The sequence below is a fragment of the Meles meles genome, chromosome 19, assembly GCF_922984935.1.
Source record: "Meles meles chromosome 19, mMelMel3.1 paternal haplotype, whole genome shotgun sequence".
In the NCBI taxonomy this organism is placed as follows: Eukaryota; Metazoa; Chordata; class Mammalia; order Carnivora; family Mustelidae; genus Meles; species Meles meles.
This window is the reverse complement of record NC_060084.1, coordinates 26,052,867-26,197,045: the sequence shown is the minus strand read 5'-3', so window position 1 is coordinate 26,197,045 and position 144,179 is coordinate 26,052,867. Positions and strand designations below refer to the sequence as shown.

The 144,179-nt window shown below is 43.3% G+C and overlaps 3 protein-coding genes across 7 annotated transcripts in view; 1 reads left to right on the top strand and 2 right to left on the bottom strand.

Annotated features, from left to right (window-relative positions):
• Positions 1-38,953, bottom strand: part of CSNK2A2 (casein kinase 2 alpha 2) — a 42,243-nt gene extending 3,290 nt beyond the window's left edge. The window contains exons 1-12 of one of the 4 annotated variants that reach the window (XR_006816214.1): positions 38,784-38,951; positions 37,883-37,994; positions 28,543-28,644; positions 26,130-26,180; positions 16,608-16,667; positions 11,615-11,698; positions 10,745-10,855; positions 10,374-10,475; positions 9,751-9,851; positions 8,168-8,316; positions 6,621-6,715; positions 272-890 (exon numbers count right to left, since the gene is read on the bottom strand). Coding sequence is in view for 3 of the 4 variants with exons in the window: in XM_045987743.1 (XP_045843699.1) it covers positions 6,639-6,715; positions 8,168-8,316; positions 9,751-9,851; positions 10,374-10,475; positions 10,745-10,855; positions 11,615-11,698; positions 16,608-16,667; positions 26,130-26,180; positions 28,543-28,644; positions 37,883-37,994; positions 38,784-38,887 (1,053 nt within the window). In the remaining variant the exon portion in view is untranslated. Of the gene's footprint in view, positions 891-2,432; positions 6,716-8,167; positions 8,317-9,750; positions 9,852-10,373; positions 10,476-10,744; positions 10,856-11,614; positions 11,699-16,607; positions 16,668-26,129; positions 26,181-28,542; positions 28,645-37,882; positions 37,995-38,783 lie in introns of those variants that run through there. The other 3 variants (XM_045987743.1, XM_045987744.1, XM_045987745.1) reach the window with 3 other exon arrangements.
• A 35,946-nt stretch (positions 38,954-74,899) lies between these two features.
• On the top strand, positions 74,900-103,003 carry CCDC113 (coiled-coil domain containing 113). Of its 2 annotated transcripts, XM_045986695.1 has the most exons (9): positions 74,900-75,078; positions 76,213-76,339; positions 77,722-77,883; positions 80,979-81,134; positions 82,153-82,233; positions 84,827-84,982; positions 89,358-89,465; positions 101,446-101,601; positions 102,584-103,003. In XM_045986695.1, exons 1-9 carry the CDS (start codon positions 74,978-74,980, stop codon positions 102,668-102,670), a joined length of 1,134 nt encoding a protein of 377 aa, XP_045842651.1. In that variant the 5' UTR covers positions 74,900-74,977; the 3' UTR covers positions 102,671-103,003. The 2 variants fall into 2 exon arrangements, with proteins under 2 accessions (XP_045842651.1, XP_045842652.1); XM_045986696.1 differs by lacking the exon at positions 89,358-89,465 and having other exon boundaries at positions 102,584-103,002.
• A 7-nt stretch (positions 103,004-103,010) lies between these two features.
• On the bottom strand, positions 103,011-107,729 carry PRSS54 (serine protease 54). Its single transcript, XM_045986697.1, has 3 exons — positions 107,471-107,729; positions 106,757-106,888; positions 103,011-103,618 (listed from the first exon to the last, which is right to left on the bottom strand). Exons 1-3 carry the CDS (start codon positions 107,693-107,695, stop codon positions 103,046-103,048), a joined length of 930 nt encoding a protein of 309 aa, XP_045842653.1. The 5' UTR covers positions 107,696-107,729; the 3' UTR covers positions 103,011-103,045.
• Between the last annotated feature and the right edge of the window lie 36,450 nt (positions 107,730-144,179).

Below are 144,179 nucleotides of genomic sequence, written 5' to 3'. Positions count from 1 at the left end.
TACTCAGGCAAGCTCCATGTTAAGATGCTTTTCCAGAAGGAGCACAGGGAAGGTGGGGGATGGGGAGATGGAACAAACTATAGAGACACCGGCAATAGGAAAGCAAAGAAGGGACTAAGGCATCTCCTGGAGGTCACCAGAGGTGACATCTATCTACCGCCTCGTCACTGGGTTAGAAGGAAAGGTCAAGGCAAAACACGGCTCTCCTGGCTCACTCGGTCTACTTAAGTCACCTGCGGTTTGCCCCATTCTCAGGAGTAGTTCACGATACCTGTTCAACTGCTCATCTCTGGCCAAGAGTGTCCTTCAAACGGGCCCTTCTCACCGCTGGGACTCCCCCTGCTTTCCTCTGGCTAGAACCTGGCACGAATGTTCTTCTTCATTCAGTCCTCTGCGGCCACGGGTCTCGGTTAATGGCCCCTTCCACACTGAAAACTCTCCATACATTTCTTTTAAAACCTTTTATTCAATAATATATACTTTTAAAATTATAATATGTAACTGCCCGTCATGCCGTAGATTGCCCCCGTGCCCCCACTGTGGAGTCTGTGGTCGGCTAGTTAACGTGGTCTGCTGGTGGCCACAGGCCGAGTCAAGGGGGAGCAGGGGAGCAACAGTAACCCACGACCATTTTGCATACCCTTCACATTTCCCATGCTTTCTGGGTCAGGAGGAAGTCAACAGGAAGCCAAAGGCGTATGAACCTTTTACATTCAGAAGTGAGGTTTGATATACGGTGGTGGGCTGCCCTTCGGTTGGTCTGGTTCGTGCTGGCCAAACCTGCCACCATTTTGTGTCTGCTCACGGAACGTGATCTCTCTACACACGTTAAGACGTTTTGATTTGGTTCTTGTTCTGCTTATGGAAAAGTGGGAGGAACCGCAACAGACCTGGGGAAAGAGATGGGAGGAGGGGAAAGATGGCATTAATCAATCTGACCCAGAGTGAGGACAGGCCTTCACTTGCCTGCGGCTTCCTTCTCTGTAAGAGTGCTGGGAGCAGTGTGCAAGTTGGACTTTCCCATGCCACTCAGTGGAAAACCTAATAAGAGCTAACTTTATGGACTTTATGGTCTCAGGTTTCAGCAATACCCTCTTCCTTCCTCTTGTGATTGCCACTCACAGAGGCTGTCTTAGGCATGGCCTTCTGGGAGAGCAAGGGGAAAACTCTGGACATGGCATGTGTTCCCCAGGTCTCCTTCCCACCTCTTGGGTCCAGAACACAGATTTAGAAGCACCATGGGCTCTGGACCATTCTCTGCCAGCCAAGCGACAAGCTCAGCAGTCCAACTCCAGATCCCCATCAGCCCTGACCCAGTTCACTGAGGACATCTCGGGACTAATAATCAGATGACTGTATTTACGCTGGGGAAGCACCAACTCCACTAACAAACAAAGAGCAAAAAGGGAGCTCAAATATTTTTAACTCTCTCCTGGGAGCAGCGGTGTGGCATGGCCTGAAAACCCCGTTTCTCCTTCCATGTCCAGCACAGTGGCGTGGGCGGTCAGAGGCCAGCGGCAGAACTCTAGAAGCAGTGCTCAGAGATCAGCTCTACAGCAATGAGAAAGGACTGTGCCCCCGGGAAAGCAGTCACAGAAACATCATTTCATGAAAACTTTCCCTGGGTCAAGGAAGGGAGATCCTACATTCTTGAGAAAGGCCACATGGCGTGGAAGGCTAAGAAAGAGGCCTATTTGCCTTTTTAAGCACTTCGGCAACTGATTTCCAAGCATCCAGTGCCACAGAGGGATCCGTCAGGGAGAAGCACGCTAATTAGACACCACCATCTGCCAAATGCAGACACACAATAGCGTGTGCCTGCTTGTGATGCACGGAATGCAGGCAGGGAGAGATGTTCATCAACGCAGAGCACTCTGCCACAGAGGTGAGTCGGGCACTGAAATGGGCCAATCCCAGAAGCAGGTGCCCGAGGCGGAAGCGAGTACCAAGGAACCACACCCGCCCCACTGGGACACCACTCTGGCCCCACCTCATAGGACTGAAGGTGGGGATCCGCTGCATCGCCCATACACCCATCTTTGCAGTTCAAGGTATATCCCGCCTCTCCCCCAAGACACAGGAAACACAAGCCTAAGGTCCCCATAGCAGTGGCTGGTCTCCCACTTGGGAAGCTGGTGGTTGTCAACATTTTTATTTATGAAAACAGGACTGAACATGCATTTGTCTTTCCTCTAAGGGCAGCGGCACATCAGTCATTTATCAGTCATCCAGTGATACAAAGAGGTAGGTAGCCAAGTGTGTCAGAAGTGGTCACTTGGCAAAGATCACAACCCAGGCAGTGGTGCTTTTCTCCAAACAGAAGGAAATGGTTGGCTCCACAGGTCTTGAAGATTTATCCAAGCTTTCCAGGGGGTGGCAAGATTTCTGTCCCAACCTCTTAGTCACCATTTACAGCAAGAAAAGCCAGCAAGTGCAAAACTGTTAATTTATTGATTCAATGAAAGTTATTATTTTTTTTGAACAATCCCCAATACATGCAGTTCAGGATTAAGTATCACATTTGTAGCACATTGTTGAGTCTCTACACAGAAGTACTCAGCTCATCAGCTGTATAACCCATCACATCATTTTCCCCAGCCTCCACGGCACCTGCTCGTAGTCGTTCCCACGAACACATCCACAGAGCTCAGAAGTATACGTTATTACTGGTTTTCTGGGCCAGATGTTTTACCGCCACCTCCCCTCCCCCACTCCCACCCTGGGATTAGTTTTTTAAAAGCAGGACGTTAGGCCACCTTAGGTGGATTAAGCTCGCTGACAAACTCTGGCTTCTCATATGCTCCTGTGGACCCTGCTTTTGCTTTTGGAAGGGCTTAGAGTTCAATGACCTTGACTCTGCTCCATTATGATCCACCCCTACTTATTTGTAGGAGGGAAATTTGCTTTATCCTGTGTGCAGTAACACAGGTTTCTAAACAAATCGTGCAGTCTGAACTGGCATTTAAGGGAAACGGCCAAGTGGGCTCTCTCAGAACCATTTCAGTGCATATAAAAAAATTCTTCCAATTGCTGCTTGTGTTCCCCAAAGAGTTTTGTTTCCACCCTTAATACAGCACCTGGGAGAACCTAAGTCATTTCCCTGAGTAGGTGTGGACTGAGACCCATGGCCACCAGCTCTCTCTGGGACTCAGCATCTGCTGGAGGGCACCACTTCCAGTCCTGCTGGAACCACTCCAGGCGCCATGCCCATCTCAGGACACCATACCAGCTCGTGAAGGTGGTGTCCCCGAACTCTGTCAAGAAGTCATGCTCCCTCCTCACGATCTACTCTTTGACTGTTTTTCTTATTGGATCCCTTTCTTTTAACCACCTCCTGCCTGAGCCCCCAAGGATTACAAGCTCTTCTGTCTTCTCCAGCCAAGCAGTCTGAGTCCCTTCCTTCTCTGCAAGGGAGCAAAGCAGCTTTGAGCCCCGGGAGCAGCGACATACTAGAGGATGTCTGTTAGACCTGGCGCAGCAGCCGGTGTGCAGGCGCCTCAGAGAACCACCATCGGCACTGCTGTCATTGGTGAGAAGACCCAGGAATGCGCTGTCCACTTGACTTCTCCCACCCAGATCCCTCCCAGTGACGAGACAGGAGCAGGCAGCTGATACGATCCAGGGGAGAGTGAACTGCAAGCAAGCTTCAGATGAAAAGATCACTGGGCATCTCATCAGTTCTGCTCTTGCCATGGGACTTGTCAGCTGAAGCCAAGCCTCGCACTTACGCTCACTTGTGGCCCATCAGCCCTGACAGACTGATCTGTATTTGGCAAAGGAACATTTTGTTCTCACCATACCAGGCCTATGTCATCAAACACAGGCAGGACCTGAGATGATAGTGTAACACTACCCTGTTCCCCACATTTTTTGCTTTTCTTTAGGAAATAACTAAGTCCTTATCGTAGGCACTTTTAACCAGTTATAAAGTAACAAAGCAAACAAAATGGCTAATCAAAAATACTGAGATGAACTTAAGAAATAATCTGCTGACCAGACAGGATATTGGGTGGGTAAATATGCCACAGGTGAGTCTAAGTATAAGAGCAGACTCCCACTCAAACACCCACACACACACACACACACACGTGCGCACACACACTCTCTCTCTCACATCTTTCCCTGCCCACGTCCCCCACTTTGGGAACTTTTCATGACCACCTCCTAAGCCAGGTTAAGTACTCTGAAATCTCCGGGGAGCTAGGTTCATCTGGCCACAAAATGGCTCTAGAGATGGGTAAGAGAAAAGGTCAGGACTGGACTCACTTCAACTTGGAAAAGAACCTACAACCAGCCAGCCAGTTAGTTGTCAAGATCAGACTCAGAAAGGGACGGGCATTTTAAACTCAGTCATACTGTCTAAGGCAAGAAAAGAAGTGAAGAGCATAGGTGGTGGAAAAGTAAACCATGCATAAAAAGAATTATTCCTGTGTCAGAGCCGCAGTCACAGAGCCAGGATAGGCAGTTTAGCTGTGTCTGCACCAACTAAATCATTATCAATGGAGAGAGGCAGAAGTACGTCCATCACCTGACTATACTCCTCCAGATAATTTTGCTGTGTCTGGGGAACCCAAGGAAAAGAAATGGGGTTACTACTTCACCAAGACCCTCCAGTATACTCCTCCTGCCTGGTCCAGACAGGCAACTTTAAAAAGAAAAAAAAAAAAAAAAAAAAAAAAAAAAAAGGGTGGGCGAGAATGACAGAGGAGGAGATGAGAGGTAGGGGGCAAAAAAGACACACAGCGGCACATCTCCCTGATAATTACCAACAGTGCTGCCTAGAAGGGCACATCAGAAGGCCTCCATGCCTGACATACGAATACGGTGCAGCTGAGAGCTCATGCCTTGGCTTCCATTTTCAGGTAGAACAAATGCATACATCAATATACAGAATGTGCAATATAGGCAGGTAGTATTGGTATGAGAATCTTAACTGAATGCATTTCCTGACTTTGGGGTCTTATTTTTAATTTTCAATCTGTAATGTCAACTCTAGTAAGAGTTTTATTTGCATTTTAAATTCCCACCAACCAAACGACAAAAATACAATCTACATATAGAGATAGGACCTGCTACCAATACCAATACGATTTTATTGGAATACGGAATGTAAACAGATGTTTTCAAACAAACAATCTAACCTTATAAAAATGTATGGCATTATTAAATAGTTAATAAAGAAATCCTACGGTCTGATGTGGGTTGACACCTCGAGCTCTAGCCTAGCTCGAAGTCCCCACAGCTGTGGCATGGCTCTGCAGCTGGGGGAGGAGACGGCTTGCAAACCAGACTGGTGACAAGTCTCCAAAATGAAATCAGCCTGTTTACTTTTTGAAACAGAATCTAGCTTTCTTTGCTAACACGAAGGCTGGCGCAATGGATCCCGAGCTTTGACACTGGCTCCAGGAGCTCCATCTAACCCCCCAGGTCCCCCAGATGATGATTGCAAGTCACTGGGGTACGGGCTGGCCCTGCACACACGACCCCAGTCCCTGCCCGTGAGAAGGACAGCTCTGCCATCACATTCACATATGACCTCTTGGAGCTTCCAAATGCAGCTTACCCTGATTACAGAGGGAAATTGCTTCTCATGGGGATAAAAAGGCAAAAAGGGTGGGGGGTGGGGAAGAGTACATTTTCTTACTCAATAAGTCTTTTCCTAAATACATTCTAATAGGATGTTTCCCTCATTCCCCAACCTGCCTGAAGACCAACTTTCCAGCTTTCATTATGGTTATGACCAAAAAGTCTCTATTTCAGAGAGGTGCATGAAAACAGGCGCACACACAGGGATGTATGTGCTGGGAAATGGTGAGGTTTTCCTTACAAGGCTGCAAAAAGAAAAAAGGCTACACGGAAAAAATAGCAACAAGATTTTATGGTTAGGCAAATCAACAAAGGTTACAGTGAGCTCCAAGTTATGCACTTCGCATCAAACTTCTGATGAGACAGAGGGACCTGTTCACGGCGTCACAAGGTTTCAAGTGATGCCTGCTGACGGCAAAGGGGCCTCTTGTGAGCGTCTGCAGTGTGCTCCCAAATGAATACACTTAGAAGAAAACTGCAGGGGTGAGGTACATTTCCCAGAGAGCTCATGTCATAAAAAAATACATAAAACATGAATTTGTAAAAGAGCTTAAAAAAAAATACTGTCACTGTTTTAATATCTCCTTTTCATAAATGAGGCTGGTGTGTCAGTATAGACTGCTGACGTTTTGCTAAATCTTGAGCCTGAATCTCACACCAAAGGAAACCCAGACCACAATGGAATAGATAGGAAGTCAGATATTCAGAGCTTGTTGACTGAACGGGTTAATTCAACAGTGGCCTCCTGTTAAATAAAGGTAAATGGACAACAACTCCGAGTCTCTCCTCTCCCATGCATTCCAAAGGGAGCGTTCCCTCAGATCCTGAACTATGGGCATCGTCCTGCCGCCACTACGGCAGCTCCCTGTAGACTAGTACTGGGGGATTTCTTTCTTTTTGACAGACAGTTAGGTCTTTACTCTTCTTTGCATTTAGAAGGAATGACTAGAATTTCTTTTTATCACATTGTAGTTTTCCTTCAAGATTTGGGTTTGGTTGGTTGGTTTTATTGGCAAGCATCAATGCCGCATTACCCGTCGCCTTCCAAGTTTTCACCGGGCTGCCGTGAGGCCACTGGAAAGCACAGCATTGTCTGCAGAAGGCTGGGACTGCTCCTTCACCACAGGGTCTGCAAGAAAACAGGATGGAAGTCAGCCGAATCTGGGCTGGAAGCCTCAGGAGGCACCATCATGACAATCCCCCTTCTGCAGTGGGGTAGAGAGAGACGGACAGACTGACGGGAAAGCCAGGGTCAGAAGGAAAACAGAAATTACAGAACTAAGGTTAGAGAAAAATCAGACCCTAAAAACTAATCAGGGGAATTTGCTCTTCTAGTCAGTTCTTGCACTTCCCTCAAAGGGCAAGTTCAACTACGGAGACTCTTAGAAAACAGAGGTCCACAAACATTGACTTCCCACCGTTTAAAATCACACTAATCTTCTTATGTGTTATTTTCCTTGAATACTAATGTCAGGTCCAACCCCCAATTTCTTCAAATCATGTGCCGTAATGAGCACTTGGGAGCAAGGAATGAAAAGAGCCATTAGAAGACCTATGAATTTTAAGCAACAGTCTTATGAAACACTTTTTTTTTTTTTTTTTTTACAGAAGATGTATATTCAGAAAAGTAGACAGATCATGAATTACATATTACAAACATCAGAATTCTTAATTGATTGTAACTCAGAGGGTGAAAATAGCTTCCTGTGCCAGAAATTGGAAAGAAGGTCCCCTGCGTTGTGCTTATCTGAGGTCTAGAAGGCCAAAGGGTAAAACCTTTCCAATTTGTTGTCCACTAATGCTTACAGGCCAGCAGGTTCAAGAATTGCATAATACAGGTAAGATTTGCTTAATCTCTAGAAGGGAAGAAAAGAAAGGAAGATAGCATACTGGCCAACCCAACAGACAGGCTGAAGGTTTTTTTTTTTCTTGATTTAGAAAGTGAGCTAAGACAGGTCCTGTAACCTTTATCCCCAGTCTCCTCTGTGCCTGGACCATATCATCTCACGTTGCCAGCAATTAAAGGGAAAGCTTATTTGAGACCTACTGTATTGCGGGGGAGGGCGGTACACATGCAGACAATAAGCAACCCCAGGCACTGATCCATACCCACACTATGAAGGGAGACCCAAAAATTCTTTAACGGAGGTAGGATTTTAGTGAGGTCTTTCCACACCTGCTTTCCTTTTCTCAAATTCCTTTTATTTATTTAACTCATTTCCTTCTTTAAAAATATACCACAGTCACCTGATAACTTTAACTACTTGTTTTTTGAGGGGAAGTTATCTTGGGTTAGGGTCCCACACAGATGTATATATCTGAAAACAATGTTCAGGTACTCGTGATCTCCCAACTCAGGGCCTCAGGGAATGCTCCACAGAACAGTCAAGGAGCGCTAAGGCAACGGATAAGCAAACGCCCTGCAGACCAAGAAACGGAACTGCAAAACTGTCTCAATAGTCGAGAACCAATGAGGCCAAATTCCACGGGCGATTCAAGCCAAATACCTAGAATTCTCCTGACTGGCCTCAAAGATAAGCAAGTATTTCTCCTTTAATAAACTACACCACGGGAGACTCACAGAAGTACGGGTGCTCCATGGCCTCTTTGGCAGTCAGTCTCTGTTGATGGTCGTATCGCAGAAGTTTGTCCAGAAGATCTAGAGCCTCAGGGCTGACGAGGTGTCTGTTCTCACTATGGATAAAGTTTTCCCAGCGTTTCCGTGAATGTCTGAGAAGGAAAGGGAAGCATTAGTACCGAGATTCTATTCAACAAGACTCCTGATGTTAATTAGGGCTAAAGACAACAAAATCTTAGACTACTGTACTGATTTCAATCTCATTCAATCTTCTTCTCACTGTATCTGCCCCACCCCCAACAGGGACACTCGCAGCATCCTGAAACAAAAACCGTGCTCTCTGACAAATAAAAGGAGCAAAAACTTCAATGTCTCATTTAGAATCTGTGGCACCTTCCTAGATCACCTCTTATGTGTCAGGCTTTTAGTCCACTCGGTGAGGCAAAGAGGTGACAGAGTTATTTTTGTTCAGCAGAAATATTTAGAGAGCCAACCTCAGAAATCTAGAGGCTCCATAAAACACTGAAAATTGCCAATGCATTTATTTTTCTTTCTTTCCTTTTTTTTTTTAAGATTTAATTTATTTGACAGAGAGAGAGATCACAAGCAGCAGAGAGGCAGGCAGAGACAGAGAGGGAAGCAGGCTCCCTGCTGAGCAGAGAGCCCAATGTGGGGCTCGATCCCAGGACCCTGAAATCATGACATTCAGGTCATGTCTGAAGGCAGAGGCTTAATCCACTGAGCCCCCCAGGTGTCCCAATGCATTTACTTTTCAATACAATCACATTGTACCAGCAAATATGCTTTAAAATTTGCTATCTTTTTTTCTTTTAAAGATTTTATTTATTTTATTTGACAGGTGGAGATCACAAGTACGCAGAGAAGCAGGCAGAGAGAGAGGAGGAAGCAGGCTCCCCGCTGAGCAGAGAGCCTGATGCAGGGCTCGATCCCAAGACCCCGAGATCATGACTTGAGCCCAAGGCAGAGGCCTTAACCCAATGAGCCACCCAGGAGCCCCAAAATTTGCTATCTTGTACAAAATCCATTACACAGGGGGCGCCTGGGTGGCTCAGTGGGTTAAGCCGCTGCCTTCGGCTCAGGTCATGATCTCAGGGTCCTGGGATCGAGTCCCGCATCGGGCTCTCTGCTCAGCAGGGAGCCTGCTTCCCTCTCTCTCTCTCTGCCTGCCTCTCTATCTGCTTGTGATCTCTGTCAGATGAATAAATAAAATATTAAAAAAAAAAATCCATTACACAGAACAAGAAAAAACTATAAAGCTCTTACTCAAAGAAGAATCACAGCTTTTTAACATTTTCCGTTAAAATAAGCATATGCTGTATCAGAAAGCTTTTTTCCTGTAATAGGATTTTGTCTTCCATTTTCTGACAGGTTATCTCTTAGAGAAGTACAGTGACCAGAACACATATGTAAACAATGCCCAGATACCTCAAAGCAAGTTTAAAAAAAAAAACAGGCAAAAAAAGGAGGAGGTTTCAATTCTGCTATTAGCAAGTGATTTCAGCGACATTCCCAGTTTTGAAATAGGGTAAGTTAAAACCCTCATTCTCTCTCCCTCTCTTACTTACTGTCCCAGGATATCGTTGAAGTGTGGATCTAGGTCTATGTGATATTTCTTCAGATAGCCATACAGCTCATCTGTACCCAGAACCTTGGCAATGCGAACAAGCTGAAACACAAAACAAACTGACCAAATCACTGAGCACAGAGCTCACTGCAGGCCTCGGAGGACGCGATCCCAAGGCACTGGGGGCTTCCACACCACTGAGTCCCCGGACCAGATGCAGGCTGGAGCCTGGGACACACAGGTGGCAGACTCCAGGACACGATGTTCACAGAAGGCAAATTTCCAAACCGCCTTTAAAATGGTAACAACTTACGACAATCTTCCAGAAGCTGACCAATTCTGGGGGCATCACAAACTAATGACTACAGTCTGGTTTTATTAGACAAGGGCTGCCCGACTTCTTCACAGGACTCTCTCTGGAAGTTGCGCATAAGAGAGTTTTATCTGTCTCTACATTTGGGGACCTGGTAACCACAAAGAGTCATGCAACTCTTTACCCTGAAGGAAAACTTCTGTGCAGACACTGAGTGACATTTAAGGGCTTAAGGACAGCATCCCTGTCATAGGACTCCATTTTCTTGGCATCTGCCCCACATGAGGAAGAGCCAGTCACTGTTTGCTCACCTGGTCGTAGTTGTCCTGTCCGTGAAAGAAGGGCTCCTTTCGAAAGATCATGCTGGCTAACATACAGCCCAAACTCCACATGTCCAAGCTGTAATCATACATCTGGGGAAATAAGGTCAGCCAGTCAGTGAAGGGTGTTACAAATGCATTTCTCTCATCTGGATTTTTAGTCTTCAGTTGACCTTTGCATATATTCAAAGGAATGTAAGAGAATATAAGAATATAAGAGAATTCAAAGGAAAAAAAAAGTTACTGAGAAAAATCTGAAATTAACGCTTCAGGATCGGTTCTGAATGTATCCAAAGAGTCCAGGAGGAGAAGCCCTAAGGAAACACACAAAGGCGGGGGAGATGCTTGGCCAGGAGTTTTACCTGATAGTCCACAAGGAGCTCCGGGCCCTTGAAATATCTTGAGGCTACACGGACATTGTACTCCTGAGCAGGATGGTAGAACTCTGCCAGACCCCAGTCTATCAGTCGCAGCTACAAACATGACAGAGATCAAACACGTAAAGGAGTGATTCCAGATGCCCATGCCTTAGAACAAGGCCACATCACATCAGTTAACAATTACGTGGGCCACATGAAAAAAAGCTAGCAAAAATTATACTTTCAGCAATGGTGGAAGGGTTCCTTCTAGAGCAGAGCACTCAGAATCTTATTTGCTTTTTCTTTTTTAAAATTTAAATGATCCTGGCTTTTCATTCTCTTCAGATCAATCAAGCTTAAGCCTTTGACTCTGCATCTATATCGCTGGTGTGTGTAACACACTCCTCCATCACTAACAGCTGCTACGACTGACAGGGTTGGGGACACAGGCCCCAGTCCAGCCTTTCGTTCCTCTCCCAGTGGCGGATTCATCCACTCACCAATCAGGGACAACCAGAACCAGATACTGAAAATAGGAGAGACCCAAGTGTACTCGTAAGGTCAGGCACACTGATTGGTCTAAGGGTCATTAAAATGAGGAGAAACTATCAGCTGGAGTTTCTTTGCACGGCCCTCTGGAAAACCATGACCGAAGTAAACACGGGACGACAGTGAGGCTCAGCTGCCTACTTTCCTTGCGTAGACGCTAATGCAAAGTAGACAGCAACACCAGAGACTGAAGAGGGAACAGTAACACAAGTCTGCCGAAGGCAGCGGTAAACAGGTCTGCGGTACCACCCGGGTACTGGCCAGCGCTGCGTCTGCCCTAGGCCTTCCATGGAAAGCCTTGTCGCTGCCTGGCTGCAATGGTACCTTTTTCTGCTGGTGATCTATCATGACATTGTGAGGTTTCACATCCCTGTGCATGATTCCCTTGCTGTGGCAGTAATCCAGGGCCTATTAGACAAGAAAGCACAGAGAAAAGTAAGCAAACCATCTACCAACCGCGATGCAAGCATATTCTTATTATTTGTGACAGCTTGGCATGGATGCACTCTCCCAAAGAGCAGCTTACGGTCCGTGACAGAGGAGAAAAGGCATGCTTCAGAAGGCCCCCCTTGCTTTGGGGGCACCCTATGCCGGCAGCTGGTGGAGAAAGGGCTCTGTGAGGGAGGGGACAGGGAGATGCTTCCTACCTAGGTGTTAGTAGGTAACACTTCACCAGCCACCTAGATTTAGAAATCCTACACTCATCTGTTGTTCTACTTTGATGGGTTTAAAACCAGATCTGGGAAACTCACCAGAGTCCCCTCTCACAGTGGTTCAAATGGCACGCAAGAGTCACTGTGGGAATGAAGACGTGTCGTTCAACATGGACCCAGTGTTCTAGGATAAATATTTTCTTTTACAAACAACCCCTAAGCCAGGGGCCTTTAAGAGTTCTATTTTTACTCTAAGGGAAGATATTGCTCCCTACAAGACAGACGGCACGCAGATACGATTTTAAGCATAGAAGTTCATGATTTCCTTTAGCACACTCACAGAGTTGTGCGACCGACACCACAATCCAGTCTTGGAACTCTGCCACCATCCTAAGAATTACCTGTCAGCTTGCCTGTGATCAGTCCCCACTCCTCTTTGCCCCAACCTCAGCCGTAACCAAAAACCTGCTGTTACTGCCAAAATGCCTTTTCTGGGCATTTTTAAAGTGAGATAATACAATGTACAGTATTCTGCCTTCCTTCTCTCAGCATAACGTTGCCGAGACTCATCTGTGTCCCTTTCGTGTTGCTGAGCAGTAATCTGTTGCAGGGCTGTACTAGCTGACGGACATTTGGGTTGTCTCCAGTTTGGGGCTAAATGAAGAACACTGCTTATGCATGTTCATGTACAGGTCTCTGAGAGGACACAGACTTTCATTGCTCTTACACAGATTCTTGAGAGTGGAAGTGCTGAGCCGTCCGTTAGTTTACATTGAACTTTTTAAGTCTGCCTGATCGTTTTCCAAAGTGCCTGCTCCATTTTACATCCCCAGCAGTGACGTATGAAGGTTCCGGTTTCATCACATCCTTGCCAACAACTTGTCACTGGTTCATCCTCAGGATTATCGCCTTTCTGGAGGGTCTTACGTGGGCCCTCATGTGGATCTGAATTGTACTTCCTAACTGGGTGATCAAGAGGACATCTTTCTGGGTCTCAGTGGTCATTCTGCATCTTCTTTGGATAAATACTGATTCAAGACTTTTTTTTTTTTTGCCATTTTTATCTTTTACCATTTTTTCTTTGGGTGGTTTGTTTTAGATAATACAAAAATTTGCTTCTAATTCTCCCGTTCTGAACACAGTAACTATTCCTACACATTTTAAATTAGGCCTTCTGGCTTGTCTTCAAAAGCACTGCAGCCTACTTGACTGCCATGATTTCCTCCTTAGGTAATAATAATCATAGCAACCTATCATCTCGTGCTTCCTACTATGTGCCTGGCACTGAGTGTTTTTAGAGGAGTTTTCCACAAGACAATTTTAGGGTTTTTCCAACTCGGCACTGCTGACATCTTGGACACCTGGGACTTAGGGTAATTCTTGGCTGGGAGAGCTGTCCTGTGAACGGCATGTTTAATAGAATCCCTGGCCTCTTCCCACCAAATGCCAGTTACACTCTTCCCCATTGTGACAACCAAAAACGGTTCCAGATTTTGCCAAACTGACCTGATTGAGAATCACTGGACTAGGTCAGAGAATAAGCTCTAGGATCAGCATTCCAGGAATCAACAAATTCTGCTTTCCCCAGACACAAAAAAGTAGATAGTACACGATGCTTTATGTATGAGGGTTAAAAAACAGACAAAACTAAACTATGGTGGTAGAAGTGAGAATAGTATCTTCAGAAAAGGGATCCTGAAGAGAAGGGGCATATGAGAGCCTTCTGGGGTATTTATAATATTCTCTACCAGCCCTGTCCAATAGAACTTTCTGCAATGACAGGAATATTCTACAGCTGCACTAATATAGTAGCCACTAGCCACAGGAGGCCACTGAACACTTGAAATATGGCTACTGCGATTAAGGCATGGATTAAATAGCTCCCTGTGGGCAACAGCTACTATACTGGACAGCACAGTACCATACAGATCTGGGTGAAGGTTTCACTTATGTAAAAACCCAAAAATCTGGGGTGCCTGGGTGGCTCAGTGGGTTAAAGCCTCTGCCTTCAGCTCAGGTCATGATCCCAGGGTCCTGGGATCGAGCCCCGCATCGGGCTCTCTGCTCCGCGGGAGCCTGCTTCCCCCTCTCTCTCACTGCCTGCCTCTCTGCTTACTTGTGATCTCTGTCTGTCAAATAAATAAATAAAATCTTTAAAAAAAAAAAACAAACCAAAAATCTGTACACTTAAGATTTATTCATTTATGGAAGTTCTACTTCAATTTAATTTTTCTCTGTTTTGCTTCACAACCACAGGTGTAGCAAGATTCTACAATGGCTTTGTGGCAGTATCTTTTGAAACCAGGGCTCCTGAGGACACACGTCCCCGGATCTGAATCGGGAGAATGTACTGTGTACCCAGCAACCACTCAATAGCCCTAGCCTCAGTTTCTTTGACATTTTCCATGAAGCTTAAGATCTCCTCTTCCTCAATCCCCATTTTATTACCCCAAAGAAAAAATTCAGTAAGTGTCGATTCTGTTATTTTGCTAGTCTTTGCCCAAAGGAATGAACTAATTAGGACCATAATACCTGGGGTGTAAGAAAAACCTAAGGAGAGCAGAGGCTGAACAAGTACAGTAAAGGAATTAATTCTTTTGCCTAGTTCACTAGTCAGACTCCCTGTGGAGTCACTGACATGTTTTTAAATTCCTTGGGGGAGTTATTTCAGTTTCAAAATCTGGTATTATCTGACCATTAAGCATGAAAAACATTTTTCAAACTTCGTCTGGGGTTCTGTGTCTCATTAGCAGAAAGAACACCCTTACTGGCTAGCCGTTACCTCCAGAAAGCAGAAAGGGTATCAGACACACAGTACCATCTACATGACCCGCCTGTGAAGACCTGCGTATCGGGATGTCTTCCCTTGACTTAAGCACAGCTGTACTAGGTTTAAATCTTCATCTTTGGTGTGCTAAGTGAAAACCACAAAATCTTAATACCTTACTTAAAAAAAAAAATAACCAACTGTGGGATTTGGATTGCAGCTCTCACTGGGTGGATGCATGGGGTTCTCCGGCAAGCACCTCCAGAGAAGGAGCTAGCCAGATAGCTTGTAAGAGCACAACACCACAAACCTCTTCCCCACGGACACCTTCCATTCTGATCTGGAGAGGACTTGCAGAAAGGTGTGATAAAGCAAGCTCTACCCTCACATGCTTCTGCTCTTACTGGCAAAAGAAAGACCCATTGGTTTTAAGAGTGGACTCTTAAATTGGCCACCTTGGTACTAATGACAAGTGGTCTGTATAAGCGCTTCTAAAAAAACACATTTACCTCACAAGCTAGTTCTCCAAACCCCCATTCCCTAAAGCTCAGCCTTAATTAAACAGGGGTTTTGTTCAAGTAACTGTCCACAATCCCATTAAACTCCATCTTGGCAGTTTTCTTCAATAATGCTAATAACTCAGTCATCTCTATCTTTCAGAGGTTCTTAAATTGAGATCCACACCCCCCATAAAACTTCATGTAATACTGTATATTTATACATGTATTTCGGGGGTAGTTTATATGTTCTCTTTAGATTCTTAGTGATCCATGACTCAAAACTATTTAGGAGCCAGTGGTCTATTACATTTTACAAGCCATTTTAGAATTCTTTACCTAAGTGTTCACCTAGACAAACTAAAAAAGATCATTCCTCCATCAACGAGTAATGTTTCAAAATTTCCGTCTTGGGAGATTACTAAGACAGCTAGAAGGACCTCCGCCCCACCCTTGACCCGCCATCACCTCTCCCTGCATGTACACATCAGTCAGGGCTGGAGGGTAGGCTGGGAAGGGGATTACAAGTGATGGCGAGAGAAAGATGGCCACAGAGGCCTACCTCCCAGCACGCACGTCCCTCCAGACTGTGATTTCAATGCTCTGCCCATCAAAAGGTAAAGTCTACTTCCCCATTCTTTGAATCTAGCTTTGGCCAGGATTTCTTTGGCCAATAGGGCATTAGGAGACAATGATTAAAGCAGAGGTTTGAAAAGCGGTTATATATCAAACTTTGCCCTCTCGTGCTAGTAGGAACTGAGGCCACCACGGGAAGAGGCAGCTTAGACTAACACCCCTGTAGAATGAGGCTTCAGCTATGCCAACTGCCACCCCCGAGATGTGAATGAGGCCATCCTGGACCAGTGTGCCCCAGTCACGCTGACCCAGGCAGAAGACTCACCCAGGGAACTCACAGAATTAGGAGAAATAATAAATAACTTTTTAAAAAGTGTTAAGTTCTGGGGGACATGTTATACCATGAAAACTAATAGTATTAATTAAACAGCAAAAAGAAAATCCAAGGGCCAACAAGAGCTACAAAGAAGGAGGTTCTGATTCCTGGTATCTCTTGACTCGGCCATCTTTCTCAGTTCCACTGGAAAGTTCCTATGTAAAGATCCCACGACAGAGATCTCAATATAGGTTAAAAAAGAATAAAAAAAATCCTTTGTGGCGCATGACTGGTTCAGTCAGTAGAGCCTGCGACTCTAGATCTCAGGGTCATGATTTCAAGTCCTAGTTGGAGGTGGAGGCTACTTAAAAAAAAATTAAAAAACAAAAACTTCATGAAATTCTCTAAGTATCAAGAAAGAGTCTGCCTGAGTTCTCTTTGTCCTCTCTGAAACTTCTCCTTTAACGAATACACCTGAAAAAATTCACTGCATGTGAATGCCACTTACCTTAAGTAGCTCATACATATAAAACCGGATATCAAAGTCTGTCAGGATCTGGTAAAGTTGCTGAAACAGATTTCAGAAAAGAGAAAGTTAATTAAGTCTCATCGCATCTTGCTATCCCAATACTGCTCACCGTTCTCTGTAAACTTACTGCTTAAGTCACTAAAGAACCCCAGGACTTTTTTCTACTCCTGTCTGGAACAAATGGGGATAAAGGCCAAGGGCAAGGGTGTAATACTTCTGCCTTTGTTGGGGGTGGGAGGAGGAATTCCAAGGGAGAGAAGTATTTAATTCAACATGAATTTTTTTAAAAAAATTTGTTCAATGCTCCATGATTTCAACACCCCAAATTACATTATTGTGGAGATGAAGTCCAAGTTGTCCAAGTGTCCTCATATTCTTACTACACTTCAAACTAATCCCACTAGAGCAGCACAGTGTCCGTTAGAGAACTATGCTCTGAGTGGAGATCAGAACTTTGTTGGCCGGCCCATGTGGTAAAAAGTGGCAACAGAGTGTGTTTGCTCAAAAAGAAACAGGAAAGGATGCCTGGGGGTGGCTCAGTCATTTGGCCCAAACGTCTACCTTTGGCTCAAGTAATGATCCCAAGGTCTTGGGATCAAGTCCCACACTGGGCTCCCTGCTGGGCAGGAAACCTACTTTTCCCTCCCCCACTCCTCCTGCTTGTGTTCCCTCTCTTGCTATCTCTCTGTCAAATAAATAAATAAAATCTTAAAAAGAAAAGAGAAAAAGAAACAGGAGGAAAATGACTGCTCTAGCTCTTGGAGGTGGTAAAAGACTTAAGAAAGGAGTAGGGGAGTGAGAGAGAGAGAAAAAAAAAAAGAAGAAAGACAGGTACTGAAAATGATTTCAGGCCAAAAGAACAAACAAAGAGTTCTCATACTGGGACAAAGGCACACCGGCTGGGAGTCGTTCTTTTTTATTTTTTAAATTTCCATTTCTAAAAATTTCCATTTCTACAATTAAATTTATGTTCTAGAAATTTCCATTTCTACATCCAGGTTCATTAAAATCATCACAAACCTTCATCAGAAACTATACTAACACTTTTATTTTAGGTAATCAATTCCAAGTAGATCTGTTCCCCATCAGTCACAAGTAGCACTTTCTACAAAATTAGTCAGCACAACTTTATTAAACATATTTTTATTTCTTTATTGGAAGACTGGCAATAGAGGAGAGCTCTCAAAGGGGCACTGACCAGCCTATACACTGTGTCTGTGTGGAGCAAAACGAAACATCTCTATTTGTCTGTAGTTACAGGAATGATATAAAGACATAAATAAAACACGGCTTCATATATATGATTTTTCACTGCATGCCATTTTATATTTTAGATCCATGTAAATACACTACCTACTCAAAAAGATAAACAATTTGCCAAGAATTAAATTTAGTATCTTCTAAGACCACCAGGATTTAGCTTCTTTCTCAAATTTCCCTTGTTGAATAAAAGTAGTTCTCCCTCTACCTTAGTAAAAACATTTGCCTTCATCAGCCTCAGGTAGCAGAGGGCATAAGCCCATACAGACCAGTCCACTGGTGGTGTCTGGGCTGGGAAGGGGCTACACTCAGGAACAAGGGCACCACCTCTCCTGCTCAGGAGGGACTTGGCTGCAGAGCAGCCAAGCACTCAAGTGTTCTGCTCTCCTGCAGCTCTGCACTGCATGGAAGACTTCTGAGCCAGCACACCAACAGCCTGGATGCACAGATGCAGGCTGAAGATACTATCTCTTTGGGTGTCAAATCAGCTCCTCCTCTGAGAATTAAGGAGATCGCTCCCAGAGACGGTGCCAAGTTGAACCTCAAGTCAATAAACAGGCCATATAAAAGTGAAGTGAGCATTTTCTAACCCGCAGAGGGTTGGACTATTTTCTTTCCAGAGAACAAATACGGGCTGTTTTATCATTTGGACCTTTATCTGTGGAAGGCTTTCCTCTCCTATCGTGTGGCATCTATACCAAGCATCTGTGTAAATGGTGTTAAGGTCTAACAAAATATGTCCTTGGGCTGCCAATATAACATTTCTAGCTACTCCAACCAGTATCAATTTTATGTAATATAAAACAATAAATGAATATAGTGGTTAGGTCTAATACATTATGAAGTCCCAAATGACAGGCTGCATTCACTCTCATTGCTCAGGAGCTCTGGGTCGGAGGCGCCCAAACTACACCTGTAACATTTTACCACCTGGGCCTAAAATTCAGGAAATGCCAGTGTCCACAGTCTGGCTTCTTCCAACTTTTGCAGCTCTATCTCTATTGACGCCCCGGGGCAGGTGGGGGTCCCCAATTCCAACCAAACAAACCTGCTGGCCCCCTTCATTCTTCCTTCTCCAGCGTCCCCACCTCCCCACAAACCTAGAAGATCCCACCCGGCTCCATTAGCCTGCAAGTCAAGACAGCTGACAGGTGTCCCTTCCTTCTCTGAACCTTCTGGCTATTTTATTGTCCTCTGCAGTGTTCAGAGGACACAGACAGCAGCCGTGTCCCCAAAGTTAATGTTCCCCACTCAGGTACTGGCAGTGACCTGAGGTTCTCAAGATAACCTCACTCAGCTGTGAGCAACAAGAGGCCGCTCCACTCTGCTCACACCCCAAGTCCCACGCCAGTGCCCCCACATATCAGGACACACATGGTGGGGAAGAAAAGGGTACTGTGGCTGGTGGTTAGTCGCCAACTGGCTGACTCAGGATCTCTGCTTCCCCTCCTCCAAGGATGCAAGGGGCACCGAAAACCTGGTCCATATGCTAAGTGCTCAGATAATACGACAAAGGAGGAGCATATGTGGTCTACACTCCACTCCATCAATGGTGGTTCTCAGCTTGCATCCAGAAGGCAATCGATAAATATTTGTCTTTGATAACATTCACCAGTCAATGGAACAAAATTAAAACTATCTTCCAGGAAACATAAGTGTGAAGAGTCCATGATGAGTTATAAAGGGAAATTTCACAAGAACCACACGTTCCCTCCATTCTTCTTGGCCAGCTCTGTGGAGAACATTGTTAACCAAGCAACTGCAAAGTGTTGGCAGGAAGTTAGCTTTGCTTATATTTTCATGAAATAAATGACTTATCAAAAGCAAAACAAGCCTATGCTTCCCAGAAGATTACAAAGGTGCTGAGGAAGAACCTATTCACCAATCCTAGCTTGGTTCCAAAGCCTCAAACACACTGGCCTTTTCTCAGAAATCAGACCTACTCCAGGACAGCTCAAAAGGCCCAAAGTGGAAATTCCTGGAACTTTTTATTAACCTCAGAAAGTCTGAGGAGGACAATGGAAAAATGGCAATTTGGTCAACTGTCTCAGACCCTCCTTGGTCTAAAACTGCCACCCAGAACGGAATGGTCCCATGTGGCCTCACTCTCACTGTATACTTGTTGGTCCTCAGAGACTGTGGGTGTACTTTGGTTGCATCACGATCAACCTGACGACTATGCAGCTCAAGAAGGTTCCCAGCCACATGTGGGAATCACAGACACAGCAAACTCTCACCCTGCACACAGAGCTTGCAGACTCCCTCACATGCACAGCTCAGTCTGTGCCCAGAAGTCCCACTGGTCCCCAAAGAGGGAGAAGAAAAAGCAGAGGCAGTGGGATATATAGTGTGAAAGGTGCTTAATGCAGTCGTCACCAGTACTGGCATTAAAACGTAACCCCAAGATCCAGAATAAAATTAAGGTCAATATTTTTAGAAATTTACGGAAGCAGAACAAATCATTAATCAAGCAAATCAAAGTTATTACTAATCACTCGAACATGTCTTACAAAGAAGATCCTTTCCACATCAAACTACTACAAGCATTAACAAGGCCTCAAGACATCCGCTAGTCAAGGCCCACCTCTCTGGGAGTGACTTAGAAATTCTCCACAGAGCAATATGGGTCTACCATCTTCTCAAACGGACCCTATTCAGGATCTCTTACCAATCTTTATAATGTCCAGATGATATATTTTGTATCACTATAATGTTACAAAAATTAAAATGTATATTTTTACATTCTTCCAAAAGCATAGAAAACTGAGAAGCATGTCTCAGTAGAAACTTTTTCTGCCACAACTATACTTTAGCTTCCTTAGGAAAATGTCAAGTTTGAGAATTTTCTGTAACTGTTCATTTCAACTAAGACTGGCTTTTCCTATTCCTTTGTTCAGAAGTTTGTCTTTTTTCCTAAATGTCATGATGTACCTTTTATGACCACTCTGACACATAGGAAGCGTAACTGATGATTTCAAGGCAAAAACCAACCAAACCAGTACCTCCACCATAAAACGAAGTATCAAGGGGAAAAATGAGGAAGGCCATAGAAGATCTGAATTGAATTAACAAGCTTGGCATTAAAAATGGCCATGCACTAAAGTCACAAAGCCATTGTCAACTAAGTCCAAATAACGAACATTATGCAGGTCATGTTCCTCAGGACACAGCACAGCCAAATCAGGAATCAACAATGAAAGAATATTTTTGTTGAAAAACCATGTGGCTCCTCTATCACGTTATTCACAAACATATGGCTATGAAGGACATTTTTATGACAATAATTACCAGGAAACTCTTGAATATGGACTCTGTACCATGTATCAGATGGCATTATCATAGAAGTATTAAATGCCTTACGAGTACGAATAGTATTGGCAGGTAGGAAAAGGTCCTATCCAGTTCCAGTGCCAGTATATTTAGAAGTGAAGTATCATGATGCCTACAACTTACTTAGAGATGACTTCAACAAAGAGAGATAAGAGGGGAGGGAGAGGAGGGAAGAGAACAGCAAATGTGGTAATTATTAGCAACTGGTAAATCTAGGGGGAAAACACGACGGTATTACCTGTGCTACTCCTTACAATTTTCAATAGGTTTAAAGTATTTCAAAGTACAAAGTCGGGGGAGAAAAACCCAAATCCACGAGTTTGGAATTTGTACCTCTTCTTTTCTAAAATAAAGATTTTATTTATTTATTTGAGAGAGAGAACATGCACAGGTGAGGAGAGAGGAGGAGGGAGAGAGGGAGGGGAGAGATGAGTAGATACTGAACTGAGTGCCGAGCCTGATGCAGGGCTCCATCCCATGACCCTGAGATCATGACCTGAGGTAAAGCCAAGTGTCTAACACTCAGTGCACTAAGCGACCCAGGTGCCCCTGGAATTTGTACTTCTAATGTGAAAACTACACAGAAGTGAGTTCTATAACCGTGTAATGTGTAGCTGAGACGGTGCTTGGGGGGCACAGACTTCAAGCCCACATACCGTCAATCAAGAAAGACAGAAACATATGAAATGAGAAGACTTCCACTCGAGAAGGTAGGGGTAAAACAATGAAAATCCAAGCAAGAAAATGGTTTAGGAACAAAGAAGGGAGGAAGAAAGAAAATAGTTAAGACAGGAAGAGAAATGAGGAAATAGAAAAAACAAAAGCATTTGAACAATAAAACCAAAAGCCGTTCTTAAAGTATTAGCAAGAGAGATCTCTAGCAATACTGGTAATTTTTAAAAAGAGACAAAAGGCACAAATAATGTTGGAAATGTAAAGGAAAACATAATTACAAACATATTACAGTCTTTAAGCCCTCAGAGAATTCTATTAATAACTTTATGTAAATATGAAAGTGGACAATTTTAGAAATAGATACCATCCAAATAAACTCACGAAGAGACAAGAAGAAACAAGGATAAACCTTTCACTTACATGTACATACATTCTGAAAAGGAAAGGATAGTCCAAAGTCTTCCTTTCTTCCCAAAAGACAAGTAGATAATCCCTATTTCATATAAACTTTGAGGGAACAGAAAGGAAAAGCTGCCCAACTTATTTTATGAAGTTAGGATAATCAGGAGTCTACAGTAGAAGGAAACTACGGATATAAAAAATGCTGAAAAGAACAGGCTGCAGGTTCTATCACTGCTGACTCCTCAGATACTAAACCTGGGACAAACCTCCTCTGAGCAACACCTTAAATCCAGTTACTAATACACTTAACAGTAAAATGAAAAAATAAAAAATAAAAAGAAGCTTTTGTAAAAAGACAGACACAGGGGCGCCTGGGTGGCTCAGTGGGTTAAAGCCTCTGCCTTCGGCTCAGGTCATGATCTCAGGGTCCTGGGATAGAGCCCCGCATTGGGCTCTCTGCTCCTCAGGGAGCCTGCTTCCTCTCTCTCTGCCTGCCTCTCCACCTGCTTGTGATCTCTGTCTGTCAAATAAATAAATAAAAAATATTAAAAAAAAAAAAAAAAAAAAGAAGATAGACACAGGACAAAATTAAAAAAGCCTGAAGGGCGTAACAACATTAAACTAGCTAATTTCCCTATTTGTGGCCTGTCAGACTACCTGGAGCAGAAAATGACCATCCTGTCATGATCTGCTTTTCCAAAATACATTATCTACTACCTGGCTATTTAACAATCTTGTAAGCTGACTAAAATGGCAGGGCCCGACCACTCACGGGGGACCCCAGTGTGACACTGCAGCCCAAACCCATCCTACACTCTGCATCTTCCTGAAGTTCCTCTCCAGGAACAGTGAAAGGAGTGAGGCTTGGGGGATTCATTCATAGTAACTAAGAGAATGGAAGAGATGACAACACTTTGAAGCAAGACAAAAATGTCCACTGACAAAGCTGAAAATTCTGCCAAGAGCGGAGAGGGTCCAGAAACAGACAACCTCACATGGAAGAGCTACCGAAAGGCTCATGGTGACCCCAGGTATCAGTGAAAGAGAGTCAACAGATTTCAGCTGAAAACAGGAAAACAAGTTTAAAACACCATACTGAGGGGCGCCTGGGTGGCTCAGTGAGTTAAAACCTCTGCCTTCGGCTCAGGTCATGATCCCAGAGTCCTGGGATCGAGCCCCGAGTCGGGCTCTCTGCTCAGCAGGGAGCCTGCTTCCTCCTCTCTCTGACTGTCTCTCTGCCTATTTGTGATCTCTGTCAAATAAATCAATAAAATTTTTTAAAAAAAATTTAAAAAAAACCCACCACATTGAAAATGGGGAGTTACATGAAAGCGCACCTAACATTGCCCATGGGGCTCCTCCGCTGGAGGCCGAGAGGCCCGCAGCCAGGCTTGCATCCTCCAGACAGGGGCTGACAAGCAGTCATCAGTCATTTCATGACTCTAAAGAGTAGACAGTCAAAAACCATGAGATTTCAGACAATTGTAACACAGACAAAAAACAAAACACACAAAAAAGCATTTGAAAGAAAAACCGAGAAAAGAGCATGAAGAAGAAAACATTGCGGGGTGGGGGGGATCCACACATTCTCAGTGAGAGAATAGAAGATATTACATAAAAGAACAGGATACTACTTTTAAAACTTCTGAGCACAGAACAGAGCTAAGAGATGAAGTCTAACATTTGAATGAGCTCTAGAAAGTGAGAACAAAGAAGAAAAGGGAAGAAAATCAAAGAATGTTAAAAATATTGTTCTAAAGCGGAAGGACATGAGTTTCTAGATGGAAAAAGCCCAGCAAGTGTCCAGAACAAAAGATAAAAGTGACCCATTCGAAGGAACATCATTGTGAAATTTCACAGACTGCGACTCAAGAGAAAATCCTAAAAGCTTTCCAAAGTAAAAACCAAAACCAGAACCAGATCATATAAGGTAAAGCCAGAACGGCTTCAGTGGTAATACTGGAAAAAGCTCTTCAAAATTCTGAGAAAATTATGTTACAACCCAGAATTCTAGGCCACGGCTAGTACATTAATTGGAAAGATAAAATAAAAACGTTTTCAGATATGCAAGCCTCAAAAACCATGAATTTTCCATGACCTCTTTCAAGGAAGCTCCTGGAGAACATGTGCCATTAAAACATCCCTTTGTGGGGCGCCTGGGTGGCTCAGTGGGTTAAGCCACTGCCTTCGGCTCAGGTCATGATCTCAGGGTCCTGGGATCGAGTCCCGCATCGGGCTCTCTGCTCAGCGGGGAGCCTGCTTCCCTCTCTCTCTCTGCCTGCCTCTCTGCCTTGTTGTGATTTCTCTCTGTCAAATAAATAAATAAAATCTTAAAAAAACAAACAAACAAAAAAAAATCCCTTTGAGAGTTAAGATGCAAGAGAAGTTAAGATTTCTCCAGGGAGTTAAAAATTCCTGCAAACCGATCTTCTGCGTGCTGTTAAATTCACAGGGCAGTTGTCAATTTAAGAAACACAAAATGCTGACGTGAAAATTTTACACGCCTGGCCAGACAACTGATAAAAACTCATTAAGGAAGCAGAAGCATTTAAAACTTAGGTATTTCACTATGAAGTTTCATTTAGACCAGCTTTTAAACTTCTGGTATTTATGAAAATGCTTGGTTTCATTAAGAAATGCATACACATTCCCACTCATGTACTTATACCTTGATAAACCCGGGTGACTCATGGCAAAAGTGTGACTGGCCATGTGTATCAGCAGAGAACTCTACTAGCTAAACACTGGCAGGCTGACGAAGACACTGACATCTATCGCCAAGAGCTCACTGCTGACTTCACCTTTAAGGAGTCCCGCTAACAAGGAAACTTGTTACACATGGAAAAGCTACATTGTATATAAAACTTGCTTATTGTTTCACAAGTTATAATATCCACATTTATTTTCCACTAGTTAACCTTATTTCAGAGTTGTTTTAGAGTGACTACCTAAGACAAATTAAATGTGAGATAAAGCTTTTATTTTCACCCAAAAGCCTCACTCCTGATACCAGCATCTTTCAACTGCTGATGTGGTTTTGGCCCTAACTTCCGTCACAACAAAATCACAAGCTTATGATTCACTGACAGAGTGATTATAATCACCTAAAAGTTCTCCCAAGACCCCTCAAAATCAACATCACTATTTTGTTTTTATACATGGATTCATATTATGTTCTACCGTGTCTAGAATAACTAGCCCCCAAAACCTTACCAGAAGCTAAGGTTGTAGTGTCTGAACAATAATAAAAACAAACTCATGAAAAACCAGCTTAAAACCGTGTTTTTAGAAGAACACTTCAAGTCTAAATTAATATGCATTATAAATATAAGAAATGTAATTAATCCTGGATAGGGCTTTTCTAAAGCACAGAGACACTTAACTAGCTTTTCTGGGTCATTTGCTTTGTATAGTGTTGGTGAACACACACACCACTCTGACAGCTGGAGTCCCATGAACGGATTCTTTTCACATGAGCCCTGTGACCATTTATCACTTCCTATCAGCAAGGGTAGATTCCTATGCAAATCAAGTATCTCCCTAAAACCATGCTGTCTAAAACAGGAGTGTTACAGATGAGGTATTAACTTAGACCCAGCCGAGCAGCTATTCCCGGAGTAAGCAAGGCAAAGGGTGATGAGTAATTTCACCAAATGCAAAAACCCTACCCACTTTCTGCATCCTATACTCATGTGGTAAGGAATCCGGATTTATTACTTCCCACTCTCACCAATGATTTCCTGGTCCCCTCCTGTTCTGGAGTATCAACAGTACTTATTGCCAACTGCCCATCCCCCGCTAACCCCATGCCAGAAAGAAAAAGCATATACGCACCTTAAAATCTGTATTATTGATATATTCAAATACCAAAGCTGGGGTCTTTGACTGCAAGAGAGAATAGTAATGCCTTATAAGTACTCAAACAGTAAACATGCTTTGCTTGTCATACCGAATATCCCGAAATCCCACTTAAATGAAAAAGGGATTCACTCATCAGGGAGAGCCTATTAAGAAAGTGTCCTCTTCAGACTATGTGTCTGGAATTTGCTTCAAAATAAGTGGGGATGGTGGGTGGTGGGAAAGTGGGTGGCAGGGAGATGAAAAACAAACTTGGCCACGAGCTGCGGCACTGCTCAAGCTGACTGACGTGTGCAGGGAGGTTCATCATCTTACTCATTTTACTTTTGTAAATGGCTGACATTTTTCCGAAGTCATTTTTTTTGTTTTGTTTTTTTTTAAAGATGTATTCTCTGACCAACCTGTCAGTGGGCCTGGCACATTATTTGAAGAATTATACTCTGCAGTATTCCAGTCTGCCAGCCACAAAAGGAGTGACATGTTTTCATCTTGGTTTGGCAAGCCAGATGCATTTTACAGAATTGTCATATGTCTTGGGAATCTATCATAGGCCTTTTCAGGATCCAAAAGGAAAATATCTATGATTATCAATCAGTAGGCTATAATGTGAAATTACTGCCTTGGCTACATCACGAGACAATGTCTCAATTTACAAAGTAGATGTGATTCCCCTCACCCCCAAATCATATATAACACCAAGTATTTCTAAAGTGCTATAATCTTTAATGCAATGAGTACAAAATGTCTAATATTTTCCTTGTATAAATTTTTCAAATGCCAGATTTATTTAAGGTAAAATAATGCCCATTAACAGTAATAACTTTCAAAATTAGGAGAAAAGCAGGGCCTTGAAGAGTTATGGAAAATCACCTTAGAAATCTTTATGGCTAGAAAGTTTTGCTCAAGGAAGCAGGTAAAAGTCCCCTAGAAACAGGGCACAGTATGTGCACCTGGGGCTTTGTCAGAAAGAGCAGCAGTCCCAGCAGCACTGGTCAGAGGGTTCCTCACTAGCCTGAAGGGGACAGGGCTTCATCAAGACCACCAGATCTCTCTACTGCCTGGGAGTGACCCATTTCCCTAAAACTTAGGGGAGAAGGAGGGCTCCCTCCATGGTTTTCATCCAATTTTAATTTCCTTGTGTTCCATATTATATAAAACACACACATGCCTTAAGCAACACATTACAATATCAGTAAGACAAGTATCACTAAGTTCTACTAACTTAAAGGCAAAATGCAGAGGCCGCTGGTACAACAGTAATATGTACTGGGTCACGCTGTAGGCCATTTTCAGTGATGATGGAGTCCAGAGTTAGTCATTCTAAAATCGATCCAAGCTCCTCAGGCTGGGATATATTTTTAATGGCAATAAGCTAGAATCTAGCATACAAGCACTCTTTTCAGTCTTCTTAGAGTCCCGAAGGCAAAATTTTCCTGATTCTTCAGTTTAACGATACTGTGTGATCTTGAGCACATCACCGAACCTCAGAGCCTTCAGCTGTCCTATCTGTACAATGTAACAATGTGGCCAATCACAGCACCGACTCCATTGGACTGCTGAGGACTGTCCTGAAGTCCAGAACAGTGCCCACACAGAGTAAGCAGTCAGTGCATGTTCCCTAGCGCACCGTTTCTTTATGATGTCTTCAGCAAACAGAAGCAAAGACCTACCTCTTCAACGAACAGCCAGCATGGGAGGATAGGAAAACAGGTGAAGTAGAAGAGATGAAGAACGGAAACGGGATGGGAGGTGGAACATAAACACTCTGGCTAATCACTTCCCAAGAAAACAAAATTAAATAGCACATCTAAAAGGGCTACAAAGTAAGCATTTTTAACAAAAATATTTAGTTGTATCAGAATATACAACACCAGCCCCAGGGGTAGACACTGATTTAAATCCTAGTAGGAGAAACAGCAAGATGCCTTCCTCAAAGGGTCTGTGGGGTTGGGATCTCTATGCCAGGTGTCCACGTGGAGATATTTGGTATTTCCCTCTGTAAGCCCAGACTTTCAGATGTCAGGCTTAATGAAGTGAAGCAAAATAAGGCCAACTGGAGGTAATAAGGTTTCAAAACTGGGAGAAAAGCAGGGGCTTAAAGAAGACATTCAGCAAACATTTGTGGGCTGAACCGGAACAAGGTAATAAACCAGGATAGGGACTTTTCTATACATACACTTTTAGGTTTCATAAAAGTGGTGGTGGCTACTTCATCTTTGGGCCACCACGGTTTTTTCTGGCTTTCAAAACTATTCAGGAGTAGAAGATGAACACAGTCATTCCCAAAACGCAATGATGTTTCTCATTATTCTGACATTCTGTGTCACACCACACACACACACATTCACGCACTCACTTGCTCCTTCTCCCCCAACCATCAGGCACCTACCACGGGGTCCTTCACAGTGTCAATCAGCTTAATGATATTTGTTCCACCACGAAGGTTCTCCAGAATCTTAACCTCTCGTTTTATCTTCTTTTTCTTCACTGGCTTAAATACACAAGAGTAATCGGAAGTGAGATTCCTTTTGAAGTTAATAAATAAAACCTTAAAACAATGTCAGCTAATCAAGTGGCTACTGGGCTATCTTGCACACCATGTCACGTTAGAGAGCGTGTCTAAATTAGAAAAGAGAAATCAAGATAAAAATGGGGACTGCCCTTGAGAATGTTTGAGATTAAGTTAAATACAGACTCATACAGCATATGTGTCAGATCTTTAGGTAGTTACGTTCAGGTCACTTACAAATTTTGAAAACCCATGTCATACTTTAAAAATAAAATGCCTAGATAACTGCTAAATGGAAGGTGTGCATTACAGCTCTGAACAGCTGTATACCATGCACTTGCAAATGGAAAAACTGAAACAAAATGGTGAGACACCTGCTCTTTCAATAAGTTACATGTAGTTTTGTCTTCCAGGAGAGAAGACCAGTTCACTGACACCAAGTTACAAACTTGTTTCCCAGCTGCTGGCTCCCATTTCCTGTTGCCACTCCCATTTCCTCAACATCTAGAATCTGAAATCAGCACAGAGCTACTAAAACTCCCCAACACATCCCACTCCTAAAGAAAAAGATGACGGAGCAGCAGAGGAGAAAACGGGTATCTGATCCAGTACCGATTGGAAACCTCTGCTACTTGGTAACCTTTCCATCTGCTGGGTAGCAAAATTAAAGATCGCAATCAGAAATACTAGCATTAAAAAAAAAAATACTAGCATTACATGTGCTATTTCTTGTCTTAAAGAATTTGAAGAATGTAAGCAGTTCTGGAACAATAGTCACATCACAATTACATTTTATAAAGTACTCAGAACATTTAACTGGCATGTAGTAAGCACTCAATAAATGGAAGCTTGATTATTTTCATGTATTTAGTTAGTAACAAACCACAAAATTCCTATGTAGTGGACTCAGCTTAGCTGAACCATTTGCCCAAGGTCCCACAGCTGATGGTGAAGGGTGGGGGCAGGATTCGGATCTAGACAGTGCCTCTGTAGACCTCCCTCTTGGCCACGCTGCTCTCATTTCCCAAGTGTGGCTAGGAGAGAAAGGGAACTGGGGAAAAGGACTATTCGATCACCGAGACACTAGACACTGTTCTGGCAGCACGGGTAAATAGAATCCAATGGGTTTGAAGTAAGATTTTAAAAGCCTGCGTGTGTGGTGGTGGTGGGAGGGGAGAGATATATACATATGCCAGAGACACCGTCATCTTTTGTTGGTCACTAAGCTACAGCTCTGCACACATAACAAAACAGAGGGAGATTATGAAACACAGAGCACCTGCATCACCTCTAACGGGGTGTTTGACTGACAGGCTGGAATCTGGCTGCGTTCTTCCAAGCCAGCTGCCACACTCATGTCCACTCTACTTTGTTGGGGTTTGCGGGAGAGTAGATCTAGCTACTGTGTCCCTCACCCACTTCCACTTAGGAATCGTACTCATTCCCTTTTTCATAATTAGGGAGCTCAATACTTTGGGGGAAATAAAGCACTCAAACATGAAGTACAACTTGATAAAAAAAAAAACAGACAGAAAAGGACATACTACAAAATAAGTAAGCTTCAAAAATGTCAATGTCAGGAAACAGACTGAACAACTGTTCCAGATTAAAGAGATATGACAACTGAAAGTAACACATGACTTGGGATTTTCTTTTGCTATAAAAACATTATATGGACAATTGGCAAATGAGCACAGGGGCTGCAGATCAGCTAACAGCACTATATCAATGTTAGTTTCTGATTTTTGATCAATGGCACTGTGGGGTTACATAAGAATTGTCCTTGTTTTTTAGGAAATGCACACTACAGTAGTGATCACTGCAATTTACTCTCAAGCACATAACTACATGCGTTTATACACACAGATATGTGTGTTTATATATAAGAGAGAGAAAAGCATAAAGCAAATGTTAACATTTGAGAAATCTGGGTGAAAGAGAAATGGGAATGCTTCTAACTTTTCTTTAAAGCTAAAGTTATATGAAAAAGTTAAAAGAAAAATAAAAGCTGGCTACTGTATCTATAAATTCAACCCATGCTAACAGCATATTCAATGTAAGAAAATTCTAGAGTTGGAAAGCAGTTACAGATCTGTGAGAGTGGTCGCAAAGGAAAAAACACCCCACAGCCAGAGATCTGTATACACCAAAAACCTTCCTCTCCCCCTAACAGTGAATTAGTCCAGGGGTAACCCACTAAGTTGCCTTTATGACAATGCCCCATATAAAGCCTTGCTTTGCCTTCTTGTTAGTCAGCAACAGGTCAGGCAGGGACATGGTTCCTGGACAATGCCACTAAGATTTCGGTATCTCTCATGATGTCCTGAGGTAACTTATGGAGCAAGAGAGCGTATTTTGCTACCCAACTGTCACCTGTCCTGTAACTTCCTCACCTAGAAGACTGGGGACAGCAGGGCAATTCTGAAGTGGCACAACAGACTCACACAGCACCTGGAATCCTCACATCCTGACAAATGACCAAGAGATCATTAAAAAGGAAAAGGGACCTACAACCCGGGACATTGCTCCAAAGCATGGACATCCATTCTCTACAGGAACCAGGCCACAGGGAACTTCCTTTTGCCTCAAGCTTATTCCTCTGAAGCTGGGACATGCTTTAGAAGCTAAAAAACCAATGAGCTCCCTGGGAATGAAAGCGATCATTTTAAAGCTGTAAACAGATGAGAGAGAAAAGGTTAGAATTTATAAAGGAAGACCCTTCATATCTTGTGGAAAACAGATCATGGATTTTATAGAAAAAAAAAATGCTTCGAGCCTGTAGCCCTGTGTTTGCATTCATCCACCTGCAGCTACGCAGAGAAAACACGCACTTCCCTCACAGTCTCATCATTTCATCCTGCTAGACAAAGTCTCTCCTAGTTAAGGCTTATTTATTCCAATTCAAAGAATATGTTTAAAAAGATTCAAAATGAATCAGTTTAGTTGTTTCCCAATATTCTTTTTAACTCAAAGTCTAGAAGAGAAAAATGGCAAAATGCTAAAAAAAAAAAAAGAAATTAAAGTATTAAATCAAGTTTCAATAATAAACGAATTATGGCGCACACCTAGAGAGAATGTTTAAAACGGAAAAAACTCAATTTGAAATTTTCTGTGCATGAGCTCAGAAAAGGAAGGAAAAGGGAGGGAGGGAAGGAAAAAACAAGAAAGAGAGAAAGGAAGAGAAAGAGGGGGTGAAAGGAAGGAACTTTCCCAACGGTTTCTGCCCACATGGTGGAGAGTCCCAGTGATTCAGGACAACCTTGTTCAACATAATCCAAAAATTTTTTTTTTCATTTTATTTATTTTTTCAGCGTAACAGTATTCAACATAATCCAAAAATTAAGATACTACTTCTTTCTCCCTATTGACCAATATTGAAAAACTTAAAACAAAAGACAAATTTAGTGATAGGTTGCTTAATTAATGAAGTCAATGATCTGTCCTATTTACTTAGGGCTGATTTTTTAAAAAGCCAGATCTGAGAATGATTTCAACTACTAGCATTTGATCATGATTGAATTTCTGAACTAACGTATACACAAGGCTTAAGAATTAGGACCTCAAGAAATCCCAGCAAATGTTAACAGGCAAAGTCCCATTTTCATTTCTTTCTAAGCACAACTGAATTAATAAATTCAAGACAGGCGGAAAGGTGGTTCAGAACTTGCAAATCTGGAACTACTTTGATTCCAGTGCCACAGTGACAACTGAGAGACTAGTTTCATCGCCTGCAGTAAACAATCACAATGAACACTGGCTGCCAGGGTGTGGGACAGAGTAAGAAAGGAAAGTTCAGCCTGGATGATAGCATTTATTTTACCACCTTGGGAGCATCCCTCAAATCCACTGCAACTGACCCAAATATAAACATTATCTGAGCGGTGTTATTTCTTCACAGCAACTTTTCTCTTGGTCTTTCAAGTCCCTTTCCAATTATGTTATCTACTCCTTGAGACTGTTTTTGTCAGATGTGTGTGTGTGTGTGTGTTTTAATTTAAAAAAGGAAGGCCTACAGCAGGCCTTTTGAATTTCATTGAGAGAATGGTATCATCTTTTCTACTCCTGGTTTTGCCCTCTGAAATCATTCACATAGCCCAGCTGAAATACTGTTATTAGAACCATATTTTATTGCTTTCTAAGCGCAGGCACTGTTTTAAGCACATTTAATCCACCTCTAACAGTATTCTGAGAGGAGTTCCTATGGGCACAATTTTACATGAGGACGCTGAGGCGGAGTTTAAATACCTGCTCAAGGTCACAGAGTTGCCAAGTGTTGGAAAAGCCCATCTGAATGCAGGCAGTCTACTTCCAGGGCCACTTTTGGGAAAGGAATATTGTGTAGATGACTAAAACACTGTCATGTATCTACCTATCTCTCCAGATCTAATCATTTAATTCTCCCAACAACCTGTGAGTTCCACAGGAAACGTATATCCATTTTATAGATAGGAAAACAGAGTCAAGTGGGTATAAATGAGGAAGCTGTTTCCGGAACCCAAGTCTCCTGCCCTCCATTTATAGCAATTCTTAACACTATACTGCCCTCATGATGAGGTGGCAGATCCTAAAATCAGGCTCTAGAAACTATCTACAGCCATGCTATACACATAAAAATGGGTCCTCTATGCCAAGATATTCTTTTATTTTATTTATTTGACAGAGAGAAATCACAACCAGGCAGAGAGGCAGGCAGAGAGAGAGGAGGAAGTACGTCCCCTGCGGAGCAGAGAGCCCGATGCAGGGCTGGATCCCAGGACCCCGGGATCATGACCTGAGCCGAAGGCAGAGGCTTTAACCCACTGAGCCACCCAGGCGCCCCCAAGATATTTTTTACACATGGCTCACTCTCCAACAAACTCTAATATATTAGAGGGATAAAGCTGTTAGCCCCGAAATCTGGCAAGTTATCACGATGAGGGAACTGTATGGGTTAATAAAAGTGTAAAAGCACTGGTTATTGTGGCTTCCAACCAACAGAGCAAAGTAACATTTCACTATGCATTCAACACGCTGCTGCAGACTCAAACCAGAGAGCCCCTCGTGGGTCCCTGTAGCTCTCTGGGTATTCATCTATTCCGTACTCCATCTAGTACCCATCCAGGTCAAGCATTTCATTCCAGAAGAATAAGTCCCCAAAACCATTAGAAACAAATTCATTTGACTTCTAGTGAATGTTTATCCATCTTTCCAGCATAGTTCAATACCTCAAAAAGTCAAATATCCAGCAAATGTCATTAACTGCTCCTCACAGCTACAAGATTCCTTGAGAAGGACAGAGGACCCTAGTGTTTTCACCCCCTAACCACGTGACCCTGAGCAAACTGCGTGCTCTGGGTCTCAGTTTATCTGTAAAAAGGGTTTGGGTCCTAACGTTTCTCTGCTCCCTTATTTCGTGATTCTGTTTCACCACACTCTCAAGCTCAGACCCTACAACCACAATATTGGAAATAGTACTAGGGGCCCCTGGGTGGCTCAGTCGGTTGGGCATCCAACTCTTGGTTTCAGCTCAGGTCATGATCCTGGGGTTGTAAGATGGAGCTCCACATTGGGTTCTGCACTCAGTGGGGAGTCTGCTAAAGATTCTCTCCCTCTGCCCCTCCCCAGCCTTGCTCCCTCTTGCACGCATGCGTGCTCTCTCAAATAAAATAAAATCTTAAAAGAAAAGAAACAGCACTGACTAGTTCACACAAATTTAAAAATTTATATTATTTGATGTTAGTAACACTTTAATAATACCATTTTAACTACTTTTATACCATAAAACATTTGCGGGAATGAAGAAGAATCACAAAAATTTTAGAAAAATCAATACTAATAGCTTGCTTCAGGAAAATGACATCTTGGTGCACTTGCCTAACAAAGTACCTTGAGGGAAAACACCTACCACCGGAGAAAGCAGAAATACAAGAGGAAGTCCAGCACCAGCATGCGTGAACATCACTCTGATATGACCTAGACAGTCGCCTGCTGGCTCTGAAGTAACCCCACAAGACGGGTCACTGGCAGGCCTCCCATCCTTCTTTTCCCACCACTTCCTCACCGCACAACATTTAAGAAACATCCACAAATATGCTAAGCACACTTAAAACGTAAACTTATATTACCACCATTCTTTGTTTTAATTTGTGGATTAACCGCTGGGGGGCAAAACGGACTTACCCAACTCTTCATAAGACTACCTTATACTCTCTTACACGACAATTTCCAAGTCAGGGCAGCATGGGTTCAAAACACTGTACACGTTGATTTAAAAACGGTATTGCTCTTAACTTCTATTTAGAAAATAGGAGTTTTCACTTGAAGGATCCCAAGAACGGCTGAAATCCATACATAGGTGGTGCCCACAAAATGCTACAAGTTGTCCAAAATGGCCATATGCTTTTATTTCTGTGTATACTCTCCTGAGTGGTACTACAAAGGGACTGAGCAATGGACTTTTCAGAATCAAAAGATGAAATTTTCAGCACTGAAGTGGCTTTCTCCCCTCCTATGTTAACCCTTCCCACCCACCCTCCCCCCTTCTTTTTCTCCTCGAAACAATTTTGGTCAAAAAAGATATAACCTTCCTACTGATTGGAACATTTTAAGATTTCAACCTCACAATTTCACTTCAAAATAGACAGTAAAATTTTGCTCACCGACTTCTAAATTGCTAAAACCTCTAAAGAGTTCCAATGTGTTTTGACCAAAAAAATCTACAGCTGCAAATTAAATGAGAGAATTCTGTGGTCATTAATTCATGTGACCATTCTCTTTTACCGCAAAGAACTGAAGGAAAATGTTATTGACCAAAAAGGAAGACAGCCCTGTCTTTAAGGAATATACCTTCTCTTTCAGCCACCGTGTGTATGTGAACACCCTTCCTGCAGTTCAAGTACAGTAGTAGGCCTTTTATGAAGAGAGCTTTTTTCTAGATTCCTCTAAATTATAAGCAGCTGGAACTCTGTTAAGGGCCTAATTTCCTATGACCAAACACTGTAACAAAAGATACTAGTCATAACTTATCTTAACAGGGGTGACAACTTGGGATCAAGACACTGTCCTCTAAAAAAAAAAACAAACCAAAAAAACCCCAATACTTTTAATCCACTTTAATTTAGCCTGTGAAAACGAGAAAACCACAATATCATTAGTAGTTTCTTACCTATCCTTCAGCTAAAACAAAATCTAGACAGAAATGCCACAGAGCTTTTAAAAAAAAAAAAAGAAGTGAGGGTGGTTTTCACCAGTGGCAATGAAGTTGGTTCAGGCTGTACCCTGAAAAGAACTTGTATGGAAAAGATACAAGAACACTTCATTAACTAGAGCATCAAAGGAGCCTTCCAAATCTTATTCTAGAACACAGGACCTTATTCTGAGGGTCTTACAAACCCACATTAAAATGAGGGGAGGGAGAGAGAGGAAGAAATAGGAAACAGGAGTTCTGGCTAAGGGTCATTTCAACATAGTGGTATCAGGTAAGTAAGTTTTCCTGTCCTTAAGTTTCTTGCCTGTAAAAGCAGGCTTCCATTTTGAGTTCCCTAAACATATCCTGTGAATCTCCAGGGGGAAAACTACCCAGGAACGGATGCTATGAAGATCTCTAGAAGGAAGAGTAAACAGCAATGTGATGTTCTCTTGAATAAACGTACTTTCACTTACATATATACCTAAAGCCATTCCTCCAAAAAAGACATGACAGGAAGTTACACACTTATTCTAAAAATGTTGCTACTGCATAAAAGTTTAGAATTTTTCTGAAATTGTTCTGGAGTCAGCACTTCATTCATCCAAATGCACAGCAGTGGAATACGGATATTCCTAAGTTCAATTTATGCCTTGCTCACTCCTAGAAAGATTTAAGCAGCTTATATTAAAAACATTTATGCTTATGTAAAAGGAAAAAATCATATGGCTTACCCTGGTGACTTCCCTGAAGGGAACATTTCTTTAATATTTATACTTGTAAAGAAAAAAAAAAAAAAAGACCATGTGACTTTTTAGGTCCAATTCACATTTGGGGAAGAGGGGAGTCAAACTCCCCATCTTCAGTATCAATTCCTCACTTCTCACTCCAGTGCCTCTGATGGCACAGATAACTTCGCCTACTTCTCTCTACTTCAACTCTGCTTCTTCAACGCTGGGCTCGAATGCCACTGAGTAACAAAGCTGATCACTTTTCTGAAAACTGATTTTCAGACAGTGTAAGCCCGATCCCTCATACTAAACAGGGACACAGCTGCCCTAACTCAGTCCTTAACACACAAAAACAGCTCTCCAATCCCATATCCTTATTCACTGAGCCTCTGCAAAATGGCCACATTGGATATCTTGTATATGCAGAAGTGTTTACATTAATCACTCTTTAGTCTTTTTGATATTTCACTAAATGACATGTGCACACATTGAGTGATCTGGTAACGATGAAGACCCTTCACAGATTCTAAGAATTACCTTTTTTTTTTGTACACCCCATAAAACATTATTAAAGCTATCCAACCAGTTACCTAAAGGAGAATTTAGCCAACTCTTCATGCTCATTAAGATCATGTCTTCACCAAAGAGACCATAAAAGATGTATCTTTGTTAAACTCAAGCAGACTAAACCAGACACTAAGACTGTTTGTTCCAAGTATTAATTTTAGTGATTTTAAGTGTACTCCTTACTGCTCCCAATTTCACTGTGACTACTTGATAGGTAACAATGAACCTTCTGGGCACTACTGGTTTGCCTTATCCAACCCTACCTGATACACTCTTACTGCCAAAAGAGAAGAAACAACTGATCAGCCACTGAGGTGTTTCCACCCAAGCTTCAAACTCATCTTTGGAGCTCCTCTCATTCCTTCCAGCTTTCTTTCTGGAATAAATTCGAGCACCAAGGGTAACAAATCCCATGCTCAAGGAGCCCCTCAATTGACAGGATCTTCACTGGAAAAGGTTTTCTTTCATCTGAATCCCTATCTCCTGTTTTAACAAATGGACCCTTTGGAATTTTCACTTTAGGAGCCCACAATGACATTTCAGAACAAGTATGTTCCCGAACGACCATGCTTAGATTTGAAACAGGTCTATGTACGTACTTCAAAGTTCACAGAAAAACGGGTGGGAGGAGTAGTGAAGGGACATCAGACAGAATCATATGTGAAATGAGAGCTTGCACTGCTCATTCTACAATGTGGCTGAAATTTATGTCTGGACCAGTGAACCAAATTTTTAATGCCACTCATAAGACACTCACCTTGAGAATTTTTACAACCACTCTCTCATTGTTGGTGATGTTAATGGCCTCAAATACTTCACTATACTTTCCCCGACCAAGTTTTCGAACCAGTTGGTAATCATCTTGATTACTGTGAAAGGCAAGAGTGACACATAAATGCCAGGACTTGGGATTAACCAAGCCTATGCCCACTATACACCCCCATCCAGCCACTTCCATAAATCAAGTGTTGGAAGCATCTATACATCAGGGCACGACTCATTCCCTAAATGAAAGTCACAACATAAACTTGGCTCCTTTCACTCTGCGCACAGCTCCTAACCTAACTGGTCCATCACAACTTGGGGAGCAGAGGTAGGAAGGCACGGCTCTGAGCCAATCTAAAAGGGTGAGCAAAGAATTCCTCGGGGAGGCTCAGAGGGTGCCCCGCTGCCTGGGGCTCCACAGCAACTGCCTTGTATTTCACACCCCAAAGGTACCAGTGCCTGCTTTGGAAATGTGGATGTCTTTAAAAGATTTCCTCCCACCCAGCCTCATTTCAAAAAACTAAAAAAGCAAGAGAATTTTAATAGCTCCAGAGGACAGCTGCTGACTGCCCACCCCAAATAGAAACCCATAAGTGTAAGGAGGAAGGGCTGCTCCCTCATTTCCACCAGGCTTCAGTCCCTGGACCTTACACTTCTCAGTAAGAAAGCATTCCTTGGAGTAAGGGGGAGAGAGGGGTGCGCAAGGCGGGGAGAAGGGGAGACAGAGAGAAGAAGGCATGTGCGGCGGGGGGGGGGGGGGCTCTGCCTCCTACCCCAAACCCGAGAAAGCGCCGGCCAGCGGCGGGGCGGAGGGGAAGGCAGACCGCGGGGTGGGGGGCCAGTGCGGTTTGCGCCGGGGAGCGGTCGGGCGGGGGTGGGGGCGGCGGCTTTACCCCCAGCTCGGGACGTGAGCTTCATAGTCCCAGTACTCGCGGCTCCTCAGGCTGTTCACCTCGGCGTAGACCCGGGCCCTGCTGCCCGCGGCCGGGCCGGGCATGGCGGGCGGGACCGGGGGGCGCCGCGGGGCGCAGAGGGCGGCGGCGGCGGCGCGGCGGGGGGCGCGGGGCGGCGGGCAGAGGAGGCGGCGGGCCGCGGGGCGCCGGAGAAGGAGGAGGAGCGCGGCGGCAGGCGGCCACGCCAGGCCGGGCCCGCGGGGGCGGGCGGGCTGGGGGCGCGGGGGGCGCCGGCCGAGCCGGCCGGGCCCTGGAGCGGCCGGCGGGGCGGCGGGGCGGGCGGCGCTCGCGCTCCGCGGCGGCCTCCGCTCGGCTCGCGGCTCCGAGGCGGCGGCTGCGGCGGCAGCGGCGGCGGCGACACCAGCAGCGGCGGCCGCCGGCCGGGAAAGGGGCAGCGGCGGCGGCGGCGGCGAAGAAGGAGGAGGAGGAGGAGGAGAAGGAGGAGGAGGAGGAGGAGGAGGAAACCCGGAAAAGGGGCCGCGCTCACTAGGAGCGGCCGCCGCCCGGCCCGGGGCCGCCCATCTTCACAGCGCCCCCTGCAGCGCGGGGGGACCGGCCGGGCGGTGCCGGCCCCGCCCCCTGCCCCGCCCCCTGCCCCGCCCCCTGCCGCCCGCTGCCCCGAGTCCGCCTCCCAGAGCTGCCCTGCCGAGGTGCCGCGAGGGGCGCTCGCCACAGGGCCTCCCTCAGCCGCCGACCGCTGCTTTGAGCCTTACCCCTCGCGGGCGCTTTCACAACTCTCCTGGCGACCCCTTCCTCAAGCCCTCCACCCTCTCGTCATGCAGAGTTTACCCGCCCCATACTGACCCCGTTCTGACCCTCCCGTCAACCAACTCGTCCCCATCAGGTCTCTCCCGATGACTCACTCTTACCACTGAGAACATCCCTCACCTCAAGATTTCTTACTCCCTCCCGGAGACACCTCCTCTTTCTCCGATGGATCCTGCCCTATCACCCAGGATTCCTCAACCTCAAGACTCCCCCTTCTCCCTTCAACCAGAGCCTTCCTTCCTCACAAAACCCCTCTCTTACACGAGCCCCTAATTCCCTTCCAGAGCCTTCCCCGAGAACCCACCGAATGCTTACTTCTGTCACTTGGTTAAGCTGGAGTGGGCCAGGTAGCTCGTTGTAAAGTTCCCATTTTCCCCTCTGTAATTAGTAAGCGGTCTGTGCGGAGACACTTTGAGACTATGAAAATGTCCTGTTTTGGGAGGGAGGACAGAGCAGAAGAATAGTGAGTCCTACCCGAAGGGACCTGCGAGCGGCTGGGCATGGACTGAGGGCGAGGTTGGCCAAGCAAACTTCGTCCTATTTTACCATGTTGCTTTTTAGCTCCTGACCTTCTTCTCTCTTTGATCTTCTGGACCTTTCCTTTGTCTTGCTTTCCGCTTCCACATCCTTTATCAACAGCACTTCCCACTGGAGCTCTGACTCCAGTCCTTTTTTACATTCTGTTTTCTAGGTGGAACCCGGCTTCTCCTTCTTATGGTTAAGAGCATAGACTGTAGAGTCAGATCCACCCAGGTTGAATCCTAGCTATGCTGCTTATAAACTGTGTGACCTTGGGCAGATAACCTCTCTGTGCTGCAGATTTTACAGCATAAAAGCAGTAACGGTCTTCTTCTCAGGGCTATGCGGAGACTTCAACAAGTTAAACCATGTAAAACACTTAAAACAGTGTCCAGCAGTTACGAGGTGCTCAGTACCATTGTTAGCAGATCCAGAGCCTTTTTCCCATCACTTTTCCCTCCCTAAGACCACCATGTGCCCAGCTTTTGGTTCCTTCCACCCTCCAAGTTTGTCTGTGGTTGCCTTCACTCCCTCCATCCCCACCTTCCCATGCCTGCCTTCTTTCTCCTGCTCAAGTCTCAAATTTAAGGCTCATTTTACTTACTTGGATATAGATTATATCTAGTTGTAAACATGGAAGGACATGAGTTCAAGGTCCTCCTACTCCGACATCTTCCCAAGCACTCTTTAAGTTCATTTTATAATTTTTAAATTTTTATTATTATTTTGGGGCACCTGGCTGACTCTGTCGTTAGGCATCTGCCTTTGGCTCAGGTCATGGTCCCAGGGTCCTGGCATCAAGCCCCGCATCAGGCTCCCTGCTCAACAGGAAACCTGCTTCTCCCTCTCCCACTCCCCCTGCTTGTGTTCCCTCTCTGGCTGTGTCTCTCTATGTCAAATAAATAAATACAATCTTTAAAAAAAATTTTTTATTATTTCTTAATGGATTTTTTTTTAGGGATACCTGCTGGCTTAGTTGGAAGAGCATGTCACTCAGTCTCAGGATTGTGAGTTTGAGCTCCACGATCAATGTAGAGATTACTAAAAAAAATAATAATAAATTTAAAAAACCCTTTTAAAAAAAGGATTGATTTATTTATTTGAGGAGGGGAAGGAGCAGAGGGGAGCGGGAGTGGGAGAATCTTAAGCTGACTCCTGACTGAGTGCAGAGCCCAAAATGGGGCTTGATCTCACAGCCCTGAGGCTACGACCGGAGATAAAATCAGATGTGGGATGCTCAAGCGCTAGGCCACCCAGGTACCCCATATTAAAAACAAAAAATTAATAGATTTTCTATTTAAATCTGTAATTTTTTTTAAAAGGGAAGCTCTACACCCAATGTGGAACTTCAACTCACAACTCCAAAATCAAGAGTCGCATCTCTATGGACTGAGCCAACCAGCCAGGCACCCCTTTAAGTTCACTTTAAATGGCAGAGTTGATACTTCTCTCTCTCAGCATTCTATCCTTCAGAAAACTGCATATTTTGTAATTGTAATTCTCTTTCCTCCAGTGTAAAAACAGCATCAGAGCAAGGACTGAATCTGAATGCTCACCACTGGCTCACCAGCATTTGCCACATTTAGAGGCTTTCAGCAAATACAGTGTTACCCCACAGATCACTAACTAATTAGAAAGTAGAGGTCACTGCTGTAACCACGAGTCAAATTTAACATCATCAATAAAGGACCAACGGACCCTGTAATGTGATGCGCCAAGAAGGAATGAGGCGTCTGCCCCAAACGCTTAACTTGAATCTCATTATGAGGACACAATCAGACAAATCCAAACAGGGAAACATTCTGCAAAACAGCAAAGTCTGGGATTCTTCGAAACTGTCAGTGTCACAAGAGAAAACAACACAGAAGAAAACAAAACTTCAGAACAGTGTTCTTGATTAAAGGAGCCTGAGAGAGAGAGAACTCTGTAATTCTGCGTCCCATCCTGAATGAGAAAGGTAGGAAGGAAAGGAGGGAGGGAGTGAGGGAGGGAAGGAGAAATACAGCCAAAAGGACCCTAATGAATGGGACTCCTGGGGCAACTTGAAGATAGGATGTATATTACATAATAGTATTGCATCAATGTTAAATTTTGTTAGTCTGAGGGTTATCTTGTGGTTATGAAGGAAAGTCTCTTGATCTTAGGAGTTACATGCCAAGTGTTTAAGGATGAAGTATCATAATATCTGCGACTCCTTCTCAAATGGTTCTCCAGAGAAACGTGGGTTCCCTAGGGCCCAAGCACACATGGGGAGAGGGGAGCAATTAGGCAGAAACGTTGATAGTTGTAGAATATAGTTGAAGACTACATGAGATCACAACTTTTTGGTAGATTTGAAATTTTCAAAACAAAAGCTGGGAGAAGATAAATAAAGCATTTATAGAGTAAGTGAACTTTGGAATTTAAGTCCAAAACCTCTAAACCTCTCTAAATGTCTTCCATGCAAGAAGGCACAAACATTCTCCAGCTCTTAATGCCACATTTGGATTTTTTTTTGACAAGTCCCTGTGAACTAGTCTAGGCCAGAGGTTTTAATCCGGAGCCCTTGAATGAGCTTCCTGGGCCCAGGAATCCATCACACAGTAGGCTAAACGTGTGCGTCGCTGCATATGCGCGTGTGTGTATGTGTGTGCATTCTTTCCTTAGCGTCCATCAGATACTCAAAGGACACTGTGACCCAAATATGGTTCCAAACCCCTGGTCTGACTACTAGGTCCAACCCCAGTGGGGGTCCCATTCCTCACCTCCACCCCTTTCCGTGTCTGACCCCACAGATCCTCTCTGCACCTTCCTCTCATCCCTCAACACCTAACCCACAACCATCTCACGTAACCTGCTCTCACACTCACTGGGATGCCTCCGAGGATTCACCCACACATCACTCTGGTGCAATACACTCCTGGATTTGGCTGGCACTTCACTAACTCAGCCCCGAAACCTGCACTCAGTCCTCCCACAGCCACACTGAGTATGTTTTTATGATGTGTTGATGGGTAGGTTGGGCTCCCTATGGCCTTGGTGGAGAACCACCACCTCTCCTTGCTGCCAGCCCACCATACAGTGTATGAATTAAGATTGGCAGTTGGGTATGGTACCAATGCAGTCTTCACTGGAGTAAGTCACATCAGGATATGGAGAGGGACAGGCCGGTAGCTCTACAGGGTTGGGTGACAGTGAACCATAATTGATTTCCCCTAATTACTATGTGTATGTGGGTTTAGGGGTGAGTACAAGCCAGGATTACACAAGGGAGAATGAAAGAGAGCATCTTGGGTCAAACAGGTCAACAATTTCATACCAACTCTTATGCTCCCAAATTCTATCTAAACACACACACACACACACACACACACACACACACACACGCCACAAAAATGTAAAGCCTTCAGAAGAACACCTTCTAGCTTCACAAGGTCTATTTCTAAAACATTTGAGAGAATTCAGGCTTTTATCTTATATGGCTGTTTCTAAGAACTTAGCCTAAGAAAATAATATAAATTACGATCAAAGAATTATTAAGAGTGCTGACAATTCACATGTTCAGTATCACTGAAACTTGCAAAAACCCTGAGGCTAAAACCCACTGAATTTGTACTTTAAATGGGTGAATTATATGGTATGTGAATTATAGCTCAAGAGAGCTATTAAAAATGCTGAGGTTGGAGTTGTAAGGATCCTGTTTTTGCAGTTGAGGAAACCAAGTCTCTAATGACATTGGAGAATTGAGGCAGAGAATGGATTCGAACCAAGGCCTTTCTGACCACAAACTCCATTTCTGTAATCCTTTTCTAATTCTACACATCCTCCTCCCAAAAGACCCAAAGACATTCATCATGAAAATCATGAAAGATAAAACAACTCAAATATCCCAAATTGCAGGACTGCTTAAATAAATTGTGGTATATCCCTACAGTACAATATTAGGCCCCATGAAAAATGATGATTATCCTGAAATTTTAGTGATGCAATTAATTTTATCATATTTTTTAAAATAAGTGTTATCTATTTATTTTTAAACGATTTTATTTATTTATTTGAGAGAGAGAGAGCATGTAAGCACAAGTTGGGGGAGGAGTAGATGGAGAAGGAAAAGCAGACTCCACACTGAGCTTGGAGCCTGACGTGGGGCTCAGTCGCACAACCCTGAGAGCATGACCTGAGCCAAAATCCAGGGTTGGACAGTTAACCGGCTGAGCCACCCAGGAGCCCCATAAAGTGTTTTATAAGTAAGCAGAATAACACCACCCTCCCTGCCTTGTTCTCCAAAGATAATCTACTTCCTAATCTCTGTAGCTTGTGAATTTGTGACTATGTTACCAAACTCGGAAAAAGAGACTTTGCTGATGTATTAAATGCAGGATTTTGAGATGGAGAAATTATCCTGCATTATATCCAGGTGGCTTTAATGTTGTAGGGGTCCTTAAGGGGAGGCAGGAGCGTCAGAGGTAGATGTGGTGATGGAAACGGTAGTCAGGAGGGTATGATTACTGACTTTAAAGAAGGAAGGGGGCCATGGGCCAAGGACTGTGGGCAGCCTCTAGAGGCTGGGAGAAGGCAAAGACACAAAGATCTCACTGAGAGCCTCCAGAAGGAATCCAGCCTCGCCAATACCTTGATTTTAGTCGAAAGAGACCCATTTTGGACTTCTGAGCTCTTGAACTATAAAATTACAAATTTGTGTTGGTTTATGCCACTAAGTCTGTGGCAGCAGTAGGAAATAGGAATAGGAATAGGAAATTCACTCAGTGGTATATGGTTACTCAACATTTACTGGGAAATGCACAAGTCCATGAAAGTTGCCCTTCTTTGCCTTTCACGTTCCCACAAGTTGGCGTGTATCCTTCAAGGCCCTTTGCTATGTATGCAGTAAGGACATAGACTACAACCCACGTTCTTCTGTATTGCTTCGCTTAGTTTTAAAGCAGGAGTATATATCCAGTATATACATATACTGGAGTATATGTATAGATTTAGCAGGTAAGTTCTCGGGCATGTAACCAATGCATAGGGAAAGAACTGGAAGGAAATACATTAAAGTGCATTCGAGTCTTTTATAATCAGAAAAATGACCGATGTTTACAGGTTGTTGACTACCCTAGCCCTTTCCCCAACAACTTGTGAGTTAATGGAGGCTTTTCCCTGGTTGGGAAGGGAATAGATGGTAGGACAGTAGAGTCTTTAGTTCTCTCTGTAAGGAAGGGGTCTTCAGGGAATGCGGGTCCTCACCTCAGGGTGTCTTTGAGGCCCCAGACAGGTGAATAAAATCTGTTAATTAGGCCCCACTGGCTGCAATTCACCTCGGTACATTTTTCTGCAACTTGCATAGGGCTATCACTTTTTTATTCTTTTTTTCCCCCTAATTATCCTTACAGTGTGACCCACTCTGCCCTCTACCCAGAAAGTGCCTGTGAGGGGACTGATGTGGCAGTTGTGGTTGGGGGAGATGGGGCACAGCCTGCCCAGGCTTGAAGTGATAGAAATAGAAATTTGCATCTGGTTCTTCTGTGAGGTCCCCTTTATTCAAGGTTGCCCGACTGGAAAGGGAGCACACTTTTAGCCCCCATTCCTCAAAACCACCTATTTTTTTTTAAAGATTTTATTTATTTATTTGACAGAATAGGAGCACATAAGCAGGGGGAGCATCAGAGGGAGTGGGAGAAGCAGGCTCCCCACTGAGCACGATGCCTGATGCGGGGCTCAATCCCAGGACTCTGGGATCATGACCTAAGCTGAAGGCAGCTGCTTAACCAACCGAGCCACCCAGGCGCCCCAATACCCACCTATTCTCAGAAGCTTGGTGAACTCAGATTCTCCTAATACTCTCAGGGAAGGATGGATAAGCTCACTTGGGCTAAAATATGAATAACAGCTCTCTAAAAGGGTTAAGGAGGGTCAGGACTAAGAGATTTTGCAGAATGGGTCCTTAATCCTGGATGGGAGAGAGATATTTTGGAATGAGGGTAGATGGTACTTCTCTGGGGGCCACACCCACTCGGGGAGGTTGTGGGAGGCATTTGGAAGGAAGTGGGCTAACCTCCAAAGTAGCAGGCACCGCGCCCATGGTAAGGCCATTGTACTCCGCGGGGCTTCATCTGCTTCCTGCCCAGTTGCTCTTCCAAACTGTCCAAATCTCCATCACCTTTCATGCCCCATCTGTCACCGAGCCAGCTGACTTTCTGTCCAGATGACCGCTCACTTCTAGCCTCCCATCTGGGCGCCCATAATCTTTGCCCTGATTTAAGCCCGCATCATCTCCTTGGGCATCACGAAGGTCCTTTTCTGAAGTGATTTCTGGGCTGTCAGACTCCCCACATGATAACTCAGGGTCCTTAACCGGGGTCGGTGCCTAGGACTCAGTATGCTCATGAACTTGGATGAAAATAATTACATACTTATTCACAAACCTTTAAATGAAATTTAGCATTTCCTTCCATGATGGATGTAGTAAACGCTCAAAAACAAAAATAAGAACAAAGCACATGAGCTGTACCTGGGAGTCTGTCACCACTAGAAATCACAGATATTCGCTTACCACTTTGCAGTTGGTGTTAAAGCAGAAAAGTTTGCTGCCCAGAAGGACCAGCTGCTCTAACTGTTGGAGGCAAAAGAACATGCAGGAACCTCCGGACTTTGGGCTCCCCCCCTCCAGGCTTTAGCCCCCACTCTTCCTCATCTTAGGGCATCTGTTTAGAAGATTCTGAGCCCGAGATTTCATAGCTTTTTATTCCTGCAATAGATACTAGTGACTATACCAAGGAATTAAAAAAAAAAAACAAAAAACCACAGAACAGCAATAACAACAGCAACAAAACTAAAAGATGTTGCAGCTACAGGCTCTACTTTTTGTTCTAGGAAACACACATTTCTGGATCCTTGTGGAAGTCTTCCTGTTTAGCTGGAAGATGGCCTGGGAAGCCCAGATGCTAGTGATGGACCCCGGGAATGTGCAAGGCTCGGCTGCCCACAGTGGGCCCAGAGGACAACAGAAGTCTCACGGATGAACTGCCAGCCCTAGAAAGCACACTCCAAGCCCAAGAAGAGAATCCAAATTCCACACCCCTAAGGTGGGATCAATCCCTTCACTGAGAAAGTGGAGGCGGGGATGCAGGCGACAGTGGCAGAAGTGGTTGGGATAAGGTGGTCCTGGCCGTAAGCACACTAGACATCGGTGGCATTGGTGGAACCATTGTGGAGTCAGGCAGGGACTCGCCTTAATTGGAGCAAGAATCGTGTTATTCTGCCAACTCCATAATCCTTAGACCCCATTCTAATTTATCCATTTTCTCCAGTAATGTCCTTTAGAGCCAAAACATCCCTGCTAAACCATGTTTTCTAAACAATGTTTAGTTGGCATGCTTTTTTTTTTTTTAAAGATTTTACTTATTTATTTGACAGAGAGAGATCACAAGTAGGCAGAGAGGCAGGCAGAGAGAGAGAGGAGGAAGCAGGCTTCCTGCTGAGCAGAGGGCCCAATATGGGGCTCGATCCAGGACCCTGGGATCATGACCTGAGCAGAAGGCAGAGGCTTTAACCCACTGAGCCACCCAGCTGCCCCGGCATGCATTTTTTTAAATTGAGATATATTGACATATAGTGTATTAGTTTCAGGTATATGACATAATGATTCAATACATGTACGTACCATGAAACAATGATCGTATTAAGTCTGATTAACATCCAATGCCACACATAGCTACACAGTCATATTTCATTCATCGTTCTCGGTTTAGAGCCCTTCCTCCATTTCTTTTCAAAGATTATTTTCAGTTATTTTGTAATTCGTTCCTCGATTTGTGGTCATTTGATGTTTTTTCATGATTTGATTTAGGTTATATATGTTTGACAGAAATCACAGAAATAACACATATCATAGAAAAATGTATATATAATCACCAAAATAACATATATATGACAGAAAAAATACATATAAAATGTATATATATGTGTATATATTATTACAGAAATAATGCTGTGGGGATGCCTGGGTGGCTCAGTCGGTTGGGCATCTGCCTTCGGCTCGGGACATGATCTCCGGGTCCTGGGATCCAGCCCATTTTGGGCTTCCTGCTCAGCAAGGAGTCTGCTTCTCTCTCTCTCTCTCTCTCTCCTTCCTTCTACCCCTCCTAATCGCCTGTTCTCTCTCTCTCAAATAAATAAATAAAATCTTTTAAAAAATAATGTAGTTTTAAAAAAATAACGCTGTGTACTTCTCATTGCCTCCTATTAGATGCTGGACAATTTCTATTTGTCCCATTACTTGAGGTATTAACTTCAGTCACTTGACTAGCATCTGCCAGATTTCTCCTCTGTAAAGTTACTCTTTTTACCTTTTTAAGAACTATTTTATGGGGAAATATTTTGAAAACTGTGTAATTATCCTGGTCCTTATCAAACTATTTATTTATGTTGGCGGGAACTCAAAGGATTCCTAGTTTATTCAGTGAATTGTAATTGATTCGTGTCATTAGGTATTTTGGTGTTCAAGCTGTCCTTTATTTGGCTAATGGGGGACCCTTCAAACTAGTTCCTGTATCCTTTTGATGTGTCATACCATCCTTTGAGCACTTTCTTAGGTTGTTTGTTTTTGAGAGAGACAGAGAGAGCATGCACGGAGAGAGGGAGAAGCAGCCTCCCTGCTGAGCAGGGAGCCTGATGTGGGGCTCAATCCCAGGACCCCAGAATCATGACCTGAGTCAAAGACAGATACCCAGCTGTCTGAGTCACCCAGGCATTCCAGCAATTTCTTGGCTTTTGGCACAAAGAATGTTCCAGCCTCCTCTTGAACTTTCCCTGCCCCAGACCTGGAATCAACCATCTCTCCAAGGGGTCCTGATTGCTTTTAGTGGAGAATAATATTTGGAAGTCAAGATCTGGGCATGAGGTGTATTCACTGTTATTAGACCATTGCTCCCAGGCCTTCTCCCATGGCCTGAGCTACAGATTACATGTATGTATGCACGCGAGCATACACACACACACACACATCCATTTCCATCTGTATTTTTTTCTATATATATCTGTGTCTATTGAAAACCATGAGTTCACTCCCTATGTCTGATTCCAATCTATCACCACAGAATTCATTCTAGTCTTCTCCCTTGCTATATTTGTAACCCTCTTTTCTGACAGTGAGCAATCTGGCGTGTGCAGGGCTCTTCTAGGTGGAGGAGGGAGTGCTAAGAAATGTCTCTCTGAGGAGGTGACATTGAAGCTGAGACTCAAAGGGAATGAGGGCAGAAGCCATGTAGATTCTGGGAGAACAGTGTTCTAGGCAGAGCACTGCAGTCCTGGTGGCCCTGAGCAGAAACCAGCTCCTGTGTCTGAGGAGCGGCCGGATTCCTGTGGCTGAGCCCGTGGGCAGGTGATGTCAGCCAGGTAAGAGAAGCTAGTTCAGGTAGCGCTTTGTAGACCATTCTAAGGACATTGGTCTTAATAGTGACGAAGATAGGAAGCCGATGGGAGCATTTCAAATACAGGAAGGCTGTTCTTTGGTAAAGGATTGCTCTGACTGCAAAGTGGGGAGGCAGGGAGACCGGCGGAAGATCTGCAGGAAGACTGAGAGGAGGCGTTGGCTGGGAAGGTGGTGAGAAATGGTCAGATCGGGGAATCATTTTGTAGGGGAAGCCAACAGGATCTGCATGAGATTATAGATGTGGCACGTGGAGTGTGAGAGATGGGCTTGTTACATAAATAAAAGGGGGAAATCGTCTGCAGAGCACTTAGTACCCTGCGTGGACTGCACTAAACACAATCCCTGTATATCACTGATGATTGAAGGTGCAGGTGAAGGGCCCGCAGATCCAGCGCTGACCCGCTCCTGGCATCCTGGAACGCTACCTCTTGAGCAGAGCTACCCCTTTGCCACCAGAGCTCCTTCCCATCCCTCCCCACCCTGTCCAGTGAGTCAAAACACCCACTTGCTCTGAGCCCTGTCTTGGCAGGGCGTGGGTGGGCATCTGATAAGCTCATTCGCAACCAGCTGTTGACTTCTTGCAAGATGCCTACCCCTCCCAGAGGTATTCACATTTTCAAAAGGTGGTAACTTGTTTACTGAGTTTGGGGCTCTGGTGGGATCTCTGACAGTGACTCTGAGTGATGAAGGAGGTGGTGAAGGAGGTGATTTGTTCGTGGGCAGCCCACAGATGACTCCTGGCGGCAATTGCAGATGTTCTTGAAGGGACCCAGCCCAGGGCCAGACTGCATGTCTCCTCTCTCTTGCCTCACACAAGAATCCTGGGTATTTACTGCCTCCTTTTACCATGAGAATGATGTGGTCCATGTTTGGACAGAAGATCATGCATTCTAGATGCTTCCTCCTCGGCGGGTAAGGTTTGGTCTAAGCCTCCCACCCCTTTGGGAGCTCCCATCTGTGGAATGGCTCAGTAGGACTGTCTTCACTCATCTATCAGACTCGACCCACAGTAGAGGCTTAGAACCATGAGGCCACTGTGTTCCGCTCCTCAGTTGTATGCAAAACTGTTTTCTGTGCAAGACTGATTTAAGAAGAAAGACCATGAAAGCATCATGTTATGACTTCACGCCCACTAAGATGACTGTCATCAAGAAGGCAAATGAAAAAAAAAAAAAAAAGAAGGCAAATGATAACAAGGGTGGCAAGGATGTGGAGAAATTGGAACTCCCGTTCCCCACCCTATGCTATAGGTGGGAATATAAAAAGGCAAAGTCACTTTGGAGAGCGGCTTGGCAGCTCCTAAAGAGGTTAGGTATTAGTTACCATAGGCTAAGAAATTCCACTCCCTGGTAGATATGCAATGAAAACATAGATCATCACAAAAACTTATAACTCAGCTTTATAGCAACATTTTTTCTAATAGGCAAAAATGAAAGCAACTCATATGTTCATCAACTGATTAAGATGGGGGTGATTCTATCCAGTGGCATATTATTCAGCAACAAAAAGGAATGAAGGTGTGATGCATGCTATAGCATAGATGGGCCTTGAAAATATTGTGCTAAATGAAAGAAATGAGACACAAAAGATCCACGTGTTGTATGATTCCTTTTGTAGAAAAGGTCGGTCAGAAAAAACTAGTACATAGAGACAGGATGTAGATTACCAGTGGCCAGGGGCTGAGAAGAAATGGGGAGTGACTGCCAACAGCATTTCTTTTTGAGGTGAAGGAAATGTTCCAAAACTGATTGCATGACTGTGAATATGCCAGAAGCCATGGGATCACACACTTTAAATAAGTGCGGTATGTGAGTTGTATCTGGCTAGGTACAGTGACTAATTGGAAATACTCAAGTCTCTGGGGACCAGGCTTACCTCCTTAGAATATAGGTATGGGGGAGGAACCCGAGGGATGCCAACGTCCCCACAGAAACCATCGCCACTTTCCCTTTGGGAAATATTACAAAGAATTTGGGAACCAGGGAAAAGAATGAGAATATTAAGAAAAATTGTCCCAAACTTGGAAATAAGGCGAAAAGAGGACTGCACATCTTTTCAGTATAGACTGACTACCGTGGGATTATTTCATTATCCAGGGGGTATACTTCTGTTGGACTTGAACTTTCCTCTTGACTGGGACCCCTATTCTGTAAGGCTGTGTGCTAATTTATAGAATTTGTTTGGTGGAGATGCAAATGATTTTTCTCTGGAAGGATAACCTAAAAGGTTATGGTTTTATTGCCTGGTAGGAGAGAAGTCCTTTTTGCCTCAAACCTAGCACACTAATTTTCATATGCCTTTCTTTCTTTTTTTTTTAAAAGATTTATTTATTTACTTATTTATCTGGCAGATAGATCACAAGTAGGCAGAGAGGGAGGCAGAGAGAGAGGGGGAAGCAGGCTCCCTGCTGAGCAGAGAGCCCGACGTGGGGCTTGATCCCAGGACCCTGGAATTGTGACCCGAGGTAAAGGCAGAGGCCCAACCCACTGAGCCACCCAGGCGCCCCTTCGTATGCCTTTCTTGATATACTATATAACTTCTTTTCCTCTACTTCTCTTATGTACCAGTTTTTACCACCCTGCTGATTCCCTCATTAACAATTTTTAATCAAAAAAAATTAACATTTAACCAGTTTTTACCACCCTGCTGATTCCCTCATTATATCTGGGGTGGGTGCTCATTTATCTGAGGGTGCCATGTTTTTAATATTCTCAAGTTATACTTTTTGACAGGGAACAGAGGTCATTTGCTGTATTTTGACAATGGTAAGGGCAAGGGATCTCCTTATCAGTACCATCAAACCCGAGCAGTGAGGCAGAGCTATCTGGGTGCACAGATAAGGGTTTTTTCCAGGGGCACCTGGGTGGCTCAGGCAGTTTAGCATCTGCCTTGGGCTCAGGTCATGATCCCAGGGTTTTGGTATTGAGCCCTAAGTTGGGCTCCCTGCTCAGCGGGGAGCCCGCTTCTCCCTCTCCCTCTGCCTGCTGCTCTGTCTACTTGTGCTCTCTCTCTGTCAAATAAATAAAATCTTAAGAAAAAAAGTAATTCCAAAGGACTCTGGTGCTTAAAGCAGGAAGAGATATTACAATGTTACTATATATTTTTAAAAGATTTTATTTATTTATTTGAGAGAGAGCGAAAGTGAGAGATCACAGAGGGGGGAGGGGAAGGAGAAGCTGACTCCCCGTTGACCAGGGAACCTGAAGTGGGACCCAATCCCAGGATCATGAGATCATGACCTGAGCTGAGAGCAGATGCTTAACCAACTGAGCCACCCCGGTGCCCCATCATATTTTTTAAAAGGGGATTTTGCTTAAAATTTTATGGACACACTTAGATATATATACAGATGTACATTCTACACAGGGGAAGAAAGAGAAAAAAAGACCGGAAGGCTGTCCAAATAATCACCAAAATTATGTTATCAGTGATTATCTGGAAGGGATCTGGAGGGAAGATTCTGATTTTCTATTTATAGAAATGTGTATATAGATAGATAGATAGAGATATATGTGTATATATCTATGTATATACTCGTGTGTGTGTATATATATCTATTATATATAACATGATCCATTTTTTAAGGTACACTATACAGGTACTAATGCCTGCTTTTGTGCATAATGAGGCATTATTGCAGGAATTTCTATGAGGGGAAAAAATGGAAACACGGCACTGTTAGTTGAAATAACAGATTGAGGATATGTATTTTCCTTTGCCTTCTCCCCAAAGCCCAACCAAAATCAGAGTAAATGAACCAAACAGGTATCATCTGACAAAGAACCAAAAGACCAGGAGATAGGACAGTAGCAGATGAGAGGTGTAGACAAATTTGGGGGTGGGTGGAGAGCAGACGAGGAAGTGGAGCTGAAAATGCACACAGAAGACCGAGCCAGCAAGCAGCCTCAGGCCAGACGTGCCCTGCCCAGCTCATGCATCAGCACAGGGCAGCCCCCAAAAGAAGCAGGAAAATTCATGGGCCAAAACCCCAAAATGCCAGGAACAGAATCAGAGTGATGTGTCAGAGGTGGGGAGGGATTGCCAACAGAAGCACGGCTAAAACCCTGTGTGAGAAGCTGTGGCAGGTTGGATTTTCCAGGGATGATCACAGCCGTATCTCCCATTGCACATGATGGGTTCTACAAGGTGACTGTGACACCCCTCCTGTCGGGAGATGTCATCTATGTCCCCTCCCCTTGAACAGAACAGGCTCATGACTCGCTTGTGACCACAGAACACAGGGGGCGGTGACACTTTGTAATTTCTGAAGCTGGGACTCTTGCGAACCCTAAGCCTCACTTTAAGCAGTGAGAATGTCCCAAGACCATGATGCTGTGAGGAAACCCAGACGGAAGAACCCATGGAATGGCCTCAAGAATGGGTGTGGGCGGGGGGTGGAGAATTGAGAGAGACAGAGACAGAGAGACAGAGACAGAAAGAGACAGAGATATAGATGCCTGGCCCCTGTTATTCCAGCTTCAATCTCCTCATGAGAGATCCGAAACCAGAAATGCCCATTCTGAGCTTTTCCCAAATTCTCCAGCCCCGGAAACTAGGAGAGATTTAAAAAAATGCATATTGTTGTTTGATTAGTTTTGGGTGATTTCTGGATTATCAATTATAACTGGAATAACCACCTACCTAGGACCCCTCTCAGATAAATTACCCCTTCCCGACCTTGGCAGAAGTTTGTTCTACAGAAAAATGGGACCAGGGAGGCTCCCGAAGAAAGGACACCAGGCACAGCAGAAGGCAGAACACTACACAAAAAACAGGGAAGTTCTGTGAAAGTCTGTGTGCTGACCAGGAAGAACCCTGTCCCTCCAGCCCCTTGGCTCTAAAGATGCTGCCAGTCTGAGACATGTCCTCACCATGGTAGGAACCTGGAGACTTATCTGTGGAGAAACCCTAGAAAACTAACCTGGAGATGTTATGGGCCAAGCTAAGTCTCCATATAGCAGCAATGTTAAGCAAATGTTAGATCTCACTGTAATTAATATCCTCAGAGAGATAATGTGGTATCGCATCCATGAAACACCAGATTCTATTTAAAAAGAAAAAAAAAAGGAGTGTTTTGGTTTGGGTTTCCCCAGATGCCCATTTCTGAGATAATGATTCCAGTGCAAGGGATTTTTGGCAGGTAATCGCAGAAAATATGGGTTGAGGAGTTGGGGAATGAGGCAGGGAAGGGAAGGAAGTCAGTAAAAGGTGTGTTGTCCTAGGCAGGTACTACTGTGGGCACCCGGAGCTTGATATTTCTGGAGAACCCTGGGACCTGGTGTAGAACCTGCCTCAGAGGTATCCTAACCAGTGCACATGGATCCACTATTGATTCCAGGGGGAGAGACCTTCTTACTTCCAGCTTGTCCTGCACTGGCACTGAGGATGCTGTTGGCAAGAAAACACCCCTTGGGCAGAATGTCATAGATATTTGTAGTAAACAGCCTTGGGCAGGACTCAGGGGTGAATGCCAAGGGCCGATGCCTGCCTTGTTTGCTGCAAGATGCAATCAGAAAGCAAGAAAGAGTTCTTGTAAATTAAAGATGTAAGAGCAGAAAAAAAAAGCATTCAATGAAAGGTGGACAAGGAAAAAGTTGAAGAGAGCCTGACTTAATCGATCTGGGGTGCAGGCTGGGCTTCAGGATTATTTAAAAGCTCCCTGTGTGATTTAAAACCTCCCTGGGGGCAGTTAACAATAAGAACCTTGGCTTGGCAGGAAAAAATAAAATGACAATGATGTAAACAGAGAATATGGATTTAACCAGAAGGTTGTCATGAATTATATAGGAAGAGGGAAAGCAAGTGGATGTGTGTGATGTGTATAAAGCATACCTACTTCAATAGGAAGGCAGGAGATCATATCTCAGGTGGATAAATCAAGAAATAGCATATAAGCATCTGATTCACAAATATGGAGGTGAATGCCAGAAGAAACAGCTGGAAGAGCAGAAAGTAATTTTCTCAGAGGAACAGGACTCAGGTGTGTGTGTGTGTGTGTGTGTGTGTGTGTGTGTGTGTGCGCTGCATTACTGGTATTTGCTAGAAACCTTATACTATAATTTGATTTTTTAAAATACCATGAACTTGTATGAATTTGACCAAAATTTAAAAAGATCATTTTTATAAAGAGACTGAAGAAAAAATCGGAGCCGCCTAAGCATCCATCAAAAGGGAAAGGTGAAATACATTGTGATATGTTCATTTAATGCAATACAATGCTATGCTTAAAATGAGGTAGCTATGTATGTGCTGACATCAATGAATTTTCAAGACTCAGTATGACTAACTGGCAAATAATAGGTGCGATATGCCAATATTTATGTAAACCATACACACAAAATAGAGCTATTTATTCCCCATGGAAATAGAAATATGTACTAATAGAAACACGTAGAGAAGGGTGAGGAAAAATACACTCAGAAGCGATAATAGGCATAATCCAAGGGCTGTAGTGAAAATGGACTCGGATGGAGGATAAACGTCAAAGCAGATTTTGTACCATTTCATTTTTTTCCCCACAGATAGTACCTTTTTGTATTACTTGTAAAATCAAATTAAGTTTTAAAACTGAATATTCATCAGGAAACTGAGAAGATAAGCCACAGATTGGGAGAAAATATTTGCAAAAGGCATATCTGATAAAGCACTATTATCCAAAATATACAAAGAACACTTAAAACTCAACAGTAAGAAAGCAAACAACCCAATCAGGAAATGGGTCAAAGACCTTCCCAGACATCTCACCAAAGAAGATATTCAGGTGACAAAGGAACGTACAAAAGATACTTCACGTAATGTGTGTCAGGGAAATGCAAATTAAAACAACGATGAGATACCATCACACATATTTTAGAGAGACCAAATTCTAGAACACCGATGGCATCAACTTCTGGAGATGATGTGGAGCAACAGGAAACTCATTCATTGCTAGCAGGAATACAAAATAGCACAGCCGCTCGAAGACAGTTCGGCTATTTCGTGCAAAACTCAGTACGCTCTTACCATATGATCCAGCAATCACACTCCTTGATATGTCCTCAAAAAAGTTGAAAGCTTATGTCCACACCAAAATCTGTACATGGATGTTTGTTTGTTTTTAAAGATTTTATTTATTTATTTGACAGACAGAGATCACAAGTAGGCAGAGAGGCGGGCAGAGAGAGAGAAGGGGAAGCAGGTTCCCTGCTGAGCAGAGAGCCTGATGCGGGGCTCGATCCCAGGACTCTGGGATCATGACCTGAGCCAAAGGCAGAGGCTTTAACCCACTGAGCCACCCAGGCGCCCCTGTACTTGGATGTTTGTAGCAACATTATTCATAATTGCCAAAACTTGGGAGCAGGCAAGATGTCTTTCAGTGCGTGAATGTGCAAACTGTGGTACTTCCAGACAATGGAATATCATTCAGAGCTAAAAAGAAATGGGCTATGAAGCCATGAAAAGACATGGAAGAACCCTATGTGCATATTTGTAACTGAAAAAAGCTGACCTGAAAAGGGTGCACACTCTATGATTTGCCATTCTGCAAAAGGCAAAACGGTGGAGAGAGTAGAAGGATCAGTGGTTGGGGGTGAACAGAGGAGGTGATTAGGCGGAGCACAGAGGATTTTTAGAGCAGTGAAGATACTCTGTGTGGTACCAGACTGATGGATACAGGTCACTATACATTTGTGCAAACCTATAGAATGTACAACACCGTGAGTGAACTGCAATGTCAACTATGGGCTTTGGGTTACTATGCTGTGTAACTATTGGCTCATCCTTTCTAACAAACTCGTACCACCCTGGAGGGGGATATTGGTAATGGGAGAGGCTGGGCATATGCAGGGGCAGGAAGGATATGGTAAATCTCCACACCTTCCCTTCAATTTTGCTGTGATCCTAAAACTGCTCTAATAAAAAAACAAAGTCCTAATAAAGAGCACTGATGATGCATTATATGGAATCTGGAATGTTCTACAGGAAGCTATTAATAATTATTAATGATAATAGTAGGGCACGGATTGAGATGGAAGGCAAAGAGGAAGCGAAAGGTTTCTCTTTCCTCCATGTCAGTCAGTAAGAACTGTTTGACAAAAACTATGATAGTATGAAAGACTTCAATAGAATGGGGTTCTGGGGTCCTGGTAGTTCTAGCTGGCAAGTGCCTCTTGCTTTTGACAGAGGGGGAAGGAGAGGGCTCGGCTTGGCAAGGGCAGGGCTCCGCTCCATGGGGATCTGGTAGAACCAGCTGTGACATCAGAAGGGCATGTTGATAGGGTGACTCACTTTTCAGGAGGGGTGGAGACGGCTCCCTCCTCTTCTTGCACGTGAACTGCCCATGGGGTCAGAGCCTGCAGAGCTCTCTGTTTTGGCAATCCTAAAGGATTCCAAGTCAAGTTCTTTCCAAATCAGTAGAAACCGGGGACCATCTCAACCCAGGCCTTTACACAAAGATCACTTGGAGTCAGCCTGGGGTGGGGAGGTATACATTGTTCAATCAAGATTCATTGATTAGAGCAAAGGAAAAAGAGGAAAGATGGAGTGGGCCTGGGGACAAGTCTTGAACATGGAGGTCTGAACACCCTTGGGCGTGCAGGTGTGTGTGTGGGAGAGGCATTGGTGATTGCAAAACCTTCCCTCATCATCCGTTGAGCTTCATACGTGACCTTTAATTTAAACGAGCTTTTAAGTATAACCATTTCTTTTTTTTTTTTAAGATTTTATTTATTTATTTATTTGAGAGAGAGAGACAGAGACAGAGTGAGAGAGCATGAGAGGGGAGGTCAGAGGGAGAAGCAGACTCCCCATGATGCTGGGAGCCTGATGTGGGACTTGATCCCAGGACTCCGGGATCATGACCTGATCAGATCATGACCTGAGCTGAAGGCAGTCACTTAACCAACTGAGTCACCCAGGCGCCCCGGGTATAACCATTTCTTATTTGGTCCCCAGGACCAAATAGTGTGAGGTAAATGGAACTGAGTATAAACATCACCGTTTTCCAGATGAAGAGACTGAGACCTTGAAAGATTAGACTGCTTGTCTGAAGGGCAAGTTATTAGCTGGTGCTGTGTCCTCTCAGCGAGGTCCACAGGCCCTCTTTGATTTTTTATCTGCCACAGAGTCCTTCCTTAAGACACAGGAAATCTACTTCTGTCCCAAGACATTGGTTTCCATCCTTGGGACCCAGTGTTAGCTAAGTAGCTGGTGCCAGGCTAGCAGGAGCAGAAGGACCCTCAGACAAGCACTGGTCTCTGGATGGGTCATTGCTTCTGCATCCACCCAGGGTTGATGGAATCCTTGCTCTGGGCTGGGCATGGCGCCAAACACCCTACGTGCACAATCTCACGTCAGTCTCATAACGAGCCTACAATACAGGTGTTCCCATAGCCAGTCTGGCCATGAGGGTAATTTTTATAAGGGCATTCTGTGCTCCTTCATTTTGCTTTTTAACATCCAGGAGTCAAACAACAAGAGTTGGTCTTTCTTGATGCCTGTGTGCCTGTGTTTATTCAGCATGTACTTCCTGAGCACTTGATCTGTGCTGGTTTCTCCTAGACGTGGGCATATGACAGGGGACAAAGTATGATGTTCCTGCCTTCAACGAGATTACAGTCTCCTGCTGGTGGGGGGTGGCCCAGAGAGACCATAAACAGACGTTATTGCTCTTGATCTTCATAGCTGGTGACCGGGGGAAGGGGGTGAAGGAGATTATCTCTAAGATCATGTAGAAAGTGTCTGACAGAGGACGGGGATCTTCGGTGGTCAAAATGGAAACAAATGCAATCAAAATGGGACTTATGGGAAATGGTACTTATGGCACAGTAGTACTTATGGACACCCCAGAAATCCTGAAGCCCCGTAATACAAAGTAGATGGAGAATGCCAGACATCAGCCATCCCTCCCCATAGCCAATTTTATCCAGTTCTGCTAGCAGCCCTTTGAGGGAGGCATGCAAGGTTTCTTTGCTTAAGGGAGGCTCAGAGAAGCTGAGTCCCTTATTCAGGTCACACAATCAGTGGGAGATATACAAAAGAGGGGGTGGCTGGCCTTGGACTCCAAATCCAGTTCCGTTTCTCACCCTGCCACTCAATGGAACTTAGAAGAAGGAGGTTAAAAAAGTAAGACCAAGAAGGACCCTGGCTTTCCAGACCGATACCATCACCACGGTCTCGTGCTTTGAGACTGACAAAGCACTCTGACATTCACATCTTTGTTGCATTGTCTGTTCCTTCTGTGATCACTGAAGACCTGCCCTGTGCTCCTGAAATGAGTATGGACATCAGTGGGACACAGATGGTAGGCTCAACTGGGTCACTGAGGAAAGTATAGTCAAGGGTCTTTTATAAGTGTGAAGGCAGGATCCAGGGAAACCTACAAGAGCTGGTAGTACACTGGGGCCTCCAGGTTTTAGGAGCCATCATCCTCATAGCCTAGAGACGTAAGGAGAGGGAATGATTACAGGGTCCAGGAGGAATGGTGTTGTGTGGAGAAGGTTCCTTGGCAGGAGCTGGGACCTTTAGTGGAAACACACAGCCAGCTCAAAACATCCTCAAAGGGAAGGAGCTAGAAAATCCTCACCCTAACTGTAACCTCCTTTCTATCCTCCAGGGTCTTGCATGTGCCTCCCATTTGTTGAGCCCAAGCCCAACCCAGAAGGCAAGGGAGTCTCTTTTGTAGTCTGTGTGGGTCAGTCTCCCAAGGCACAGAGGAGGGTGGAAAGGAATGGAGAGTGGCCATGGCGGGGCAAATGGGAGAGGTCTAGCATCACATGACCCAAACAGATCAATAGGCATCAGCCTTAGGACCTTTGTTAATGTTACTAGGAGAGACACATTCTCTCTCTTTTCTGAAGTCCCTCAGCTGGTATGACATGAGGCAGCGGCCATCGATCATCTTGTTGTCACATGAAAGTGAAGTTTCAAAATGAAGCCAACACAGAGGAAAACTGAGTCCAGAAAAGATGGAGGGCATTGGTGGTATAATTGTGTCCCTGGATCCAGCCATGCCTGAAGGTGGACAAAGCACCCTGGGGGCCAGTGGGATCCTTACTTTGTGTCACCTAGTAGGATCTGGGATTCTGTCACTCACCCTGGAAAGGGTCCTGACAAATGTGGGCATCTGAGGCACAGGTGCATGCAGGTGGCCAGGGCTGAAGATAGGCTGCAGTGGGTCATGACTTCTGATTTGTGAGCTCCAGTCCTTGAAGGCAGGGGAAACCCCGAGGCCAAATTGAAGTGATAAATCTAGAATGGGAAGATGTCTATAAAGGCAGCAGTCTTCATGGGAAGTCATGACACCAACATAAAACTCTTGCCAGCCAGCTGCTGCTTCTTGTACTTGACATACATCTGACAGTGTCACCCTCTTCAAAGTCCTCTGGGGGCAATACTTCCCCATTTTACAGATGAGGAAACTAAGACATAGAGAGGTTAAGTCACTTGCCAGAGCCACCTTTTAAAAAAGATTTTATTTATTTATTTTAGAGAGCGGGGCAGAGGAGGAGGGAGAGGGAGAGAATCTCAAGCAGACCCCACACTGAGCGTGGAGTTGGATGCAGGGTTGATCCCACAATCCTGGGACAACCCCCTGAGCCAAAAACAGCGAGTTGGATGTCAATCGACTGAGACACCCAGGAGACCCCAGAACCAGGATTTGGAATCAAGTAGACTGGCTCTTCTCTACCCCACCTTCCCTACCCCACTGCCCTAAAATGCCCCCAAATAAAACTGACTAAAATCCCAATCTATCAATATATAAAACAACTACTATTCACATCTGTTCTGGGGGCAAGGAGGCCAAGGTCAGGGTTCAGAGAAGAAAGACCTGAGCTCCCTGAGATTTACCATCACACCGTGGGTTTCCCTTCCCCCCACGTTTAAGCACTGTCGTCATAGGGCCATTATGTAGTGTTCTGGGGAGATAGGGAGGTGATTTGGACTCATATTCAGAAGAACCTCAAATGCAGACTTGGTGTAACTGTCTTATGAGAAGCGCCATTACATTTGTGTCATACCTTTTCTTTTAAATTGTTTTTAAAGATTTTTATTTATTTATTTGACAGAGAGAAAGATCATAAGTAGGCAGAGAGGCTGGCAGAGAGGGTGGCAGGGAGCAGGCTCCCTGCCGAGCAGAGAGCCCAACGCGGGGCTCAATCCCAGGACCCTGAGACCAGGACCTGAACTGAAAGCAGAAGCTCAACCCACTGAGCCACCTAGGCACTCCATACCTTTAGTTTTAAAACCATTGATTTGTTGGAGAACCTGGGTGGCTGAGTCAGTTGGGCATCTGACTCTTGATTTCAGTTCAGGTCATGGTCTCAGGGTTGTGAGATCAATCCCCAAGTCAGGCTCCCCACTGAAGGGGGATTCTGCTTGGGATTATCTCTGTCCCTCTCCCCCTCTCCCTGCTTGCATGTGTGTGGATGCTCTATCACTCAACTAAATAAATAAAAATCTTTTTTAAAAAAGCTGATTTATTAAAACACATACTGTAATATTTGTAAACCTCTCTGCCTGCGTTTTAGGTATTTCTCCTCCTCTTCCTCCTTTTTCTTCTTCTCCTTCATTGTTTTTTAAGAGTAGAGATATAAATTCTCCACTAAAAGAAACTAGGGCTGTTTGAAGAAATGGCTGATTTCAGATTTGCATAAGGGAAATATAGATGAACATCTCGTTTCCCAGAAATTAAGCAAACACACAAACAGTCATGAAAACATGTCAAAAGGACAAAGGAACCAGCTTTAAGGAACCAAATTTGGTATAAACTGAACATCAAATTAAATAATGATAGTAAGGGATTACAACTCATAGAATCAATTAAGAATCCATGAGTCCATATTGATATAAGCAAATAAGTAGAATCCCAACTTAAGAAACATTAAAGGAGTGGTAGAATTAGAAAAATCACTGTTTAGCAGCTGTCATAGTAACAATTTACTCAGGCAAGTGTCAACAATGAATACTAAAACTGGTAGGTGAAGGTATCATGGAAAACAGGATATTTACATAGACTTAAAGTATCTCCCTACAAGATACTTACAAACAACAAAGAGAAAAACAGTAACTTTACAGCAGAGAAATCTGGCAGGCACCACCTTAACCAAGTGATCAAAGTTAAAACCACATGATATCACATGCCTCCTGACACTTTGCCCTGAGAATGACACATCACTTCTGCGATAGTCCTGCCCAAGATGCAGAACCTGAACATAATCACGAGGTAACATAGGACAAGTCCAAATTGCAGAGCACTGTTCAAAATACCAGCCTTTACTCTTCACAAATGTCAAGGTCACAAAAGACAAAGACTAAGAGACTGTTTCAGATCAAAGGAAACTATAGACACATGAACATGACCATGCAATGCAATTCTAGACCAGAAAAATTCATGTTGTTATTTTGCTATAAAAGGCAGTAATGGCACAATTGAGAAAACCTGGGTAAGATCTCTATGTTAGGTAACAATATCAAATCGATGTTTATATCTTGATTTTTAGAATCTTGTAAGAAAATGTTCTTGCTTTTTTGAAACACACACTGAGATATTTAGGGATAAAGAGGACACATCAGGTCTGAAACTAGTCTCAAATGTTTCAGAAAAAAGGAAACATTTTAATAAGGGATATAGACCAACATCTAGATTTATATTTTTATGTATCTCCTCTTTCACATATATATAAATTTATATTTACATATCTATATACACAAATGTGTTATTATATATTTAATAATAAATACAATAATATATTATTATATATAATATAATATTTTATCATAAATACTTTAAACATTATATATTTTTATATAAATAAAATGTTAAAAATTAAATTATATATAAAGTAAATATAATATATTTGTAGATATAGAAATATATATTTGTATATATATGAATACATACAAATATGTATAAATATAAATATATATAAATAAGAGAAAGAGAATGATAAATCTAGTAAAATGTTAACCTATGGGTAATGTGGAAAATCTGTGTAAAATGTGTATGGCAACTCTTTATTATATTTTTCAACTAAAATTATAGTTCAGTATTAAAAATACACCTCTTGGATTGGAATTGTTAAAGTGAACCCCAAAGGGGTAATTTATAATCTGAGGCTAGTGTTTGGGATAACATAGGCATATTATTTTATCTACATATTATTCTACATATTATTCTACATATTATTTTATCAGATAAAATAAGTTAATTAATGACTTTCATAAGTTATTTTCAGGCCATAAGTATATGATTGCAAAACTCTGAATTATAACATAGATGCAGTAAAGAGTAATTTTGCACTATATATTATATGTATATATAAACATGCATGTTTAAATTTTGCAAGCTCTACTACCATTGATGCTCACCCATTACTTAATCAGCTCAGGAATCAGGGAGGTGGACATCATTAACCTTATTTTACAGAAAAGAAACTGAGGAAAACCATCCATAAGCAAGGGGCAGGATCCAGATTCAAAGCACCGACTTTTGAATTTTATTTATTTATTTATTTTATTAAAAATTTAATTAATTGGGGCGCCTGGGTGGCTCAGTGGGTTAAGCCGCTGCCTTCGGCTCAGGTCATGATCTCAGGGTCCTGGGATCGAGTCCCACATCGGGCTCTCTGCTCAGCATCGAGCCTGCTTCCCTCTCTCTCTCTATCTCCCTGCCTCTCTGTCTACTTGTGATCTCTCTCTGTCAAATAAATAAATAAAATCTTTAAAAAAAATTAATTAATTAATTAATTTTTAAAAAGATTTCATTTATTCATTTGAGAGAGACAGAGAGAGCACAAGCAGGAGGAGTGGGAGAGGGAGAAGCAGGCTCCCCGCTGAGCAGGGAGTCCGACCCAGGGCTTGATCCCAGGACCCTGGGATCATGACCAGAGCCAAAGGCAGATACTTAATGACTGAGCCACCCAGGCACCCCTTTATTTTATTTTTTAAAAATATTTTATTTATTTATTTGAGAGAGAATGAGAGAGAGAGCACGCTCATGTATGAGCAGGGAAGGGAGCAGAGGGAGAGGGAGAGGCAGAGAATCCCAAGCAGACTCCCCATTTAGCACAGAGCCTCAAGCGGGGGCTTGATCTCGTGACTCTGAGATCATGACCTGAGCTTCAACCCAAAGCCAAACGCTTAACTGAGTGAATCACCCAGGGGCCCCCCAAACCATCGTCTTTGGAATTCCAAGGCCAGCATTTTTAGGTACTCTGCTACACTCATTAATGGTGCAATTGTCGTCAACAAATTGCGACTGAATTATCAGTTACTTTTCCAACCTGGAAAAGAGAAATCATTCTAACTAAAGAGGGTAAATGACAGGGAATTGATTGGATGTGCAGGTGGTGGAAGAGGGGAGAAGCCTAAGAGTCACCAAGTGTAAAAAACCACTGCTCCCCATCAGCCAGAAGGGCAAGGGAAGGGTCACTAGAGCCCAAGGGTCAGGGTCACCTGAGGAGGCCAGAACCATAACAGGCCTGTTTTTGGGAGCTGGAGCCATGAAAGGTGTGTAGCCACGACCAGAAACATTGCCCCAGGCTGAGAGAAGGAGGAAACCCCTTACCCCAGCCTTCTCCTTTCTCCTGTCTGCTGAGCAACAGCCAGTGCCCACTGGCTGACCCAGGAGTCTGGGACATGCAGCTTGAAGGGCTCTCTGGGCTAACCCTTCCCTGCCCTCACATACATGTTCAAGGGGAAGAAGAAAAGAGACGAGGATGAGGAGGAGAAAGATCTAAGGGCACACAAGGCCAGACTAACCCATGGCACTTGCCCTGTGGCCTTCTCAGAGCTCTTTCAGTGCCTGGAACACAGATCCAGGCTTCAGAGATGTGTGTGAAGAAATAATTGACTGTCGGGAAGGAGGGCATAGAGCCCTGTGTCATAGACTGTTTTAAAAAGTGAACTCCTGGTCTCTTACTGGAGTGGTTTTGTGATTCCCTCAATTGCATACACACATGTTCCTCTAGGGGGCAGCACTACGATAATGAGAATGAGGTGACTTGTTTCAAGTCCTGCAGCTAGGAATGATCTGGGGCTGGATTTAAACAGCCATTGGCTGCAGAACCCAGGCTCTTAACATCTTTGTTTCTCCATGATCCAGAGAAAGCAGGAGACACCGTGATGTTGACTGTGGGTCCTGGTCCTTATCTGATTTTCAAAGTCGGGGCTACTTTGTGAGTGAACTAGCCCCAGCTCTGATGCTTACCCAGGACTTTCTGCCTCTGCCTTAGTCTGGCTGGGACAAAGCAGTTTCTACATATTTTATAAGACACCAGAGATATATGGTCATGCCTGATGTTCCCTTCTGCTTCTGGGTGAGGTCAAAGGCCTTTGTCCTGACCTGGAGATCAGACTTAGATGGCCGTCCCTGAAACTGAGAAGGGAGTTGAGTCCAACATGGACAGCAAGAGAAAGCATCCAGTAGCAGCTCAAAGTGGAAAGGGAGGTCAAAGGGAGTTCCTGGAGAACAAAGAGGAAAACAGAATATGCACCTTAGCAAGGACCTTCTCTGCTTTCTTCTTCTGTGGCGGTGAAGCCTAGACTGACCTTCCTTCAGTTCCCCCAAATGTGCTTTCTCTCCCCTCTGGGCCTTTTCACCAGCTCTCTCTCTTCTCCCAATCCTACTCTTCCGTTAATCTTTGCTTGGGGGCCAAAACTGTGTTGACTTTGGACTAATGAGCCTGACCCACCTGCATTTGACTCTTACTCAGTTTTCAAATCTCGCTTTAGAGCTCACTTGCTCCAGAAAACGCTTCATGACCCCTTGAAATCTGAGCATCTTGGAGTTCCCTTCTATAGCATTTACCACACTGGATTGTAAGTGTGGAAGGTTATGTGAGCAAGCACAACAGCCTTGCTACTCACTACTGCATCCCCAGGGCTACGCACATAGTAGGTGCTCAACATATATTTGTTGAGTGAATGGAGGAAAGTGCCCTGTTAGCCATCCAATGATGGTCCACCTGGCAGGGCTGGTCCCTCTCCAGTAACCCGCAAATAGTCACTTGTCCACAAGCTCGAGTTTCTTTCTTTAGTTTTTGAGTATCTTCCCTTTTGGGAAAGAAGCCAGACATTTCTTATTTATGGTGGACACTTAATCCATTGGATGGATCTGACCGAATCTTTCTTTTTTTAATTTATTAATTTATTTGACAAAGAGAGAACAAGCAGGGGGAGCGGAAGAGAGAGAGGGAGAGGCAGGCTCTCCACTGAGCTGGGAGCGCAATGTGGGGCTCAATCCCAGGACCTTGGGGATCATGACCTAAGCCAAAGGCAGACGCTTAACAGACAGAGCCACCCAGTCACCCCGACAATATCATTCTTTTTTTTTTTAAGATTTTATTTATTTATTTGACAGACAGAGATCACAAGTAGGTAGAGAGGCAGGCAGAGAGAGACGGGGAAGCAGGCTCCCCTCCGAGCAGAGAACCTGATGTGGGACTCGATCTCAGGACCCCGGGATCATGACTTGAGCTGAAGGCAGAGACTTTAACCCACTGAGCCACCCAGGCGCCCCCTGACCATATCATTCTTAAGTCAAAATACAAAGTGCTGTAAAAATGCCAGGCAGGGGGCAGCATCGAGACTCAGGGCTATCAGAAGAGTCTGTGGTCCCTGAAAAGTGGAAGAAGAAGGTGACTTCTGGACTTTAAGGCATTCTGAGACCTTGTCCGTTTGTAGCTGTGTGGATTAACAGAGCCACATTCTCCTTGCTTCCCAGAGAAGAAATACCTCCCTCTAAAGCGGGTTTCTTAACCTCAGCACTTAACCTCAGCACTTGAACCAGATAATTCTTTGTTGTGGGGGGCTGTCCTGTGCTTTGAAGGGTTAATGGATTGAATAGTGTTCCACCCCCTCCCCAGATTCATTTCCACATAGAATTTCAGAGTGTGACCTTGTTTGAAGTAAGGATCTTTGCAGATGTAATTAGTTAAGGATGGTGAGATGAAATCATTGTCGATTCCGGGTTGGCCATGAATCTCACGACTGTTGTTCTCATAAGAAAAGGAGAGGATACAGTAAGACACAAGGAAGAAGGTCGTGCGAAGATGGAGGCAGAGAGGGGCACCCTAGAACTACAAGCCAAGGAAGACCAAGGATTGCTGGGAGCCACTAGAACTTAAGAAGGATCCCTCCCTAGAGCCTTCAGAAGGAGTGTGACCTCTTCTTGATTTTGGACTTCTAGCCTCCAGAACCATGAGACAATAAATTCTTGTTGTCTGGGCTTGATACTTTGTTACAGCACCCGGGGGGAACGCATGCAAGCCCCACCATGGCCTTCTGTCCTCTAGATGCCAATAGCGACCCCCCTCAGTTAAAACAAATGAAAGTATCTCCAGACTTTGCCAAATGTCCCCTGAGGGGGTGCTATCCCCCCTCACCCCACCTTAAGAACCACCACTCTACCAAGCGATATCATGAGAGAACAGAACATAGTAAGATGAACCTGCATTTGAATTTCATCCCCAGGATAGCCACATAATTTGGGGAAAGTTGCTTAACTTCTCTGAACATGAGTTTCCTCACAGGCAAAATGGGAGTTCAGAAGGTACCCATATCTTGCAGAACCATCACACTGATGCAATGACAGAATGTGTAGAACGTGCTTAGCCCAACGTTTGACACAGAGCTGACAGTTAATAAGTAGCCACTGGAACAATAATTGTTGTGTTTTCATTAAGCAATTGATAATAATTAAGCTAATTGATAATAAATATCTTAAGAAATCATAATGGCAACTATCATCACTATTATTCGAGGACTGCAAGCTGAGTCGATTTTTCACTTAATCTATTATAGATGGTTGTCAAACTGCGGTGGTGGTTCCTTCTAGAGGGAGGAGGTACTGGGTCCCCATCTTAGCGTCGTAATTTCCAAACTACTATCTTTTCTTCCTCCATCTCATTTCAGCCTGAAAATGAACTTGTAAGATGCATAGAGTAGTCACTTAAAATAGGTCACCCTCATTTTACAGAGGTGGAAATTGAGGGACAAAAACACTGAGTGACTTGCCCAAGTTCAGTGGCCAGCAGCCAAGCCAGCCCAGAACCCTAGACCACTAAACCACTCTGTTCCTGCCTCCTCCACCTCTAAGTTACTACCTTTCCCACTTTTTTAGATACCAAATCCTTCCTCCCTAACAAAGCTTGACTCTTAGGAAAGGAACTGATGGCCTACAGTTTTGAGTGTCTTCATATTTAACGGTTGTCTCTCCTATTGGTATCTGCTTTCCTATTGGTATCTGCTATCCTATTGGTATCTCAGCAAACATCTGTGGCTACTGGGCAGATAGTTTTTGGATCTGAGATGAACTCTTCAGATAGGTGGAGTCCAGTTATATTTAAGAGTCAGGGTCCTGTGGGAAACAGAATTCCATTCAGTTCAGTTGAATAGATCTTAGTGAATGGACTTTTTGTTTTTTTTTAAAGATGTTATTTATTTGACTGAGACAGAGAGAGGACACAAGCAGGCAGAGGGAGAGAGAGAAGCAGTCTCCCCACGAGGCAAGGAGCCCAATGCGGGACTTGATCCCAGGACCCTGGGATCATGACCTGAGCCAAAAGCAGCCGCTTAACCAACTGAGCCACCCAGGCGTCCCGTGAACAGACTATTTACACTCACATGGGCAGAGCCAAGGAACCAACAAGGATGGTGAAGTATCCAGGAACCAGCAACATTCTAAGTATGAAGGGACAGGGAGGGATGTTGAAATCAGTGTCTTTCCGTGGCTGGTACTGTGAGTGAGGGGACACCAGACAGAAGTTATATGCCCCACTAGGACTGTGGTGCCCAAGCAGGGAAGCAGCAGGGAAGAAATCCCCAGATGCTCTCTCTTCCCAACCTCTTGTCTCCTGTGGCTGCCTCTCATTGGCTGAAGCCACCAGGAAGTCAGCCCGCAAGGGAGGTTGGGAAATGGAGTCCACAGGAACTAGTCTCCCAGGGCATAGAGGTTGGAAGGAGAGGGTTGCAGGAGTAGGAGATATGCCAGCACAAAGATGGAGGGGTGGTGATGTGAAGGGGGCAGAGGTAGAATCAGCAAGCAACACAGGCGAGGAATTGATGTGAGCAGGCTATATCCGTGTGAACTCTTTGGCCATGCTCAGGAAGCCTGAACGTATTGACTCTGCCTTTGTGTCCTAAATACTTATTTCAAAAACCATTTAATTTTGCCTGCTAAGTTGCCTGGACTCTCTAGGGGGTACAACGAAGGAGATATCCTTGAAAGATAATTGAATCCAGTACTTTATGTCCTCTGAAAGCAAGCTGTCCAGCTAACTGGTGCTCACAAGGGTGTGAGGAGAGCAGAGATTCTGTGCCTTAAATTGGCTTTTTGAAGGGCATAGATGTTGGGGGTGTGGGTGTGCAGGGAGAGTCAGTGAAACTAGCAGTCAGATGGCTAAGTCTGGCTGTGCTCTTGTGAAGAAGCAAATGCGTTCTGAGACCAGCAACACCCACACATTCTGGGGAGAGGAACCTACTGTCATCTACCAGGCAAGGCTGGATTCTGGATTACAAATGGAGGGAGGCAGAAGGGGCAGTGCATGGAAGTTTGTCTTTAGGAACAGTCTGTACCTTTCCTTCCTTACCAGCTTACGTCAGGGGAGGATACAACATCCGATTTAAGCCCAGAAGACGGAGGCCTGCCCAGTTGACTTAGCTTTCCTCCGTAGTGTCTGGAAATTCTCAGCTTGGTGCTAGCTCAGTGGCCTCCTTGCCGGCCTCCAAGGTTTACTGTCCCCTCCCAGGTGGGAGTGAAGACAATGGCAATGCAGTGTTAGAATTAGACCAAGAATGACATCTCCTGTCACCTCTCTTCTATACCTCCCCTTCGCCTTAATGAAATTTCTTGGCTGCCCACGAGTTAGGTGTTTAACCCATTTATTCATTTTTCTCTAAAGGAAGAGACCTTGGGACAGAGGTGATGAAGGACTTGTCCAGACTGACTCATACAACAAAAGAGTGACAGTGCCAGAGTCCAACCTGAGTCTGTTTGATCCCAGAATCTGAGCTCTTAAACTCCTCACAGTCCTGCCTTCACGTTCTTGTATTTATTTAACAAATATCTATGGGGCATCCACTATATGCCAGATGCTGTTTTAGGTACTGGGGATAAAGCTGTGTGCAAAACAAACAGAATTTCTTGCCCTCATGGAGATTATATTTTAGTTGCTAGGGGTAGGGTGGGACTGGGGAGGAAAGACAGATAAACAAATGAATAAGCGGGGCACTTGCATTGCATGGCTCAGTCGGTGAAGTGGTCTGACTCTTGGTTTTGGGTCATGTCATGATCTCATTGTGAGCTGCATTGGGCTCCACGCTCAGCATGGAGTCTGCTTGGGGTTCCTTTCCTCTTCCTCTCCCTTTCCCCCACCCCGGTTATGCTCATGCTCTCTCTCTCTCTCTCTCTCATAAATAAATAAATAATAAAATCTTAAAAAAATAGGTGAATGACGCCTGGGTGGGTCAGTTGGTTAAGCGTTTGACTCTTGATTTCAGCTTAGGTCATGAGCTCAGGGTTGTGGGATTGAGCCCTGAGTCAGGCTCCGTGCTCAGTAGGGAGTCTGCTTCAGATTCTCTTGCTCCCTCTGCCCTTCCCCCAGCTCGCGTGCTCTCTCTCTCTCAAAATATATAAATAATGTCTTTTAAAAATGAATAAATAAAATAATTTATTTATGGTAAGCCTTATGGGAAGAATTAAGGGTAGAGAATACCAAAGTTGGGGTAGAGAAGCAGATAGGAAGGGGGCTTAATTTTCCTAGGGTGATGAAGAGAGGCTCATTGCAAAGATACTAATTTAAGCAAAGACCCGAAGGAGGTGAAGTACAAAAGGGTGAAAGACAAATTTTGGCAAATAGGCAGTGTTTTCTCCTCCTCACCCTAGGTTTTATTGGGGGGAATAACTGACATGTAACAAATTGCACAGTGAGGGGTCATCTACAATAATTCAGACAAAAGACGACAGTAGGTTGGACTAGGTTGATTGTAGTAATGAGCAGATCTCTAGATTTATTTGAATGTACAGCCAGTGGGATCTGCTCACAGATCTGATGTAGGGGCGAGAAAAAAGGGGTTAGTCGGGGATTACTTCCCATTTTCTGGCCTGAGCCCTGGGAGGATGGAGTTGCCAGTTACTGAGGTGGAGAAGAATGGGTGAAAAGCAGGTTTGGAGGGAGAAGAAAAATGATGGCTTTAGTGGCCATATGTCAATTTTGACTTGCCCACTACACATCTGAGTGCAGCTACTGGGTAGATGGTTTGATGTATGAGACTGGAGTAGAAAAGAGAGCGTGTTTGCTTGCTTGCTTGCTTTACGGCTTTACTAAGGTATAATTGACATATAATACACAGCACACATTTAAATATTGAACAGCATACTACTAATTCAGTTTTGGAATTTTGTGGTTATTTGTGTTTAAAATTTAAAGCACTGACGAATACAACCCAAATGTCCACTGACAGATGGGTGAAGAAGCAAAATGTGGCAGGTACGTATAATGGAATATTATTCAGCCTTTAATAGGAAGGAAACTGTCACACGTGCTATGTATGAATGAACTTTGAGAATATGATGCTAAGTGAAAAAGCCAGTCGCAAAAAGACAGATACTTTCTGATTGAGTTTATATGAGGAATTTAAAGCAGTCACAAAAGGCTTGGAGACAGAAAGTGGAATGGTGGTTGGCAGAGGCTGGGGCAGGGGAAAAGGGGAATGGAGACTTATTGTTTAATAGGTACAGAATTTCAGCTTTGCAACATAAAAAAAATCTGGCAATTGTTGCTCAACAATGCGAAGATACTAAACGCTACTGAACTGTGCACTTAGAGATGGTTAAGATGTTAAATTTTATGTTATGTATGGATTTTTTAAAGATTTTTTAAAATTTATTTGACAGAGACATAGCGAGAGAGGGAACACAAGCCGGGGGAGCGGGAGAGGGACAAACAGGCTTCCTGCCGAGCAGGGAGCCCAATGCAGCGCTAGATCCCAGGACCCCAGGTTCACGGCCTGAGCCATCAAGGCACCCTATGTTATGTTTTTTACCACAACTTAAAGAGTGTAATGCTGTGAAACTGTGCAAACAGCAAGGTATTTTTGTCTGGTAACTGCAGACTTCAGCTTGTACATGTACTGTGTTGTTAGCTCAATTCGAATAATATCTTTGTGATTGAAATTTATGATTTGTATTAGTTCAGGTCCTCTAAGCTAAGATGAAATTAGACACGAAGAGATTTATTTGATGGGGGAAATGCCTGTGGTGGGCAACGGAAATGAAGCTGAAGTAGCCTGCAAGAGTGTTCAGACCACAGTACAGGTCACACGGTTGGGAAAGAAAAGAGGGAGGATTGGAGAGGAAATTTCTCAGACGACAGCATCTAACAGCATTTCAGCCAGGCTGATGGGGAGTCCCTAAGCCAAAGTTGCCCATTAGATGAGTCCCTGTAACCACTTCTCACCTGAGATGACTTCTCCTTCCATACAAAATAGGTGACCCAATGCACCACTCACAGCTTCACCCCTTGAAAAGATTTTCCTGCTCTCCTGTCTTTCAAGGCTTCCCACAAATGTGGTTGTGATGCAGCCACCCTCCACATTTGGCTTGTGCCGTATTCTAAACCAGCCCATGTCTAAACGAAGCTTAGGTGTTTTCCCTCCTTTTTAGCTGGTCGTGACCCTGTCCCCTCCCTGAATGTGGTCCTGGGTGTAAGCTGGGGTGAGTGTGGTGAAGGACAAGTTGGTCCCGCTCATGCAGCTTTCTCAAGCTCTTTGGACCCCTTGGGACTCGATCCTGGATAGAACATTTCCATTTTACAATGGACTGAAGTTGTGCCTGTCGAACTTTATGCCTCAGTGGGTTCAGCAGAACTGGGTCCCCATGAGTGGGGCTGGATGCATATTTGAGCATTCCACCTCTACCAGAGTCTAGAAACAGTCCAGGAGCTCTTTTTCAAAAGGTGTGAAATTTCCTCCTGTGGACGGCATGATCTTTTTCCAAAATTCCAAGTCCTGCATTGTGGTTTCTCTACTGGATCTTGCTTTAAGCTTCACACTGCCTCTTTCCTCTCCACGGATATCTCCAACATCGTAGGGTCTGCTCCATCATATAGCACAATTGACAGGGCTATTTGCGCCATAGCCTGGACCTGTGGCAGTCCTTTCCTGCCCCAGGCCCTCTTGGGGATGACATTTATTTGGATCATCTGGTATACAAGCATATTAAGTATTTCTAAATGTGGTCTGTATTGCTTCTGGAGAGACCTACCAGTAGAGAGAAGGTGATGGCACGACTCAGCCTCTCTGCTGTCATCTCCAGTAATTCCACTCTGGCCTCAAATTTGTGCACCCTATGCAAAAAAAACAGAAGTTTTTCTTTGGAGTTTAGTGACTATATGTTGACACAAAGGTATGTCGCTTGATGGGAGAAGGTGGCTGACCTCCACTCTAAGTGGTTTATCATAGCTTGCTTTCAAACCACATCCAGCGCCCCCCCTCACCTCAGAGAAGATTGCCCCTTCTGCCCTTTGCTCTCTTCCATTCCGGTGTGAGCAGACAGAAAGCTGCCCTGCCGCCTGGCCTATCCTTGCCATGACGCACATCAGTGTAGAAGTTAAGGGCATGGATTTTGGTTGCTGCCAGAGCTTGATTCCTTTCCTGTGTGACGACGGACCACTCACCTAAGCTGCCCTATTGCTCAGTTCGTGATCTGTGAAATGAAGACTGTAATGCCAATTTCATAAGACCGTTTTGGGGATTAAATGAGATGATGACTATGAAAACGTGTGGGGCGCAACGGTGCTGCCATCCTCACTCCACTTGCAACAGCGGGTTTAGGGGCTCTTTTCCTCATTTAACTGGAAGCAAGCGCCGGAATTGTCTGTTCCGTTATTCCCCCAGGATATAATCCCTATATAGGGATGTCTCTTGAATTTATACCATTTAATAACTAGCCAGGTTTTTTCCTTCTAGGAATGCAGGACATCGGTATCTGATGAGAGAAACTGAACTTAGAATGTGTGAAGCACCAGAGGGAGAACGGAGTAGAGGCCTCACGATGACGTAGGGGAAGACACTCCAACAAATGGAATTAACTTCCTGGATCTGTTTCCTCTATTTGGAGAATACACAGAATAGTGGATAATATTACAAGGTTGTCGCAAGGATTTGCATAAACTACGCTTAACACGGTGCCAAGGGCGTAGTAAGTGCCGCGCAAGCATAGCTGCTAGTATTAGCATGGTAAGAATGATGGTTGAGTAAGTGTGGGTGTCTGTGCTCTGGTGAGCACCGGGGTGGGCGGAGCGGCGTCGGGCGGAGCCTCTGGGAGCCCCGCCCCTCACGCACGCGTCCTGTCGCTCCGGCAACGCACTGCTAGGTCGCAGCCCGCGTGACGCTTGGCCGCTAGCACAGCGCGCTCTTGGCTTCACTGAGCATTGGCAAGGGCCACTTGGGTAGAGCGATGACTGATGAGGACTCTGAGACCACTGTCAGCGAGTTGCAGAGCGGGGAGGAAAACGAGCTGCCTGTTATCCAGCTGTGTGGGCTGGTGGAAGAGCTCAGGTACGGCCGGCCGGCTTCTGGAGGCCCAGAGGTCCCTTTTACAACATCTTGGGCTCACGGCGAACCCCCCTTCTAGCAGCTGAATAGATGTAACTTCTGTACGTCTATACCTAGTTTAGGGCAGAACTGATATTCCTAATAGCTACAATTTTTTTAAAGCTTGTTTTGTGCCAGTTATTTTGCACGTAGTACCTTCTATAATAGCACGGGAGCCCCAAAAAGTGGGTGAGGAACCAAGACACAGGTTAACCCACTTTCCTAGTCAGTGGTGGTGCCAGGATTTTAAACTCAAATGAGACTCCACAGCCGACACTGGGAGTGTCGACATGCCGGGTAAAAATTAATTAATTAATTAATTAATTAATTAATTAAAATGTTAAAAGTCGATTTGATTTCTCAGGTTTTCCATTGAACCTGTGTCCATTAATCTTAAAATTCAGGCTACAGAAATTCACTCAGGAACATAGGAAAATATCCAAGCTGTTCATGTATATAAGTAGACACACACGCATATCCTGTATGTTATATATATGAAAAAGCTAAAAAGGTCAAAATCTTGGCAAGCATATACAGGATGAACTCCAGTTGTCACCTCTAGTTGTTTAAAAACTGTCTGTTCCAAGTTTTTCCGCCATTTATAATACTCTTTATAATACACTTCTTGTGGATTCTTCGTCTCTCGGGTGCTGGAAAGAACAGCTGAGAAACATAAACCAAGGGAAACATCCGAAGGTGGTGGCTATGTAATAACTTCAAGCATGTAGTAGTTCAGAAGGAATTTCACAAATGGTTTAGAGGATACTGGACGGTGGAACTTGTTGCTTCATCTCAGCACCAATTTTCTATATAATCCTAGTTCTTTCAACTTTGTGGATCATTAGACATTTTAAAAAATCAAATATTTAAATAACACTTACTGTATCCCAGGCACTGTTCTAAAGGCTTTGCATTCCTTATTGCAACTCTGAATAATAGGTACTATTATTATTCCCATTTTACAAAAGAGGAAATTGAGGCACCAAGAGGTTACATGTTTTGCAGAAGGTATGTAATTGCTATTAAGTGTTAAACACTAGTTATTTGGGGTTTAAAGTCATATTAATAGAACTTACTCAGGTACCCTCTGTCTTGCAGCTATGGAAACTCTGCTCTCAAAACTGAGACGGAGATGTTTGAGAAATATTATAATAAGCTGGAGCCCAGGGACCAGCGACATCCACAATTATCAGAAATTAAAATATCAGGAGCAGAATTTGCACAGGTACACTGTAGCGACCTAAGAATTCTTTTATTCTGTTTGTCTCTTTAGATGCTACTGGTTTTTGTGTATCTGCCTTTGGTGTGCCCTCTGTGGCTGAGTGGCATATGATTTTCTCCCTGTTCTACTTTTTTTTTTTTAAGATTTTATTTATGTATTTATTTGACAGACAGAGATCACAAGTAGGCAGAGAGGCAGGCAGAGAGAGAGAGGAGGAAGCAGGCTCCCTGCTGACCAGAGAGCCCAACTCGGGGCTCGATCCCAGGACCCTGGGATCCTGACCTGAGCTGAAGGCAGAGGCTTTAACCCACTGAGCCACCCAGGTGCCCCCTCCCTGTTCTACTTTTAATTCTTCCTTTTCTCCTAAGGTTCTCTTTCAAGTGAATGTGAAGGGAATCAGGTTCAATTATTAGTGGACTGACTCAACCAAAATATCTGAGTTTACTTGAAATAATTCCCTTAAATTGGGGGACTCCAATGTTTACAAGGCCCAGCTAACCACACATAGGAGTGAAGTGGGTCTGCTGTGGGCATGGGAAAGTTCCTTGCTCATCTGAAAGCCCAACCAGGTGGACTGGTATTGCCAGAGCAGCTGATTTTTCAAGAGAAGCTGGAAATCTAGATTATTTGGTGGACTCTCCTGATTTTCAAATGTGGGTAATTAATTTTAAAAAATTTAAAACTGGATGTAGATCTGTCTTTTGAGGGTCAATCTCTTCAGGCCCATACGTTCCTTAGGGCCATCTGCTGGTGACCTTTGGCTTAAATATGTAGGGAATCATGTCTGGTTTTTTGCTAATCACTGTGCCCCCAGATGCAATTTCTCTTCTGTTTTCAGTTTAGGAAGCATTGAGCTCTGGGCTTCCCCTGACACTGACCTGAATGCTAGTCTTTAGCAGGTTCATAATCCTTCCACACCCTCAAGACACATTCCCTTATTTACTTTCAGTTCATCATCCAGTATAGGCCTTTGAATCCTTTTTTTTTTTTTAAAGGGATTTTATTTATTTATTTGACAGACAGAGATCACAAGTAGGCAGAGAGGCAGGCAGAGAGAGAGGAGGAAGCAGGCTCCCTACGGAGCAGAGAACCCGACGTGGGGCTCAATCCCAGGACCCTGGGATCATGACCTGAGCCGAAGGCAGAGGCTTTAACCCACTGAGCCACCCAGGCGCCCCAGGCCTTTGAATTCTTTAGCACAGGACTTAGGCTGACTGGTGAAATAAACATCACCTTGGGCCTAATATCCTGAATCCTTTCACTTTGAGTTTGTTTTCCCTGGCTGTCACTCAGAGTAATTTCTAGCAGGTCTGAGTAGTCATTTTGACACCCAGCTTGAGCAGCAATTCCTACTTGACAATGACTTGGTTCTTCTTGTATTGCAGTTACGAGGCAGGCGTAGGTCCAAGTCCCGCGTGGGTATGGACCGTGTGATAGGCCTCAGTTGTGACCAAAAATGTGAGCTTGTACAAAAGGAGCTGGAAGACATGAAGGATGAAATAAGGCACATGAGAGCAAATGCTGAACGAGATCTGCAGCATCATGAGGTATACTGTTTTCTCTGTAGCCCATCCCATCTGGGCTCCCCACTTCCACCTCACTGAGAAATACCTGGAGTATGTTAATATTTTTGTTATTTTGAAAGAAATATAAGTAGAAGAAGACAAATTTAAGGACTGCTTTTAAGGAATTTCCCACCTGCTTGAAGAGACAAGAAATTTTAAACTTTTATTTATTTATTTATTTGAGAGAGGGAAGGAGAGCAGTGAGGAAGGGCAGAGGGAGAGGGAGAGAAAGAATCTCAAGCAAACTCTGTGCCAAGTGTGGAGTCTGACGTGGGGCTCGATCTCACGACCCTGAGATCATGACCTAAGCTGAAACCAAGAGTCAGACATTTAACCGACCGTGCCACGCAGGCACCCCTAAACTTTTTTAAATGGAAAATTTAAAAAATGCACACATGTAGAGAGGCTAGCACAGTGGACCCCTGTGTACTCAACAGCCATATGTAACAGTCATGAACATATGGCCACCCTTGTTTCCTCCATATCCCAACTTCTCCCTCATGATAGACCACTGGGCTATTACGAAGTGACACCTCAATATATCATCCATCCATAAATATTTTAGTATATGTCTCTAAGATATGGATTCTTTTTTTTTTTTAAGATTTTATTTATTTGAGAGAGAGTGCACGGGCTGGGGGTCAGTGAAGGGGCAGAGGGACAAGCAGGCTCTCCATTGAGCAGAGAGCCTCAATTCTGGGACCCTGGGATCATGACCTGAGCCAAAGGCAGATGCCTAACCGACTGAGCCATCCAGGCATCCCTAAGATATGGATTCTTAAAAGAAAAAAATAACTATAATAACCATAAGTGCTTTAAAAATGTTTGGTAATTCCTAACAATGTAAGGAATCTGAGGAATAAGTCAGTGAGTTGGGTGAAAAATCCTTTAAATCACCTTCTGTGTGCAGCATGCATGACCATGGTCCATGTCTTTTTGGAGACCAACAAAGGTCAGTTTTCCTCCAGAGAGGAAACATTGTTAGTTCAGTTTCCCATGGGATGTAGTTTTCGGCTTGCATTAGAGAGCATTATTGTATGAGGAACAATATTTCTGTTCTGTTTCTGAATTTTTCTGTTTCTAAACATGAGCACACAGACTCACACTCATTGCCTCCAGAGGGACAGATCAGTAGACTCATGTCTTTATTGATGGATTTATCTGTACCACTTAAACCTAACCTTTCCTCCCTCTCTCCCCCTTCTTTGTGCCCTCCGCCCTCCTTCTCTCTCTTGCCAAATATGCATTGTTGAATTATAACATGTTAGTGTGGGTTAGAGTGGCCAAAGAAGTCTTTTTTGAAGAGGTGGGGCTATGCGTAGGGCTTGGCATGGTCTTGAAGAATGATGAGGAATAAAGTAGAGGCTTAAGAAAAGAAGGGCACCCTAGGTCGGGTGAATGACATGAGCAAGAAGTAGAAGTGGGAATGAATGTGTGCTTTAGGGCCTGTACGAGGGAACTGGGGCTGTGAGACCTTGAGAGCCAGGCAGGGGAGTTTATCTTTGATGCCTTAGAAAGCAGGACCCTGATAAGGATGGCTGAGCAGGAGAGCGAGTGACATGCTGAAAGTGGCAGTTATGGTGGATTGAAGTTCCTGCAAGTGGAGATCACGGGGAGAGAGAAGAGGCTGGCCAGTGAAGGAAGATGCTTTTGCTTCTTGGTGCCCAGGGACAAGACCGGGACTGAGATGAGTTGCTCTGCAGCTACAGCTAGCTTTTCATTTTATTCTTTCAAATAGCATTCGTGTGTGTGTGTGTGTGTGTGTGTGTGTTTCCTTATTTAAAGACAATCTTTATGTTGTAGCAAAATTTGAATGTAGAGGTAAGCTAAAGGAGCATTTGTAAACATCCACAATCCACCTAGAGATAATTAGTGTTGACAGTTGTGTTTATCTCCTAGAGTTTAGATTATTTTCTGGACATATGTGAATTTATTTATAAAAAGTATTATATTATTTTGTAAATTGTATTTTGCACTTACTGTCTTTCCATGTCAATACATATATTCATTTATACCACTTTCAAATTGCTGAAGTATATATATTAAGACTGTTGGTTTCCCTAGTAATCTGTCTCTCTGGATGTGGCTAATGTTTTGATGTAATGTTTTCCAGATTTTTTTTTTAAAAGATTTTATTCATTTATTTGACAGGGAGAGAGAGAGAGATCACAAGTAGGCAGGGAGGCAGGCAGAGAGAGAGGGAGAACCAGGCTCCCTGCTGAGCAGAGAGCCCAATGCGGGGCTTTATCCCAGGACCCTGAGATCATGACCTGAGCCGAAGGCAGAGGCTTTAACCCACTGAGCCACCCAGGCACCCCCAGATATTTTTTCTATCCTATCCTATCCTATCATATTATATTAATGTTATAATTTTTAGTGGATAAGTAATATTTCAGATACGGAAATGTGTATGTATAGAGATACCTGAGGCCCTGTTTTTATTTGTTTACCACCTTCTTATGGATGCCCCCCTTTTTTTGAGGCCTGCTTCTTTTAAAAATCTTTGTTTATTTGTTTGAAAGAGAGAGTGCACCAGCAGTGGGGGAGGGGCAGAGGGAGAAGGAGAAGCAGACTCCCTGACAGGGAGCCTGACGCCATGGGGCTCGGCCCCAGGATCTGGAGATCATGACCCAAGGCAAAAGCAGACATTCAACTCACTGAGCCACCCAGGTGACCCGAGGCCTGCTTTTTTTTTTTTTTTTTTTTTTTTTTTTTTAAGATTTTATTTATTCAACAGAGAGACAGCACAAGTAAGCAGGCAGCAGGCAGAGGGAGAAGGAGAAGCAGGCTCTCCGCTGATCAGGAAGCCCGATGCGGGGCTCGATCCCAGGACCCTGGAATCACGACCCGAGCCGAAGGCAGCCGCCTAACCAACTGAGCCACCCAGGCACCCCCGAGGCCTGCTTTTTAATGATAACATTCCCATAGTCAAATTTGTATCTTACAAATATATTTCTAAGGCCAAGAAGAAACGTTATGTATTAGACACAAAGAGGCCTGAGAACTTAGTTTTCCTCAGAGGGAGCTGTCCCTGAGGATTTTTGGAAACTGTTCTTTCTTTGTGCTGACTCCTGCAGGCTATCATCGAGGAAGCTGAAATTCGATGGGCTGAAATTCAGAGAGCAGTGCATGATTTTAAAAAAGATATCCTAAAAACCATATCCAAGAAGAAAGGGAGTATTTTGGCCACTCAGAAAGTGATGAAGTACATTGAGGACATGAACCGCCGGAGGGTGAGTTGGCAGGAGGCCGGAGCTTAGAAAGGGAGAACAGATTCAGAGGATGAAGACATAAAAATGATCCATGTGAAGCAGCCGCACTCCATTTGTTCCGCCGTAAATGCTCTCCCCACACGCAGATTTATTGCATCCCCCAAAGTGTATGTCTTAAAAGGCACATTTATCAAGGCTAAAACCAGTCAGGCTGGGTGAATATTAATAGTATCTCAGACTGATTTTTTTTTCTTTTTTATTGTTGCTATTTGTTTCAAAATCTGATATGTTTCCTAGAGAAAAGTGAGGCAAGTCTATCTAATCAGGTGACTGCAGGGAGGGGGACAGGTAAATCTCAAGCTCTTTAAGTTCCATTATTATAACAATGAGACATAAAATGTTCCTTCACTTTCAAAGATTTTGTAGTATGTCGAGCTTTGGATCCTGGACATAGGTAGGGTTACTAGCCCTAACAATGTATAAGTGATGAAAAATTATGTAAACTAACAAGAGAATAAAAGACTGGAGAATCATAAGGTTGTTTTGTCAGGAATGGCCCCTATATCCAAATTATACACCCCAATAATCTCGAATTTAAAAGTAGTAGAAAATTTGCACAAAGTCAACCAAGTTACTTCTGCTTTTTGGTCATGAGTGAAGTGTTTTTTTTTTTTTTTCGGGTTTTTTTCCTTTTTTTTCTTTTTAAGATTTATTTGAAAGAGAGAGCCCACATAAGTTGGGGGGGGCAGAGGGGGAGGGAGAAGCAGACTCCCTGCTGAGTGAGGAACCCAACAGGGTGCTCCGTCTCAGGACCCCGGGATCATGACCTGAGCCCAGGCAGATTCTTAACTGACTGAGCCACCCAGGTGCCCCTGTCATGAGTGAAGTGTATACCAGCTCCAGTAAATGTAAGAAGACCTGAAAATAAGTGACCGAGTGTTAGGACTCAAGGGTTCATTTATAGCCCCAGCCCTACCAACTTTTCAAACCAACAGGGAAGATGAAGAGGAGTGGATTAAAATGTACTTGTATTTTTTAGGATAATATGAAGGATAAATTACGTTTGAAAAATGTTTCTCTCAAAGTGCAGAGGAAAAAGATGCTTTTACAATTGAGGCAGGTATGTGGCTCTTTCTTCCTTTCTCTCTCTCTCCCTTCCTTTCTTCCTTCCTAAGGTTACCATGGAAGGCAGAACAATGTGTTCCCAAAGATGTCTTTGTCCTAATCTCTGGAGTCTGTGAATCTGTGACTTCACGTGGCAAAAGGATTTTGCAAAGGTGATTAAGTCAAGGATCTTGAGATTATCTTAAAAATAATCTCCCTTGACTCAAAGGGAGATTATTTTGGATTATGTGAGTGGGCCCAATATAATCCCAAAGGTCCTTGTAAGAGGCAGGAGAGAGAGGTGTAATACCGGAAACAGAAATCAGAGTGATGAACCTTTAAGGTAAAGGAAGGGATCACGAAGGAAGAGAGAGCAGGCAGCCTCTAGAAGCTGGGAACGGCAAGCAAACAGATTCTCCTCCAGGGCCTCCAGAAGGAATGCATCTCTGCGAAAACACCTTGAGTTTAGGCCCCAGAACTGTTTTGGACTTTGGACCTCGTGAGCTGTAAGATAATCAATTTTTTTTTAAGATTTTATATATTTATTTGACAGACAGAGAGCACAAGTAGGATGAGAGGCAGGCAGAGAGAGGGGGAAGCAGGCTCCACACTGAGCAGAGAGCCCGATGTGGGACTCAATCCCAGGACCCTGAGATCATGACCTGAGCTGAAGGCAGAGGCTTTAACCCACTGAGCCAGGGCGCCCCTAGGTAATCGATTTTTGTCGTAAGCCACCGAGTTTGTTGTAATTTGCTACAGCGGTGATAGGAAGCTCCTACTGTTAATGGTGCCAGTACAGCCACAGACGGAGTTGGCTTGAATTTAAAAGGCACTCGTGGCGTACTTGTTGACCCCTTTTGGCGAGTGTGGCCCGGATGGCACAGTTTGAGGGTGCTTTAGTCACCTGTGTATCAGACTAAAGCCTCCTGATGAAAGGCCGTAATCAGATGGGGCACAGGGCCTCTCGAATGTGATTACATGGCTCCATCCCTGGAATTAACTCGAATATGGGCACCTACAGCTTTTGCATTAGAGGTGGCCACTGCCAATGTCGCAGAGTTGTGCAAATGAACACACTTGGAACTATTGCCTGATTGACTTGGGATCCTGAAAGATGACAAGCTGGGACAGCTTCAACACAAAGTGACTGAGGACAGATGTCAGCTCCTCTGCTTTGATGCCCCAGGATGTCTGCATAGGTGCCAGGTGGCTTACCCGTAGAGTGCCTGATAAAGTCAGCTTAGTGGGAGGCGATGCTGTGCCCTGGGGTGCACCCAGAGAACCACAGCGCCCCCCCGCCCAAGAAAGGGATGGGCTTGCTCCTCTTGGTCTGAGTAGGCCTACCTGGAGCACCGTGTCTCCGGGAGAGCTGCTCTCTGGAAAGAATCGGGAACCTAGGGCTTACACAGGAGAGGGAGCTGGAGACTGAGGGGAACGGAGAGCCTGTCAGAAGACCTGGGATTGATGGGCCCAAGCGGACTCAGGAGGGACAACTGCTGGCTCCAGGTGCACAGCGGCTGTGGGGAGGAGAGAACACGCTGTTCTGGAGGTCCCCAGCAGAGCAAAAACCGGAGGGGCTGTGTCATTGAAGGAGATTTGAGATTATGAGATTAGTGTAAGAAAGGAGAGAGGAGCTGCCTCCAGATAGAGAGTTCCTGGTACTCTAGGCTTTGTGCGTGCTAAGGCCTCCTGAGGAGGGGGTTTGAGTGTGAGAGAGGGAAGAGATGAGTGACTTTTAGCCTAAAAGCCATTGCTGCACAAAGCTGACCCTGGGTGGTCCTGCCCGCAGGAGCCCAGACTAGCAGCTGGGCTAGTCAGTTAGGGGATGCCCTAACTGCTAGCCAGAGGCAATGGGCAGCAGGGACCCCAGAGCCGCAGCAGGGGAGTCTCCTGGTGTGGAAATGGTTTAGGAGTGTTTGAGTTGGCGGATGGGTCATTACTGGGACTTAAGGAAATTGTTGTGTTGGTTTAGGGGACAAGAAAGAAGCCTCCTTGGAGGCAGTATTACATGGGTGGATCGTGGGGCTGAGGAACATTTCTCAGGTTTGGCTCTTGGCCTATCACCCAGATGAGATGGCCTAGACCTGGTGGGGCAGGTAAGGCGGGGCAGGCCAGGGAGGGAACCCAATACACTGATACAACCATAGTACAGAGATGTCACATGATCACAGAAAGGGAATTTATGGGCAGCTGGTCCTGGGTTTTCCAGGGTAAAAATAACTTTTATATGGTCTCCTTCTTATTCTTCTTTCATAGCCCTGTTTAGACACTACCTCTTGTGGGAAGCCTTCCCTGACCCAGTCTTCCATTCTTCTCTGGCCTGGCTGAGGAGCTTCCATGTGTCCTCTGCCCCTCCCACTACACCACACTGCGACCTGTCTGTGAACCCTGGTTGAATATGTGCTCCTTGAGGCCAGGGAGCATTGTACTTATTCAGATCTCCACTCCAGTACCTTGTATCACACCTGGCACCAAGCAGATCCCTAGCCTGTGTTTGTTGAATGACTGAATGATGACAGACTTTCAGAATCTCATCTAGAACTGCAAGGTGTGAATCAGATTCCGAAGTCACAACCTCATATCATTTCTTTCTTCTTTCTGAGCTATAGAAGGAAGAGATGGGTGAGGCTCTCCATGAGGTTGATTTTCAGCAGCTGAAGATCGAGAATGCTCAGTTTTTAGAGACAATTGAAGCAAAGAATCAAGAATTGATCCAGCTAAAGCTGGCGTCTGGAAACACCCTGCAAGTCCTCAATACTTACAAAGTAAGGTCCGCCCTGATGCCTAGGTCCCTGAGGCCTCCCACTCCCACCTTTCCAGCCACAGTGAAGTTCTCATGCACCACTGTGGTACTACACAAGGGCTTGGGGCCCTTCCATCTACTGTTGCTCCCCGATTTCTCTTGACAAAGCCATTCTCAAATACTCTGAATGTTCCCACAACCCTAGCTGTGCAATGCAACCACCCAGAGAACTTTTTTTTTTTTTAAATATACAAACACCCTAGTCTAGCCCTGACCAGTTGAATAAGGGGGTAAGGGTCATGCATCTATTTTTTTAACGCCCTCATGGTTTTTATGCAAATTTTGAGAACTAACCACGTTAGGGCCCTGTTTAATTTAGGCCTGTAAGAAGCACATCTCTGCTTAAAACCCTCCAGAAGAAAACTGTCTTAGCTAAAAATCAGAAAACTAGTATATAATTCCTTATCCACACAGAACCCTTTTAGGAGAGAGGGAGATACTGTTAATAACTAAGCAGGGACCATAGCCATGAGTGCCCAGCCACCCTGCTAGGAACTGTGCAATGTTGGAGTCAGCTGACTGGGGCCAGTGTATCCTGCCACTGGCCTGTGAGCTGTGGTTTTTCCAGAAGGGTATTCGTAACCAATTTGATAGAGAATGCTACCTTTGAAATCCAATTAAGCAAAACTGGTTTCTGCCCCAGAAATTCCATTCTTCTCATTAGATCTGTATTCCAAAATGTACTTAATGATTATATTTTGAATGTCATCAATAAAACATGTGGAAATTTGTTTTGTTCTTTTGTTAATGTAAGTAATTACATAATATCCTCAATTTTGCCTCTTGGCCCACAAAGCCTAAAATTGGCACTCTGGCCTTTTATCGAGCAAGGTGGCTGACCCCTGGCCTCCTGCCTGCAGGACTGTTGTGGCTGTAGGCTTAGGTAACTCACAGGTGGTCTTCATTTGGCCCACATAGTATTTTAAAAAAAGTAAATTTGGAAGTGTTTAGATTAGACTATTATGTTTGTCCAGCACTTTGCTTTTATAAAAATGAAAAACCTGAAGTCCAAAGAGTAATTGCCAGCTTCCAGCAACAAGTTTGTGACAGGGCTCAGGCTCCTAGTCCAGTGCATGTCCCACCTAAGCAAGTGCCTCTCTCTGGCATAAAGCACGTAGAAAACATTGTGCTGGCATTTTGAAATTCATGTGTCAGCTTTCGGCAACAGATCATCCATTCATCAGCAGTTAGCTTATCTGATCCCTGTTACTTCAAGATGAAGCCAATCCCCGTGACTTGAGCTTTCATAGGCTGGAGAGCTGGGTAGTACATGGCGACATCGCATTGGATCTTGATCGTATCCTGTGGAATCAACTTAAGTAGCACAGGGCCTGTCTGGTCTTGTGTAGAAATGCCAGGGCTTTGGAGTGGAGCTACTGGTTTATAACATCAAACTGCCAGGTCCAGGGCCTGAGCTCTTTAGGGCAAGTCTAAATGCAGAGGACAGATTGCGATACCCATGCAGCAGCAACCCCAGGCCACAGTGGGTGGAATGGGAGCTTCTCCACCCAGAATCCCAGGGGTCATCATGCCTGTAGGCCTGTTTCAAATAATGGTAATCGGATGGTGGAGCTTGGGAGGAGATGCCTGCGGGAGTGCTACGGTGGACGTTGTGATGGTTCGAGGGAGATGCAAACTCATTTCTTCCGTGTGTCAGTTCTTAGGTCTTCTGGGAGAAACAGAGGTGGAACAAATGTTGAGTTTGGGGTCAGGCCTCACGTGGACTTGAGTGGGGATTCCAATAGGGACCATGGGTCAGTGGCAGGTTTTTCTGACTTGCCACCAGGATAGAGCTCATGCTGGTCTGTGCTGTGTTCCTAGCACTGAGGACAGTGCCTAGCCAAAACAAGTCCTCAGCCAGTATTGTCAAATGAGCTACTAGCACGAGGTGTGTTGTGTTTAGGGGGTGGGAGGGTGGCAGGAGAGACCAATTTCATATAAATATCAGCACCCACGTCTCAGACCTTGGAAAAGCTTGCAGAATAACTGTTACCAATGTGTTCGCTTCAGCAACGCACATATAGAATACCTGTTACCAAACATACAAGGAGGTGTAGAGTGCCAGACACCGGGCTAAGTGCTGGGAGTGTAGGTATGAAGGAGACAAACATGGTCTCCTCTGTGAGTTTGGTGCGTGAGCTTCAGCCAAAGGGGCACCTTTATCTCCAATCTTATGCTGTCGGGCCCTGCGTGGTGGAATCTGGTAGAATATAAGCGTGGGATGACAGCCATGATGTGTCATTCCTAACTGACCGTAAACTAGCGATCCCCATGTGAACTAGTGCCTTGTGGTAGGTAGAATTCCAGGACGTCTCCCAGGGCTCTCCACCTACTGTATATACCCAGTACAATCTGCAAGGCTATGGGTATGATGGGTTCTACTATTAGGTTCTGTTCTGTTTTGTGATTATGAATATGATATGCCATAGTTGACGTTAAAAATAGGGAGATTATTGGATGGGCCTGACCTAATCACATGAGCCCTTTGAAGACAGACAGTTTTGTCTAGAAGAGGAAGTCAGGAATTTGAAGCGCAGAGGGAATTCTCTAGGTGAGAAGTTCTCCACTGCTGACTTGAAGGGATTTCAAAGAGCAGAGGGCCACCTCCTGCTCACAATTAGAAAGAAACAGAGATGTCAGGCTTACAACTTAAAGGAAATGCTTTCTGCCAACAGTCTGTGAGCTTGGGGGAGGACCCCAGCTCCAGAGGAAAGCCAGCCTGGCTAACATCCTGACTGTAGCCCCAGGGGACCCTACCTGGGCAGAGAATCCAGCCGCACTGTACCTGGACTTCCGACTTGTAGAAACGGAAATAATCAATGGGTGTTGCTTTATGCCGCAAAATTTGTGGTAATTGGTTACACAGCAAGAGAAAGCTAACATGCCTTTTTGGAAGTAGCCACCTCAAGTGGACATTCTGCTCAGAATCACAAATAGCTCGCCTCACACCTTCAGAGTCAGGAGTTGCTTTGCAGTAGGCCTTGCAAATCCATTCTTTCCTGCCCCCGCTCTCTGCTTTGTCCCTCTGCTCTCCTTTCCTCCCACCGACTTGCTGGTTTGTAGTGGAGTCCTGTGCTGCCTCCCCTTCCCCGCAGCCCACGCTCTCAGTCTGGTCTCTTAACCCAGGGCACTTTCCTAAATAGAGCCATGTCGTACAGGATGTGGAGCAGGCAGTGAGCCTTAAAGAAGGGAGGATTGGCAAGAAGAGGAATGGGAGGCAGTGGCCCCCAGTGCCATGAGTCCCCAGGAAGGTGGCTCTAGGCCACCTAGGTCTGGGATTTTATACCCTGGACATATTGTGCCAGCACGCCCCTCTCCCAGGCTTTTCCTTAGCTTGACTTCCCCACCGCCCCCCCGCCAACCTCTTACTAGACACATTCGACAGCCTTTTGGCAACCTTTTCAGTACCCTTTCCCCCAGGGAAACCCCCACCGTTGTCCTCACATTCTCAGTGCCAGGCACAGTGGTGGCTTTACATGGCTTAGGGTGCCTCCGTCTAGGCCATGAGCCAGCCTCTGGCTGGCAGGGCCTAGGCTGTCATGCTGGTCAGTGCTTAGGGCAGGGTCAGTGCGTTTCAGAGTCCGTGGAACGATCCCCCCGGAGTCACTGGCTTCTGTCACTGGCTCTTCAGCCCAGCAGAGCATGTCCCAACTCCCCCAGGCTGACCCTTCCCTGCTGGGAGACAAAGGTGCAGGGAAGGGGGCAAGTCTGAGAAGCAGGGGCCTGGGGGGAGCTGGTGAAGGACAGCGGCAAGTGATGCGAGGGGAAGCTGCGGGCCAGTTCGGGCAGGAGCCCTCCAGGGTCAGTGGTGGAGCCCGTGGGTCCTGGAGTCAGACTGTCTGGATTCAAGCCCTGCTTAACATCTTAGCCCTATGACCCTGGGCAAATTGTTTCACTTGCCAAAAGTCAGTTCTTTGACCTGTAAAGTGGGATGCCAGTAGCACCAAGCTCACGGGGAGTGTTCCCTCTCTCTTCATGTCATAATGGCAGCCACTTGCATGAGTGTTCTCTGTGTGCCAGGGGCTCTGCTCAGCACTTTACCACGATTTTCTCCCTTGAGCCTCTCCATAGCCCTGTGAGGTGACCAGCCCAAGTTTAGAGAGGTTCTGGGACTGGCCCCAAGTTTTTTTTAGTAAATGGTGGGGGAGATTTTGGGTCCTGGTGTGTCCAGCCACTCTGCGGGTCTTTACTTCTCTGTAGGCACCAGGATTCTGAGAAGGGCAGGCTTGGGTTCCTGGATGGCTTTGCTGTCATCCTGCTTAATGAAGAACTGTCTATCCTTCCTGTAGGTCTGAGTGATCATCTTTGCTCAAGACTTGCTTGTTGTTATATTTCAGAGCAAGCTACACCAGGCAATGGAAATGTCCATCAGTCTGGATAAGGAGATCTCGCTGAGAAATGAGTTACTTGAAAAAATTAAAAGAGAAACCCTACAAGTAGAGCAGGTAGGAGAGGGTAAAATGTGCTATTTCTGGTGTTTGTCTTCTTCTGTCTATAAGCACTTGAGCCAACATACACCAAGACCCAAGCCACCTTGGTTTTTGTCTAGAAAAGCCTAGACCATAAAAGTCAAAATATGTCTGGGCCACTGGAGAGGAAGTGGTACCTGGAGACGTAGAGTCCAGTAGAATCGTACTGCTGGGTTAGGGTCTAGAGTCAGAAATCATGTGGCAATAACAAAACCATTTAGAAATCATGTAGAGCCCAAATAACTCTCAAGAATAACCTTCTTATAACCCTATGTGACCCATAAAGTACCATACTCAAAGTGTCATGTATATAGCATCATGAAAAGGCCTATAATGAGTGCAATCATCTAACTGGTATGAGAAAAAGTGCACATGCCAAAACATAGTGTTCTATGTACAGGAGGAGAGCTTTCTTTAAACATTTCACTCAGTACAGTGGATGCTGGGATGACAGACCTGTGACCTCTGTTCTGAGCCCACTCCAGGGCCTCCGGTCACTGTGTAGACAGACAGGTGGCATTATCTGAGTTCCTTACATCTCCATTGTGATTTTGTGCTCTCAGTGTTTTGCTGAGCACATACATTTGAATTTCACCAAGCTAAGTACACGAAGGATGTGACTCAGAGGACTTTTTTAGAAAGATGAGGGCAAGGGCGTAAGCTTTGGTGTTGCCAGGTTTTACCTTTGAAGAGACCTTCTAATGAGATGGGCCTCAGTTTCCGCATGTGTGAAAGAGGTGTCACAGGCCTTGTGGTGATCTGTGAGGACCAGGATAGTGATGCTTTGTCAGTCTCCCAAGCCATTTGTACAGTTGTTGGTGGCCTTGTCTTGAATGGACCTAAGTGTCCTCAGCAGTGTGCGTGGCCCCAGGCCTGTCCACAATAACTGAAAAGCCCCAGGATGACTACATCTGACTCAGTTTTGTCATGGCATCCAAGTCCTGTCCTCCATGGAGAACTGACACATGCAAAGAAGTGGGTCTTGGTACAGAGTAGCCAGGAATAAAAGTAAAGCAAAAGTCTGTGTGCTCTCCCCATGCAGGATTTCTGTGGTATCTGTTTGGGTGGACACTTACTAGATTACAAGTAAAATATAACATCAGTTTTTAAAAGCCTGGCAGTCACTTGTTAGTATATTTTAGTTTTCTTGTGAACTTTTCTTTTAAACAGCTTTGTTGGGTTATAACTCATACATCATATTATTCCCCCATTTAAAGTGCACATTTTAATGGTTTCTAGTATATCCCCAGAATGAAGTAACCATCAGAACAATATTTTAGAAAATATTTGTCACCCTAGAAAGAAACCCTGTGCCTTCAAGAAAACCTTGTCTGTTCCCCACCTCATCTTACTCTCACCCTCCAGCCCCATAACCACTAATTCACTTTCTGTCCCCGTGAATTTGCCTGTTCTGGACATTTTGTTTAAAAGGGATCATACAGGGTACTGGGTGGCTCAGTGGATTAAGCCGCTGCCTTTGGCTCAGATCATGATCCCAGGGTCCTGGGATGGAGCCCCACATCGGGCTCTCTGCCCCGCAGGGAGCCTGTTTCCTTTCCTCTCTCTCTGCCTGCCTCTCTGCCTACTTGTGATCTCTGTCTGTCAAATAAATAAATAAATCTTTAAAAAATAAAAGGGATCACACAGTATGTGGTCTTTCACTGGCTCCTTTAACAATATTTTCAAGATCTGTGCTGTAGTATGTGTCAAGACTTTGTTTCTTTTCATGGCTGAATTGTATTTCCTTGTATGGGTAGACCTCATTTTAGCCGTTCATCAGTCGAGGGGGTTGTTTCTCATGTGTTGTTTTAGGCTCTAATGAATAAAGCTGCTATGAACATACAAGTTTCTGTGTAAAGGTACGTTTTCTTTTCTCTTGGACATACAGCTAAAAGTGAAATTGTGGATGATAGGTGGTGATGGTGTGGTTAACATTTAGAGAAACTGCAGAACTGTGTTTGAAAGTGGCGGCACATTCTACATTCCCACCAATGCGTGAGGGTTCTGATTTCTGCACATCTTCACCGACACTTATTATTTTGGGGGGTTTATTTGTTTGCTTCTTAATGGCTCTCCTAGTGGGTATGAAGTGACATACCTCACTGTGATTTTGATCTGAATTTCCCAAATGAGTAATGACATTGAACATCCCTTCATTTGCTTACTGGCCATGTGTGTGTTTTTGAGAAATGTTTATTCAAACCCTTAGTATGAATGTTTATTCAAACTATGTTTATTCAAACCCTTAGCCCCTGAGTAAGTTTTTAATTGAGTTGTTTATCTTTTCATAATTGGGTTGTAAGAACTCTTTATGTATTCTGGATTCAAATACTAGTTGGATATATGATTTGCAAATACTTTCTCCCATTCTGTGGGTTTCCTTCTCACTTTCTTTAAGATGCTATTTATAGTTTCTAACTTTGGGGTGAGCCACAGTTTATCTATTTTTTCTCTTGCACTGGAGCTTTTGGTGTTGTATCTAAGAAACCATTACTTACTATCATGAAGATTCAGTCCTATGTCTTCGGTTACAAGTTTTACAGATTTTATGTTTAGGTTTATGATGCATTTTGAGTTAATCTTGTGAATGTGAGGAAGGGATCCAGAAGCTGAGAGAAGAAAGGAAATGAAGTATGTGGGTTTTGTTTTAAGTAGGCTCCACACTCAGTGTGGAGCCCAATGCAGGGCTTCAACTCATGACCCTAAGATCAAGACCTCAGCTGAGATCAAGAGATCAAGAGTTGGATGCTCAAATGACTGAGCTGCCCAGGTGCATCAGAGATGAAGTATGTTCATAGTGTTTGTTGTATTAATCTTTGTCTTTACCATTGTGTGGTTCTCTCCATTTCTTCCTCTGGATTCAAGTTACCATCCAATGTTATTTCCTCACTCAAATATAGCTTTGTTTTACCTCGCCTTCTTTTTGCTGTAATTGTCAAATATATTGTTTTTATGTGTCACAGGTCCACGATAGAATTACACACATATTGCTTTATGAATTGCTTTTTAAATCAGTTAAGAGAAGGAGAATATACAATTTTACTGTCCTTTATAATTACTTACCTAATTACCTTTACTTGTGCTATTTGTTTTCACATGCTTTTAAGTTACTTTAGCTTAAGCTACTTTCACTAGTTTTCAGCCTGAAGGTCTTCCTTTAGTATATCCTGTAAGGCAGGTCTGCTTGGCAGCGAATTCTGTGTGTGTGTGTTTATCTGGGAATGTCTTTATTCTCCACTTAAAAAAATAAAGTTTATTTTGTAATTATTTTAGAAAATTGTGGAGAGTACAGAGTTCCCCAAATCTCACATGCATTTTCCCCCATTGTTAACACCTCACAGTGGAATATTTATTAAAATTGACTAACCAATATTGATGTCTTATGATTAATATTTATATATGATTAATATTTATAATTTATAATTATATTTATAATTTATAGCATATAATAAAATATTTATAAGTTATAATTAATATTATTCATATAGACTTGGTTTTTACCTGATGTCCTTTTCTGTACTAGGATCCCATCCAGGATAACACACTACATTCAGTTTCACATCTCCTTAGGTTTTTCTTGGCTGTAATAGGCTTTACTTTTTGTTGTTGATGACCTTGACAGTTTTGTGACGTGATCAAGTATCTGTCAAGAATTTGTCTGCTGTCTTTCCTGGGATTAGACTGAGGTTAAATGGTTTTCAGGAGGAAGACTGTAGAGGCGAAGTGCCATTTTCATATTATATCAAGGGAGCATACTCTCAACATGACTTACCATTGCTGATGTTAACCTTGATCACTTGCTTGATGTAATATTAAAAGGGTTTCTCCACTGCACAGTTACTCTTTCCTCCAATTTTCAGACTCAGCTTTTTGGAAGGATGTTACCATGTGCAGCCAACACTTAAGAAGTGGAAACATAAACTATTTGGAATTCTTTCTGGGACATTTGTCTATTCTCCATTTGTTTATTATTTAATCTTTTATTTATATCAGTATCAATTCATGGATATTAATTTTAGTATATGTGCTGTTGAAGTGAGCATGGATATTAATTTTATATGTTGGGTAATAACCTAATATTTGTTTTATTACTGACATTGTTTTACCTTGGGCATTGGAAGCTCTTTCAGTTGGCTTCTGTGTCCCTTCGACATATTGCCATTTATGTGTGTGTGTGTGTGTGTGTGTGAACACTTTTTCTTTTCTGGCACTAGAAAATGCTTGTGACTCATTTCCAATATTTTCTGCTCCAGCCCTAGAATTAGCCATTTCTCCAAGGAGTCCTGGTTCCTTTTATTTGAGAATAGCATTGGAAGCCAAAATCTGAGTGTGCTCATTGCTTGCTTTCACTTATGAAAGATAGTTTTGCTGGATATAAGATTCTTGTTTGGGGTGCCTGGGTGGCTCAGTGGGTTAAAACCTCTGCCTTCGGCTTGGGTCGTGGTCCCAGGATCCTGGGATCGAGCCCCACATCGGGGTCTCTGCTTAGCAGGGAGCCTGCTTCCTCCTCTCTCTTTCTCTGCCTGCCTCTCTGCCTACTTGTGATCTCTGTCTGTCAAATAAATAAACAAGATCTTTAAAAAAAAAAAAAGATTCTTGTTTGACAGGTTTTTTTTTTAAATTTTTTCATTGAACTCTTAGAATATGCCATCCCACTGCTTCTAGCCCCCATTGTTTCTGATGAGAAGTCAGCTATTATTCTTACTTGGTTTCTCTTGAATGTAATGAATTGTTTTCTCACTGCTTTGAATGTTCTCTCTGCTGTCATTCAGCATTTTGGGTCTGATGTGTCTGGGTGTGGATTTCTTTCCAGTTTCCTACTCAGAGTTTTTTGAGCTTCTTGAATGTGTGGTTGAATATTTTTCATCAAAATAATATTTTTCATCAGATTTTGGAAGTTTTCAGCCATTATTTCCTTGAATATATTTCCTTTGTCTTTCTCCTCTCCTGTTATTTTCATTACATGAATGTTGGTACACTTAGTAGTGTTCCACACATTTCTCTGAGACTGAATTTTTCTTCTTTTATATGTTTTCCATATTGCATGAACTCTATCAGTCGACCTTCAAGTTTACTAATTGTTCTGCTGACTTAAATCTCTGATCTCCTTCTGTGAATTTTTCATTTCAGTTATTATATTGAAAATACTCCACATTTTCCATTTGTTTTTTTTAAATAATTTCTTTTTATAGATATTTTCTATTTGATGAAACATTATCAGCATATGCTCCTTTAATTCTTTAAAAATGGTCATCTTGGTTCTTTGAACATATTTATAATAACTGCTTTGAACTTTGCTAAGTCCACCATCTGGACTCCCTCAGAAGTAGTTTATGTTGCTTCCTTTTTTCCCTGTGTGGGTCACACTTTCCTGTTACTTTGTCTATCTTGTAATTTTTGTTGAAAACTGGATATTTTAGATAATTTAGCAATGCTGGGTATTAATTCCACTCACCACTTGCTTATTTAGTGATTTGGATTAATTTAGTAAAGTCTCTTTCTCCTGCTGTTGGTAGCCTCTGGGGTTGCTCCTTAGAGGGGGTGGCCTTGGTCATAGATACAGTGTCCCTGACAACCAGGAATGATTGGCATTTCTGATGAGTTCTCTTTGACTCTCCTTCATCTTCCTGTGAAGCTTCACGCTGCTCTAGTTCTATTGGTATCATACCCAGCTGTTAGCCTTCATTAATTACTAGCTGTTTGCTCTGTTGCTTTCAGCAACACCCTGGGACATTAACTGAGGCACATTCTGATCTAATCAAAGTCATGCCCCTTTTCAGGGACCTTTTTGGCAGTCTTTGAGGTTTGCTCCAACCCCAATGGTCTCTTTCTCTGGTTCTGTTAAATATCTAGCCGGTCCTCTGTTTTGCTTGTTGCTACTGATATTGTAGAATTATGATCTCTTAATGATTCTTTCTCTGGTCTGTTAAACATCTAGCTGGTCTGTTGTTTTGGTCTCTTAATGGTCTCTTTTTCTGGTTCTGTTAAACATCTAGCTGGTCTACTGTTTTGCTTGTTGCTACTAATATCATGGAACTTCCAGCTGCCTCTTAATTGCTCACCCCAAAGACCTCCATTGTTTTTCACAAACTACATAGGCATGAGCTCCCCACACCTTGTTCCAAAAAAAGTCAGTCCTTCCAGGCAGCATTCTAGAGCTCTCTGTTTTATAGCCTCTCTCCTTGAGCAAAATTTCTGTACTGTTGCAGTGGATCTCAGGGTGGGAACAGTGGTCTGCCTGTCTTGTGGTAACAGCCCTATTCTACAAGTGGGGTGCTGGGTAGGGAGTACAGTTCCTGGTATTAGAACATCCCTCAAAGCTGTAGAACTTATATTTTAAAAGATTTTATTTATTTATTTGAGAGAGAGAAACCACAAGTGAGGTGGGGGGGCGGCGAGAGAGAGAGAAGCAGATTCTCCACTGAGCAAGGAGCCCTATGCGGGGCTCAATCTTGGGACCCTGGGATCACGACCTGAGCTGAAGGCAGATGGCTTAGCTGGCTGAGCCATCCAGGTGTCCCTGTGAAACCTTTTTTTAATGCCTTAGTTCTTGTTCCTTCATTATTTTTATCTTAAGTATTCTTTCATCTTTTTCCTCACAAGATGTGAGGTTCCAGGTTCGTGTTTAGGTCTCCCTACAGGAATATATCTATGCTAGACATGGCAGATATTCACTGAATCCTTCTTGACAAGTTTTTATTGAATTCTGATAAGTTAATTAAAAATAATTTTATTGGTTTTCTCCAGAGTGAATTAAAGCAGTGCTTCCTAGACTAGAAGGTGCAAACCAGACATCTGGGGATCTTGTTAATATGCAGCTTCAGATTGGATGGGCATAAGAGTCTTCATTTTCCCCAGTTTCCAAGTGATGCAAGTAACGTAGACTGTACTTTGTGAAACAAGGAATGAAAAGACATGCCAGGCTAGGAAGATTCAACAGCATAAAAATGTTAGCTCTGTTTAAGTTGAGGTGCAAAATCATGGTATTCCAATTAAAATAACAAGGAGGGGTTTTTTAAGGACTTAAATTGGCTCAAAAGTTCTTTTGGAAAAATAAATAAAAATATCCCCCAAATTCTTAAGTAGATGAGTGGACTAGCCCTACCAGATACTGAAACATGATATGAAGTTACAGTATTTAAAACAAGCTCATGTTCTCCTCTAGGATTCTGATGGATTCCTGTCTCACGTTGAGGTCTTTTATCCATTTCGAGTTTATCTTTGTGTACGGTGTAAGAGAATGGTCGAGTTTCATTCTTCTACATATACCTGCCCAGTTTTCCAGCACCATTTATTGAAGAGACTGTCTTTTTTCCATTGTATTTTTTTTCCCTGTTTTGTCAATGATTATTTGACCATAGAGTTGAGGGTCCATATCTGGGCTCTCTGCTCTGTTCCACTGGTCTATGTGTCTGTTTTTATGCTAGTACCATGCTGTCTTGTTGATCACAGCTTTGTAGTAACGCTTGAAATCAGGTAACGTGATGCCGCCAGTTTTTTGTTTTTGTTTTTCAACATTTCCTTAGCAATTCGGGGTCTCTTCTGATTCTATACAAATTTTAGGATTATTTGCTCCAGCTCTTTGAAAAATACCGGTGGAATTTTGAGTGGAATGGCATTAAAAGTATAGATTGCTCTAGGCAGTATAGACATTTTAACAATGTTTATTCTTCCGATCCAAGAGCATGGAACGGTCTTCCATCTTTTTGTGTCTTCTTCAATTTCTTTCATGAGTGTTCTGTAGTTCCTCGAGTACAGATCCTTTACCTCTTTGGTTAGGTTTATTCCCAGGTATGTTATGGTTCTTGATGCTATAGTAAATGGAATCAATTCTCTAATTTCCCTTTCTGTATTTTCATTGTTAGTGTATAAGAAAGCCACTGATTTCTGTACATTGACTTTGTATCCTGCCACGTTACTGAATTGCTGTATGAGTTCTAGTAGTTTGGGAGTGGAGTCTTTGGGGTTTTCCATATAAAGAATCATGTCATCTGCGAAGAGAGAGTGTTTGACTTCTTCATTGCCAATTTGGATACCTTTTATTTCTCTTTGTTGTCTGATTGCTGTTGCTAGGACTTCTAATACTATGTTGAACAAGAGCAGTGAGAGTGGGCATCCTTGTCGTGTTCCTGATCTCAACGGGAAGGCTGCAAGCTTTTTCCCATTGAGGATAATATTTGCTGTGGGTCTTTCATAGACAGATTTTATGAAGTTCAGGAATGTTCCCTCTATCCCTACACTTTGAAGCATTTTAATCAGGAACGGATGCTGGATTTTGTCAAGTGCTTTTTCTGCATCAATTGAGAGGACCATGTGGTTCTTCTCTCTTCTCTTGTTGATTTGTTCTATCACCTTGATTGATTTGCGAATGTTGAACCAACCTTGCAACCCAGGGATGAATCCCACCTGGTCATGGTGGATAATCTTTTTAATGTGCTGCTGGATCCTGTTTGCTAGGATCTTGTTGAGAATCTTAGCATCCATATTCATCAGTGATATTGGTCTGAAATTCTCCTTTTTGGTAGGGTCTTTGCCTGGTTTGGGGGTCAGGGTAATGCTGGCTTCATAAAAACAGTCTGGAAGTTTTCCTTCTGCTTCAGTTTTTTTGAAACAGCTTCAGAAGAATTGGTGTTATTTCTTCTTTGAAAGTTTGGTAGAATTCCCCAGGGAATCTGTCAGGTCCTGGGCTCTTGTTTTTTGGGAGGTTTTTGATCACTGCTTCAATCTCATTACTAGATAACGGTCTATTCAGGTTGTCAATTTCTTCCTGGTTCAATTTTGGGAGTTTATAGTTTTCCAGGAATGAATCCATTTCATCTAGGTTGCTTAGCACATATATGTCATGTATATGATCAAGTATCTGATAAAATTTTGATATGGGTGCATTTAGTTTATGGTAAAGGTATTGCAGTGGGGGCACAACCGGATTATTCAATAAATGATCTGGGATGACTAGGTAGTCATTTAGGAAAAAACAAAGTTGGAGCTATCTATGTTAACGGTGAAATTAATCCAGATGTATCAGATTTAAATGTAAATGATAAAAAAATATTAAAGTCCTAAACTTAATAGTGGGAACATTTTTATTATAATCTTGGATTGGGGAGAACTTTTGAAGTATAAAACTCAGAAACCATGAAATCGCTATGTAAAGTCGGTGCTATAAAAGCGAAGTTTTTGTGCACAGCAAAACCTATCATATACAAAGCCAAAAAGTAAATAACTGGAAAAATGTGTTGCCTAAAACCACCGGGAGTGAATTTTCTTTTTCTTTTCTTTTCTTTTCGTTATTTATTTGACACAGAGAGATCACAAGTATGCAGAAAGGCAGGCAGAGAGAGAGAGGAGGAAGCAGGCTCCCTGCTGAGCAGAGTCCGATGTGGGACTCGATCCCAGGACCCTGAGATCATGACCTGAGCTGAAGGCAGAGGCTTTAACCCACTGAGCCACCCAGGTGCCCAGGAGTGAATTTTCTTAAAACAAAAATATCTTTTACAAATTAATAAGAAAAATCTAACCAAAAAAATAGACAAAATGGGTAAACAATTTATATAGTTTACAGAAAAGCCAGAAAGTCTCAAACTTATGAAAAATATTCTACCTCACTGATAAGGAATAGAGAATAAAACGGTAATGAGAGACCACTTGCCCCTCTGCTAGATTAGGAATGGTAAAAAAAAAATTTGGTAAGACTGTTGAGAGAATAGGCAAAAACACAGGCAGCCTCAGGCATCACCGCAGAGCCCAAATTAGCTTATGGTCAGAGAAGGCACTTTAGTATTCCATACCAAACATACCTATATGCTCGTGGCAGGGCCTAGGCACCACCGGCATTTTGGGTCAGCTAATTTCATGTTGTGGGGGACTGTCCTGTGCCCTCTAGGAAGTTTAGTGGCATCCCTGGCCTCTACCTACTAGGTGTCAGTGGCACCCCCCTAGTTGTGACAGCCGAGAATGTCTCAAGACATTGCCATGTCTCCTGGGAGCAAAACTGCCTCCTCCCTCACCCCACAGTTGAGAACCAGTGTCTTCGAGCGGGCAATTTCACTTGCAGTAGTTCATCCTCCTGATGTACTTGCAGACTTACAGTATGACCTCCACCCAGAAGATTAGTAATCACAGCATTGTTTATTGTACTAGCAGGGGATTGAGGAGCTGAGTGACTGTTGTAAGGACTTGTTAAATCAGTGTACATCTACACAATGGAAAATGATGCAGCTGTTAAAAAGAATGAGTTTTTTAATGTGCGGATACAGCTCTGCTGATATTTATTGAGTGAAAAAAAAGTTGGAGGGGTTAAAGTGAATAGCATTGGCTACTCTTTGGACAAAAAAGGTAAAATAAATGGTTTATATGAGTGTAGATTTCTAGAAGAATATGCAAAACCTAAAAATAGGGCATGCCTCTATGAAGAACTGTGTGGCCGGAGACAGGGTGGCATGAAAGATGGTCACTGTATACTTTTATACCATCTAAATTGCATGCATTGCCTATTCAAAACAATTGCTAAAATAAAAAATAAGGAGTGCCTGGGTGGCTGAGTCAGTTAAGCATCCCACTCTTGCTTTTAGCTCAGGTTGTGATCTCAGGGTCTCAAGAGCATGCGCAGTGACAGGCTCTGTGCTCAGTGGGGAATCTGCTGGAGAGTCTCTCTCTCTCCCTCTGCCCTTACTGTTCAGGTATTCTCTCTCGCTCCCCAAAATAAATAAATAAATATTTAAATTTAAAAAAAGAGGCAGAAGGACATTGCTAGTTCAAAAAAATCCACACAAAGGAAAAGACTAGTTAATTTTACTGTATTATAATTTTAAAAACAAAACTTAAGGGACGTCTGGGTGGCTCAGTCATTAAGTGTCTGCTTTCGGCTCAGGTCATGATCCCAGGGTCCTGGAATTGAGCCCTGCGTGGGGCTCTCTGCTGAGTGGGAGGCCTGCTTCTCCCTCTCCCACTCCCTATGCTTATGTTCCCTCTCTCGCTGTGTCTCTCTGTCAAGTAAATAAATAAAATCTCTAAAAAAAAAAAAAACTAAAAAAGAGATTCCTCTAAAAATTGACTATTGACCCAGCAATTCTACTTCTAGGTACATACCTAAGAGAACTGAAAGCATGAACTGGAAGAGATGTTTATATACCCATGTTCCCAGCAGCACTATTCATGATAGCCAAGGGGTAGAACCCAAGTATTCATTGGCAGTTAAATGGAGAAGCAAAATGTAGCATATACGTACAACAGGGATATAATTCAGCCTTAAATAGGAAGGAAATTCTGCATATCCTACAACACAGATAAACACTGATGACATTATATTGAGTGAAATAAGCCAGTCACAAAAGCACAAGTATTGTCTGATTCCATGTATATGAGATTCTTGAGGAATAAAATTGATAGAGACAGAAAGTAGATGAGTGGTTGCCAGGGCTTAGGGGAAGGAGTCCTGGGGAGTCCGTATTTCATGAGTACAGGGGTTTAGTTTTGCAAGATGAAGAAGATTGTGGAGATGGATGGTGGTAAAGCTCGTACAATATTGTGAATGTACTGAATGCCACAGAACTGCACACTTAAAAGTGGTCAAAATGGGAAATTCTATGTTATATATTTTACAAAAAGGAAAGTGAGTTGAGATTGATCAAATCAAAGTATGCTTAAGTACATAGTTTTTCCCCAGAAACCACCAAACCTAAGAAATCACAATAGGGAAAACAAATTCCTCAATAAAGGAAAGATGGAAGGGAAAAATTCTCTTTTAGACTGCACTTTGTGTTTCTGAACTGAATGAAAACATCATCATTTGTAAAAAAAAAAAAAAAATCAGAATCTTACGATTCTCCCCACTTCTTTGAAAATTTCAACATGATTTTGTGAACTCCACTGAAACTCAGCAGGGTCAGTAGGGTCAGTAAGTCCAGTAAGCCAGACCTGCCAGGATCCCTAGTTTAATCGGTCCTTCCCAACCCAGGACCGGGCCAAGGCTGAGGCTTTGAACAAAAAGCTCCGCAAACAGCTGGCTGAGTTCCGCTCGCCCCAGGTGATGGTGTACGTGCGGGAGAAGATCTTCAATGGGGAACTGGAGAAGACCATCAAGATGTGGGAAAGGAAAGTGGAGATTGCAGAGGTAAGTTCCAGAGAACCCCCAAGACAGGCAGTCTTACATGTCGTTCACATTCTTGTCTAGGGTTTTGCTTTTTAAGCTAAGAATACCAATGTTCGGACATGTAATGTCTATGAGAAATCTCAGCAGTTCCTTCAAGTCTTATAGGAAAATGAAGGATGCCCTTGGATGCCCTTTCTTTTTTTTTTTTTTTTAAGTTGCCTTTTCAGTGTTAGGAACAGGGTCTTTTCAAGTGATCAGGAGGAGACTCGGTAGTAATCATGTTTTTAGTTGCTTGTTTTCTTAATGAATTCTGGAAGTTTCTGAATCACTTCCCCCATCATTGGTGATTTAGTCATTGCTACTTTATACATGGAGAAGCCAGTTTTTAAAAAAATGAGATAATAATGGATTTTTAATATCAGAACCTGATTCCATGCATTTACATAGTTGCCATGGGTCTTTCATCCTTAGTAACCCCACAGCCTTTCTGTATGATACAGCGCGCTCAGAGCACCCTAGCCCTTTGTGAGCGTGGAGGAGAAAATGAGAAAGGTGCAAAGGGTCAGACAAAAGGAAGTGAAAGCACCAGGTCTGCCACAGGCTGGGTTGCATACGGAGGACACTGGAGACATCAGCAGAGTAGCTCAGAAACCCAGGCAGGTCACTTTGGAAGCCTGGCTTTTTCCTGTCTAGACCCAGGCTCCTTTTCTCCCAGTACTTTCTCTTGCCCTTCCCATAGCCACTTGGTGGCAGGGAGTGAATTAGGATCCAAACTTGGGCCCATCAGATTTGGAGCCAAGAAGCAACCCCATAGGAACCTGCAGCCTCTCCCTTCACCGACAGAAACAAACTCTTGAAGAGTCTTGCAGCCTCGAATTGCCCACACACACACACACCCCCTGCAGCCTTGCAGGGCTAGATGCAGGTTGTGTTCTAGAAAAATCACAATTGCTTTTCCCCAAATGACCTTCTCCCCACCCCACCCCCTTTTTCCTTTTTGCAGATGTCCTTAAAAGGCTACCGCAAGGCATGGAATAAAATGAAAACCACCAATGAGCAGTTGCAGGCAATTTGCCCCCCTGAGAAATAGCCTGAGGGAGGACACGGCTGCAGACCAGCGGGATCCATTAAAGTCATCAGCTCCTTTCCAGTCAAGGGGTCCTCTCACTGTTCCCTGTGCTGCGTGGTGTCCCCGACTCTGGAGCCGTTAACACCGAAAGAACCACAGGGCACTCTAATGGTTTGACACTTGTTAGCCCACATTTAGTTCACAAGCACAAAGGAAAGTGGCCATCCCGCATGCGGGAGTGGGGCAGAGGAGAGAGCCAGCCCAGAATGCGCCCTGGGCCTGTCCGTGGCAGCCTGGGTGTGCCAACTCAAAATGACAGACACCAAAACAGCGTGGTGGCTGCCAGGCACTCAGCATCCTGAGCTTACTCTTCAGTTGGGAGGATTAGCTCCTAGACTAGATACTGTTGCAAAAGAAAACCAGCACAGAGAAAAACAAGATAATTTCTTGGGACTGATGTAACCTATTCTGACCTGAAGTAGACCCACCACTGTCCCCAGCCTCCCCGTAATAGTCATAGTACATGGGTTGTGCGGCCATAACAGAAGACTTGCCTAATTCCCCTAACCCTTTCTCCCCCATGTCTAGACTCTTTCTAGAGCTGTTTGTTGGCAACACTGGAAATGTTGGCAATGTTGGCAATGTTGGCAATGTGTGAGAGGTGACCTTTACATGTCCTTGCATGTATGTTTGGGACCATTCACCCTGGCCCAGCCCGGAATGTTTTTTCGGCGTTATGATGACATGTGATGAGTAGCTGGAGAAAGGAAACGGTTCCTCCCAGTGGTGGAACGAAGACAGGGGACGGCTGGTTTTCTTAGTCTTGGACATAATCCAGTCGCTATAGTCTTCCACCTTGATGTACAGAAATAGGCCAGGGCATTTCTCACCACCGTGGGACAAGATTCCTGTGAGCACCCACATGTTCAGTTTCTGGAGCTGGCACATCATTGGGTTTCCTGGGTCCCCCTGTGACAAAAGACAGAAGGCTTCAGGTCTTAGAAAAACTTATTTTTTAGAAAAAGATATCCTTCTGCAATTTATTATTTGTTCTAGAAATGCTTTACGCTAGTTCTCATTGGAGATGGGGTAAATTATAGGCTACCGATTCCAAACTAGGCGGCCACTACCACAAATTCCAACACGATGACTTTTTCTTTTATTATGCAAAGTATATGTAGGTTTCTGCAGTTTGCCCTAGCTTTCTGGTTCCCATTTCATTTTCATGCCCCTTTGACTAAATCCTCACCGTCTTTTAGTTTCTCATTCCTCAAATGTTGACACACACCCCCCCCTCCCCGTTTCTGGCTAGAATGCTTATATTTTTTCTTCTCCTCTCTGCTTTGTTTCGGTCCTTCATTTAAGCTGCTCCCTCCATCCCACACTCCTGCCGAGGTCAGAGTCACATACCCCCAGGAGCACTGGCCAGGGACGTTCACAACCTTTCCACCCAGGGCAGCTGTCTATCCGAACCCCTGCTCTTCAGCCCTGCCCATGCTCCCACAGGAAGTCCTCCGCCACACAGACTTTATCTCCCTTCAAGGGAGCGTGTGGGAGCTCGGCACACTTCCCTGCATACGTGACCCCAGTGAGTCACCTACTGGTCTCTGAATTAAAGTGTTTGTACCACAGGCAGAACTCCTAACACCATGCCTGGCGTACAGTCTGCGCTCAATAAAGAATCAGCTGCCATTATTCTGGTGTCTAGAAAAGGCCATCACTTTTCTGTGAAAAGCTGAGAAATACGGGAATAGCAACAAGACAACTTCTAGGTATCATTTACCTTACTACCCCACCCCGAGGTTCCCCTTTAGGGAATACCTGACCCCCATTCCAGCTCTGCGGTCCATCTTGGCCCAAGAGGGGTTGTCATTCAAAGGCTAGCCAGGCCCTTTGATCTGCGTGGCTGCCTCTGTAGAAGGACAGGGCAAGCACACATTGCTCTCGCTGCCCTGTGCTGCCAGGGAGCAGAGAGCAGAGATTTCATCCCAAGTTCTGGCTGGCAGTGGTAGTACTGTTGAGTCGGCTCCTGTCTGCACCTGCTTGTGTCTACCTGGGCACAGAGGCTCTTGGGCCAAGCATAGCGTGGTCTCCCCTCCTGTCACCAGTCCCACCCCTAGTTTACTTAAACTGTGGTTTCATAGCTTGAGGAAGAAAAACAATGCAGTTTAGGACAAATGGTTTGATGAATGAATGTGGGGTAGACCTTCCTGGCTGTGGCATGGTTTTGCAAGTTGCCGTGTCTTGTGGGGGTAGCATACACTGCTTTTTCTCTTCCTCATAATCTGTGGAACTGGACTTCTGAAGCCCAACCAGCTAAGAGAAATAGGACAGGGGCTCCTCTGGAGCAGTCCCTCCTCATCTCAGGGGAGCCGCCCCAGCTTAGAGGGGCTCTTTCATTGCATGATCCTCAACCTTGACAGTGAACAAAAGTCCTAATGGTTGTGGGGAAATGGGGGGCAGCGAATTCTGAGTGATTCCACTTTGGGTTGGGTTTCTGGGCACCCATTAGGCAGATACTGGATTTAGGTGGTTTATTGTACCATCATCTACATATTTGAATGACTTTGAGGATCTCTGGACGCTAGAACACGTTTCTGAGAGGAAAGTATTCTAGGTAGACAAGTCACTGTTTGTCTGAGCCAATTTGCAAGCACAGTTCAAAAACAAAGGACTGACTGTAGGTGTGCTCCAGTTAAAAACCAATAGGTAAAAACCAATTTGAACCTTGCGGATAGATTTAAAGAGGTAATCATTTAGAGTATGAGCAGCTTACCATATTCCATTGAATCTAAGATGCTCTTGAAAAATTAGCATCTTTGGAATGAAATGTGTCTCTTAATTGGTTGATGTCAGAGTTCAACTGGCAGCATTTTCTCACTTGACATTCCATAGAAAAAATGTTGTATTCTACAACTTAGAATCTTAGGTTTGATGAAATAAGGTGCTAGATTGATGGAATGGCTGATAGCAGGATTTTGATAAATAGCTATATTTTCTACTGTATTTTAGCACATTATCTACTTTAAAAAGTTGTTAGTCTTCCACCTGGTAGAGAGTCCAGTACAAAGTAGGCACTCGGGGCACCACAGTGGCTCAGTGGGTTAAGTGTTAAGATCCCAGACAGAGTCTTGGGATCCATCCCTGAGTCAGGCTCCTTGCTCAGCGGGGAGTCTGCTTCTCCCTCTGCCTCTCCCCCACCCCTGGCTTGTATTCTCTTTCTCTTGCTCACTCTCTCCCCCTCAAATAAATAAGTAAATAAAATCTTTTAAAAAGTAGGCCCTCAAAAAAAAAAAAAAGTAGGCCCTCAATAAATGTTGAACCAACTTTGGAAGGTCAAACTTACTGCCTAATGAAACACAGTCCTTCAAACATTTGCAATAAAATTACTTTTAGAAAGAATAGTCTGCATATAGGTATTTTCCCCTCTTTCTCTAAAATACTTTCCCTAGATCATCTGGAAAAAAAATTTCCCCACCAGGGCATCCTGAGTGGATAATCAACACTTACAGAGGAGAAAAAGTACCTGGAAATCTGGTGGACCTATGTTTTCATCCTTATCCTAATGTTTATTAACTGTGTGACCTCTGTAAACCACACCTTCTCTTGGTGTGAACATGAGGGAGACTGGACCAAGGGCTTGTGAATTTCGCCCATTTTGCTGAGGCAGTAGAAGCACATCTATACAGCCCGCATCCGGATGGAGGGCAGGGCTTCTTACAGAAAAAAACTTCGATAACTGATGAGCACCTAGCATCAGAGTCTAGGGTCCATAGAAGCTGAAGACGAGGACCCCACCCTGTGGACACGCTCGAAGTATATCTGCATGCATGGTTTGAACTCACACTTCCAAACTTCTAGCCAGTGAGAAAACGTCTATGACTTAGACATGCTTAATCATGTCACAGTGAAAATGGTGCCTGTTAAGGCCATCCAGTAGATTTTTATTGAGCACATGCCAAGTGCTGGGAAACAGCTAGAAATCCCAGATGCCAGTCCCTGCCAGTTCCCATGGAATTCATCATGCAACGAGGGAGGGTCCCAAGGCTCCCTTGAAATGACCACTCCTAATCTCAGACTTTAGCTTTTACTCCATCATGTTCTTACCAAGCAGACAGCATCGGTTTCCTGCTCTACGTGATTGCCACATCCTGTTTGCTTGATTCTGTGTAAAGGACACAGGTCGATGTCTTTCACGGAGATTTTCCTCAGGATACTCATCGTCATGTGATTTCCTGTCTGGACCATGCAACAGAGAGCCAGGAATTATTAACAAGAAGACATTGCCTATGTCAATTCAACTACAGCTCACATATCCAGATGGGAATGAGTAGAAAATGTTCTGATAAACCCCTTTTCCTTATAGAAGTCAGAACATGTGTCTGAGTTTTTCTGAAAACTACCTTTGCTTTGAACTTGAATCTGAAAGTGAACATATTCCACCCTTCTTCCACATCTAGAGAGAATACATTTCCTTGTTCATGTCCCAAGGAAACAAAGATGGCTTACCCAAAAGGATAATCAGCTCTAGTTCAGGGAATAAGATTCCCTGACCCCTCTCTAACTTTGCACTCACTTCAGGTCATTCCCTGCCTACGTACTTCTAATTTTGGTGTAGGACTAGAAGAAAAAGGATCAAATGTAAGAACGGTCACAGATAAGGCAATCATTGCAAATCTTGACTGATTACGTGAAGGTTCCAGCCCAACTCCAGAATCTTGAGCAGCCTGAATTATTAAGATAAGCCCCAGAACTGTTCATCCAAGTCACCCCCACCGCTAGCACACACACAGCCTCCTCTAGGAGAAGGAAGGCATTAACTGCAGACGTGGGATTCCATCCTGCCACCCAGCAGTTCCACAAGACTGGGGACACATGCAGCTTTCTGCCGAGGAAGCAGATGGGCTGGACCAGGCTGCTGAACTCTATTGCCGTGTCTGTCTTCAGGAGGGCTATGTTATTCGTCATGGTTTCATTATCAAACTCCTCATGGATGATGATGGTGTTGACTGGATACTCTTCATGAGAAATCACTTTGGCATCCATCTTAGCTATACCAACTATAATGATGACGTCCTTCCTAGAGAGAGAGAAGGGAATCTTGAGAAGCTAAGGCATGATGAAAGAGTCACCCTTCCCTGTTTTCATATTTACTGTTTTGTTTTTGTTTTTGTTTTCGTTTTTGTTTTGCTTGGAATACTCATTCAGCTCATTTTTCCTGGGTTAATTTTTACTGACCCCTTTGAACCCAGTCCCTAGGAAATCTTTTCTGAACCCCTAGGCTTGTGTCCTCCTTTGTGAGCCCATAGCATCTTGGGAATCCTCCATCTGAACATCATTTGTCCTACCACCCAAAAATAATCGCTAAGTTGTGGCTGATTATCTTTTTTTCATACTTTTCCCATGGTTTTATTTATTATTATTTTTTTTTTTACATGGTCATTGTTACGGCCAAGATGTAATCTTGACTTGATTTCAGCGCTTAACATAAACATCTTATCTTTTCATATTATATACTCTGTAAATACTCTTCAGAGAAATTCTGGTTTTAATAATGATGGCTGTTTTCCCTTTCTCCTCTTGGGAATCACCCAAGGAACTATAGCAGAGTATAAGAGGACAGTCCAGAAAGAAACTGAGGATATAGTCATCTTCCATGAAATTATAACTCTAAAATGAACACCAAAACAAAAACTCAAACTTCCCAAATCTGTCAGAAGAGACATACAAAACAAAACAAAGGCATAGTGTGAAAAGAAAAGAAGCAACAAAAGCAGAAAACATAACCTAAAATAAAGCAAGAAGCAGGAGTTTCGTTCTGACCATCAATTCCAAGCAGAAGAGCACGAAGTAAGACAAAGAGAGGCTCTAAATGATGAGAAAGAATTCAGTCTACAGTCTACAGTAAAGATGTCATAGTCATAAACATCTGCAGCCCATGACATAATGTTCACAAAGGGAACACTCAGGAAACAGAAAAAGCCTGAAGCTTGTTTGTGATAGATTTTCATTTACCTTTGGCAGCCTAGGACAGATCAAGGACATTACCTCTCCTGGTTTTATATATTAAATTGTACACCAAAGACAGAATGAAATTTGAATTTTAACTGTGGAAAATATTCACACGGATCACATATAGTAGACCGCAAGGACAACTCCAACAAATTCCTAAATAGATCAGTTCACCATGAAGTATAACTCAAAATTCAATAATGTCAGAAAACAAAATAGACAAAACACCCCACTACCTGGGTATTTAAAAACTTTGTCTTTAATAAAACTCTAAGGCAAAGAGAAAATCAAAACTGAAACAGACCAGATAGAAAATAGCAATAATGAAAACACAACACGGAAAGCAGAACCTTTCTGGAAGGCTAGTTGGCAATGGCTACTATTATTTGGCTGAGTCTTTCCGCTCCTGGGTTATTTATGCTACAGGACATTGCATGTGTGTGGAATAACATATGTACAAATATATCTACTGCAGCATTTTTGTACCAGTAAAAGATCGGAGGCAACCCCAATTTCCATTCATAGAGGACTGTGCAATTATAGTAGATCTGTCTTGGGATATTGCGCAGCTGATAAATGTGGGCGCTCTCTATGTAATGGTAAGAAAAGTCGGCTCCACATTCCCGGTAGAATGAAAAAGACTACGAGTGTAACACTGTGTTGGTGTGCTACCAACTATATGGAGGTTGTTATAGACTGGACTGTGTCCTGCCAAATTTGTAGGTGAAGTCCTAGCCCCAAAGGTGACCGTATTTGGAGAGAGGGCCTTTAAGGAGGTATTTAAGATCAAGTGGGCTCCTAAGTATGGGGCCCTAATCTGATAGGACTGGTGTCCTTGTAAGAGGGAACAGAGACACCAGGAGTATTCGCATTGAGGAAAGGCCATGTGAGGACACAGCGAGAAAGCAGTGGTCTGCAAGCCCGAGAGAACCTTCAAGAGAAACCAGTCCTGCTGATCTTGGACTTGATCTTGGACTTCGGCCTCCAAAATGGTGAGAGATAAATTTCTCTTGTCTAAGCCACCCTGTCTGTGGCATTTTCTTATGGCAGTTCTAGCAGTTTAATACAGGGGAAGGAAAATCCTTCCTCTGTCAATAGATGTAAGAATCAATACAGATAGACCTATAGATATATAGATAACCATATATACATTAATTAAGGAAGAATATTCAAGAAACTGATGACAGGCTATGGCTTAAGGGAGGGAGTTAGTCTTTGAAGGCCAGGGGAAAGAAGAAGCTGCTTTTCCTTGTATACCCTTTGGTTCTTCCTGAACATTATACTATGTATATGTATTTTCATTTAAATGCATGTATTTAAAAAAACAAATGCATGTATTTTCAAATAATATAAATCATAAGTATGAAAAATTCAGCAGCTGTACAATATTCCATTAAGAGTTTACACTATTACTTATTTAGCCAATTATAGTAATTATAATCTCTCTCCCCATACTTTGTATGTGTGTATACATTTATATATACCTATAAGGCATATAAATAGTATAAAGAGAGATAGATATGTAATTATATATTATTTATAATCTGTTTTTTATATGCTATACCTGTGAAAGAGTAACTATATTTATCCATGATAATTGGGCATTACATTTCCAGTGTTTTATGTGTAACAAACCATCCTATGAACTTTGTGCATAAAATTTTTCCAGTGGCTGAAGTTACTTCCTTAATGTTGATTCCCAAAAGTGAAATCATGAGGTCAAAAAGTAAGATGTTTTACAGAAAAATTATTCCTTTAATACTATTTGAGGTTTCTTTTTCCTGGTTTACAAGAATGCATATTTACTGTACAGAATTTGAGGAATAGAGAAGTTCAAAGATGAAAATGGAAATCGTGTGCATTCTCAACGTTTAGGAGATAAGTGCTCCTAAAACGTTTGCACATTTCCTTCAAGTCTTTTCTCTGTGTACATATATTTGAGGCAGACATGTTGTTAAGGCCTGAGGTTAAGTTTTTTAAGTGTGGGCTCCTATCAATTCATTTAACAAGACTAGAGTCAGGACCTCTAGTATCAGGAGTCGGTGCCTGGGATTGCAGTAACATGGGGATGGATATCCTTCCTTTGGAGGCTGGAAGGATTTCATTTCACCTTGTAGTCCCCATGGCAGCCAACACACTGGACAGCATGACTTTGACAGCTGGTGATTTTAGGAACCCGAGAGTCCTGGCGAGCAAGTGCCGGGCCAGTAAGAAGCTCTGTTGTCCTGTTACCAGGAATCTACCTCCAGGCCTCCCTAAGCTGAACAGGAAAAGATCCCTCCACCCCCACCCCCAGGGGGCTGTGTAAGTCCCAAAGGCAGAGGTACTGGCCTGTTCTGCAAGACGGATGCGATGCTGATGATCCAGAACTCACTAAGGATGCTGCCAAAAGTCAGGTGGGTGTACTGGGAATCCTGCAGCGACACCACCCACGGGAATTCCTTGTCGTTGACCAAACCCTCCTCGGAAGTTTCTATAACGCTGGCTTTCTGGATGCCACAACCTGCGGGGAAGGTGTGTGGGGACCTCACCGTTGGGGCAAGGAGTCGGTGGCCTGTGGCCACCATCACTGCATCTGACCTCAGGACCCCCTCTCCTGTTGGTTCCCCACTCCTGGCTCTCCATCTTGGTCACCACTAACTCTGCCACTGCCCCTTCGTTTCTTTTCCTAGTGGGTCTTCTTCTCCATAAGAGATGCTTGATAGCATCTTTGAGTCTAGAAATAACCTTAGGCTACCAATGATCACTCTTTGGGCACTTAGCAGCACACTTCAGAGAGTATCTGAAAGCTTTTACATACATCAGTGGTTCTCAACGTGGTCTGGGACCTCTGGGACTCAAGACCCTTTCCAAGGTCTTTAAGTTTAAATGTTTTCATAGGAACACTAAGACACTATTTGTTTTTCTCACCCTCATTTTCTCACTAGTGTGCAGGGGAATTTTCCAGAGGCTACATGATGTCATCACTCTGATGGCTAATAGCACTTGTGAACCTGTGTATTCTTCTGTTTTACATTTTTCCCAGTGTTTAATTTCTAATATGGTAAAGATGGGAATATACAGCATCATAACAAAAATTTGTGGGGGGAGGTCCTCAATAATTTTTAAGAATATAAAGGGGTCCCAAGACCAAAATGTTTGAACACTGCTGATATATACTACTTCATATAATTCCTCCAACAGAATGGAGGTGGGCGCTGTCATTCCCCGTTTGTGGGGGGAAAGCATCAGATTCTAGAGCTGGTAAGCACTGTCCAAGTTACACAGCTGGTCGGCTACAGGGCCAGAATTCAAACTCCATACACCTTCAACCCCTCACCGTCCCTGTTCCAGCCAACATTCCACATCCTCAGATCTGTCCTTGCTGTTCCCTGCCTCAGCAGTTGGCATGCGTGGCTCCCCCATGTCTGTTTTGCTTGCCGGTGTATCCCTAGAGGGATACACCTGGCCCACAGTAAGTGCTCAGTAAATCACCTGGTGAATGAATAAGAACATTTTGCCATATCAGGCACTTCCTGAAGTCTTGTCATCAAGGGGCTAAAAGTTCCCACCAGATGGAGACTGCACCTGGCCCATTCAGGCAAGCTTGGCCTTTGCCTTCTCAAGCCCTCAAATGAGTTGCCTCCCACTCGGCAGTCTCTTGGGGAGTCCGGATTCTTTTTCAAATGAGAGTTAAATGTTGCCTAAAGTTTTAAATAATATTCTCCCCCTGCCAGGCCTGGTTTCACCCAAGATGCTGTATTGCTGTGTATTAAAAAAGAAGTCCATATACATAGAATCACGGAGAGTGTAACTGTGACAGAGCAGGAAAGACCCTTGAAGCACAAAGCCCCAGACTGGGTGAGCCAAGCCTCCTACTTTCCAGGCACCATTATGGGGTAGCGTACATGTGGGGTGTTTTGCTCTTGTGGACTGCTGACTCCCTCCCCTGCCCTGTGTCCTCCCTCCCATGCCACTCTTCCTGACCCAAGCGTCCCCAAGCCCAGCCTCCTTACTGGACCTAGAAGTGTCTGTCCCATCCTCGGTACGCAGAGTGGAAGGCAGGGATTCTCAGCTCAGCTGCACGTTGCAGTCCTGCACTGCCCAGCGCTTCCCAGGCCCCTGGGGATGGGCTGTTGCACTGGCATTTCAAACAGCCTCCCCAGGTAGTTTCTAATGTGTATTCAGGGTTGAGAGCTACGAGTGTTTTGGGAGGGCCCCAGAGGCAGTGTCCCAGGTACAGTTGGCCCCTATGCCGTGAGACCTGGGACAAGCCACTTCACCTCTCTGGGCCTCAGTTTCCTCTTTTGAAATGTGTGGTGATGCACCTCTTGGAGTTGTAAAGATCACACCAGGAGACACTATGCGAAGGTGCTTTGCAAATTCTATCCTCATGACTGATCATGCTAAAGCCAAGGCATCCCAAAAAAGGATGATTCCTTTTTTTTTTTTTTTTAATGTAAACCACTACTCTGGTTGCTATTTATGAATCCCAGATCACAAGTACTCAGTACTTGTTTCTAAATTGGTGGCCCTGGGTGACAGGTGTGACATGGTAGGCACCACTATCCAGCTATGGGTCAGATCATTGGTGGCTATGTTTTCGGCCAGTTACTCAATTCACGGGACACTGGCAGTCTCTAGTGAACAAAGTTATGACTCACCCAGCCCAACAAGAACGTATGGATGGGTGATGACTATTGCTCTCTGAAAGCTCTAGTTGGATAGTTTATTTGACATTACAAAACCCTTGGATATAAAGAGGAAATCTGACTCAAAAATGAAATGTTTGCCCTGGGTCACTTGCCTGAGGCTTTTTAAGAGGGAGGGGAGGCCCTTTCTGTTTTGTGGGCATCCCTTGGTCTTTTGGGGGCTGCAAGGAAGTGGAGTAGGCTAGGAAGGTAGGGGGTTCACCCTTGATGTGGGGGTGTGTGGGGGGGTGGGGTGGAGGAGAGTGGATGCTCTTGTCATGTTTCCCATAGAACTCCGGGAAGTTAGGACAGAGCCAGCTGGTGGCAGCCAGAGTCACAGAGCTTGCTTTAGTCAGGTGCTCCCCTCTCCGCCTGCCCCTTTCTAGCTGGAATCTTAGTCCTGGACAACCAGGAGGTCAAGGAGAGACTGAGGCCCCAGCAGGCTCCTAGGTACCTCCTTCCTCCTGGGTCCAGCCCTGCAATTGAGGGTCTGTTTGGCAAACACTCTTTTGGATTAGAGAGAAAAGGTTTCATTGGGACAACAATACTGAAGTAGAAACACAGGGAGGGCGTGGTTCCCAAGGGTACCAGCTGCACCACAGGCCCCCACCCAGTAGGGGGAAGGACATCCCTACCTCGTGGTGCCTGGGGGATGAGCCCCAGGAAGAGTAGGGTGGGCTTTCTGAACAGGCCTTTCGGTAGCCCGAGGCTTACTTTCCTAATGGCAGTCTTGCCGGATCAGCTCTGACATCAGACTGTGAAAGCCAGAAGCCAGTTGCCTATATCCACACCCCAGCTCCCCTTATTTGCCTGATTCCAACCACCCACGCCTGATATCCAAGCAGAGCCCTGTGAGTCAGCTTCCCCCGGGGTCCCTCTCTGGACATCCCGGGTCTTTCCCTGGCCCATTCCCCCTGCGTGACACGAGCAGCTCAAGTCCTCACAGCGAGGAGTGTACTCACTGTGAGGAGCATACTCACTGGCGGAGGAGTGCGAGACGTACAGCAGAACTAGGAGCATCCCTCGCACCTCTGCCATCCCCAAAGCGAACTGCAGCGGACACCATGGGCAGCTGTGAAAACACAACATCCAAAGGCACAGGCTTTTCCTCTCCTCCCCAAAGCGGCGACTTCCCCTCCACTCCCGACCCCTGGCGTCAGATGCCCTGCCTCTTTCCTTTCCACTGACAAAGCTTCCAAGATGTGGGAAACCAGACCTGTCACGTCCCAATTGCTTGGTTCCGTGCAGTGAAGAGCTCCGGGCCCAGCTGCCCAGCGCTGATAGTCTTGGGATTGGAAAGGTGGCCTATGGAGAGGAGACAGCCTTCGCTTGTTAGTTTTCTCCTCGATCCAGCCAGGGTCCCCGGGCTTCCCAGAGAGTTGGGGCTCAGAAAAGAGTTGTTTCTTGACTCATGGAACTCGACCCTTTTCTTAACTCTGTAGCCTTAAAATGCTGCTGAAAGAAAAAGCAGGGTTTAGGGCAAGCCCACCCCCAGTTTTGCCCGTCCTCCTACACGCGGAGGGCTCCAATAATGCTGGGATTTCTTCTAACTACTGACAGCTTGTAATTTTACATAGCAATGGCCCAGCATGTAGCTCAGCTAATGTGTACAATAACGCTGTGAGGTAGACAGTATCACTGTCCCCATTTTACAGATCCAGAAACTGACATTCAGACACGGAGAAGCCTGCCCAAGGTCACACAACTGCCAAGTGGTGGAGCTGGAATTTGAACTGGGGTCTGAGTTCAAAGCCCACACGTGTCTCACCATCCACCATACCACCAGGCCCACCCTTGCCTCAAACAATGCACAGTGGCCGTTCTCAGTCACCATGTTCCACTCATGACACTGATGTTTCTTGTTGTCCGGATGGCTCTCAGAGTCTTCTGTGAACTGCTACTGCCAAAGGAGAAATGAACTCACTCTGACCTTACACAGCAGAGCTCAACAGAGGGATTCCTTCTGCCACCTTAGGAAGAATGTTCCATTATGGCATCATCGTTCCCATGGTGTCACCAAGCAAACGTCTAGACATGGAGACCTAGGAGGAGCCAGGATGAAAAGCCTGCCTGTTTCCTAAACTTGGCAGGGCTCTTCCGGAGAAGAAGAAGACATCCCTTTTGCTAGATCACAAAGCCCTGTCCATGTGGCCGTGGTCTGTCTACATCCTCAGCACCCGCCCTGTGTCTACATGACTTTGTCAGAGTGGATGGAAGAAGCCCATGACTAGGCTGGGTTGGGTTTTTCCGACCCCAATGAGCATTCTGACACTCTCAGTGTGGTTTTCTGGGGCTCAGTTTCCCTTAGTGTTTCAGCTTGCAGGTCTGAATTAAGCCACCAGACTGGCTGTGCCAAACCACGGGGCCAGATGGGATCTGCACTCCAGCCCCCACGAGCAGTTTTGGTTTCAGCACAAATGCCAGAACCTGAGAGAAGTGTTGACAACATTGTGGTAACATGTAACTCCGCGGGATCCCAGGCTGCCAGCTCAGTTGCATGAAAGATGTTTGTTAGACAGGTAGGTGAATGGCTGATGGAAGGAAAGACAGCTGGACAGTCTGACTCAGAAGGTAGTCACTATCTCCTTCCCCTCAAGATTCCCCTGACGTTCTTCGTGCCTCATGATAATCTGTCACCTTTAACACTGAGCAGTGATTGGCTTCGGCTGGAGAAGAGCAGAATGGGAAAGATTTGGGGCAGTGGAAGATACGGGAGTTGACCCTTCAAGTCTGTTTCTCATCGCGGTGTCAAAACGCTTTCATATGTATTTTCTCGTTCACGATTTACAATCACCCCGCCAGGATGAAGGAATTACGTGAGCTTTCCCCATGGGAACGGTGGCTCAGAGTGGAAAAGTCACTTCCCTACAGCCACACACCTGGAGAGTGGCCGGGACAGGACTCCAACCCAGATCCCTCCAACTCCAGGATGGTGAGCTGTGTCCGAGTCTGCATTTCTCAGCCTGGACCTTGTGCTGCCTGATAGGGGACTGAGGCAGAAGCGGTGATTAGGGCAAAGTCAGGGGCTGCTCTCTCTCTCTCTTTTAAAAATTATATTATGTTAGTCACCATACAGTACATCATTAGTTTTTGATGTAGTGTTCCATGATTTTCCAAGTTTCCATGTTCCATGCAAAGAACACCCAGTGCTCCATGCAATCCGTGCCCTCCTTAATTCCCATCAACAGGCTCACCCATTCCCCAATCCCCTCCCTTCTAAAAACCCTCAGTTTCACTTATTTGTAGAACATAAAGAATAGCATGGAAGACATTAGGAGAAGGAAAGGAAAAATGAGGGGGGAGAAATCAGAGTGGGAGACGAACCATGAGAGACTATGGACTCCAGGGGCTGCTTTTTGAGAGTGGGGATGCTGGGGGCAGTGTACAAGACCCCAGCTCTTTCCAATTCCTCTCTAATTCCTGCATGACAGGAAGCCATATGGAGGCCACCAGAAACATTCACTCTTTTTTCTTAAAAAAATATTTTATTTATTTATTTGACAGACAGAGATCACAAGTAGGCAGAGAGGCAGGCAGAGAGAGAGGGGGAAGGAAGCATGCTCCCTGCTGAGCAGAGAGCCCGATGCAGGACTCAATCCCAGGACCCTGAGATCATGACCTGAGCCAAAGGCAGAGGCTTTAACACACTGAGCCACCCAGGCAACAGAAACATTCACTCTTAACAGGAACTATCTAGCATAACTTCATAATGATAAAGGCTCAGAATCTTGCAGGGACCCAGAGGACTGTATGAACAGAGGACCTCAAATCTTCAGCCTCTGAGGGTCACTTAATGCAGACCCATCAACTTTAGGTGAACATTTAAAGGACCCATCACCATTTTGTAAATAACTATTTAATTCTTTAAGATTAATAATAATAATGGTAATAATAATTTTATATCTTGGAGAGGAAATTCATTTGTAATCTTACGCAATGGGCTGCATATCCAGGATCAAGACAGCATGAAACATAGTTTCTCAACAGGTCACTTTCTATTTTTACTCTTTATTTTTATGAAGTTAGAAAATCCTAACTCTCAAAGAAAAAAGAAAAGAAAAGAAAAAGAAAAGAAAATCCTAACTCTCAATTAAAGAACATCTGAAGTTGCAAAAAGTTCTGGAAACTCTGGCAGATAGTTTTGGATATTCAGGTTGACTGTGGACTCCAAAATCATGGAGAGAGGTTTTTTCAGTCTGCTCATGATTGCCCTCAATTATTCATGGGCCTGCCCATGATGCTCAAAACTTGGGTGTTGAAAACTTCTTCTGAGTAGTTTGCAAGTTTCATCCTAGGAGACACAATGATGGTTGGATTTCTAAATCACTTGGTTGCTTTTCTGTCTGGAAAATATGTTTTGATGTTCTGTTCCAGTTTTGGGAGAAACATGCCAATAAGCTTCACTGCATTTCAAAACCTCTTCTCTTGTGAAATTAACAGAACAACAACAACAAAAAATCAAGTACTAGTTCATTTACATATCACGCATTTTCCAAGTGTGGACTGCTACTACTTATCCTTGGTTTGTTGGACTCTTAAGCAAGATGTCTGGCAGCCCAAATACGTCTTAGTTACTGCGTACTGCATAGTATGACTTGATACAGTTGCAACTCCCACCAAGTCTTCTGAACAGGAATTTTGTCAATAGTTCATGCTGCATTTTCTTTGAATTATTTTTCATTACTATCGATGCTCACTGAAAGCTTTCTAGCAGCGTTATGATGTCTATACCGAAGAGTATAAGTTTGAATTAGGTTTTTGTCATTTGAATATCTTCTATGTTGAGCAAAAAAGTACAAGAGTTTCTTGGAAAGTGTTATAATGCCCTCATTCTGGAAAAATATGTCTATAATTTATACACCAAAGAGGTCATTGTGCGTGGATGAAAATGATAAAAAGTCTTTAATAGTTTCCTGCCATTATTTGGCACTTTTATTTTCAGATAATCTGCGTTGGATTTGCAGGTTTTTTGTTAAATAGATCATTCATAGAACGTTTTTATTTTCCCCAAAGTTTTTGAAATGGAATATCATGTTTATCATATTCTTAACCGGTAAAGAAAGAGCTTGTGTGCGAGAGTTTTTCAGTTTTTATTTTTATTTTTTAAAAGATTTTATTTATTTATTTATTTGACAGACAGAGATCACAAGTAGGCAGAGAGTCAGGCAGAGAGGGGAGGGAGCAGGCTCCCTGCTAAGCAGAGAGCCCGATGTGGGGCTCGATCCCAGGACCCTGGGATCATGACTGAGCCGAAGGCAGAGGCTTTAACCCACTGAGCCACCCAGGCACCCCAGTTTTTCAATTTTTATCTAAATGAAATGCATTTCATTAGCCACTGGCCCCTGCAAGTCAAATTACCCAATCAGTAATCTTTGAGATTGGCTGAAAAAGAACATTCCTACCACGTGTACTAATATATATATTAATGTAAATTCCCCCCCCCCCAAATTTCCATTTTAAGTCATTCAATTTAAAAGGAACATTTAGGAAATGTATTTATGTCATCTAACTTACAACACTAGAGCTAGACCATTACCATTATCTTGTACCTATCGACATGTACCACCCTCTCTCTCATTTTCTTGCTCTTTAACAAGTTTATCCATAGGTATGTATGCCTAAACTATCTGCCAGAGGTTTTCTAGGGTGTATATACTTAGGAATAGGATTGCTAGGTCAGAGAATGTGTTAGGATATGTCTCGTTCTAGAAGATAATGCTAAATTGTTTTCCAAGATAGTTGAACCAGTTTACATTCATACAGAAATGTAAGGTGATCCTGCTGACCCATGTACGCCCTCTCCAATACTTAACTACTGTCAGCCTTAACTTTTGGCCAATCCAATGGGTATAAAGTGATATCTCATTGCTAAGTTGTGTTTCTCCAATACTAGTAAGGTTGAGGATATTTTCCCATGTATTTATTGCCTGTACGAGTTAATGCTTATGTCTTTGGTCCTTCTTTCCTATTGGGTTGCTTGCCTTTTTTTTTTTTTTAAATTGAAGTGTAGGAATTCTTAATACATTCTGAATATTGTTCACTATATGTATTGTATCTTCTACCAATTTCTGGACTGTGATTTCTGTTTTAATTTCTTTATGTTTTGGAATAAAGAGAAGTCTTCGTTTTAGTTTTAGTGAAGTGAAACATATTAGTATTATAGGTTAAGTCTCTTTGTGTCTTGTTTAAGAAATCTTTCCCTAGATCCACATTAGCAATCTATTCTACCATATCATCTTCTCAAATATGTAAAGTTTTGTTCTTCACACGTGAGTCCTCAATCTGTCTGGAATATTTTTTCTGCATGGTGTAGACCCACTTTTTCCACATGGATTACCCAGTGATGGCACTGTTCATTTCTCCACAGGTCTCCAGTGTGATCTCAGATGTATGTGCTGGGACTGTTTCTGAGCTCTCTCTCCTGCTACACTGGTTATTTTATCCATAGCCTTACGCCAAGTCCACACGATCATAAGAATTACAGCTTTGCAACGTCTTACTATTCAGCAAGGCAAGTGCTCCCATGTAATTCTTTTTGTTGAGGAATGTCTTAACTATTTTTGATTTGTACTTTCATGTGTTTTAGAATCAACTTGGCAATTGCCAGCAACCAACCAACCAACCAACAAAACCTTCTAAGATTTTGTTAGAATTGCTTTGCATCAACAGTTCAATTTGTGTCTACATTAACATCTTTATAATATTGAATCATTTTATCCATAAGCACACTGTATTTCTCAATTTAATTAGGTCATTAATTAACTCAATTTAGATCCCTAATTAGCTCAAATGAAGATTTTTAGTAAAATGTTATGACTTGCCCCATAATGGTCTTGTACATCTTTTGATAGGATTTATTCCTAGGTATTTGTACTTTCTGGTTGCTGTTCAATGATATCTTCTTTTATTATGCTTTTTAATCATTTCTTACTAAATTGTTGTTATTTGTAGTAATTTATTGTTAGATTCTTTGGGGTTTTCCATATAAAGAATCATACCACCTGCCAATAATGACAGTTTGTTTCTTCCTTTACAATTGTTATGCATTTCATTTCTTTTTCTTGTCTTACACCCCTGGCTAAGACCTCCAGTATAAAGTGAATAAGATCAGTAAAAGTGGACATCCTCATCTTGGTCAGAGGGAAGGCTTCTAACACTTTGCCATGTAAAATAATATATGGTATACATAAGTGACTCTTAATCTCACAAAACAAACTAAGGGTTGCTGGGGTTGGGGGGGGCGAAAGAGGGGGGAGGGTTATGGACATTGGGGAGGGTATGTGCTATGGTGAGTGCTGTGAAGTGTGTAAACCTGGCGATTCACAGACCTGTACCCCTGGGGATAAAAATACATTATATATTTATAAAAGAATTAAAAAATTAATAAAATAAAATAAAATAATATATGGTATAGATTGCTAAATAGATCTCCTTAGTTAGGTTAAGGAACTACTCTTTTATTTCTAGGGTTTTTATTTTTTAATCAAAATCTGGGGTTGAATTTTGTCAAGTAATTTTTTGGCATTAAGATAATCACATGGTTTTTCTTCTTTATTAATATGATTAATGAACTTAAAGATTTTCTCAAGTTAAGCTTCTTGAATTTCAAGGATTAATGTTTTATCATCTTATATACTGCTAGTCACTAATGTTTTATATCGGGTTTTTGGCATCAGTGTTTGTGAATTAGATTGTTTTGTAATTTTCCTTTTTTGTATGTTTTTTATTGGTTTTACTGGTCTTGTGGAATTAGTTGGGGAGATGGAAATGGTCTGTTATCTGAATGTTTGCAGAACATATCTGAAAACTATCAGGGCCTGTTATTTACTTTGTGGGGCAATTTCTAGCAGCTGCTTAATTGATTTTTATTTTTAGTGTTTCTAAGACTATCCGCTATTTATCTTGAGACAGATTTGGTAAGTTGTTTTTCTAGGAACTTTTCCATTTTGTTTTCAAATGTATTGGCACCAAGATTATAGTACTATCTTTGAAATTCTCCATTTTTAAATTTAACATTCTTTTTTTCATTCCTAATATTATTCATTCATGCCTCTAATTTATTCTTTATCATTTTCTCCAGAGTTCCAGTTTGTATTTTCAGGATAAAATTTTGTCTTTGTTGATCATTTCTTTGTTTTGTTTTTTATTTGTTTGGTTTTTGTATCCTGTACCTTTATCTTGTAGCTTATTAGTAGTATCTTTTTTATTGTCAGTACCAGTACTGCTTTATTACTTTGGTCATTGTTTTCTAGTTTGTTATTCTCTGCCTTTGTATTTATTATCTGTTTCTTCTAGCTTTCTTTGAGTCTCTCGTGTTCTTTTTCTAAAATCCAAGCTGGACATTTAGCTCATTAATTTTCCCCCTTTTCTGAAATTAACATTTAAAGTTATCTAATTCCTATTAAGTCCCACTTTCTTGGCATCTCTTAAGTGTTGATACATTGCTCCTTCCTTATCATTCAGTTCTAAGTATTTTTGCATCTCATTATACGTGTTACTCTTGAACTATTTAGATGTATGTTTTTAAATTTCTAAATGTGTGGCTAGCTTTATTTAACTTTTAATATCCCCTTCTAACCCAACTAGTTGGAGAATATCTGTGTAATACTGATTTTTCAAATTCTCTGATAATTGCTTTGTGGCCTAGGATGTGATAAGAAATTTTCTAACTGTTCCATGTTTGCTTCTGGAAAATGCGTAATGTCCATACTCATCAATTAGCCTTAGGTTTGTTAATGTTCTTTTCAAATCTTCTGTATCTTTCTTGATTTTTTTTTTGTCTGCTTAACCTAGCAATAGCAAAAGAAAGGTTCTCCTGTGATGATGGTGAATTTAGCAATGTCTTTCTATAGTTATAGCAATTTTTGCTTTATATCTTTTGAGGTTATCTTTTTATATATACAAATTAGAATTGCCATATCTTTGTGACTTGAACTACAGTTGATTCTCATTATTCTCTGTAACTATACTCTGTAGAGTGTGGCAAAAACAAAGTTAACAAATACTGAACCATTGCTCTTAGGGAAAATATAGAGTTAGGTATCTATGAGTCTGTGGTCATAACATTTTCATCAGTCAGTCAATACACAACCTTGTTTGATGTGTGCTTCTGTCTAAAGGCATCTCATTTGTTGTTTTTTTTTTTAAGATTTTATTTATTTATTTGACACAGGGAGAGTAAGGTAGAGAGACAGAGAACATGCACAAGCAGGGGGAACAGCAAACAGGGGAGAAGCAGGCTCCCTGTGGAGCAGTGAGCCCTATGTGGGGCTCGATCCCTGGACCCTGGGATCATGACCCAAGCCGAAGGCAGCCGCTTAACCAACTGAGCCACCTAGGCACCCCTAAAGGCATCTCATTTAATGTGTGTTGTTGATTCATGAACATTGAACTCATGGCCAACAGCTTGGTAACTCATGCTTGAATGAAGCTTATATAATGCATGTATGTATTTTCTCCATAAAGCACCTCACAGCCTTCTTGTGCATGGGATCACTAGACCCCTCTTCAGCAATATGCTTGGGGGACATTGTGAACTGCAAAATCACCCATGAAAAACACAAAAATGCCCAAAATATGGCATCATATAGATGCAAAAAGGACACTTGTTTGCAGGATGTGCTGCCACAAGAACGCAAAATGTCACCTTGTTCAACCTCAACCGTGAATGTGTGCATTGAGTGACTCAAATTTTTTGCCACTCTGTGCCTGTCTACAGATGACTGCAAAGCTCTACAAGTATTGATTTTGGAGTTAAAATAAATTTTAATGAGTAGGCAAATTTGCGTTATGGAATCTATGAATAATATGGACCAACTATATTTATGATTTCTATCCTTTTTAAAGACTTATTTACTTTATTTATTTTTGAAGATTTTATTTATTTATTTGTCAGAGAGAGAGAAAGTGTACAAGTAGGGGAAGTAGCAGGCAGAAGGAGAAGCAGGCTCTCCACTGAGCAAGGAGCCCGATGTAGGGCTTGATCTCAGGACCCTGGGATCATGACCGAAACTGAAGGCAGATGCTGGTCCAACTGAGCCACAAAGGCATCCCTAATTTCTATCCTTAATAATACCTTTTTTCTTAAAGTTTATCTGATATGAAAATAACTATGCCTGCTTTTTATTTGTTACTATTTCTTTTTCCATGCTTTTACCTTTTTACTTTCAAACTTTCTGTATCCTTATGCTTCAGATAAATCTCTTATAAATAATACACAGCTAGGTTTTTTAAAAAAGAAGCTAAATTGACAATATGCCTTTTTAACTGGCAAATATACGATTATATTTTAGGGGGATTATTGATATATTTGGAATTGCTTTATCATCTTCCTTTAAAAAATTATTTGTTCTGCTTTTTCTGTACCCCCTTCCATTCTTTTTTGCCTTTCTTGGTTTTTTTTGTTTTTGTTTTTGTTTTTTGCTTATTCCAAATTTTCTTGCTACACGTTTGGAATTCATACACTCTATTGCTATTCTTGTAGAGAGTACCCTTGAAATTTTACCACATACACATAATTTAATCACCCCTAACATCAATTACTGTCTTAACTCCCCCTTGATAAAACTACAACCTTGGTATGCTTTAACTCCAGTCTCCCTGTCATGCTATGACATGCTATTCCCATTCCATATTTTAGCCCTTTTTTTTTAACCCCATACATTATACTATTATTATTTTATTCAATGTTTGGTTTTAAATAGTATTTATTATGCCGTTAAATAGTATTTACTATGCCATTTGCTTTCTATTCCAGTTGTATTTTAGAGCTTGTATCTATGGCTTATATCTCTTCCCTAAAGAACACCCTTTAGATATGTCTTTAGTATGGGGCGTCTGGATGGCTCAGGGGGTTAAAGCCTCTGCTTTCGGCTCAGGTCATGATCTCAGGGTCCTGGGATCAAGCCCCACATCGAGCCCCACATCGGGCTCTCTGCTCAGCGGGGAGCCTGCTTCCTCCTCTCTCTATGCCTGCCTCTCTGCCTGCTTGTGATCTCTGTCTGTCAAATAAATAAAATCTTAAAAAAAAAAAAGAAATGTCTTTAGTACAGACTTCTTGATGGTGAATGTTCTCAGTCTTTGCTAGCCTGTAAATGTCTTTTTTTGGTACCATTTTTCTTGAAAAGTTGTTTTGATGGTCCCCACTTCTAGGTTGGGAATCATTTCCTCTCAGTTCTCTGAAGATGTTCTTTCCCTGTCTTCTGGATTCCGTTGTTTTGAAAAACTCTACCCTCAGTCTAATTGTATTTTTTTATAAAAGAGATTCTTTCTCTCTCACCCTTTTTAAGACCATCTTGTTTCTGGTGTACTATGGTTTCATGAAAGTGAACTGAAGTGTGAATTTATTTTTATTTATTCTGTTTAAGATAGGTTATGCTCCCTGGCTTTGTGTATTTATAGCTTCTTAAAGATTCTGGAACTCTCAGACATTATCTTTTCAAATATTGCTGCTTCTTCAGGCTCTTTATTCTTTATCTCTGAGATTCCAAACAGATGTGTTAGACTTTCTCATTCTACCTTTCATATCTTATTATCACTTCCATTTTTTTATCACTTCCATTTTTTTAATTACTTGAACATAGACTTTATTTAAATAAATTAAATTACCATTGACATACAATATTATATTAGTTTCAGTGTACAACATAGTGATTTACAATTCTGTGCATTACCTAGTGCTCATTGTAAGTGTACTCTTTTTTTTTTTTAAAGATTTTATTTATTTATTTGACAGAGAGAAATCACAATTAGGCAGAGAGGCAGGCAGAGAGAGAGGGAAGCAGGCTCCCTGCTGAGCAGAGAGCCCGATGTGGGACTCGATCCCAGGACCCTGAGATCATGACCTGAGCCGAAGGCAGCGGCTTAACCCACTGAGCCACCCAGGCGCCCCTGTAAGTGTACTCTTAATCCCCTTTACCTGTTTCACCTAAGTCTGTTTGGTTTTTGTTGTTGTTGTTGTTGTTGTTCATATGTTTTGTTTTGTTTTTAGATTCTACATATAAGTGAAACCATACAGTATTTGTCTTATCTGACTTATTTCACTTAGCATAATACCCTTTAAGTCCACTCATTTGTCACAAATGGCAAGATTTTATTCTTTTTATGGCTGAGTAATATTCCATTATAAATAAATAAATAAGTAAATAAATATATTCCTATATATATACCGTATCTTCTTTATCCACTCATCTACCAGTGGTTTAGGTTGCTTCCATATACTGACTATTGTAAATGATACTATAATGAGCATAGGAGTGCATATACATTTTTAAATTAATGTTTTTCAATTTCTTCAGGGAAACACTCACCAGTAGAATTACTGGATTGTATGGTATTTCTATTTTTAGTTAGTTGAGGAGACTCTGTATTGTTTTCCACAGTGACTGCACCACTTTACCATGTACCAACAATGCCCGAGTGTTCCCTTTTCTCCACATCCTCACCAACACCTATCTTTTTGATTCTCACCTTTCTGACTGGTGTGGGGTGATATCTCAGTGGTTTTGATTGGCATTTCCCTGATTATTAGTGATGTTGAGCATGTTTTCATGTGTCTTTTGGCCATCTGTATGTTTTCTTTGAAAAGATGGTCCACTGCCCATTTTTAAATTGGATTGTTGAAGGTTTTTTGGTGTTGAGTTGCATCAGTTCTTCATATATCAGATATATAATTTGCAAACATCTCCCATTCATTTTTCTTTTCATTTGGTTGATGATCTCCTTTGTTTTTTTTTTTTTTTTTGAAGATTTTATTTATTTGACAGAGTGAAAGAGAAGTCACAAGTAGGCAGAGAGGCAGACAGAGGGGGAGGGGAAGCAGGCTCCCCGCCAAGCAAAGAGCCCGATGCGGGGCTTGATCCCAGGACCCTGAGACTATGACCTGAGCTGAAGGCAGATGCTCAACCCACTGAACCACCCAGGCACCCTGATGATCTCCTTTGTTTTGCAAAAGCTTGAAAAGTTTGATGTAGTCCCAGTTGTTCATTTTTCCTTCTTTTGCACTTGCCAGATGAGACAGAGCCAAAAAAATATTGCTGAGACTAATGCCCAAGATTTTGCTGCCTACCTTTTCTTCTAGGAGTTTTATTATTTCAGGTCTTACATTTTAGGTCTTTAATTCATTCTGAGTTTAGTTTTGTATATGGTATAAGAATGTAGTCCAGGGCGCCTGGGTGGCTCAGTGGATTGGGCCGCTGCCTTCGGCTCAGGTCATGATCTCAGGGTCCTGGGATCGAGCCCCGCATCGGGCTCTCTGCTCCACGGGGAGCCTGCTTCCTCCTCTCTCTCTGCCTGCCTCTCTGCCTACTTGTGATCTCTCTCTGTCAAATAAATAAATAAAATCTTTAAAAAAAAAAAAAGAATGTAGTCCAGTTTCATGCTTTTGCGTGTAGCTTTCCAGTTTTCCTACCACTATTTATTGAAGAGACTATCTTTTTCTTATTGTATACTTTGGCCTCCTTTGTTGTAGATTAATTGACCATATAATTATGGGTTTATTTCTGGATTCTGTATTCTCTTCCATTGATCTATGTGTTCATTTTTGTGCAAATACCATACTGTTTTGATTACTATAGCTTTGTAGTATAGTTTGAAAACTGGGATTGTGATACCTTCACCTTTGTTCTTATTTCTCAAGATTGCTTTGGCTTTTTGGAGTCTTTTGTAATTCCATGCAAATTTTAGGATTATTTGTTCTTGTTCTGTGAAAAATACTATGGGTATTTTGATGGGGGTTTCATTTAATCTGTAGCTTCCTATGGATAGTATGGACATTTTTTACAATATTAACTCTTCCAATCCATGATTATATCTTCCATTTATCTGTATAATCTTCAATTTCCTTCACAATGTCTTATAGTTTTTAAAGTACAAATCCTTCACCTCCTTGGTTAAGCTTATTCCTTGGTATTTTGTTCTTTTAGATGTAATTTTAAATGGGGTTATTTTGTTCATTTCTTTCTGGTAGCTTGTTATTCACGTATAGAAATGCATCTGATTTCTGTGTATTAATTTTGTATCCTGCAGCTTTACTTAATTCATTTATTAGTTCTAATAGTTTTTTGGTGGAGTCTTTAGGCTTTTCTTTTTTTAAGATTTTATTTATTTACTTGTCAGTGAGAGAGAGCACAGCATGGGGAGTGGCAGGCAGAGAGAGAAGCAGGTACCCCGCTGAGCAGGGAGTCCAAAATGGGACTTGATCCCAGAACCCTAGGATCATGACCTGAGCTGAAGGCACACACTTAACCAACTGAGCCACCCAGGCATCCCAGGGCTTTCTTTCTTTCTTTCTTTCTTTCTTTTTTTTTTTTTAAAGATTTTGTTTGTTTGTTTGTTTAGAAAGAGAGAGAGAGCATGAGAAAGGGGAGGAACAGTGGGGGAGAGAGGGAGAAAGAAAATCTTAAGCAGACTCTGCGCTGAGCATGGAGCTTGACGCTGGGCTCGATCTCATGACCCTGAGATCATGGCCAGAGTTGAAACCAAGAGTCAGATGCTTTATGACTGAGCCATGCAGGGACCCCTGGAGTCTTTAGGGTTTTCTATATGTAGTGTCATGTCATAAGCAAATAGTGATGGTTTTACTTCTTCCTTGCTGATTTGGATGTCTTTATTTATTTATTTTTTTCTTGTCTGATTGCTGTGGCCAGGAATTTCAGTTCAATGTTGAATAAAAGTGGCAAGACTGGACATCCTTGTCTTGTTCCTGATTTTAAAGTGAAAGTTCTCAGCTTTTCACCATTGAGTATGATGTTAGTTGTGGGTTTGTCTTATATGACCTTTATTGTGTTGAGGCATGTTATCTCTATACTCACTTTGTTGAGAGTTTTTATCATGAATGGAATTTGAACTTTGTCAAATGCTTTTCTGCATCTATTGAGATCATCATATGATTTTTATCCTTCATTTTATTGTGGTATATCCCATTGATTGATGTGTTGATCTTGAACTCTTGCATCCCTGGAATAAATCCCAGTTCATCACGGTTAGTGATCTTATCAATGTATTGTTGGACTCAGTTTGATAATATTTTGTTGAGGATTTTTGCATCTATGTTCATTAGGGATATTTGTCTGTAATTTATTTGTAGTATTTTTGTTTGTTTTTGGTATCAAAGTAATGCTGGCCTCATAGAATGAATTTGGAAGTATTTCTCCCTCTTCGATTTTTTTCCTTTTTTTAAAAAATTTCTTTTCAGCATAACAGTATTCATTGTTTTTGCACCACACCCAGTGCTCCATGCAATACGTGCCCTCCCTATTACCCACCACCTGGTTTCCCCCAACCTCCCACCCCCCGCCCCTTCAAAACCCTCAGGTTGTTTTTCAGAGTCCATAGTCTCTCATGGTTCATCTCCCCCTCCAATTTCCCTCAACTCCCTTCTCTTCTCCATCTCCCCATGTCCTCCATGTTATTTGTTACGCTCCATAAATAAGGGAAACCATATGATAATTGACTCTCCCTGCTTAACTTATTTCACTCAGCATAATCTCTTCCAGTCCTGTCCATGTTGCTACAAAAGTTGGGTATTGCCTCTTCAGTTTTTTGGAATAGTTTGAGAAGGATAGGTTTTCACTCTTCTTTATTTTGGTTCGTTTTTTGTTTTTTTAAAGATTTTATTTATTTATTTACTAGAGAGACAGAGATCACAAGCAGGCAGAGAGGCAGGCAGAGAGAGGAGGAAGCATGCTCCCTGCTGAGCAGAGAACTCGATGTGGGGCTCAATCCCAGGACCCTGGGATCATGACCTGAGCCGAAGGCAGAGGCTTTAACCCACTGAGCCACCTAGGCGCCGCTATTTTGGTTTGTTTTTAATTTTATTTATTTATTTGAGAGACAGAGAGCACAAGTAGGAGGAGGGACAAAGGGACAGGGAGAGAGAATCTCAAGCAGTCTTCATACCCAGTACAGAGTCTAATGTGGGGCCTAATTTCAGGACCCTGAGATCGTGACCTGATCTGAAACGGAGTTAGATGCCTAACCAACTGAGCCAGCCAGGCATCCCAGTTATTAACTCTTCTTTAAAAGTTTGGCAGAATTTACCAGTGAAGCCATCTGGTCCTTGACTTTTGTTTGTTGGGAGTTTTTGATTACTGTGTCAATTTCATTGTATTCGATATGTTCACATTTTCTATTTCTTTCTGATTCAGTCTTAGAAGATTTTATGTTTCAAGGAATGCATCCATTTCTTCCAGGTTGTCCAGTCTGTTGGTGTATAATTTTTCATAGTAGTTTTTTATAATTTTTTGTATTTCTGTGATGTCAGTTGTAACTTCTGTTTCATATCTGATTTTGTTTGAGTCTTCTTCTTTTCTTGATGAGTTTGGCTAAAGATTTATCAATCAATTATCAATAAATAAATATATTTATCTTTTCAAAGAAATAACTCTTAGTTTCACTGATCTTTTCTTTTGCTTTTTAAGTTTTTATTTCATCTATTTCCGCTCTAATCTTCCTTATTTCCTTACTTCTATTAACCTTGGGTTTTGTTTGTTCTTTTTCTAGTTTCTTTAGGTATAAGGTTAATTGCTTGTTTGACATTTTTCTTATTTCTTGAGGTAGGCCTGTATTGCTACAATCTTCCTTCTTAGAACAACTTTTTCTGCATCCCAAAGATTTTGAACCCTTGTGTTTCCAATTTCATTTGTCCCAGGTATTTTTTTTATTATGTCCAATTAGCCAACATATAGTACATCATTAGTTTTTGAGGTAGTGTTCAATGATTCACTAGTTGCATATAACATCCCCTCCCAGGTATTTTTCTATTTTTTCTTTGATTTCTTCATTGACTCATTCATTGTTGAGGAGCATGAGGTTTAGTCTCCATGTGTCTGGTTTTTTTCTGGGTTTTTTGTTTGTTTGTTTGTTTGTTTCTTGTAATTGATTTCTAGTTTCACACTGTTGGTGTCAGAAAAGATGCTTGATATAATTTCAGTCTCCTCAGATTTACTGAGACTTGTTTTGTGGTCTAACATGTGACTTCTCCCGGATGATGTTCCATGTGCACTTGAAAAGAATATATATTTTGCTGGTTTTGGACGAAATGTTCTGTGTATGTCAGGGCTCTCTGGTCTAATGTATCATTCCAAGCCACGATTTTCTCGCTTATTTTCTCTCTGGATGATCTGTCTATTGATGTTAAGTTGTGCGTTAAAGTCTCCTGTTAATGCATTACTGTCAATTTCTCCCTTTATGTCATTCGTATTTACTTTATATATTTAGATGCCCCTATGTTGGGTCACATATATATTTATAATTGTTATAGCCTCTTATTGAATTGATTCTTCTTACTGAATTGATTCCTCTTGTTAATCTTTGCTTTAAAATCTATTTTGTCTGATGTAAGTATTGTTACCCCAGCTTTCTTTCTGCTTCCATTTGCATGGGATATGTTTTTTCATCCCTTCACTTTCAGTCTATATGTGTCTTTTTAGGTGAAGTGAGTTTCTTGTAGGCAGCATACAGATGGATCTTGGTTTTTTTAATCCATTCAGTCACCCTGTGTCTTTTGATTGGACTGTTTAGTCTATTCACATTTAAGGTAATTATTGATAGGTGTGTACTTATTGCCATTTTGTTAATTGTTCTCCGATTGTTTTCATAGTTCTATGCTCCTTTCTCTCTCTCTTTTCTCTCTCTGGGATTCCTACAACACGAATGCTGGTACACTTGATGTTGTTCCAGAGGTCGCTCAACCTCTCCACTAGTTCAGAATTTGAACAGCTGTGCTACTGAAGTCCCTGCTCTAAGGCCACCCTTCCTCTCCCAGCCCTTAGCCCTTTGGCCTCAGCCCACGCATCTCGGAATCTTCTCCTGTAGCTTATTAAGAGCAAAGATAACTCAAAGGGTGTGTCCTCTGCCCTGTCTCTCAGCAAGAAGGCTCTTCAGACCACTTAGTCTGCAGCTCAAAGCCAAAAGGGACTGAACTTTACAACAAACCACACATTAGAGATCGGACAAATAGATTCCCAGTAGAGGAAAATATAATTTCCAGGTAGTCATTTGTTGTACTTCCTATTTCACTTTTGGATTGTTTTGTTGCTCTTGTTTGGTTACTTACTTGAACTCATCATACACTCAGAATCATTTATCCCAGAAAGTGAATCATATTTGAGTCCTAGCCTCTCTCTGTCTGAGTTACAGCATTTATGCTCCTATTTTTAACCAGTATCTTTATACTTCATGGAACCTCCTCACTATCCCCTCATTTTGTGAATTGGAGCTATTAACGCTGCACTGGCCTGCTATTCCTGGGGGCCCAGGGGTGGATCTGTGACCTCAGCCAGGCCCTGTAGACCCTCCCGCCCCTGGAATCTGAGTCTTGAGCCAAGGGACTGAGAAACCAAAACAGCTGTAACTGCCAAGCCAGGCCAACAGCAGGTCATGCTGGCTCTTCCTTCCTGTGCTGTCCTCCCTGAGACCGGGCTCTTCCGTCCACTAGCTCACGTGCCTCCTGCAAAGCTCTCTATTGCCTAAGAGTCAGGCGCAGTTTCTGTTGCCTCTGACCCAGGAAAATTTGACCACTCCATTGGCCCAAGAATTGTCATTTTATGCCCAATTGCCATAAAATGCCAATTTTAATGCCATAAAATGCCAATTTTGTGCCCAAGAATTGTCATCGCTGGTCTGATGAGTGACTGTTATCTAGTAAGTTCTCTTCAACAATAAGAACAACCGCACTCACTGAAAAGCAGTGATCTGTCCCCACAGAAATCCGTGGGGTGGCACGTGCTAGATCACAGTTCTGTGGCAATATCACTTACAGACTTTCAAAGGCAAACCTTTCTGAAATTTTATTCTTTTTTAAAAGATTTTATTTATTTATTTGAGAGAGAGAGAGAGAGAAAACAAGCATGAGTGGGAGGGAGTGTACAGAGGGAGAAGGAGAGCAGGCTACCCGCTGAGAAGGGAGCCCCATGCGGGACGCAATCCCAGGACCCTGGGATCACGACCTGAGCCTAAGGCAGAGGCTTAACCGACTGAGCCACCCAGGCTTCCCTAAAATTTTAATCCTCTTTATTTTCATTAATTCTCCAGCACTCATCTTATAGATGTTCATCATAGTTCTTACCATGATCTCTTTGATAATGAAGTCTTAAAGTACAGAGACACTTTATTTACTTATTAAAGATAAAGGAATATTCTTCACTCCCAGAAAGAAATGTGCCCTCATATTTCTTATGAAATACACAATCTTGTCCACTGATCTTCCATTCCCTAATTTTTGATAGAAACTTGGGTACAAAAATGACTTCATGCTCCTCTTGCTACCCTGAGACAACAGCAAGACAGGTGTGATGACAAAATGCCACTAATGCTTGTCAACGTTGTAGGGGACGTGGATCCACAGCAGCAGGATCTGGGGCAGGTGGGGAGCCGAGACCCTGTTTAAAGGAGGCATTAGGGAAAAGCACATCAAAACGACCCTGAGTTAGTACCTTGTGCCCATGAAGGAGGGCTGCTGTGAACAATAGCAACAATGATAAACAGAAAAAATCAAGTGTGGGCGAAGTTGTGGAGGAACAGTGCCTCGTGCACTGTTGAGAATGTGAAAAGGAGCAGCTGCTGTGGAAAACAGTACCCGTGCTCCTCAAAAAACTAAAAATGGAACGGCCATGTGATCAGTAATCCCATTTCTGGGTATCCATCCAAAAGGATTGAAAGCAAGGTCTTGAAGACGTATTTGCCCACCCATGTTCCTAGCAGCATTGTTCGTAATAGCCAAGAGGTAGAAACAGCCCCAGATCCATCAAGAGATAAAGGCATAAAGGATATGTGGTGTATATATTAACAATGGAATATTATTCAGTCTTAAAAAGCCAAGAAATTCTGACACATGCTACCACATGTATGGATCCTGAGTACAGGATGTTAAATGAAATAAGTCAGTCACAAAAAGGTAATTATAGTATGAGTCCATTTATATGAAGTGCCTAGAGTAGTCAAATCCATAGAAGTGAATAGAATGGCAGTGACAGGGGTGAGGTGGGGTGGGGAGGGGTGGGGAATTATTAGCCAATGGGGAAATTGTAAATTTGTAAAATGAAAAAGTTTCTGAGGATCTGTTGTTTCACGCCATGTGAATATACTTATCAGTACTGAACTATATGCTTAGAAATTGTTAAGAAGGGGGGCATCTGGGTGGCTCAGTCGGTTAAGCATCTGGCCCTTGATTTTGGCTCAGGTCATGTTCTCACAGTCGTGGGATCAAGCCCCATGTCGGGCTCTGCACTCAGTGTGGAGTCTGCTTCAGATTCTCTCTCCCTCTCCCACCCACTAGCTCTCTCAAATAAATAAAATATTTAAAAAGAGACAGAGAAATGGTTAAGATGGTAAATTTTGTTATGTGTTTCTTATAATAAAAAAAATAAATTAACATCATAGGTGTGGGCAAAGTATAAGATCTGGTCCAGGCAGGCAGTCCCTTTTGTATCTCCCCCCACCCAAGGTGAACACTATGACCTCTGGTGGTTTTTTTTTTACATTTTTACTACAAATCACACATCCGTAAACAATATGCCATAATCTGTATTTTTAAAACAGTCTTAAACCATACCTGACAGTCTGCTGCTTGCCCTTTCACTCAACATGATTTCAAGATATAATCCATTCATTTAAATTGCTGTCAAGTGTTCTAGCCTAGGGTTATGCCTCAATTTATTTATTCATTCACTTGCTGATGGACGCTTGAATTGTGCCCAATTTTTAAAATACTAACAAATAACTCAGCAGACACTGCTTTCATACAGGCCTCCAAGTGCAAGCATAAAGGATTAGAAAATCCTTTACATGTTTCATAGAACTAACCCATTACACAAAGAAACACCGCTGCTTGACTGTGCTGAGTGAATGCTACAATTTGTTTTCCTAGGAGGAACTTTTCCTCCACATCCAATAAATCAACTCATCGTATTTCTTATGGTCAATGACCAAAGCCCCAGAGGAAGTGGAAAATGTGACCAAACATGCTTTGTTGGGATCCCCTACAGCAAGACTCAGATCCAGCAGCACAGCCCTATCTTGCCCCTGCCTTCCCCCGCTTTCAGGCGGGTCCAGTTCCGCCCAGGGCCCTCTTGCTGCTGGGGGACTATTTGCAACTTCCATAAGTCTGAGACGCATGGCATCCAGCCACAGGCTGGTGCTTTACAGAGGGCAAAAACCCTTTTTCCGAAGATCCCCTTGCAAATTGTATTAATGTCTTTGAGGTCTGCTTTTTCTAACACAGACGGCTGTGCTCAAGGCCACCTGTGCCTTTAACAACAAATTCTGCATGAACAGGACTCTTCAGCAAGTACACAGGAGAGGGTGCGACTCAGTGCCAGGACCCTAAAAGGCCTGGCCATCTATTGTTGAAGGAGAAAGGCAAGTTAAAACCAAGGTGTAGTATATGAGCTCATTTCTGGTTTTGGTGTTTTTTTAAGTGCATTAGAGAAAATGTCTGAAGGACCACAACCATACCCCTGAGGAGTAGATGAGGAAGCTGGGGGTAGCAGAGAGAAGATAAGAATCTTTTGCTTTGGGCTTCATTTAATTATGTACTTTCTCTTGAAGAAGCACGAGTTACCTTTAGAGAGTAAGGGACGGTTACCAAACACAAGCTGCAGTCCATCCAGTCCTTCTGTGGAGCTCAAGGGAGCAGAGTTAATTTTAAAAACATTCTATTATAAATAATTAACAAAGACTGTTGTACTTCAAAAACGACATCATATCTTTAACGTTGATCGGCCAGTAAGCACTTACTGCGTAAGAGTTAGAACAAGAAGATCTTTTTTCTTTGGAACAAAATGTGATGTATCTCAACCAGCCAATTAACTAATTAAGGAAGGACTCCAAATGTCCCTCACTATACAGTAAAACAACTTAAAAGACTGTCAGACTGGCTCTTAAGATATTCTGCCTCTTTGCCAAAATGGACATCCTGGATTCACCCACATTACCTTACTGAAAGAGGAGAGACAGGAAATTTGGGACAACCAATACCTCCACTGACAGTTGCATGTGATGGGACAAAAGCAAGACGAGTGTTACAATCACAGCCTAAGTCCTACGCATGCCCCTCAAGGTCCACCCCAGAGCAGCTCACCCCCAGCCTCCTCGTCTGCCCCCAGCCCCTTCACTCTCTCCCATGGGCCCTGCCCCCTCACTGGTCTCCCTCCCTCCTCCGTCCATCCTGCACCGTGCTGCCAATCATCTTACTCACTGCTTTGCCTCAGTCTCCCTTCTCTGCCCATAGATAAGAAGCCCCCAGCATGGTCACAAACTCCTCTGCCGTTAGGCTCCTGCCAACCTCTCTAGCCTCATCACTCCCCGCTCGGCACCCACCTCACCAAATGTCAGCAGTGCCCCAGGCAATGTCCCACCCACCTGCCTCCAGGAAGGCCCCCCTATTCTGCTGCCACACTGGTGCATTCTGTATCTATTTCTAATATATAGTCCTTAAGACTCAAATTCCATCTTCACTTAAAACATCTACATTAGGGGCACCTGGGTGGCTCAGTGGGTTAAAGCTTCTGCCTTCAGCTCAGGTCCTGGTCCCAGGGTCCTGGGATCGAGCCCCGCATCAGGCTCCCTGCTCGGCAGGGAGCCTGCTTCCTCCTCTCTCTCTGCCTGCCTCTCTGCCTACTTGTGATCTCTGTCTGTCAAATAAATAAATAAAATCTTTTAAAAAAACTACATTAATAATATATGAGACATGTCATGATATTATTAGCTCATTTGATTCTCACAACCAATCCGAACAGCAGGTCCTGTGGTTATTGCCATTTTAGAGTTGAAGAAACAGGCTCAGAAGGCTGAAGACTGAAGGTCTGAACTCAGGTCTCTGCCCCTCCGAGTCCTGGGCTCCTCTCCACTGAGCCACATGAGAAACCCGTGTGGAGGTGTGTGCGCTCTGCATGGAAACTCAAGATTCCTGAAGGGAGAGACTATCTTGTTTGCCTTTCTCTTCCCAAGGTGGAACACAGGGCCTGATCCCAAAACACAAGGCAGGGAGGGAAGAGGAGGAGAGGGAACATGTCTTTGGGGGACTGCGTTAGGCAGAACTGGGCACTGGCATCTCTGAGCATTCACTTCCCCATGCATCCCACACACGTTCATTGAGCAGCTGCTCTCTGCTGGACACAACCGTAGAAGCATGAACCAAATAAAGTCCCTGCCTGCTGAGCTCATCTTTCAGTAGTAAAAAATAAATAAATAAAACCACATACCAAAAAAAATAGAATGTCACCGGTAAGTGCTAGGAAGAAAACAGGAGGCAGGTACAACAGGGCAACACGTCTTTGGGTGCTGTTCTGGAGGGAGCAGTCCGGGAAGGAGGCTGTTGTGGGAGGGTGTGGGGGGTAGGGCTGCACTAGCCATCCGGCATACCTCCAGTGTGGCAATGTGATTGCAGAGAGGGAGCTGCTGGGGCAACCCGAGGGGGATGGCCAAGGCTCAGAAAGGGGAGGGAAATATGGATTCAAGAGAGAAATGGTGGTATTGGAGATATATTTCGAAGGCAACACAGTAAAAGAGATCTAAACACAAACTTGGCCTCATTCTCCACTGTCTCACACTCATAGCGGCGGGGGTGGGGGGGGCACCATTTTCACTTAATAATACCTTTGATGAAGCCATTTAAATTATTTTATTAAATCTTGGCCTTGGAGTACATGGAGTTTTAAAGACTGCATGCTGAGCTATGAAGTAAGCATAAAACATTTTCTTCTGCAAACCGAAGGACAGTGGTTGTGTAGAGGAAAAGGACTCTGATTGAACCGCCAGCCAACAAGCCCCTTTAATTTCTATGCAGCATCAGTTTCACTGGGAAGAATGATTTACAAACTGTGATTATTCAGACTTGAGTATTTGACAGAGGTTTTCTTGAAAATGAATGAAGGGAGGCTGTCAAGTCGTGGAAAACAACGGAAATATTTGTGAACAATGGTAAAATTTGAGCTTCCAGGTGAATTTAACATTTGGAAAACTTGTATCGATTACTGTGAGGTAGACAGCCTTCCAGTACTTAAATGACATCGGCAGTGATGTTAACAAACATGATTTTTAAAATTTGTATGATGAAAACATTTGGAAAATCTGTACAACCTGATGAACCAGTATTTTCTAAATGACTCAAACATGATGTTACAAAATCATGCATGAGTAAAAGATCCATTCAAAGAGCAAGTTGGACCAAAAGATTTTAATATAACAGTAAAAAAAAAAAATCGATATGGTTTCAGGTTCCATCCTGCAATTTACCTTTAAGGAAAAATGATCAGTTACTGAGTTTGAGAAGAAAGATAACTACAATTACCTTAAAAGGCCATTAAAATATCCTTTTCCCAAGTACCTGTAGGTGGGGGCCAAATGTTCTTTTTTTTTTTTAAGATTTTATTTATTTGACACAGAGAGATCACAAGCAGGCAGAGAGGCAGGCAGAGAGAGAGGAAGAGAAGCAGGCTGCCCGCTGAGCAGAGAGCCCGCTGTGGGGCTCGATCCCAGGACCCTGGGATCATGACCTGAGCTGAAGGCAGAGGCTTTAACCCACTGAGCCACCCAGGTGCCCCCCAAATGTTCTTCATACACTTCAACTAAAATAACAGTGCAACCAACTGAATGCAGATGCGGATATAAGAATTCAGTTTTCTACTGAGTTAGATATTAAAGATACTTACCAAAAATGCACAACAATGTCACTCTTTTCCCAACTATTTCTTGTTCTGGCGAAAAAATTTTTTTCAAATATTGTGCTATATTAATATGTAATTGGTTTATTATTTTTTAAAAAATTAAAATTTAAAAGTTTTTGTATTTTGATTTCTAATAGGTAGTTTATTTTTGGTAGGTATACTCTGTATAAACAAAAGCTCTTTAGAGTCCTGAGTAATTTTCATGGAGTAAAAATGTTCTGAGACCAAAGGGTTTGAGAACCACTTGTTTACAATAATAATTTGTGTTCAGATCTTTAATGGCAATGCCCCCACTTAGAAGACTAACTCAGGACCTTTGCACCCGCTCCCTTTGACTATGTCAATTATCATGTCAGTGTTGGTGAAAAAGGGATGTTTGGAGAAGCCTTCTCCCATCATGTCCCCTTCTCTGACATAAGCAATTAGCACTTTCTCTAACCTGAATACTGTCCTGAATCGCATTTACAGAAAATCTGGATGGCCATTGTTCAGGTCTTTGTTTAAATGTCACTTCCTCAGGGAGACTTTGCCTGAACTTCCCCCTCCCCTACTCCATCATTTCCGCATCCCCCATTCAAAGTGGCTCCAGGAGGCTTGTTGCCTTATCTTTTTGTTCATGGCTGGATCCTGAATTTCTAGAACATTTGTTCAAAGAATGAATAAATGAAAATGGGTATTCATCTATCTACGTGTGGACCAGCTGAAGCTATGGGTTGTGGGCTTTGCAACTGTGCATAGGGGCATGCAGCGTGGAAGCGGCTCTGGATACTTCCAAAAAAATAATAATGATGATCAGACCACAGCAAGCTTCATTATAGAATTTATTTTCCAGAGCATCTGTAGACAAGATATTGCAGTGTCGAATAGGAGAGACAGGAAGAGATGGGGTGTGCCTTAGATGATCACACTTTCCGCCTCTCCCCTTCTTTTGCTCCTGACAAATGACCCCATTGAAGAGGAGAGTAGAAGGAAAAAAGAAAGAACTAGGCCGCCTTCTTCGTGGATCTCCGTTCAGGCCCTCCTCTCCAGGGAGAAGGCTGAGTGCAAACAAGGATTTTTGTCTTCTATGGATTAGGAAAATGTGCGATTCAGAGAGGCTTAGCGTGGATTCCGTGGCAGACTTAGAAAATAAGTTTTAATAATGAGGAAAGAAGGAAATGATTGTCAAAATATGAATTCATTAAAGCATATTCCCTAGGGGCCTATTTTGGCAGGAAGGGTAATTAAGCTTAACTTTTAAAGGTCAGTTTTAACCAGCTCAGGAGGCAAATGGCAACAGTGACATCAGACATCATTCTGGTCCTCTGTATCTATGGCAACTGCATTTCTGAGCCATGATTAAACATAAAACTCGAACTACTGCATTAGTCCCAGCACCAGCCCCAAATAAGTGTATGAGCAAGTGGCAAACCCGACGCATCTCTTGAGATGTTCTGGGCATTGACTGGGAAAACAAGCGATAGACTCTGCTATTAAAACTGTCCACTAATGGAGCACCTGGGTGGCTTAGTCATGAAGCGTCTGCCTGCAGCTCAGGTCATGATCCCAGGGTCCTGGGATCGAGCCTTGGACCCCCTGTTCAGCAGGAAGCCTGCTTCTCCCTCTCCCACTCCCACTTCCTCTGCTTGTGTTCCCTCTCTTGCTGTGTCTCTCTCTGTCAAATTCTTCAAATACAAAACCAAACCAAACCTGCCTGATAATGAAACAAGGACATTGGTCCCTGCCCTCCTCTGAGACCTTAGATAAGAGGAAGATCACCCCCAAATCCATGGCTTTTCATTCATATATTTGTCTTAAGTTGGGGAGTAAAGGTAGCACCGAAAGCATTAGGCATTTTCATTATTTTTTTTAATAAAACTCTTTTTTTGGGCTCCTGGGTGGCTCAGTGGGCTAAAGCCTCTGCCTTCGGCTCAGGTCATGATCTCAGGGTCCTGGGATCTCAGGGTCCTCAGGTCCTCCCTGCATCAGGCTCTCTGCTTGGCAGGGAGCCTGCTTCCCCCTCTCTCTGCCTGCCTCTCTGCCTACTTGTGATCTCTCTCTCTCTGTCAAATAAATAAATAAATAATCTTTAAAAATATATATATATAAATATTAAAAAAAAAACTCTTTTTTCCTAAACATAAAAATGACTTAAAAGAAACCCATCCATATTTATTGTAGGAATTTTTTTTTTTAAGATTTTATTTATTTGATAGAGATCACAAGTAAGCAGAGAGGCAGGCTAGGGAGAGGGGAAGCAGAGAGCCTGATGCGGGGCTTGATCCCAGGACCCTGAGATCATGACCTGAGCCGAAGGCCGAGGCTTAACCCATTGAGGCACCCAGACGCCCCAATTGTAAGAAATTAATAAGAGCCACCTGAATGTTGAGAAGAAAAAAGTACCTGAAATCTCAATTAGGGTATCTATTTCCTCTTTTCTGCATGTGCATTTATTTAATAAAATTAGAATTAATATGTTATGATCTTGTTCCCATGTCATTATTCACCAAAATATTTCAAATATGTTAATATTAACAGTGGCATAAAATTCTGTCACATAAACCAACTATAAGTTATTTTTAAGCTTTGCCTCATTTCTTCCTAACTGTAAGATTAATTAAAGTGTAATTCTTACACTTGACATTTTTTACAGCTTCTTCTTATGTCCTGTGCAGGCAATCTTGTCCCTCGCTTAGGAGATGGAGTTCCTGGCATTTGCTGCGATGGCCTCACCCCACTCTGGGTCCTCAGAGGAAGCTGAATGAGGCGGTCCCATTTTAATCTCCTATTTCTTACATAACAACAAAGTGCAGGAATAACCAAGCAAAATGGATGGAAATACAACAGTGGAGGTAGACTTTCACTCATTTATGTCAGTCCTTGTTGGACTAGATAGTGGGGAAAAGGTAAGAAAATTATAGATAATGATAATATAATTAATATGATTATTTAAATATAGTATTTTTATATCATAAAATTACATATACTTATATTAGTAATAATATATGTGTTTATTAATAATCTGAAAGAATACTGTAATGAGTAACTAAATATTCCAAACTGCATCTCTTGGAAAGAGTAGATTTATTTTTGAGTATGAACAGAAAAGTTTTATAAAAATGAACCCAAGGAAAACTCATTGTACATAATGAATTAGAAATAGTACAAATCACATTCTCTGATCATAACGCCATAAACCTAGAAATAAGTTAAAAAGTAGAAGCAAAAACATCAACCATTCGAGAATGCCAGGACTTTCTATCAAACTACCGTTGGACAAAAAATAAAGTCATAGACTCTGGAAAATAATGCTGATGGAAGCATCACCTTCAAAACTCACAGATAGAGCTGCACTCTGAAGGAAAATGAATAGTCTCACCACGCTCCTTACTGAATAAGAAATCTAAAATACAGCAGGCAACCTCATTTGCCCAAGAAGCAGGGATGAGAAAAGTGGTTTTTCTTTTGGGGGCTCCCTGAACGAGGTGCCCCTTTTACTAAACTCCCCAGAGTCAAAGCTCTAGTCCAGCAAAACATGCAAAGAGGCAAACCTACGAATATCACAACTCAAAGCTTATTCAGAGATCAGTAAATTAGACATTAGTGTTTTGTTGGTTTTTTTCTGAAGTATATTGAGATATAATTCACATACCATCCAATTCACCCACCCAAAGTTTAAAATTCAGTGGCTTTTAGGATATTCATGGATTTGTGCACCCACCACCACAATCAATTTTAGAACATTTTCATTACCATTAAAAAAAACCTGTGCACTTCGGTAGTCACTCTCTGTTTCTTCCCAACAACCCCACCCGAGTGCCTGGCAGCCACTATGTCTCTGGGTTTGACGATTCTGGACAGTTCGTATAAATAGAACCATTCAATATGTGGGGAGAGAGGGAAGGGGGAGGGACCGCTTAATGGGTACAGGGTGTAAGAAAGCTCTGGAATGCAATAGGTGGTTGCATGGCACTGTGAATCTACTGACTGCCACTGAGTCATACTTTTGTTTTTTAAGATTTTATTTATTATTAGACAGAGAGAGAGCATAAGCAGGGGGGAGGATGGGGAGAGAGACAAGCAGACGCCCGGCTGAGCGGGGAGCCCAGTGCAGGTTTTGAGATGGGGCTCGATCCCAGGACCCTGAAATCATGACCTGAGCTGAAGGCAGATGCTTAACAACTGAGCCACCCAGGCGCCCCGATTCCTACTTTAAAATGGTTAAAATGCTCAAGCTTATGTGTGCTTTACTCCAGTAGTAATTTTAAAAATCCAAATTGGTATTTGTGAAGTCCTTGGACAGGATCATATCTAATCTAAGAATGAGTCATGAATACTTAAGTGAATTATCGTTTTTTTGTCACATTGTATTAAGAGAAACAACAAACACTACCAGCAAATTATCACCCGAAGCGGCAAATATGGAAGCGTATTTAACTAAAACAAGGAGTTTAGGCATTTTGTTTCTTCAACAGCAAGGTACAATAATTTTAACAAAACAAACATATGGAGTCAAAAACTGTTTTCACTGTAAACATGAAACGTGCTGCTGTTGTATTTCCATAGACTGAGCTATCTGAGTGAATGGGAAAGTCCTGGAACGTCAGGATAGGAGGCTGGCTTCCCCCTGCTCCTTCTTTTTATTTACAGATTAGGGAAGGAAGACAATCCTCCAGCTTCTTCAAGTCCTGGGAGATTTCTCACTTCCATAACTGCTGCCCCATCTCTTCCCTCACCCCGGAACTGGGGGGGCTCAGCCAGGGCCCAGGGGGGCAAGTCAGCTCCCCCCAGAGGCCATCCCATCCTGCAGGTGATAATGTTCAAAGAAATGGCGTCGGACTGTAGAGCAAATTTAAGGCATCTGTCACGGTTATACCAAATAACCTTCTGGTTCCAGGTAAGAGGACATGACCGTCAGTTTTGTGTGCTTTGGGATTTTAGGAATAAAATTATTCAAGAATACTGCAACCAAGTACAAGGGGTTTGTGGGGTTGGCTGCACATTAGAATCATCTGGGGGCTTCCCAAACCTCCATGCCCTCCCTAGTCCCACCACAGACCCACCGAGTCAGAGGCTTGGGGGGGGGGGTTGGCTCCCCAGGTGGTCCTGATGTGCAGAGGAGGCTGATGTAAGGGCCCGCCCGAGAAGCCTGACAAGAAGTGGCAAACACCTCCAGCTGCCAGCACCGAGGCCGCTAGACTTTGCAGGAATAAACCTGTAGGAGGAACAGAAGGCCCGCTTCGGAAGGAGCTCTTCAGCCGTGCAGCTGGGTAAGTTCCAGGTGGGCTCAGTCGGTGGAGGAGACAGAGGGGAGGCAGGCTTCCTCTCCCTCCCTCATCCACTCAGCATTCATTTGCTCACTCCTGCACGCACTCAACGTTTCTAAGCGCTCCCCCAACCCCTGCCGTGGGCTGGCCCCCAGGGAAACCAAGTCAGAAGGAAGGCCTGGTGCCCCGCTCAGAAAGCTTGGAGTGTGGCAACCGAGTATGAAAGTGCTCTAGGAGAAGGCTGGGCATCTTGGAGCACAACGTGGATCGCAGGGAGCAGCTGCAAAGACAGCTTTCTCAAGGAGGGGACACCGACTGGGACCAGGTAGGAGCCAAGTGCTATACTTCAGAGATACAATAGCAAACCCTTGTGACTGTGGTTCTCAGCCTGGGCTTCTTCCGGAACCCTCCAGGGGGCTTCTAAGCACGTTCATCTCCGCTCCCACCTCCAGAGGCTGTGGTTTCATTAGTCTGTGGTAGGGGCTGGGCATTTGTATATTTTATAAATGTCATCTATTTTTATTGAGGTGACAGTCACACACAAAATTAACCGTTTCAAAGAGAACGATTCCGTGGCATTTAGGACATTCACGGTGTCCTGTAGCCACCACCTCAGTTTGGTTCCAGGACATTTTCGTTGCCCTAAAATAAAAGCCTGTATCCGTTAAACAGTCACTCCCCATTTCACCCTCCCCCCAGCCCCCCCGGCAACCATAAATCTGCTTTCCATTTTTAGGGATTTTAACTATTCAGGATAGCTCCCATAAAAGGAATCCTACAAATGGGACATTTTATATCCGCCTTCTGTCACCTAGGTTCATCCGTGTTGTAGCAGGTGTCAACATTTCATTCCTTTTTATGACTGAGTAATATTCCATCTTAGGGATATTCCAAAATTTGTTTATCCACTCACCCGTCTGTGGTCATGTGGCTTCTT

Bases quoted from the DNA above. Each gene is read 5' to 3' on its own strand.
- CCDC113 (XM_045986695.1), top strand. From the start codon at position 74,978: ATGACTGATGAGGACTCTGAGACCACTGTCAGCGAGTTGCAGAGCGGG. The intron at 77,884-80,978 runs GTATACTGTTTT...TGACTCCTGCAG, and splicing joins GAGATCTGCAGCATCATGAG to GCTATCATCGAGGAAGCTGA. The intron at 89,466-101,445 runs GTAGGAGAGGGT...TTCCCAACCCAG, and splicing joins AAACCCTACAAGTAGAGCAG to GACCGGGCCAAGGCTGAGGC.
- PRSS54 (XM_045986697.1), bottom strand. From the start codon at position 107,695: ATGGATGCCAAAGTGATTTCTCATGAAGAGTATCCAGTCAACACCATC. The intron at 106,889-107,470 runs GTTAATGCCTTC...TGCATGGTCCAG, and splicing joins GATGGAATCCCACGTCTGCA to ACAGGAAATCACATGACGAT. The intron at 103,619-106,756 runs GTAAGAACATGA...CTTTTGTCACAG, and splicing joins AAACCGATGCTGTCTGCTTG to GGGGACCCAGGAAACCCAAT.